The 133257-nt window shown below is 53.3% G+C and overlaps 4 protein-coding genes across 28 annotated transcripts; 2 read left to right on the top strand and 2 right to left on the bottom strand.

Annotated features, from left to right (window-relative positions):
- Window positions 1-40271: 40271 nt before the first annotated feature.
- On the bottom strand, window positions 40272-68260 carry DCAKD (dephospho-CoA kinase domain containing). Of its 4 annotated transcripts, XM_039220064.1 has the most exons (6): window positions 60650-60733; window positions 49566-49769; window positions 48725-48928; window positions 45049-45136; window positions 41407-41506; window positions 40272-41214 (listed from the first exon to the last, which is right to left on the bottom strand). In XM_039220064.1, the coding sequence occupies exons 2-6, from the start codon at window positions 49675-49677 to the stop codon at window positions 41095-41097; spliced, it is 624 nt and encodes a 207-aa protein (XP_039075995.1). In that variant the 5' UTR covers window positions 49678-49769; window positions 60650-60733; the 3' UTR covers window positions 40272-41094. The 4 variants fall into 4 exon arrangements, with proteins under 4 accessions (XP_039075995.1, XP_039075993.1, XP_039075991.1 ...); XM_039220062.1 differs by lacking the exon at window positions 60650-60733 and adding an exon at window positions 68130-68260 and having other exon boundaries at window positions 41119-41506; XM_039220060.1 differs by having other exon boundaries at window positions 41119-41506.
- Window positions 68261-68559: 299 nt separating this feature from the next.
- NMT1 (N-myristoyltransferase 1) lies at window positions 68560-99941 on the top strand. Its single transcript, XM_039220069.1, has 12 exons — window positions 68560-68708; window positions 80691-80799; window positions 84015-84159; window positions 90680-90798; window positions 91380-91471; window positions 92333-92449; window positions 93239-93409; window positions 94224-94332; window positions 96837-97007; window positions 97610-97777; window positions 98746-98883; window positions 99553-99941. The coding sequence occupies exons 1-12, from the start codon at window positions 68578-68580 to the stop codon at window positions 99571-99573; spliced, it is 1491 nt and encodes a 496-aa protein (XP_039076000.1). The 5' UTR covers window positions 68560-68577; the 3' UTR covers window positions 99574-99941.
- A 5468-nt stretch (window positions 99942-105409) lies between these two features.
- On the bottom strand, window positions 105410-124189 carry PLCD3 (phospholipase C delta 3). Of its 4 annotated transcripts, none has more exons than XM_039220065.1 (15): window positions 123925-124189; window positions 114327-114488; window positions 113986-114214; window positions 113590-113719; window positions 112357-112585; window positions 111684-111885; window positions 111377-111521; window positions 110184-110336; window positions 108852-108986; window positions 108578-108740; window positions 107774-107890; window positions 106939-107105; window positions 106564-106699; window positions 106339-106488; window positions 105410-106148 (listed from the first exon to the last, which is right to left on the bottom strand). In XM_039220065.1, exons 1-15 carry the CDS (start codon window positions 124061-124063, stop codon window positions 106060-106062), a joined length of 2346 nt encoding a protein of 781 aa, XP_039075996.1. In that variant the 5' UTR covers window positions 124064-124189; the 3' UTR covers window positions 105410-106059. The 4 variants fall into 4 exon arrangements, with proteins under 4 accessions (XP_039075996.1, XP_039075999.1, XP_039075998.1 ...); XM_039220068.1 differs by having other exon boundaries at window positions 106939-107081; XM_039220067.1 differs by having other exon boundaries at window positions 108578-108728.
- Window positions 124190-125760: 1571 nt separating this feature from the next.
- ACBD4 (acyl-CoA binding domain containing 4) lies at window positions 125761-132184 on the top strand. Of its 19 annotated transcripts, none has more exons than XM_039220080.1 (12): window positions 125761-125871; window positions 125995-126156; window positions 126262-126391; window positions 126644-126764; window positions 126848-126932; window positions 127149-127217; window positions 127518-127604; window positions 127901-127971; window positions 128063-128138; window positions 128694-128824; window positions 131564-131685; window positions 131807-131918. In XM_039220080.1, exons 3-12 carry the CDS (start codon window positions 126304-126306, stop codon window positions 131836-131838), a joined length of 882 nt encoding a protein of 293 aa, XP_039076011.1. In that variant the 5' UTR covers window positions 125761-125871; window positions 125995-126156; window positions 126262-126303; the 3' UTR covers window positions 131839-131918. The 19 variants fall into 19 exon arrangements, with proteins under 19 accessions (XP_039076011.1, XP_039076012.1, XP_039076010.1 ...); XM_039220081.1 differs by having other exon boundaries at window positions 128060-128138; window positions 131567-131685; XM_039220079.1 differs by having other exon boundaries at window positions 128060-128138.
- The last annotated feature ends 1073 nt before the right edge of the window (window positions 132185-133257 follow it).

Raw genomic sequence — 133257 nt, 5'->3', positions numbered from 1 at the left:
TTGTGTTAGCGTGCGTCTGGATTTGTCAGTGACGAGGGGGGTGCTGTGCCCTGAATCATCAGCTGGCAGATCTGCGTTCATTTGTTCACTTGTTCATTCAGTAAACACTTGCTGAGAACATCTAGCTAGGCACTGTGACGCGGTAGTGCTGGCGTGTCCAAAAATGAGTAAGACCGAAGCCATACCCCCGAGGAGCTCACTGACAGGTGACACAGGCAGCAAGAGATGGTAAATGTTATGATAATTATTGACGTTTTTGGAGCCCTTACCCAGTGCAAGATCTTGTTCTAAGCACTTTACGTGGATTATTATTTAAATTTAACAACTTATGATCATGGACTTAAAACGATTACGTGGATTCTATCACTTAATATCAATAACCCCATGAGGGTAGGCAGTGTTATTTTCCCCATTTTATAGCTGAGGGAAAACTAAGGCTTGGGTAGAGGTTTGCATTCGGCGATACGAAGCGTAGACGAAAAAGTCCCTGCCCAGAGGACTCAGGAAGACTTCAGAGGGAAGGTGTCCCTTTTTCCATCTGTCTATCCATCCATGCATCCATCCTCCATCCCTTCTCTATATAAGCTCATATTAACTGACTGTCCACCACGTCTCTCGTTATCACAGGACACAATGATGGCATGAAAAGGCTTCTGACCCCATGTAGTTTACAGTGTCCGGAAGGAACCTGGATGGTTAAACAGCCACCTGCTGTTTAGTTTGACAAACTACCGGGGAGTATGCAGGGTGCTCTAGGAATACCCAGCAGTGTTGGCTACATTCATCTGGAGGGAGGGAATCATGGGAAGTTCCTGGAGGAGGTGATGTTTAAGTTAAGCCCTGATGAAAGGATGGCAAGGTGAAGAGGAAGGCCACTGGAGGTGGAGGTAAGAGGGAGGGAGGGAAGATTATTCCAGGCACAGGGAACAGCATGTGCTTAAGACAAGCTTGCAGGACATTGTGGGCTGTGACAAGGAGTGTATAATTCATCCTAAGGGCCATTCGAAACTACAGAAAGGTGTTGAATGAGTGATATAATCAGACTAGAAGGATCATTCCAGCCAGTGGGGGGTGGAGGGGTGAAACTCTAGTAAGAGTATCATCGGCAGATTAGGTAGGAGGAAGTTGCAGAGGTCCAGGTGAGAGCTGATCGTGGCCTGATGTGGATGGGATGGGAGTGGGGTGGGGAGCAGATTTCCAGGTTTCTAGAAGGATCTTGAAATGTTTATGAAATGAATGAAGATGGATGAGTGTTTTTGTGGTTACCTGGATACCAACGTCTGCCAGGCACTTTCCATACCCTATTTCATTTAATCTTCTCTAGAAGTGTAAGGAATGAGCATCCTCATCTTCACGTTGGAGATGAGGATGCTGAGGCTCAGAGAAGCTAAGCAGCTTGCCTGGGATCACACAGCTGGTGAGAGAGAGAGAGAGTCAGGATTAGAACTCAGGTCTGTTTGACCCCCAAGTAGGGGCTCTTTACTATCTGGGCCAACAGGTAGATACCTGGTAGGAAAAGTAAAGAAAGGCACTTGAGTGAGAAAGAACAGCTTGAGTCAGCCAGTTGTATAAAAGGCATGTTTCTGGTTTCGAGGTGAAGCCAGTGGCCTATAGTCCTGGCTCGGGCAGGATGGAGTGGTGGGCAACAAGAGGCAGAAGCTGGCTCTCACGGCTCTTAGGCCATCAACTTGCTGTGTGTGTTTGGGGACATCTCATCACACTTTAGGGCTTTCATTTCTTTCTCTGAGCTGGAGGATGGTCCAGGGCTGTGATTCTTATATTAAAGAAAACTCCCCATTGTCATCCATTAAAATATTTAAAATCCCTTTAGGACATTTTAACTCAGACACTTCCAGATCCTCCATGGGACAGGCCTCCGTAATTTCAGCCCCCTTTGGAGAGGGAACGTTTAGTCAACAAGTGTGGGAGAATGGAAGGTGTGTTGTGATTTGGGATGAAGGGCCAGGACACACCGCAGTGGGCTGGACAAGGCTGGGACTCAGAATCCCTCAGTCCGCCTGGGTCTCAGAGGTCGGTGAGGAACCTTCTTCAGAAGCCCCTCCCCCAGCCCCGGTATCTGGAGAAGGAGGAGCGGGTGGGATTAAGGGGGCAGAGCCCAAGAACCCATATCATAGGCAGGTTTCCATATTCCCTCCCCAGAGAGCTCTGGGCTTTGTGCCTGGGGGTTCCAGAAACCCACCCCACCCTGGACCTCCTTCTCCCCCCACTTCAGCCCAGCAGCTGCCTGCTGCCCCTTCTAACCCAGCACCAGGGAGGCAGCTCCGAAAAGGCCCCTGCTGTGGGCCTGGGACAGGCACCTAATAGGAGGTGCATCTCCCTTCAGCCCAGCCTGCGTCTCCCAGCTGCATGTATAAGTAATGAGGCTCTGCAGCCCCAACAGGAACCAATATAATGGCGGGTGCGCAGGGTCAGCCTGAGAGACAGATAGCAGGACGCAGGAGTGACAGGCAGTGCAATTATGCGGAGCCTCCTGCAAAGGCAGAGGGAGAAGGCCCCTGTCTGGCCAGCAGGGTCCACGTGCTTCTCACCCCCTCCTGCAGGCACTGACTATTCCAGAACCCCCTCTCCCCTCCACTCCCTCCACCCCCAGCTCCCAGGCAAGGTGGCAGAAGGCAAGGAGGAGGGGGATTGGGGAGAGGGCAGTGGCGGGGCACCCGGGCTGGTGGGGAGCAGCTGGTTTTCCTGGGTTCGGGGAGAAAGCCTCCTACTCCCCAGGATGACCAGGGAAGGTTTTGGAAGTCCTGCCTCTTGTAGGAGAAGCCTTCCCTGGCATCCTTATCCCAGGAGACCTAGAACTTAGGGTCTGGAAAGGTTTTAGAGAGCTCACCTTTGACAGACAGGAAAACTGAGGCCCCGAGAGGAGAAATGGCTTGCCCAAGGTCATAGACCTATCTGAGGCAGAGCCAGATGGGAGCTCCTTGTGCCCTTTTTGGGATCCTACAGGTAGGGGTCAGGAGGCAAGGGGAGGAGGGGCTGATTGCTGGCCCCAGTACCAGGTGGTCTCCAGAGACCCTCCGAGGGTAGTAGTGGAGGGTACAGCTCGGAGAGGTCTGACAGCTGGGTATGGGAATTGAAACTCGGTCTGCAGCAGTAAGTAAGGTCTCCAAGTTGACCTTGGAGAGCCCGGGTCAACCAGGGTTAGGAGGGGCCCAGCCACACTTCCGCATCAGGTGCTCATATCGGAGCGCCTCCTGGCCATATATTGAGTAACTGAGACAGGATCTCGGAGGTGACAGAGCCAGTAGAGCAGTGGACCAGAGCGGCTAGTGACGTGCTTCAAGGACGTGCAGCCTGTGCCCTGACAAAGGCCCTGCCCTCAGAAGGGACCTGTGCTTGGTTTTCTGCTTTGCTCTCACTGCCTTGAAGTTGGCTCCACATTTTCATCTCATCCTGGGTCCTGTAAATTACATAGCTGGTCCTGCTCCTGAAACAGAGATGTGGTTTATTCTTGGAGGGGCTCTCCTGGCTTTTCGTTGCCCCAACTTCACCCCAGGATGAGCTAAGCAGAGGGGAACACAGAGCTAGGAGAAGCCGACGTTTGAGGGTCTCCACCCTACAAAGGGCTGACTGTGCACGTGTGGGGTTGGGAGAACCTGGCGTCCTGACCTGTCAGCCTCCATCACATCCACGGGCCTGTGTGCCCGTCGCTGACTCAGGCAGAGGGCAGGGGGCGAGGTGTATGCAGGTGGGTGCCAAGACCCAGAGCTCCTGGTCCCAGCTGGAGTTCCCTATCCCTTGGGGAGACTTGGGCTCTCTGCTTATTTGCACCCGGCCCCTGCTAGGGCGGGAAGGGCTGCCAAGGGGTGGGGTGGGAGGCTTAATTAGCAGCCCAAGCCAGGCAGCAGGCGGTGGGCGCAGAGCAGGCTGACTTTTCCCCGCTATAGATCTGCTCTCCAGGAGAGGCACTAGCCGGCTGGCTTAGGCTCTGGCTGGGCTATTTTAGGAATATTCTTAACTCTTCCTGCGCCACTGCCATCACCGGACCCCTCTGCCCGACTGTCCTCCTCTCCATAGCCTCTTCCCCAGGCTCTGCTTTTCCTCTCTGACAGCTGAGAAGGTCACAGTTTCCTCCGAGGTGAGGCCAGCTGCCTTTCACCAAGAGAAGCTCCCATCTCTGGCCTTCTGGGGTCCCCTTTTGCCCTGTCCTGTGTCTTCTCCCTCTCCCCTTCCTCCCAGCTCCGGCCTAGGGAGATTTCAGCACTTTTCTAGCCCCTTCTTCTCACCTTATGAGATTGGGATGGTTAGGCTTCCCGACCATAGTGAAAACACCTGGCCTGGGCCTCTGGGAAAAGCCAGTGGTCTCCAGTCCTGACCACAGTCTAGGCCTCCTGCCTGCTTGACTTTAATGCCCCATCAAGGCCAAGTTTCCATCTGAACAGCCCCCACAAACAGCCAGAACCTCACAACATCATGGGGTTCCCTCTCCCTATTTTCCCCCCACCCCTGTGCCTGGCTTCTTGGACATACCTAGGCCAGGATACAGGCATTACACGGGCAAGGCCAAGGGGAGTCCTAGAGGGGCCTGAGAGGGTCCACCACTAATAAACCTGAAATTCTGGTTAAGATAGGGGAAGAGATCTCAGCTCACTTGGTGTCGGAATTCCCATGTCTATGCCCGGCCTGCCTGAGCTAGGAGGCTGGGGACATTGGACTTTGGTGCCAACCCCCAGGCACAATGCCTTCTGGGTCTAGGAGGAGTTGGAAGTCGCCAGCAAGTGCCACTGGGAAACCTTGACTCAGAGATATCGGCATACGGCTGGTGATGCCACACAAATGCTCAAGGGCCCATGGTGTGTCTCATATGGCACTGGATTCTGGGTATAGATCAATAATTGATCATCAGTCTCTGCCTCAGAAGGAATACTCTCCTGGGCTGGTTCCCAGGGCATCTGAACATGGAGCCGGGGCCATGGTGTTGTCGGAGTGGGGCCAGTGAGCCCTCTCCATGGGTCTCACCTAACACCACCTTGTCCGGGCTCCATGAAAGCGCAGCCCCAGAAGTGACACTGGGCTGGCTGGGGCGGAGCCTGTGGTAGGATGGAAAAGCTTTAGCTCCTGTCAGGGGCTACAGAAGGGGTTCCTGTGACGGGAGTCACTGAGCTCAAGTCCCCAGTCTCCAGTTTAGAAAGATCCAAATGGGTTTATCTGGGTGCAGAGAGACAACACCTTCTAGGGACTCGGGGAGAATTCTGTATCTTTTAAAAAGCAAGACCCCCTCCCTTTACTCCTAATTGAGAAACATTAATAGGAGGCAGGAGGTTGGGTGTAAAGGGGCCCCACCCCCACCCCACCTCCACCCCCACCCCTGTCTGGGAGGTAGGGTTGGTGCAGGCTTCCCTGAGCAGAGGCGCTGGGGAGATTCCTGGCTGCACAGTTCCTGAAGGGGCACGCAGGCTAACCTTTGGCAAAGCTAGGAGTAAATCCAGGAGTCCTGGCCGCCTCTCTCTCCAGTGTAAGCCTGCCTCTCTGTCCCCCACGTTCCCTCCCCTTCAGCTCCCAGACTGGGGCTCCAGCTGGTGGAGGGTGTCTTGCTCCTCGGCAGCTGGGATTTGTAAATATTTATAGGAACATGGAACAGATCAGTGGCTGACAGGCCCAAGGAGCGGGCAGGGGCCCTGCCTGCAGCTCGGTAGCTTCATTCCCCCTTCCCCGCACCCTGACCTGATTTGAGGGAGCCCAGGATGACAGAGATGGGGGTGACCAGGCAGGGCGTGGGGCCGGCAGCCTCCACTTTCAGAGACACAAGTTCAAAGGATGCCTTTGTCGATCCTCCGCACAGAGTCCCTCTCATCCTTCCCGGCCCCGCTCCTGCGCCTGCGCACGTACGCATTGCCACGCTGACCAGCCCTCACACATACTCTTTCAATACTCACGTACATTCACTGCCTGGCTCACACGTGTGCACACACACTTTCTAACTCCCACATCTACGCTGATCTCACTCTCACAAACCTGTGCTCACACCTTTGCACGTGCACCGTCTCACACTCACAACCCCATTGGATTCCCAGGTCCCAGCCACTCCCCACAGGTCTTAATCACAGGAACTGGGAGGGAACCTCCTACTTCCTGACTGAAGTGGGCTGTGTGTGTGAGCACGCGCACATGTGCGTTTGCGTGCGTGTATGCATGTGTGTGCGTGCGTGTGTGCGTGTGTGTGTGTGTGTGTGTGTGTGTGTGTGTAGGGAGCAAGGGTGTGGGAAATTGGCTCTGAGGTCAGGGGGTGAGGAAGAGGGAGAGCGAGCGGATAGAGGTGTGGTCCAAGAGCCATTCAGAGCTGATATCAGCCTGGAACAGAAGCAAGACAGAGACAAAGGCAAGTCAAGGAAATGGAGACTGAGCAGGGTCAGGGCAGATGGGGCAGGAACTGGGGACAGAAGGCCCCCCTGGATGAGACGCTGTCACATTCTTGCTCCAGTGGCCTGTGAGACCAACACCACCCCCCAGCTGGGCCCTCTCCCCTCTGGATCTTGTCACTGTGGCTTTGCTTTGCTGCTTGGGCAGCCGGGAGTGGTAACAAGCAGAGAAGACAGTGCCCGGGGCAGCTGACTGTGCCACTCCGGCCCGATTGCCAGCTCACCCATCAGTGCCCATCTCATCACCCACAGGCATCCAGATGAGACCAGGGACCAGCCCAGCTGCACTTCCCTCACAGGGAGGGCCACAGCAGGGGGAGAGAATGCAGCTGGACCCTCCTCTCCTAAAGGTGGGCAGACCTTGCCCAGGCCCCTGGTCACTGAATCCAAGCTTGGGAACTACGGGCTCTCTGCGCCCAGACACCCAGCACCTAGCAGACGTGGACAAGAATGAGTGCTCGAGGCAGGGGCTTAGGGAGGGGGCTGGAGAAGAAAGCCACTAGGAGGAACCAAACATGGTTTTGGCATAAACTTTTTATTTCATCTTCTTTACCCTGCACAAGAATGACGTCTTCACACCCTGTGCCCCTGGATGCTGTGTTAAATAACCATCCCTCTTGCCTGGGGTCTGTGTCAGGGTATTAGTTCTGGGGCATCAATCAGTCAGTTTGTACTCTGAAATCCGGGAGCGACCATTTCTATGAGATCAGACAGGGAAGCAAATAATAATAATAATGAAAGAGCAGGGAGTGTCGCGTTGACTGCCGTTTTCCTGTTTTTCAATCATCAGTGCCACGTTCTGCCCCGGTTTCGACATCCTGATTGATTCATGCTTTCTCAGGCCCATTCATGTATTTATCCAACAGCCATGATTCATCCAGGTGCCAGGCTCTGTGCTGCATCCTGGGAGCCAGTGCTAAAGCCAGACACGGCTCTTGCTCGTGCGGTGTTTACAGTTGATCGAAGAAGACAAACAAATGCACAACAAAGCATGATGCCCTGGGAGGCCAGGGAGCAGTGTCCAGGCACCCTGCCCGGGGACCCAGATGTCCTGCTCTTCCAGCTGAATGCTTGAAAGTGACTCAGAATCCTTCTACTCATACCAGGATCAACATCCCCTTCCGGCCCCTCTCCTGTGTCTGCAGGTCTGCCCCCCTAGGCAGCCAGACCACCTAAGGATGGTGGACAGAGTGTGAGTGTGAGGCTGAATCTCAGCTTGGACACTCATCGGCCTGGCAGGTGACCTCAGGCAAATCATTCATCTCTCCCAGCCAGTTTCCTTTTCTGGTAAAAGGCAGTAACTAGTACCCATCACAGTGGTACCATCAGCATCAAATAAGATTAAGTGTATAAAGTACCAAAGATGGTGCCTAGCACATGGTAGGACTTAAGCATATGCTAGCCCCTCGCTCTGCCCCTTTTTTCAGTGTTGTACTGCATCTCTCCTCACTGGCAAGGGGAAGAAGCTTGGGCCGGGGCGGGTGGGGGGGGGGGGCGGCGAGCAGCAGAACCCAGCGATCCATGCACTCTGAATCTATGCTTCATGTCATCCTCCCAGAAAGTCCAGTCCTGCTCTGAGGGGAGCCTCTTATTTGAGGGAGAGAGGGTGGAGAGGTCTGGCTTTGCCTCCTGGACTATCTGAACATCCCAGAGAAATAGCCCTTTTCTTCATTCTGTCTCCCCTCTCTCTGGCTCTCAAGTTTAACAAAGCATTATCGTGTGTGTATGGTGGTTGTGAGCTGGTGGTAGTGGTGGTGATGATGGTGAAAGTGGTGTAGAGATGATAATGGTATTGGTGGGGGTGGTGAAGGTGTTGATGGTGATGGACGCGGTAATGATGACAGTTAGGGTGGCATTGGATGTGATGATGGTATTTGTGGTGGTGGATGATAGTGGCGTAGGAGCTCTTTTCAGAATCCTATGCTCAGATTTCGAGAGCTGGAAGAGAGCTTACTTCGTTCCAGCTAATCTACGGAGGGCCTACTCTGTGCCAGGTCATGTGGTGCTTGCTTCATTTCCACAGCAATGCACAGAGATTACTGTCTCCTTTCGTAGATAAGGACACTGAGACCAGAGATAACACATGACCTGGCTCCTGGCTACAGCTAGTAAGCCATGGGAGGTAATTTAAACCCTGAGTCCTTTGACTCCTAGCCCCATATTCCTTCTCTGAACCATCATGAAGCTACCTATGTTTCATAGCAAGGGAAATGGAGACCCAGGGAGGTCAACTGATTTGCCCAAGGTCATGCAGCAATTAGAAGCAGAGCCTGGCCATTTCCTCCTCACTTCTAGGTCTTAACAGCCTTCTTTTCACCAGGGGCTGGGGTCTCATTGAAGAGTACAGAAGAACCACCTCTGTACCCTTCACAGCCCAGACAGGGGTCCAGAGTCCAGACCTTCTCAGGCTTCTGGGGCAGACTCTATATCTGCTGTCCTCTTGACCTTGTACACTGTCAACTCCAGTGTCCTCTCCAGCCTCAGAGTGAGAGTGACAGATACCCAGCTGTTGCCTGACCCATTATACTTGACACTCCCTCCCCCAGATCTGACTGTGAGCCTCCTTTGGCTGGGGCACCATACTGTAGCGGCTGTGACTGGCATTGAGGAAAAGGGACAAGGGCTGGCACCCTCTACCCTCATCCCTGTCTTTGAGCTCTGAGGTGGTGAGCATAGGGGTCCAGTCATCTTGCTGCTCTCCTCATTCTTTTCTGATTCTGGACCTTCGTCTCCTGCTTAAAAAGAAATGAATGGGTAGGTTCCCCTCGACTCACCAGGAGTTAGTGAAAAAAGGAAGAAGATGGAAAGAATTGGGCCCAGGCTGCTTATTATTCACAGACTTCCTCCCCCAGGGAGACTTCTGGGATTCACCTCACACAGTCTCACTCCCCCTGACCCCTTTGACCATTCCTTCAATCTCAAAACTATGTATCCGACTCTAAGTCTTGAGTCATGGTGATGATGATGTTAGAAGTGATGGTGATGGAGGCAGTGGTGATGGTGGTAGAGGTGGTGGAGCTGGTGGTGATGGTGGTGATGGCAGCAGAGCTGGTGGCGATGGTAAGGCCTCCTGGAGGAAGTGGGAAAGAGGTTGGCTCATCAATACCTTCTTCTACCTCTTTCCCCAGCTCTTTAATAACAGCTACTATTTATTGTGTGTCACCATAAACCAAGTGCATGCTCAGTACATTGTATGTAATAATTCATTTAATCCTCCCAACAACGCTCTGAGGCATGCCCTAATATTTCAGAGGCAAGATAGCTGAGGCACAGAGAGGTTAAGTAACTTGCCTAAGGTCATACAGCTAGCAAATAGCAGAGTCTACACTCAGCCACAGGCCTACACCAGAGTCTTGACTCCAGAGGCAGAACTCTATACATGCTCGAGAGCTGTGTGTATGACTTAAAGGGGCTCCACTATCTTAAGGTTTCTATGGCCAACCAGTACCATCTGACTATCTTCCTGCCTCTCTGTCCCTTGGAAGTTCTCCCAAGGGAGGAGGGGATCAGGGATACGTGCAAGAAATCTAGGTTCCACCAGTTGGTGATCACAGAATGGGGCTGGGGGCACTTTGCCTGGCCCACGGCTGGCAGCTACCCCAGCTCTTGCCTAGGGCTCCCGCCCTGGGGAGCTCCATCCTGCTGGCCTCCCTCCCTCCCAGGATCTCATTATATCCCTAAGAGAAACTGACAGCCTCAATATCTTACTTTGCAAATATAGTTTATTCCTTCAATAAAGCCGCCTGCGCAGGGGAATGTTTAAGCCCCGCTCTCCCCCGAGAGCCTCATTTGAATTTCTAAAGTCTTCAGTCCTCCAATGGGGTAGCCGAGTAATGAAAACACAGCCGCTTACCGGGGATTCATTTCCTGTCCGGGCTGTCACCGCCACCACCGCCACTGCCACCACCAAGGAAGAGCTGGACTGACCCACCAACAGAACTGCTGTCTACCTGGATGCTGGGGGGTAGGGGGCAGAGAGGCATTAGCATTGGCCTGAGCCCCCAGGGCCCCCTCCACAGGGTCTCTATGACCAGGGGGCCCTACACAGCATCTCTTAGGCCAGGATGCTCCCCCAGGGACCCTGCCCACTAGTCCCTGGGGGGTGAGTTCAACTCCCTGGCTGGAGCCCCTCACTCTAGAGTAGCCCCTACCCCAGACCCCCATGGGCGTCTCTAATTAAAGGACTGGCACGCCCCTCAGGGACTCATTAGGCCCGCTGTGCAGAGAACATTTAATCATTGCTCAGAGCATCGATTGGAAAATCAATTTCTTTGTCTCTCCGCACGCGGCGCTGGAGAAGTGGGGGGAGCGCTGACCTCCTTCTGCTGCCATGTAAAGTGCCGCACATTTAATCAGGGAACAGAAATCAATTAGCCACTTACGAGGTTGGCTTTAGTTACCGAGTCGGCAGGCTCCGCGCCGCAGCTCAGCCGCTGACGGCAGCGAATATCTCACACCCCACCAGGCTGGCTGCCCTGTGCATCCCACCAGCTCTCGGGGGTCCCCTCCCCATGCTGGGCACCTGTCATCCACGGAGACCCCCGAGAGCCCCCCGAGGAAGCCTTGCAAGGCTCTCTAAACTCCCCGCTCAAGGTCATAGCTTCCCTGGCTGACCCCTTCCCACTGACCCCCTGACCACCAAGGGCTCAGTTCTACCACCCTGAAGTCTACAAGCCATGGAGACTCAGCAGAGGCTGGTTCAAATCCCAGCTCGCTCCCTGCCGGCTTCTGGGAGGTCACGGACACTTCTGAACCCCTCTGAGCTTCAGCTACCTCATGAGCACTCTACTCACGAAACAGGAGGAATGATAGTCTCTGCCTCACCAGAGGGCAGTGAAAACCCAAAATTTCCTCAAGTGCCTCCCAAAGGGCTGAGGCTTGCGCCCGTGGGGACAGTGTCCTTCAGCCTCATAGTCAGCCAGGTTAACGGGGGACAGGGCGTGTGAGCCCTGCAGGACAGGGCAGGTGGGCCCAGTGTCCTCCTCTCCTTCTCCTGTTTTGCCACCACCTTCTGGGGACATGACTCTGAGTCACCTCTGCGCCCATTGTCCCCTCCTGTCTGAGCACCCCACTCAGCTCCGGGGGTACAAGCTTCGTAGCGCTGCCTCACACACCCAGCGTTATACACACCCAATTACACAGAGTTGTACACAGTCTGCACGCCCCATTACACACAGTTCCGCAGTTTCTCCCACAGTGACAGTCGCAGGGCTCCCGTCCCCTCACACGGTGCACACACTGCCTTCACACACTCACAGCCGCCCCGCCGCTCCTCACACACTCAAGCACGCCTGCCCGGTGTCACCTGCGGGCCCCCGTCCCACAGAGTTGCACACCAGTGGGACGCGCGCACACACGCACGCACATGCACACCCGTTCCGTAATAATATTAGACATGCCATTTCTTTTGCATGACAGTTCCAGTGGAGATGCTCAGAGCTGTCACTTGGATGAAAAATAATGCATAATCCTCGTCTTCCTTCCTTCCCTTCCCTTTCTTTCTTCCCTGTTTAATGAGCTCCTAAAAATATTCCTTGCTGTCTCGCCGAGGCTGTGGGCTAAGTGTGAGTCAAGCCTCCCACCGCCTCCCCTCCCCAACCCCTCCCTGGGCCCCCTGAGTGGGCTGCAGGATGAAGGGTCCCAGCCAGTCTCAGTGCTTGGCCAAGCCCAGTTCAGGCTCCGAGGGTCTCTGACTCCCCCCAACCCCAGGGAGGCCCCCTGAGCTGGGAATGAGACACAGGTGGGAGCAGGAAGAAAGGCAGAAGTCTCCCTCTGCTACCTGACCACCCTCGGCAACCCCCTCACAGCTCCTGACCAATTTCACACCAACGGTCTCACCCACCGTCCCACCCACGTCAGGAGGGAGAGGCCTGCATGTGGCCAAGGTGCTACCTCCTTGAACACCTGCTTCACTCCGCCTCCCAAAACTCAGAGGAGAAAGGAGGAAGGGACTCCCTGAACCCCTAGCTTTCTAGCAGCCCCTGAGCCTGGCTCTGCTGGGAAAGGTACAGTTGTCACAGCTTCCTCCAATTCATCCTTCAAGCCTCACATCAAAGTCACCTCCTCCCCGAAGCCCCCCTGATTCACACAGGAGAGCTTTGTTCACAGTACATATTGACACACTTTCATAATATGAAATTGACTGAGGAGAGGCAATCGTGTGCCTGGTGGGAACTTTGTCTCTCCGTGGGACTCTCTCCATCCTATGATTTGTTTTCTTATGGTGTCACCCCCCCCCGCCCTCCACCGTATCTGAGCTCCTTCAGACTGGGAACCTGCCTGGCCTGCTTGGAGATACGGATGGGTGGGTGTATGGATGGATGGAGAGAGTCAGGAGCCTAAATGTCCACCTGGTTTCTGTGAACATTCGCTGTGACCTTGGGAGAGGCAAAAGCCCTCTCTGGGCCTCAGTTTCTCTATCTGTAAAGTGGGAGGGCTGGGCCCTGTGGCGTGCGAGCCATCTCGCAGCTCCGGCAACCCTCATTCTACAACTCTCTGTAGTGACAGATGGAGAAAACCTGTCTGTGGCCTTTAACGCCCCGTGCTACTGCGTGAAGGCGCCGTGGCCTTGGCCGACATGACAGGCACTCTCTGTACAGCTCCAGGGCTTTCTTTTCCCAGTCTTTCTCTGCTTCCTGCTTTTCCATACCTCTGTCCATACAGCTCCAGTCTCCTCAATTCCTCTTCCATGTCTTCCTTGAGCCCTCTGTCCCTGTGCCTGCTTTTTCTGGGCCCCCATATCCTACCCATTAGTAGCTCAGAGCAAGTGTGCCCCCCGCGTCCCTTCTCTCCCTCGCCTTCCCTCTCCCAGCCCCGCCTGCGCCAGGAGCCCCCTCCCCACGGGCCTCCCTGCCTTGTCCCAGCAGCTCCAGTCCCGAAAGGTTAAGCTAATAGCAGCTCCTTTCCCATCAGCTGCTCCTGTTTGTTCTACATAATTGCAGGAGAGGGGGGCCGGGAGGGGGCCCTCTGAGTGGTAGTGGGTGTACAGGGAGGGGGGGACGCAGCCTCGGTCCTGGGAAGGGGAGCTGGGTGAAGGCGGAGCTGGGTGAAGGCGGCACTTACAGAAATGGGGTGGCAGGCAGTGCGGGTGCTGATCGCAGGCGACAAGAATTGGGCAGAAGGCCCAGCCGTGGCCAAGCTGCCTGGAGAAGGGGAACTGGGCCCAGACAAGAGTGGTCAGAGACGTTACTACTCCTGGCAGGAGAATATTAACAACAGCAAGAGCTGTAAATAATGTTTATCAAGCAGGTACCACATGCCGGGCACTGTACCAGGCCCTTTCCTGCCTTTATCTCGTTGCTCTTCACAATGATCCGAGGAGGCAATGTAGCTCGGGGGCCCATTTTTTGACCTGTGCCCATTTTCCAGGAAACTGAGGCTCTAGGAGGTTAAATCACTGCCCAAGATCACATGTTGCTAAGGGAGAGCCTCAAGCAGAGATTGCTCTTAGCCGCTCCTGCTCAGAGAGGGTTAGCACTTGCAGGTAGATAGGAGGCCAACCCATTCCTTGTCCAGAGGGACAGACAGAAAGGGACTTGCCCAAAGTCATGGAGCAAGTTGTCGCCACAACTGGACTCAGGTTTCAGGTCTGCTTCAGAGGGGGTTGCTGCCCTTCTGAGCTGAGATCCCCTTGGAGACTTTCTGTGGATGGGGGGTGCTTGGGTGAGGGGTGAAGGGGCAGACAAAGCAGGTGTCCTGGGCGGTGGTGTGGAGCCCGAGCAGGCATGGCAAGCACATGTGCAGTTGAGAGTGCCACCTCTCTGCCAGGGAGGGGCAGCCCTGGCCTTCTGCTGGTTTGAGTACATTCAATAATTCATCAAGGACAGGGAGGAGCTCCGGAACAGCGGGCAGAAGGTGGGGTAAAGAGTGTCACAGCAAGTGGCCGAAATTCTCGGCCCACCCGGGAAGGGAAGTTGCAGACAAGGAGTCAGTGTTTGGGTCCTTAGCCCAGCTCCTCCGGCTGCAGACCTGGGACCATGCTGGCCTCCACTCTCAGGTCTGGGACTCCACTCATTTCATTTTCTCCAGTCAGGACAACCTGCCTCTTTTATTTTCTTTTTAAGATTTAATTTAATTTTTATTATTTTTTTAAGAGAAGTGTTTTTTTTTTTTAAGTTTATTTATTATTCGGGCAGGCAGAGAGGGAGAGGGAGAATCTCAAAGTGTGAGATCATAACTTGAGTGGAAATCAAGAGTCAGACACTTAGGGGCACCTGGGTGGCTCAGTCGGTTGAGCATCTGACTTCAGCTCAGGTCATGATCTCACAGTTCTGGAGTTCAAGCCCCTGCATCGGGATCTGTGCTGACAGCTCAGAACCTGGAGCCTAGTGTGGATTCTGTGTCGCTTCCTCTCTCTCCGCTCCTCCCCTGCTCATGCTCTCCCCCTCTCTCTCTTTCTCAAAAATAAACATTACAAAAAATTTTTAGGGGCACCTGGGTGGCTCAGTCAGTTGAGCGTCCGACTTCGGCTCAGGTCACGATCTCAGGGTTCGTGGGTTAGAGCCCCGCGTCGGGCTCTGTGCTGAGAGCCAGCTCAGAGCCTGGAGCCTGTTTCAGATTCTGTGTCTCCCGCTCTCTCTGACCCTCCCCCACTCATGCTCTGTCTCTGTCTCAAAAATAAATACACTACAAAAATTTAAAAAAAAATTTTTTTTAAAGAGTCGGGCACTTAACTGACTGAGCCACCCAGGCACTCTTTAAGGTTTTATTTTATTGTTTTAAATATTTTTATTTATTTCTAGGATAGAGAGAGACAGCGTGAACAGGGGAGGGTCAGAGAGAGGGAGATACAGACCCTGAAACAGACTCCAGGCTCTGAGCTGGCAGTCAGCACAGAGCCCAACGCGGGGCTCGAACCTACAAACTGCGAGATCATGACCTAAGCGAAAGTCGGACGCTTAACCGACTAAGCCACCCAGGCGCCCCTAAGGTTTTATTTTTAAGTAATCTCTACAGGCAATGTGGAGTTCGAACTCATGACCCTGAGATCAAGAGTCACACGCTTTTCTGGCTGATCCAGCCAGGTGTCCTTAGACTTGGGGGCTCTTGAGAAGGGTCCTCCCAACTCCGCTTGGACACTCAGTCTGGGGTGCTCAGTGTCTCTGGAAGTAGGGAAACTTTCTCTTATGGAGAACAATGTGCTTTTTGGAAAAACTGTCCTCACAGGTAGTCGAACTCCATTTCCTTGTGATTGTCCCTTGCAAACCTGATGTCCCCTGTATGTCTGCCTGCAAGCCTGCAGCTTGCCTGGAGCTGGGGTGCTTCACTCAAGCGTTGCAGCCCACTGCCTACGCTGGATCCCCCCAGCACCCACATCTGCAATTCACCGCAAGCCAGGGTGCATGCCCCCCCTCCTACTTCCCATCAGCACCGCAGGGGGCAGCTGAGAGGGGCCAGGTGAGCAGATGGCCTTATTTGTATTCAGAGTGGCCAGGCTGTGCTGTGGTTTTCTCTGTGAGAACTCCATCCTCTCCCCTGGCTCCGTCTTTTGAAACTTCTCCAAGCAGCATCAATAATGGGAATCGATTCATCAATGAGCATGCTGGCCTTGAGGCCCACAGCCGCAGTGGAGTTTTGCAGTATCCCTAAGTACCTCGGCTCTGTGCCCCCCAATGTCCCAGGCATCACTTCTAGGGATCGGGACCTGCCTTCCCGTCTGCCACAATCCCAACAGACGAAGCCCCCACCTCGGCCCTAGGACAGCTTTGCTTTACAAAGCCTGGGGCGTCATAGCCTGGGATTGGAGGGAGCTCTGGGGTGGGGAACCAGGGGCTGAGCTCAGTGTTGCTTTCTCAGGCATCGTGCAGAGTGGGAGACAGAGTGCCATGCCTTCAGGCTGTGGGAACTGACCACTCTGCCCCAACCTCCAGATACGGATTACTGAACATCTACCTCTCAACACTGGTTTGCCAAGTGACCATCCCCAAGAGTCTTGAGGACCCACTGACAGCCCCAACCTCCCAACACCGATGGCTCAGCCCGGCCAACTATTCAACGTCGACCATCCACCACTGACCAGCCATACTTAATGGCCCAACATCGATACGTTAATACATCCTTACAACACTGGCTGCCCATCACCAACATGTTTACCCCACCATCTGGTAATGACTCTCAATACAGATCTCCCCAAACTGACCACCCCAAACTAACCACTCCAACCCACTCTCCACTGGCCACCTAAGATTGTACCCAACAAGGACCCCACCCCCCAATTGCTGACTATCACCTGTGCATTACCTACAGCTCTTCAGGTGTCTGCTGGTCACACACAGCCCCACTGCCCTAACCCTGGCTGGGCACGAATGCAAATTTCCTCCAGCTTCTGGGACCTGTCCTGTCAGCCAATGGTGGTGGCCTGGTGGGTCTCCAGTCTTGCTCCTCTTCATCTGACCAGACCCTAGCGACTCCTCCCAGCCGGCACTGAGCAGCTGCAGTTTGGTTGGAAAGGGTCTTCCTCGCTGTCCCTGGGCTGTCCCCAGAGAATATGGTTGCTGCCTGCTGGATGCCTCCATCATCCCACCCTCCCCCCTGCAAGCCAAGGTGTTAGTTGCTAGGAGAGAGCTTGTGGAGGGTCATGGCTCTGGGCTGGGTTGATCTCATGGGGAAAGCCCCTAGACTGCTGTCCTCAATTCGAGCTGTAGGTGGAAGCTGGCACCTCTCCCTGCCCTCCCCCTTCTCGAAGCCAAGCAAAGGGCGGAGGATAGGGGTTCATGGTGAAGGAGTTAGACACAGCCTCTGAGGAGGGGCAGGGGACAAGGTGAACCAGAAGCAGAGGTGGCCTGTAAGGTCAGCGAATGGGCGGCAACCTGGCCAAGGGGAGGAGACAGCAAGGGTCTAAGGGATGGCAGGGCCAGAGCCGAGGCCAGAGGCGGGAAGGGGGTGCAGTCCTCGGCCGTGCGCTGCTGCCGTGGCTCCCGGCCTCTCCTGATTCCCTGCTTAATGGAAAGCTCCATAGAGGCTCATATAGAGTGACTGCTTATGATCCCCCTTCATCAAGGACTCGGAACCAGGGCCATTAATTAGATGAGGGAACGGCTGCTCTGGGCCTACAGGCCAAGTGACAGGAAATCAGTCTGTCCCTGGAAGCTCTGGCCCAGCCCTGGCCTCAGGATCGGGAGGCTTTCTGTCCACCCTCATCCTGTGGAGCCTGCCCAGAGACCTGCGTGTGCCAGCTGTGATCCCCCCCCCACCGCCAGCCTTGGAGCCGGGGTGCAGCACATCCTGGTAGGAAACTGCCTCCTGGATTAGACTCCTGGATTAGACACCAAGTTATGTCTCTTCCCCAGGCCTCAGTTTCCCCATCATTCCGACGAGGAAGGCTGCTGCCCCAGCTGTCCTGAGCGCTGATGTCTGGGCTTCTCCCCTCCTGTCCTGGGTATGGCCACAGACCCCTGGAACTTGTCCCCAGCTGAAACCAGGCTGAGCCTGATGGCAATGACTTCTCCTGGGTTCTCCACTCCTTTTCTGCTTTCTAGCCCCATCTCAGGGATGAGTGTCCACCTTCCCATGGCACGAAGGGAGGGTGGGCCCTGCTTTGTGACGAAGGACAGGTCAGGGGAATCGGAGGGGGCCTTGGGAGCTGAAGGAATGGAGATGGAGGAGATGAAAGGCAGACCAGAGGCCAAGATACCTGTCACCCCTTCAACCTGCCACCTTTAGATGATGGGGCAGAAATTTGTAGAGTGCTGCAAAGACTGCCCTCTGTCACTAGAACTTCCTGAGTTTCCTTCCAGCTGCAGGGGTCTCTGAGGCCATGAGTCTAAGACTGACCAGGCAGCATCTGTGTGCTGGGCTGCCTGCTGCGAGAGTGGGGAGGATGGGGAAGGTTAAGACGTGGCTCCTAGTGCCCAGGCCCCTACTGTCCAGTAGGGAAAATGGGACTCCTGCCCTAGAAACCACACGAGTGCAGCATTCACCGCACTCCCTGTGTACACACACGTGCACACGCACATGCACACATGCACACTTGCACACTTACACGCAAAGGAGATGGTAGGAAGAACCCCAGAAGGCTGTTTTCTGCTAGGAAGTTTTCAGCAGGAAGCAGGAGTTAGTCTGGGTCTTCAGGACTGTATGGGGCATGGACTGGTGGGGAAGAGATGGAGATGTTCCAGGCAGAAGGAGAAGCTGATGCAAAGACACAGGGGGGCTGCAGGGTGGGGGTGGGGGGGTGGGGGGCATGGGGATCACATCACCAATTTCATGAAGCCTGGAGTTTGGGCAGGATGTGGAAGAATTGTTAGGGGACCTCTCAAAGACTCTCTCTAGCCATGGAGGCTATTTTCTGATCCCCAAACCTGAGCCTTTGGGGTGATCAGTTTTGTGTGCTTAAGGGCACTGTGGGGAAAATGTTGAAAATATGGGTACCTTGGAAAAGCAGGTATTTTTTGCAGTGGAACATTTCCTCTTGCATTTTTCTTACCCCTTCCCCAGTTGTAGGACCCGCCAGTTAGATTCCGGGGCCAGCCTCAAGGAACCCTCATCCCCACAGGTAGATGGAGGTGGGGGTGCTACTCCCTCAGGACCACAGCCAGGGCCCTGGTACCCGAGAGTAACAGGGGCCCCGGTATCTTGCCTCCTGACTTTGCACGCCTGCCCTTTCTACTTCTCTGGTTAAAACCCAATCCCGTTCTGCCTGGTCCCAGGGCTCCCCCCAACAGGACAGAAATCAATGAGCAATTTGTTGCTATTTGTAGATCCACTTTCTCTGCCAGCCCCCAACCCCAGCCAGTCCTAACCAAGTTTGGCCCTGCCTCCACAGTCAGGTGGACTGGCACTATGCCCAGCCAAATAGGGCCTGGTGCTCAGTCAGTACCTGGGGTTGGGGGGTGTCAGAACCCAGAGGTCTCTGCAGGGGCCAGAGCTGATCTTCTACCCAAGTACACTCCTGAGAACCTAGAGGAAATAAAGACAAAGCAAAAGCAAAACATTGGCCCAGGAATCTGTATTTTTAAAAAGCCCCTCAAGGGGCTGCTCTGGGCACAGCTAGGAAATTAGCCGCATTGGCTGCTGTTAGCCTTCCTTCCACCTGCTAGCTTACCTTCTCTGTGCCTCAGCATCCTCCTCTGTGATACCCGGCCAGTAATAGCTTCAGCCTCCCAAGGTTGCCCAGAGGCTTAACAGAGAAAATGTAGGCATAAGGCTTAACTCAAAGCCTAGCACTTAATAGGCATTCAAGAAACGATTGATGATAATGGCAAGCTTTGAGGCCAAGGGCTCAGAGTGAGCCCTGACACACTGGCCTTCCCTGGAGGCCCCTGAGAGGGTAAGCCTGATGTCTGCCCCAGTGCAGGGTGCCCAGGCCCCCTCCCATGGGAGGCGCATCACCAACCAGTCCCCTGTGTGGTGCATGGGAGAAGGTTCTCAAGGGCGTAGGCAGGTTGGACTTGAATCTCAGAGGTGGAAAGAGACAAAACGCTGACTCCCTAAGGATTCCTGACCCGCCAGTCGAGATGCTCCTTGAGGAAGCTGTTGACGCCCCCGAGGTGGTCAGTTCCTCAGGGTATAGGGCAAGCCATAGACAGCCTGAGTGGTAGGGGGCAGTAAGGCAGAGTAAAGCTGGATGCCTCCTCCCAGTGGGAGCAAGTAATCAGTTCTAGATACCCAGATCTTTGGCTGCCTCAAAGGGACCTCATGTGTCCACCATTCACCTGCCGCTACCTCAAGAGACACAGAACCTAATAGTTACAGGTGCGGATTTGAGCTCGGCTCACCTCGGTTTCTTTTTTTCAGTTCCATTGAAGTATCATTTACATACAACAAAATGTACACATTTTAAGTGTTCGAGTTGATGAGTCTTGACAAATTTATATGCACATATAACCACCACTACAATCAGGATGTAGAACATTTTCATCATCCCCAAAAGCTCCCTCATGCCCCTTCCCAGTCGATCCGTAGCCCTCCCCCCAGCCCCAGGCAACAACTGATCTGCTTTCTGTCACTATAGATTAGGTTTGTCTTTTCTAGAGTTTCATATAAATGGAATTATGTAATATGTACTCTTGGTGTCTGGCTGCTTTTCGCTTTCCATAATGTTTATGAGATTCATCCGTGTTGTTGCTTTGCCAGTACCAGTAGTTCATACCTTTTTATTGTTGAGTCAGAGCCCACTGTATGAATATGTGATCATTTGGCCACCTGTTGATGGACACATTCGTGTCATTTCCAGGTTTGGGCTGTTGTGAATAAAGCTGCTATGAACGTGTGTGTGTGTGTGTGTGTGTGTGCAAGTCTTTGTGTGAATGTATATTTTCGCTTTTCTTGGGTAAAGACCTACGAGTGGAATGACTGGGTCCTGTAGTAATTGAATTCTAAGACACTGACAGACTGCTTACAGTTGCACCTTTGTACATTTCTGCGCTCGGCGTATGGAAGTTCCAGTTTCTTTACAATCTCACCAGCGCTCAGCATGGTCTGTCTTCTAGTGGGTGTATAGCGGTATCTCCCTGGAGTTTTATTTTATTTTTATTTAAAAATTTTTTAATGTTTATGTATTTATTTAAAAAAATTTTTTAAATGTCTTATTTATTTCTGAGAGAGAGAGAGAGGCAGCATGAGCAGGGGTGGGTCAGCGAGAGGGGGAGATACAGAATCTGAAGCAGGCTCCAGGCTCTGAGCTGTCAGTCAGCACAGAGTCTGACGTGTGGTTCGAACTCACAAACTGTGAGATCAAGACCTGAGCTGAAGTTGGCTGCTTAGCTGACTGAGCCACCCAGGTGCCCCCTCCCTGGAGTTTTAATTTGAATTTTCCTGATAATGATGTTGAATATCTTTTTCATGTGCATGTTGATCATTCTATATCTTTCTGACCATTTTAAAAAATGAGATTGTTTTCCCGTTATCAAGTTGTGAAAGTTCTCTGGATAGGTTTCCTTTGTCAGACATAGCTATTACAGATATTTCCTCCCAGGCCGTGGCTTGCCCTATTCTTTTCTTAGCTGTCTTAATTTTTTTTAATTCCTTATTTCATTTTATTTTGTTTTAGAGAGACAGAGTGTGTGTGTCCATGCCAGGGAGAGGGGCAGAGGTGGGGGGGAGGGGAGAGAATATTAAACAGGCTCCATGCTCAGAGCAGAGCCCAATGTGGGGCTCCATCTCATGACCCTGGGATCATGACCTGAGCTGAAATCATGAGTCAGACACTCAAGCAACTGAGCCACCCAGGCGCCCCTTACTTGTCTTAATCTTGACTCTGCTAGTTCCTTATGTACAGTCTTGAACTAGTTAGACTTTCTGACCCTTAACTTCTTATCAGTAGAATGGGGATAATAGTGCATATGGTGCAGAGGTTTGGGACATTCAACTCAGTTTGTGTACGTAAAATGCCTGGACCCAGAGGGGGTCCTCAACTCATGATGGCCATCACAACTATTATTCTCAGGCAGTTGATGGCTTAGCCTTCACTTCTGTGTCTGGTCCTGATGAGGCAATATGTTTTGTCTGTCCATCTGGCTCCTAGGGTCCCACCACCAGCCAAGGCAGGGGCGAGATGACTTGTGGTATCATCCCACGTGACCTGGGCCCCCATCCACCCTGTATGCTGGCCTCACACACAGATTTGGACACCACAGGGTGCTGGGCCTGGTGCCATCCTGGAGCTTCAGAGAGAGAGAGAGAACCCCTATCTCCCACCTGCGAACCCGCAATCATTCATTCACACCCCCAATCCCTTAGTCACAAAATTTACACAAGTGCATCCACACAACCCCGTCACATTCCTTCCGGCACTGGCACACACGCAGACACTTGAGCCAAAACTGAAATGCGGCGATCACCTGCTCCCAACCCCCACTGCCGCTGATCAGGAGTGATGGCCTCCCTGGCCAGAGCATATATAATTCAGAAGTTTGGCCCAAAATAGTTCTGTTCGGGCCCAGCCTCTCAGATAAGGGAGGAAGAGTAGCAGGTGCAGCAAAGGGAGTGGGGACGGTGACCTTGGCCCTGGGGGAGATTGTGGAGTCGGCCTGTAGCTCAGGTGCCTAGGCAGAGCCTGGGGAGGAAGAGGAGCTTCGAGAACCATCTGAAAGGCTTGCTTCCCAAGCCGAGGGGCCCCTCTTTCTCCTTTCCCCACTCACACCCCCAAACCCTCCAGCCTGGGGAGACAGGGTGCCCCACGGGGCGGCTGGGCGAGCAGTCCGGAGAGCTGCACTGTCTGCATCAGGCCATTTACATGTGCCCAGGCCTGCAGTCCCCACTGGTGTGTCTCCAGCTCCCGGTCACTTCCCTAGGGCCCAGGAAGAGAGAGACACTGCTCAGTTGAGGCGTCTTTGTCCCAGGTCTCCTCACTCACCAATCAATCAGTAGATAAGTCTACAAATATTTACTGAGCACTCGCACTGGCAAGGCCGAGTTCCTAGGACATTGGAGGGCGCCCGGGCTGTGCACAGAGAACCGCACAACTTGCCGAGGAGGCGGGCCATTCACAGAAAGGACAAGGACTGGGCCAGGGAGGGACAGGCTGTGGGGGTCGGGGAGAAGGCTGCCGGAAGTCTTCCAGCTGAAGGTGTGGTTTGAACCAGGCCTACCTGGATGAAGTGTCGGATTTGAGGAGACAGAAAAGCAGGAGAGGGGTGCCTGGGTAGCTCAGTCGGTTAAGCGTCCGACTTCGGCTCAGGTCATGATCTCACGGTTCGTGGGTTCAAGCCCTGCGTCAGGCTCTGTGCTGACAGCCAGCTCAGAGCCTGGAGTCTGCTTCAGATTCTGTGTCTCCCTCTCTCTCTGACCCTCCCTGCTCACGCTGTCTCTCTCTCTCTCTCTCTCTCACACACACACACACACACACACACACACAAATAAATAAAAACATTTAAAATTTTTTTTTAAAAAAGAAAGAAAAGCAGGAGAGAGAGGTGTGAATTGGGCGAGGAGGCTCAAAGGTACACAGCTGCTAAGACTGGCTGATGGAAGCAGGCTCACGTGAGGAAGTCATGGGGCTGGCCTGACCTGTCCTTCACCCTCCCATAGCTCAACAAGGACAGAGACGGCACCATGTGCAACCCCCTGGAGGTGCCCCTCAAGATTCTGTCACATGGTGTTAACCGTTCTGCTTTGGAGCCAGCCTTCTTGGGTTCAAATCCTGACATTGCTGCTTCATTGCCCCATGACCTTGGGCAAATGACTTAACTACCTGTTTCCTCACCTATCACATGGGGGTGATAATAGTTCCTACTTCGTGGCTTTGTCAAAGAGAGAGAGAGAGATGCACATGAAGTGCTCAGCCTAGGACCTCCTAACGGTCTTGTCTTCCTTAATCACCTGCGCAGAGAAGCAGCCTTACAGAATGTTTCTGGGACCCAGATAACTAGCTGACCAGGAGAAGGTGCTACTGCCCAAAGGTAAAGAGATGGTGCTGCCAGATAGAAAGCAAGAGGGCTTCCTGGCAGAGGAGGCCTTTGAGCTATGATTTGATTCGAGATGCCTCCTCCAGGACACCTATAGGCAAAGTGGACTATGGGGTCCAGTGTTATAGGTGCCGTGTTATCTAGGGGACCCAATGCTCCCATGATCCTGTGGGGTCCCACAGGGCTTTGGTTTTGCTTGAATCTTCCATGAATGAAGCGGGTATGTGTGTTCCTCTGACCCTAGCTTCTGAAGGGCTCCCCCCTCCTCCGCTTCATCTCCATCCATCTCTTTGAGCCTCCCAGTCTCCCCATTCCTTTGCCTCCAACTCTCTTAGTCTCGCTAATTTTGTCTTTCCCTGGGTCTCAGCCTGCCTCCCTCCCTCGTTCTGTCTCTCAGGCTCTGATTCTGCCCTCCTTATCGCTCCCTTGCTCTCCTGTCCCTCCAGACCTCCCCGAAACCCCACCCTCTACCTGGGACTGGATGCAGGGGAAAGGAGGAGGGGGTAACCCCCTGTCTCTGAGGGCCCGCCCCCAGCCCAGCCCTATCGATTAGGGCTTTCTTTGGGGGGAGGGAGACATCAATGTCTGTGCTATAAGCCTCACCAGCGCTGCTAATATTAGCCCAGGAAGGCAGCTCACTGATGGATTAGGAGAAATTAAGAATTCAAATTCTGTAATTTGAATTGGAGGGCCGCTGCTTGCTGACAGCTAATACTTCCCCAGAAATTAATGAGTGAAAGAGGGATGGCAGCACTGGCTTCCCTCTTTGACAATATAATTCTCGCCTGATCCGAGCCTTTGAAACCTACCCCCAGCCCCCAAGCAGGCGCTCGCTTGGAGGGCTGGGGTCCTGTTTGTCTCAGGTCTTATTCCTGGATCCGCGTGGATCCCAGAAATCCCCAGGGCACCGGCCTCCTGATTCCCGATGGAGCCCAGCCTGGGCCTCTGCCAGCTGGTGCTCTCAGCATGAAGGCAACCAGGTCAGGGAAAGGCAGACCTTTCTGTCCCTCCTGGCTTCCCGTGGCCCCAGCAAGTATCTGCACCTGTCTTCAGCCCGGGATTCTAGTCTGGAAAAGGGAGATAATAATCACTCCCTGTCAGGGGTGTCCTGAACACAGATACAACCACCGTGCTTACTTGCTTGCTTTTCTCTGCCTCTTCTCCCTGTGCATCTCAGCTACCTCCAGAATGCCCACCAACATCCCCAGGGCCAAACCGGACCCAGACCTTCTTCCTGCAGGAAGTCCTCCTGGGTTTCATCCTATTGACATTGACGGCCCATAAGTGCCCAGGGTCTCATTTCTTCCCCATCTTTTCCTCCATGTATTGAAGTTCCGGGTGACTCCAGGAAAGAGGTGTCCTGCCTCTCAGACAAGATTGTCAACTTCCTGGAGTCACACTGGCCCCGTCCCCGGCCTCAAGAGGTGTTAAATCGGATGGATGAATTTAACCAACATTTTCTTTTCCCTTTGTACCTGCCCACTGTCCCTCTCCCCGTGCCCACCAAGTGCCCTATAAGTTCTTGCCGATGACCCGTACACGCTGGGGTGTGTCAGGGCCTGGCCTGCCCTCCCTGCAGTGCCAGCATCCATGTCTAGGTGGGGAGGTGCAGGGGGACACATTCACTCCTGCTGTGGGCAGATCCCTGGAGCACATTTGCCAAATGGCAGCTTTTAAGCAATTTCCATTTTTAAAAATGTATTTATTAAAAAATTTTAATGTTTATTTATTTTTGAGAGAGACAGAGAGAGAGAAACAGAGCATGAGTGGGGAGATGCAGAGAGAGAGGGAGACACGGAATCCAAAACGGGCTCCAGGCTCTGAGTGGTCAGCACAGAGCCCGATGCGGGGCTCGAACTCATGGACTGTGAGATCATGACCTGAGCCGAAGTTGGATGCTTAACCAACTGAGCCACCCAGGCGCCCTTCTTTATTTATTTTTAAATAAACATTTTATTATTTTTGAAATGTTTCATTTATTTTTGAAAAAATTTTAATGTTTTATTTATTTCTGAGAGAGAGACAGTGTGAGCAGGGGAGGGTCAGAGAAAGAGGGAGACATAGAATCCAAAACAGGCTCCAGGCTCTGAGCTAGCTGTCAGCACAGAGCCCGACGCAGGGCTTGAACCCACGAACCGTGAGATCATGACCTGAGCCAAAGTTTGACGCTCAACCGACTGAGCCACCCAGGCGTCCCTGAAATGTTTCAGGTTTTTTTTGAGAGAGCCAAGTGGGGGAAGGTCAGAGAGAGGGGAATGGAGGATCTGAAGTGGGCTCTGTCTTGACAGCAGGGAGCCCAACGTGGGGCTTGAACTCACCAACCTCTGAGATCCTGACCTGAGCCAAAGTTGGATGTGCAACAGACTGAGCCACCCAGGCGCCTCCTAAGCAGGTTTTTTTTTAAAGTGCTGACATAGTATTCATTTGGCGATGGGGAAAAGTCACCAGAGAGAGGGCCCTGGGAAGGCCAGACCTCGGGGCACACGTAGATGGCATCAAGGGAGGTCCTTTCTTGTGTCCTTCCTGCCAACCCTTCAACCTCTGGGGCATATCCTGCCCCTGCCCTCCTGCCCCGATCGCAGGCTCTCGCTCTCATCCTGTCCCCTGGTGGAGATCTGGCTCAGAGATGGGGAGGGACAGGTCTGCTGCTGGGGTCCACGGACCCTGTAAGGCTAAGAGCCCACAGGCCCCCACGGAGATGGCCACTGAGGAGTTGGGGTTGCACTTCTCCAGCCTCAGAGAGGACAGACACATGGGGAATCAGCTGAAATGGCTTCCTTCCCAGTTGGGAGGGGGCCGCAGGGGTCACCTAGGACCAACTGTCCCTTTGACGGTTGTGGAAGCCGAAGCTCAGAAAGATTAGTACGTAGTCAAATCCCAATGATCTGCCTAATAGGGAGAAAGCTGACACAGTGATCCCTGGAGCAGATAATCCCAAATCCCTCTAGAAGGCTCTGCTGGATTCTGGAAAATCAGATGTTCTTTCCAATTCTGCTTCCTTGGGGCTAGCGTTTGAGCAAAAGTTTACTCCCATGGGGGCTGGGGCTGAAGGCAGAGAAAGGTGATTGTCAGAAAAGCAGTTTCCTAAGTTGCTGAAGGTTGCTTTGGGCAGGAAACGCAGCTGCTAGAATCATCCACTCCCCACCCTCAGCCTGCTTGCCCGCGAAGCCCCCCTACTACCACCACCACCAATTTTTTCTCTCCTGCTGAAGCTACCCCCAGATCCAGGGTGAATATCAGGGAGAGGGTGGGGGTCTGGGAGGAGTGGCTCAGAAGCAGCTACAGCTTCTCCAGGCTCTGGGGCTAGTGGGCTCCTCCTTGACATTCCCGAGCTGCTCCGCTCCTGCCCCGCGACGGCCCCTCCATGCCCAAATCGCCTTTTCCCAGATCCAATTAAAATGGTGTTTGGAGCAAGGTTGAAATAATCACATAGTCATTTTCTCCAGTAAAGTTACTGGCTGGAGCCCGATTTGAAAGCCAAGCTGGTAATTGAATCTGAGGGGCTGGGAGGAGGGGAGCGGGGGGGAGGGCGGGGAGGTTTCCTCACGGGGATCAGAGGCCCCTGGCTACGTGCCCCTCCACTACTGTCCCTCACTATTCATCTATTTCCTCTGGTCATGGATGTCTCTTGGGGTAGCAGGAGTCCCAGACTGGGGAGGGATGACAGATCCTGAATTCCTGTCATTAATTAGACTTTCTCAATTCACAGGTCTGGAGGGGGAGGCCACATGTCCAAGATCACCCAGGAGGTCAAGCAAAGTTAGGACCCCCAATCAGTCTTCGTCTCCAGCCAGAGCTCTGTCTCCACCCCAGGTTTCCTATCTTCCATGAGGGAAGCTTGGGTGCCCCAGAGCTATACCCTCCTCACCCTCTCCGGCCCTGCCCACCCCCCATCTCCCCAGATTCCCCTGTAGGTGCCCCCCCCCACATTCTCTCTGTGGTGGAAGATAAGGGCTTACCTAACCTGCCTGCTCTCTGGTCCCATGGACCTGCTTGCCGTAGGCTCTCTGCACACCTTCAGCTGAAATGTCCACACCGAACGTCCTTGGCCTGTCCTTTGTGATGTCCTTCCTCCCAGCACTAGACTAGGGATCAGGATATCTGTCATTCATTCATTCATTTCTTCCTTCTTTGCTCTCTCCCCAAAATAGTCAGTATGCCTTACTGCATGTGAGGTCCTGAGCCGGGTGCCAGGCATGGGTGGGGATAGACAAAATGGTAGCTGCCCTCATGGCCCAATGGCCAGTACGAATGAGTTAACAAGTATAACATGATAGGAAGTCCGTTCTTGGAGCTGGGGAGACAGGTGGCTTCCCAGCTGAAGTGACCCCGAAGCTGAGATTCCCAAGTTGAAGAGGAGTGTTTTCCCACAATGAGTGCAAAGGCTGAGAAGCAAGAAGAAATCCAGGTGTCACCTTGGGCAAGGCCAGGCCTCGGTTTTCTCATCTCTAGAATGGACTCTCCTCTCTGCTTCCATCACAGGGTTCTAGAGAAGAATGGATATGGGTGTTCTTTGTGAGATGGAAAGTGATGGTGGGTTGGGGGGTGGGGGTTTGTCCCCTACCACTGACAAGGGGTCAGAGCCTGGGGGAGGGTAGGTCAATGGTCAGGATTGGGAGGGGAGAGCAGGCTGGAGATGGGGGGTGGCTGGAGCTCAGTCCTTGTTCTGCAGAGCCCTTGGGTTCCCTGGGGCTGGGAGCCAGCAACCGGAGACCAGAGGGCTGGGAGCTGTGGGAGTCGGGGGGGTTTGGGGGGGGGCTGGGCCCAGCCCCTGTGTTCTGCCTCCAGCCTCCGCTTGGTCAGTACCTTCTGGGCCTTGAGCAGCCCAGGCCCCACGAGTCACAGTGAGGCTGAGGGGGATCTGGTCCTCCTCCCTGCACCTCTCAGCCCATCAATAAACCCTCTCTGCCCTCCCTGCCTTCAGCAAAGTTGATGCTAGATATGTCATTCCGGAGCTGACTGCCCACAGGACCCTCTCACCCACAGGCACCCAGCCACGGGTGAGCTTTGTGTTTCTCTTACCAACGGCCCCCAGCATGAGCCTCCTGTCCCCTGGGCCCTCCTAGGCCCACGCCAGTGGCCCCAAGCCCTTCCGGGCATGGCTGGCCTCCTGGTCAGCAGCTGCAGGGGTGAGTCACAGCTCTCATTAGAGCTTAATTAATCAATTGAGTTAATCAGACAGCTGAGATGTGCTGTGGTTGCAGATGGAGGCAGGAGGGAAAGAGCCAGAGCGTGAAGGGCTGGGTCAGGTGAGCGGCGGCTGCCAGGGCCAGGGTCGGCGGCAGAGCCTGGTGGTTTGGCGAGGGAGGAGGGTACCGGCCAAGTCCACACCTGAGATTCCTGCAAAGGAGGCCGAATGGGTTCAGCCAAGGCCCACAATGGGCCGCTCGGAAAGGTGCCCTTTGTTGGGCGCCAGAGGCAGAGCCTGGGGAAGGGGAAGGCAGGACCTCTTTGGCCCCTCACTTCCTGTCTCATTTTGTACCTTGTCACTGTGTCTCTGAAAGCCATTTGAAATCCTTATTTGAATGGAGTGGGGAAAGGAAAGAAAGAAAAAAAGACCAAAAAAAGAAAAAAAAAAAAAAAAGAAAAGGTAGGTCCTCACATTCCCAGCAATCCCAGTCCAATGGGGGAGACCAGATGTCTACTGGGGACCCAGACAGAGACCCAGACTCAGAGAGACACAGTCTCTCCAGTTGAGCTGCTCAGGCTCTGGACATCTGGACTAGGGGGAGGGGGAGAGGCCGGAGGGACTGGAGCCAAGGACGGGCAGGAGTCCAGGAAGGATCCTGGGAGGAGGGGAGCACTGGAATGGAGTTTACATTGTGATTTACAAAATGTTGTTTCATCTATTTTTTCTCATATCTGACCTTAGTATTACCTTGGGGAGGGGGGGAGCGGCACAGGAAGTGTGACAGTGGGATATAGATTCAGAGAGGACTCATGGGCACCCCTGACAGACCCTGGCCCCAAGGGGTTTAGCCTGCACAGGGCAGCAAGCTAGGTGCCACCTCCAGTGACCCAAAGCGTGAGGCTTTGAGAGATAAGGGTCCAGGGCCTGGGACACTCAAGGAACTGTGGGAGATGAATGGGAGGAAGGCAGGTATTTCTGACTAGGCTGTGAAAGGCTGCCCTGAATGGGTGGCCAGTGAACAGGGCTTGTGGGATGGGTGGGGTCCCAGCACGTGGAAGTGGACTGCGGTTGCAGGAAGGTGGAGGCAGGGAGGGTGGGCTGCACTTGGCAGGGTCAGTCCCGTGAGCTGGGCTGGAAATGAAGTTCCTGTCTGTGTTAGGAAGAGAGGGCTTTATGGTGGAGGGTTCTTTGAAGGCCAAACCAGCGAGTCTGAAACTGCATTTGGTAGGCGTTGGGATCCCGTCGAGTCTCTAGCTTGGAAGAATGGGCTGATAGCAGCTTTGGAGAGAGGATGTATATAGAGTTCTGTACAGGAGGGAAAGATGGAAGAAATCTGTAGCAGGAAGAGGGAGAGAGAATGTGTGTACGTGTGTACATGTATATGTGTGTATATTGTGTGTGTGTGTGTATTTGTGAGTGTGTGTGTCTAAAGCAGTGGTTCTTACTCTTTTAGGAGTCACTGACCCCTCTAAGCCTTCACAAGAGCTTAGACCCTGAACTTGAAAACGCACATACTCAAGGTTTTGCTTTCGATGAAGGAAAGGGTGCTATTGGATCTTCTGAAGGTCATTTGCTGGACCTCTTAGGGTTTAGAGCTCCTAAAACCCTAGCCCTTCCCCTTAGCTGCAGAGTCTGCAAAAGCTATTAACTGAGAGCTTACCATGGCTCCCAGGACCCTGCGGGGGTGCTGGGCAGCCTCCTGCGTCTCCCCATACCTTTCCCCTGGCAGGACAATTCTGTAGCCAGGACCGGAAGTACCACTGGGCGTGGGGCTGGGGCCGCTTGGGCACAAGACCAACCAGCCAGAGGCGTGAGAGCTCCAGGCAGCCAGAGCCTCTCCCCTAGCTCCCAGCATCAGCTGAAAATGTCAGGCTAGACCCAGGGGGCTGCCTCCCGGCCAGCCCAGAGTGCCCTTTGCATTGCCCTGAAATAGTCCTGTTCAAGCCTCCCCACAATTTCTGGTGCTGAGAATAGCCGAGAAGCTTCAGGTGTCCTGGCTCCAAACCTGGAAGCTTCAGCTAAGCTGTTTCTGGGTTTGCTGTGTGGCTCCTGGAGAATCACGCCATTCCTGGGCCTCTGCCCTGACCCTCCTCCTCCAGCTGGATCTTGCTTTCCCTGGGGGGGGGGGGGGGGGGAGTTGGTGTCCCCTGAGGACCTGAGAACATGCTCGGCAATACAGCCACCGTGGAAGGGGCAACCTTGGAAGGGGCTCCCCCTCCCAGCGCCCCATTTTCTCCTTTCCTCACACATGCACATAGCTTACAAAGCATCCTTTTTTTTTTTTTTTTTTGCTGGAATGGGTTTGCACATGACCCTCCCCATTGATAGGCATGAGGCTCAGGAAGGCATGAGGCTTAGATCCCACAGCCAGAAAGCAGAGGCACCTGGAATGAAAGGAGTTTCCAAGTCCAGCCGGCCGCCTTGTCCCTCCACACCAGGCTGCTCCAAGTGCCAAGGGATGCCAGAGAGCTCGGTGTCCACCCAGCGCCAGGCCCTGCCCAGGAGAACTGGGGGCCTGTGGTGGACCTGCTGAAGGAAGACGCTGTCATCGGTCAGCGTCCTCTGCCCACCACCCTCCCCTCACCCCAGAGCCTCCTTCTGGGGCGCTGGGGCCTCTTCACAGTCACAAAATTGACCCTCACAGGGGCGCCTGGGTGGCTCAGTCAGTTGAGCATCCGACTTCAGCTCAGGTCATGATCTCCCAGTTCGTGGGTTCAAGCCCCACGTCAGGCTTTGTGCTGACAGCCCAGAGCCTGGAGCCTGCTTCAGGTTCTGTGTTTCTAGCTCTCTCTGCTCCTCCCTGACTTGTACTGTCTCTCTCTCTCTCAAAAATAAATAAATGTTTAAAAAAAGAAAGAAAAAGAAAATTGACCCTCACAAAAGGATGCTCTGCTTTGCATTTCATAGGGGCACACTGTTTGCCCTCTCTTTCCAGAGGCCCCTTCCTACTGTCACAGAAGCAAAAGCCCCTGCCCTGTGGGCTTCTTATTCTAGATCTGTACTAGTCCAATATGGTAGCCACTTGCCAATGTGATCACTGAGCCCTTGGAATGTGGCTAGTGCCACGTGTTGAAATGGTAATACTTTGGATATATATGGAGTTAAATTAAAAAAAAAAATTAAGCTGGGGGCACCTGGCTGGCTCAGTTGGAGTGTCTGACTCTTGATCTCAGGGTCATGAGTTCAAGTCCCACATTGGGCATGGAGCCTACTTAAAAATAAATGAATAAATAAACATTTTAAATGGTCTAAGTTAATTTCACCTATTTCTTTGTACTTTTTCTTATTTTTTTGAACCTTATTTATTCATTTCAAGAGAGATAGAGAGAGCAAGCGGGGGAGGGACATAGAGAGAGGAAGAGAGAGGGAATCCCAAGCAGGCTTCACATTGTCAGCGCAGAGCCCAATGCAGGGCTTGAACTCATAAAGCGTGAGATCACGACCTGAGCTGAAACCAAGAGTCGGATGCTCCAACCGTCTGAGCCCCCGCGGCATCCCTCTTTGTACTTTTTCAACATGGCTGCTGAAACATTTTAAAGCTCATATGTGTCTCACATTCTATTTCTTTTGGACGGTGTTGTTCTAGAAAGCGATAGCTCCTCACCACTGCATAGTGTGTTGTAGGATCTCATTGAAAACTGTGAGAGAGGAGTGGGAGTTATGTGGCTCCATCTCACAGATAAGGAAAGTGAGAGCCGCCGTGAGGTCAAACCACTTTGCCAAGGTCATGTAGCCAGGAGGGGGAGGAGGCCAGATACCAAACCAGGTTTTCCTGACGGTAGAACGGACACCCACTTCCCAAGACAATCCAGAGGGATGCCCCTCTCTCCCCATGGGTGCTGATCCCCCTCCCCCTTATTTAGTCTCGCAGCCCCTGCTGGGACCTCTCCCCTCCCCATGCCCTGGGAACCTCCCACTAGAAACATCCCCCTGATCACCCCATTAAGACTAATGCCTCTTGGCCCTCCGGCAAAAACTGCGTCTTACTTCATGTTAGACTCTGTGGCCTGTGATTCTGCTCATCAAAGCTGGTGCCTTTGCCCCATCATTAAAAGCGCGCTCTTTCGCACCTGCTGCCACTCATGGAAGTGCCCGGGGCAAAAGAAGCATCAGGCCACTGCTCCCTGGGACATGCCCACTTTCTCTCCCACTTTTGATCTGATCCTTCTCTGCCCCTGTCCACTTGGGTCCCACCCCGTCTGCCTCTGCCTCCTATTCCGGGAGGATGAGCATATGCAATGAGGCGAGGGGACTGTGTCTTTAACTTCCCCCCCTGTCCGTCCCTGGAACGTGATAAAAATACCCGGCATTGATCTTTTTTTCTTCCCCTTCTGCCAGGATAATGTTTACCCAGGTGTCAATCAGGAGAAGAATTTGGCTTCCTAATTTCTCTTCTCCTCCCCGGGGGCCGCGCGTCTCCCCGCCTCACATGGACACTGAGCTGGAATCAAGGTTACTAATAATCCCCCAGCACACACAGCCACTGAGAGCACATATATTAAAGTCACATATTGATTTATATTTTTGGGTCCCTCTGCCTTTCTGCCCAGCCTCAGCCTTTCTCTCTGCCAAGGAGAAAAAAAGAATTACACAGCTATATTTATCGCCAAGATGTTTAGTGTAAAGAGCATTGTGTCCGAAGCTAATTCCCACCCCCTGTCCTCTTTGGGAGGTATTTAAAAAAAATAGTATGGCACTGCCTATCCATAAGCATTTATCTTTTGTTGTTCGTTCTTTAACTTTTCCCTGAAGGAAGTGGTGAGAGATTTAAGATAGACTGTCAGAAGGACTTCCTGATTGACAGCGGTTGCTGTCTCCCAGCGGTTGCTGGTGGAGTAGTCTTGCCAGCAGAGATAATCCTGTGGCAGATGGGGGGAAGGGTCGGTAGGAGCCTGTGTGGAAGGTAACTTCCAGAGGTCACTCACCAGTCCAAATAGCACCTTATAATCAGTGGCTCACAATGTACGGTCCCATTTCACAGCTGGGAAAATCAAGAGGCTGAGGAGTGAGTTTACTTCTCACTGGGGTTCCAAAGTTCATGTCAGTCTCGGCTTTCCATCCGGACTTTGAAGTTGATAGGAAAAAACCACCTGTGTTCCAGGAGGCATGGGTAATCCAGGCCCTGAGGAGGCAAGGTAAGGCTCTCAGAGCCCTAAGCCTGAGACCCACAGCCTTCCCCCACACCTCTTCTCCCTCCCAGAATGCCTGTCACTCTGTTGGGCAAGGCAGCCATTTAAAAATGCCAAGTTATTTGACTCCAGGTCCCTCAAGGGGCTCTCGGAATGGAAATAGCATTGAGCATGGGAATTCACACATTTTTTTTTTAAAGATTAAAAAAAAAAAGTCATCTCAATGTAGGGCTTGAACTCACAACCCGGAAATCAAGAGTTGCATCCTCCACCAAGTGAGCCAGCCAGGAGCCTCAGCACTGACTTCTTTTTTTTTTTTTTTTTTAAATATTTTTATTTATTTCTAGGAGAGAGAGAGAGACAGCGTGAACAGGGGAGGGTCAGAGAGAGAGGGAGACACAGACTCTGAAATAGGCTCCAGGCTCTGAGCCGGCAGTCAGCACAGAGCCCGATGCGGGGCCCGAACCCACGAACCGCGAGATCATGACCCAAGCGAAAGTCGGACGCTTAACCGACTAAGCCACCCAGGCGCCCCTGACTTCTTAATGCCGGTCGGTGAGTTTCTTGCCCTTTCACATACCGTGTCTCCTGTATTCTTCACAAATGCTCTGGGAGGTAGTGTCAGCCCCATTTTCAACATGGGAAAACTGAGGTTAAGTGACTTGCCCAGGGCCATACAGCTGGAAAAAGGCAGGTCTCAACCACAGCCCAGCTTCCTGACTCGTTGGCAGGGCTCACCACCTCGCCCTCTGCCACGGGCATAGCCTCCTGACACTCAGCCTATGGTGACCTTTCAGAACCGTCCCGCCTCCCTCTGTGGCCCAGCCTTGGGGCTCACCTCCAGGCCCATCTAACTCTCCATCCTTGACCCTGAGAAGCAGTTCCTCTTCTGGTTGTACCCCAGATGCACCTGGGCTGGGGTCAAATGTTCGTTCCCTGATGGAGCCCGAGTCCTGCTGTTTGCTCAGCCTCTGCCGGGGACTGGGGACTCCGAGGGGCTGGCTACCCCCTGCTTTCCCTTTGGTATTTTCCAGTAGCTTGATTCAGTTACTTCCAACTCCGGTGTTCCTCACTTCATTCTGGAACCTATTTCCCCCCCAGCAGGGCTGAGCACTAGTATCTATGGAGAGCCACCGTGTGGGAGCACAGCACAGGGCGCTATCCCTCTCTGTTGTTGACCTCCACAACAACCCTGCAAGGTGAAAGTTGAGCCTCTTGTTACAGATGGGGAAACCGAGGCTCTGGGAGCATAAAGAACTTCTCCCAGGTCACCCAGAGGCTACGAGAAGTTACTGGGATTGGGTCGAGTCCCATGTGACCCAAAGTCCTTGCTTTGGAGCTCACTCTTTTTTCTTTCTTCTTCTCCCCCCCCCCCTTTTTGGAGCTCACTCTTTAGCTTACTCCTGGGGGCTGTCCCCATCAGACAGGCCGGGTGAAGGCGGGGGGCCAGACAGCGCCGGGCGTGGCGGGAATCAGCAACGAGGACCCTCCCGGGGAACTTTTCCCATTGAAAATCTGTTCCCCTCGCGGCCACGGGTGATGTATGGCTGGAGCTGATGAGAAACGTGCGGCGGAATGGAGGCGGGCGGCGCGGCATTGAGATTCCGCGGGGCGCGGGGGGGCGGCGCAGGCCCTGACACGGGCCGGGTAATTGATCTGGAGGTGCCAATTTGCAGCAACTAAATATTTGGTTTCTGCCTCTGCCCGCTCCGCACTCTGCTCAAACAAACTTCAATTAAAAGCGAAAAGCGAGGGGTGGGGGTGGGGGCGGCGCGCCCGGGTCCCCGCGGCCCGATCGATGGCTGCGAGAGCGGCGCGCCGGGCGGGGGCACCGCGGACGCGGGCGGGGCGGGCGCCCTCTTCCGGATCGCCGAGCACCGGGCGCCCAGCCCGCGAGAGGCAGAGCCCAGAGGAGGGCCGGCGGAGGCGGTGCTTGGAGTGGGGAGCTGCGGATTAAGCAGCACCGCAGAGCTCGGGGAGCCCACTGCGTGCCAAGCGAGGGACACGAATTGGGCTAGCCTGGACATCCCACTCCGGACGTCCAAGCCTATGTGCTCGGGCAGGTGTCCCAGGGAAGGAGGGGCCCCAGGGTGCTGACCCCCTTCTCCCAGTGCTCCCACCAGAGGAACTTTGATGACGGCCTTGCCCTTCAACAGCATTCACAAGGCGTCTTTCCCGGCGCCGCTGCGTTGCTGGCGCGCTGGGCCCATCTCCTTTCCTATGTCTGCCTGTTTGTCTATCCTTGGGTTGGCCTAAGCGTTGAGGGTGAATCCAAGCCAGGCCCCACCCCTGGCGGGGTCTGAAGGAGAGGGTTGGGAATTGGGAGGAGCAGTGAGATCCTGGGGAAATGGGAAGGGGTTCTGGGGAGTTGGCTACAGCCTGGGGCAGGGGAAGGATCTTTGGTTGTCACAGTTGCCTCCTTTTGGGGTTCAAGACAAACACAGCAACAATAGTCATTCACTGGGCAAGTTATTCCACAGAAAAGTTTCTGTCCCTCAATGATCTTTCAGTTCTTTGGGGGAGAGACCCTAGTGCTGGGAGCTAATCAATCAAGGGTGTTGGGAAGCAGAGGGATCTTCCGGTCTGCGGGGTAGGGCAGCCTGGGGGTGGGGGGGCGGGAGTTAAGATTGTTCTGGGAACGATGTGATCAGGGATGGAGGTGGGGGTGGCAGAGGCACCCAGGTCAGCGTGGAAGGTAGCAGCGGGTTCAGATGGTTCGACAGTGGAGGGAGTTGGGGTCCTTCCATCTGAGCTTCTTGAGGGCCAGATGTGGGAGGTAAGGCAGAGGGGCTGAGAGGGGAGGGGAGGAAGCCCATGTCCCCTCCCATGTTTCTGTGCTCCATGTTCTGGAGCAGAAGAGTGGCTTCCAGATTTACCCCTTCACCAAGTGAGGCCCGTGCTGGTCCACTCGGCTGCAGGCTGTGGCCCCTTTCTTCCCCTCCTTCCCTTTAAACCCCCTTTCCTGGCCCCCCAGGATCCCCTTGGTTCCCAGTTGGGTGTGGTAACACAGGTGCTGCCTCTGTGCATGGATGGTTTCCAGGCACCCAGATGGCTCTGATGGGTCCTCTGGGCCAGGGAGGCCTGGGTGCCAACCCCATTCCCAAACACAGGGCTCTGGGAGAGATTGGTCTCACCATCCCCCCTCTGTCCCCCTTCTACTCCAAGCTGTTGCCTCACCTCCCGGGCCCTCCTCATGGGCCCTCAGTGCCCAGTTCACTCTCTTTGTGGCTTGGGACATGGGTTTCTTACAACAGAGGAGCTGGACCCAGAGCTTAATGTAAGGATGAGGAAGAGCCCCCTCCCTCCTGGACCGCCCTCATAAGCCACCCCCCCCCATCCACTCCTGCTCTCCCACCCCTCTAAGGGCTGCGGCACTCCTCAGCTGAAGCCAAACCGCTTCCCAGCCTGCAAGCCGGCTCTCTCCTGTTCTCTCCCTCCCTCCCTTCACTCCCCGGGCGCTGAGCTGTGGAGCAGAATGATTTCCTGTAATTGGCCAGCAATCCGGCTGCCCGACTTGTTCTATCGACATGCTGGTTAGCTGGAAATTGTATTGGAATCTGAGCGCTGGGGAGGCGAGGGTGGGGAGCCCAAGGAGGAGGCTCTTTGGGCCCCAGCTAGGTGCAGCCTCAGCTCTGTGGGTGACACAGAGGAGCCACGGCCACATCTCTTCCTAAAAGAGCGGGAAAGCAGCCCACAGGGCCTCACCACCCCTTTCATTTTCCTCCTCTTCTGCCATCGCTGTTGTGTGTGCGCGCGCGCGTGTCAGCGCGCTTGCCCCCTCACCTACGTGCCCCCCAGGCCCCAGGTCATCACTCCCCCCACCCCAGTTCCCTCTCCTGCCCGGGAGCTGGTTCCTCCTCACCTAAAGTGGGTTTGTTAGAACGAGGGGCACTTAAGCAGACCTAGCTGTCCCTCTGCCATCCAGTACCCAGCCGAGGAGGCTCATTATGGGGTGCCCCAAACCTCCCCCGCGCCCCTCCCTCCAACCTCCCCAAGGAAAGAAGGCTACTGGACATCTGAAGAGGACTTGATAGTAACTCCTAGACAAAGAGCCAAGGTGTAGTTAAAGGGGTCGTGAAGGTAGTAGGAGGGGCATGTGCTAGGAGTCCAGAAGCTTGGAGATTGTGCGCGTTGGTTCCTTGGGTCCGATGGCTCAACCATAAATTCTAGCCCTGCTTCCTTCACTCCTTCACCGAATTGTTAGATTTCAAGGAGATAACTGCGTGAATGTGCTTTGTAAACCGTAAATCTCTGCTAGTTACCCTAGGGCCAGCCCGAGCCAGGGGTGAGGGCGGTTTTAGGGGTCTTGTCTGTCCCCTTCGCCCCCACCTAGAGGCCATGCGCAGCCCTCACTGGTGTCTTTGTCGCTCCGCGGCGTGGGTAAGGCCCAGAGTCCGGGAACGGAGCGCGCGGCCCGAGCGCGCGGGCGGAGGCTGGGAGGCCAGGGTCTCAGGCCCGTCATCCTCGCGGGGGTGGCAGGGGACACATCCTTCCGCCCCGCGGCTCCAGGAGCCCGCGGCGCCCGCAGCTCCAGCAAAGAGGACTCGGCGAGCTACACCGCTTTTTAATTAGCGCCCGGGGTAAGGCTCCCGCCGCAGCCGCTCGGCGCGGGATCAGAGGCGCCCGCGGTCCGGGAGCGGAGGCGGGAGCGCGACCGGGGAAAGTTAGAAACTGCTTTGCAAACGCCCGCCGCGGAGCCCCAACCCCAACCCGGGCGGGTGCTGCCACCTGCCGGCCGGAAGGGAGGCCGCCCGCTCCGCGCGGGGCTGGGCTCCCGGTGGCCTGGCTCCCGCTGTCTCGGGGCTCCGGATCCCCAGGAACAACCAAACCGTGAAGTCGCGCCCCTGGGAAAGTAGGCCTTATTCTTCTTTTTTTTTTCTATGTTTTTAAAAAATGAGCTCTACGCCCCATGTGGGGCTTGAACTCACGGCTCAGAGTTTCATGCTCTACCAACTGAGCCAGCTAGGCGCCCCCAGTAGGCCTTCTAAGGCTGCCTTGGGCCACAAAGCCTGGGAAAGGGGAGCGGAGAGGAGGGATGTGGGATGTGGGGCAGAACCAGGGTACCAAAAGGCTGGCGTTTTCTGCACACCTTTCAATCTGGCCCATCCTCTGACATTTTTGCATTTTTGTGTCAGATTCAGCACGGGAGAAAATAATTCTTTGGAGCTTTACAGTTTGCAAAGGGTTTTTTCACTGTCCTCCATTTATTAAGTCCTTTGATAGAAGCATTATGAAACTAACTTGATAGAAGAAACTCTCGTCGGGAGATCACTTTAAGGAAGCAGAGGCGGTGGGGGTTAAGCAGTGACTCTTGATTTCAGTTCAGGTCATGCATGAGCTTATGGTTCATAAGATTGAGCCCATCGTTGGGCTCTGCTGCTGACAGCAGGGAGCCTGCTTCCGATTCTCTCTTGCTCTCAAAAAACAAAAACAAACAAAAAAATCCCCTAAAAACTAAATTAAAAAAAAAAAAAAAAAAAGGAGGCAGAGCCCAGATGCAGTCCCTAGGCTGAGAAATCTCAGGGGTGCAGCGGGCAGAGGTTCGGAGCCCAGCTCTGTGACCAGAATCAGACCCCTCCACTGCTCTGGGGCAGAGTGATCAGTTATCTGTTACCTATGGGGTGTTAAAAATCCAGCATGCCATCCAGAACATCACAGGCGTTCACAAGGAGTCATTTTCTCAACGACTGGGGGGTGACAGGGCTGTAAGGGGTCTGTGCCTTTTCTCCTTTTCCTCCTCTTGCCGGGTTCCACGGAACTGGGTCCTATCCCGCCCCACCACCCCCACCACCCCCACCACCCCCTCCCACACAGCCAGACACTGAGTCTTTCTTTGCCCCTTGGGGGTGTGCGGTGACTTAATGAGCTGGCCTCCGAGGTATAAGCAGCTCTGGGAAAGGGGGCACTAAATATGGCCACCATAGCATTTGCATTTGTCACACTCATTTGTGGCCTTAATAGGCTGCTGGCCGCGGGATCAGCACCTCAGCAGGTCTGCCAGCTCCAGCAAGAGAAAGCAGAGGTCTGCACTGGTCTAATTGGTCAGGGAAGGAAGATGAAGCAAGTGAGTGGGGATGCCGCCCCAGCGCCTCCACTCTCCTCATGTAGGACACGCCTGGGGTCCTCCTGGGGCCCCACGAGAAGTCAGAGGGCTACTGGAGAGGCGGAGAGGTGAAGGACCCAGGCCTCAGCATGGGAGGAGACCAAGCGTAACCCTAAATGGCATCAGCCACGTGTGGGAACCTCAGTCAGTCCACAGTGCTAGAGGAAAAACAACAGGGCAGGGCGCTTCAGATCAACACACTTTATTAAGCACCCATAGCAATTCAGCCTCTGCGCCGGAAACACAGAGATGAATGAGACGCAGTCCCTACCCTCTAACGGCTTACAGTCTAGTAGGAGAGACCAATCAGCTTTTGGCAGATTACGATTCTGTGGATTAAAGTAAAAAAACTTTACAGGCTCTCCCAGAGCCCCTGACCCAGCCTGGGGCTTCACATGGTGCTTGAGCTGGGAGTCATCCTGCTGCAGAGAAACAAAAGGTATTTTAGGTAAGGGAACAGCACAGAGAAGGCACGGAGGCAAGAAACAGCCTGGTGCGTGAGGACTACACGGAGTGGGTGGCAGACGGGTGGCAGATGGTGAGCCTGGGGGGGGGGCATGCTGGAGAAATGCCAGGATGGGGCAGTGCATCATCCCATGAGGGGCCTAGCATTACCCACAAGGGAGTCGTCACCGCATTCTGGCCGAGGGCTTCAACCTCAGGGAGAATCCTGTCTGAAGGTGGCGGCCCTTGGTCCAGAACTACTTCCCTGGTCTGCGGAGCAGGTTTAAGTCATGATGGGGCGTGTGCTTGGAGAGGGCTCAGGCCCCAGGGAACCTCCCAGCTTCAACAGTGCCGATGGCCCCAGACAGAGTGCCTCTCACCTGCACCCCCAAGAAATTTACACAGTTTCCTATGGTTGCTTTCATGGCCCATCGTGGATTCCATTCGGTAGGCGGTACAGCGGGAGGGGCCCGAGGGAAGGTGAGGAGGAGAATCTACTGACAGAGGGCTGTTTCTCTGCCTCAGAAGGGATGCACTCCAAAGAAGGGTTGGGCCGGTGCAGGGCTCAGCCCAGATTCAGAGGGCGTGCGTGCTGAGGGCTCCAGAGGAAGCAGGATGCCTTTGTTACCTGCTTCAGCCTCTGAGGGGATGGAGGCCTGGGGCCTCCTGCGCTGGGAGCGGCCGGCTAGGGGGAGGGCAGGAGGTAGCGGGTGAGCAGGTAGAGGAGGCTGGCGATGCCCGCTAGACCCGTCAGGACCCCCAGCCTCAGGGGCAGGTACTCGAGGGAGCGCTCCAGCTCGCCATGCAGGAGGACGACCTGGCGCTTGGTGAGGCTCCACTCCCCCGAGTTGTCTAGGACGTGGTGGGCCATGTGAACCTTGTCCTTCAGGGGCAGCTGGGCCTTGATCCGGGCCTCCGCGTCCTCGCGGTTCAGGCCGTTCCGCCGCATCAGCCGTGCCAGCTGTGTGTCCCGGTCACTAAGGACAGGGCGGGAGGGCTGCTCAGGCACTGTGGGCCCCAGCCTCCCTCCCGCTGGCGGGTGACAGGGACGGGCCACCCCTTCCCTCAAACCTCTTTCGGGTCCCCGGTCAGGGAGGGGTGCTGCCCCCACCTCACCCCACTCTGTGAGGACCCCCGGCAGTATGCCGGGCTGTCTGGACTCCTTCCCGGAAACAGGAGGGAGAAGGGCTGCGGCAGCTGTTCTCTGCCATCTGGGGTCTCGCTGCGTCGCCATGAGGCCTGAGATTTCCCAGTTATAAGATGGGAAGATCCGGTCATCTGGCATCAGCCACGTCCTGGATCCCTGGGTGGGTGACCTTTACTGAAAAGCCTGTGCCTGCCAGCCAATCGCTTCCTATAGTTCCCCTGGGACTTGGGCCTGCTGCATCCAAAAAAGCTTCCTGAGCCCCCACAAACACCCGTCTCGTTGCCTCACCACCCCCACCCCTTCACATTTTGAGCTGGGGGTGGTGGCTGCTGTGCTCGATGCCACTGACAGAGTGGGACAGGCAAGCCCCAAGGTGCTTCCGCTTAGAGCGAGGACTTGAGAGCTGGGTCTGGTCCTTGGGACAGCACCAAGCACCTCAGGTTAAGCCAACCACCACCCAGTCTCCTGGCTCCAAAAGAAATTCAAATAAAATTAAATTAAAAATAAAATAAAATAAAGTAAAATAAAATTAAGTAAGAAAAAAAGGGGTGCCTGGCTGGCTCAGTCAGCAGAGCATACAACTCTTGATCTTGAGGTTATAAGTTTGAACCCCACATGGGTGTACAGATTACTTAAAATCAAATAAAATCTTAAACAAGCAAACAGAAACCAAAGGAAATTCAGGGAGTATGTCTGTTGCCCCCTCTGATATTATCAGGTAGGTCCTTCCTCAGGAAACTCCAGCTTGCCTTTGGCTACACAGGAACCCTGGGCTGTCCTCTGGGGTCACCTCGAGCCCCTCTCTAGCTCTGCGGCTGCCTGAGCCCCTCAGTGGGGACAAGAGGGTGTGGGCCACGGCAGCTCTTCTCTGCCACCTGGGGTCTCTCTGCCTTGCCACTCGGCCTGAGTTCTCCCAGTTGTAAGATGAGACGATTGAACACTACGGTTTGGTCTCTACTTAGGTGTGGCCTAGACCAGAGGCCCTCCTGGGATGTGTCTTCCACTGACAGACACAAACTGAACACTAGTCAATTCCAATGGCATTCAGAACAGAATGCTCCAGAAAATCATTTCTGGCAGGCTGATAAGACCTGTAGAGGGGCACCTGGGTGGCTCAGTTGGTTGAGCATCCAGCTTCGGCTCAGGTCATGATCTCATGGTTCGTGGGTTCGGGCCCCGCGTTGGGCTCTGTGCTGACAGCTAGCTCAGAGCCTGGAGCCTGTTTCAGATTCTGTACCTCCCTCTCTCTCTGACCCTCCCCTGCTCATGCTGTTTCTCTCTCTCAGAAATAAATAAAACATTAAAAAAAAAAATAAAAAAAGACGACCTGTAGAAGGATGGCATCTAAACTGGCCTTAAAAAATAAATAGGACTTCTGATTTCCTTTGTTATGAGGACAGGGTCCTGTCAGGGTTGTGGGGCCAACCCCTGCCTGGCTAAGAATAAGGGCTGGATCTTAGTCATGGATGCTGCAAATCTGGGGCTGGGTAAATCTGGGTGAAAGCAGGCAGGGGGCTCAGGGCCACCTGTGAGTGCACATTCTTCAGAAGGTGTGGCCTGGATCAGAGGTCTTCCTGGACTGGGAAGGCAGAGCTCCCTACAGCCCTTCCTGGGGCTCAGACACAGCCCCATGTGGTTAGTTTAAGGAGTGATGCTATTTGTGGTAATAGGATTTTTACCCAAACACTCCGCAATTGGTAAATTCCTCAAAAATGGGAATAATCATGCTTCAGTATAATCACACTTTGGTAAATGCCCCATATTATTTCAAAGGCACCAGGGACAGTCTGATAGTTAAAGGAATCCATCTTTAGTTTTGTAAAGTGTAGATCTCTTTTATGAAAAGCAAATACTTGCTCATTCACATGTCTCTGGCATCTCTCAAGTGTCTGAAAGTGGGGTGTGAACAGCACCAGGTTCCAGCAAAGGTCCCTCTGGCTGATGAGCGGGCCTGGAGGATCTGTAGAACAGGCTGGATCTGGGGCGCCGGGGCGGCTAGGTTGGTTAAGTATCTGACTCTTGATTTTGGCTCAGGTCATGATCTCAGTTTGTGAGTTCAAGCCCCACATCGGGCTCTGTGCTGGCGGTGCAGAGCCTGCTTGGGATTCTCTCCCATCTCTCTTTCTCCGCCTCTACCCCACTTGCTCTCTCTTTCAAAATAAATAAATACACTTTTAAAAACCCCAGCTAAATCTATAGAACCCAGGAGCCACAGCTCTCTCTGCTCTTAGCCAACAGACCAAGCTGGAAGGAAAGTGCAGTGAGAGAAAGGGGCAGGTATGGAGTCTTCTGGTGACTGCAGATACGACCAACCAGTGTCCTCACCTGCACTGGAAGATTCCCCCTATCCTTTTCTGATCCCTTGGGGGCAAAGTTCCAATTGTATTAAGACCCCGAGAGAATACTTGGCTTTGGTTGATAGTCTTTCACAAACAGGAACTAAAGAACCCAGAGAGGTTGCAGGTTTACAGGGGAGACGTAGACCAGTGGGGGAGCCGTGAGGGTGCCTGAGCCCTAAGTGGCAGGCTCGGTGGGACGCTGTGGGGGAGGGCAGGGTGAAGCTTAGGGCATGAGCACTCCGGGCCCCACCTCCTGTGTGCTAGCAGCCTCCCACGCACCAGTCTCTGGAGAGCCACACTGTGCCCAAAATACCCACAAGAGCCCAAGTGCCCACTTCTGTGTCTGTTGTACTGGTGGGTGGCATCCAGGAAGCTTCTGGGAGGCAGAGACGCCCTGCAGCCTCATCTACTCTCTCACCCCACTGGGACTGTGACTCATTTTCTCTGACAGTTTGATCTGGCTCTGTTTGCCAAACCTATATTCTGGTTTGCTTCATGTCCTGAGGGATTCTGGGAACAAAGCTCCTTCCTTAGCTGGACTCTGACAGTTGGCTCCCAGCAACCGTCCATTCATAGGTGCTGCCAATGGGTGACCCGGACACCCCCTCGAGAAACTTCCCCCTCAGGTTTTCTCTTCTGTAACTCAGAAGTATCAACTCCTGCTGGAAGGTAAATTGAGTGAAGTAATAAATGTGGGAGCTGTCCGGAAAATTGAGAAGTGCTAGAGGAGGGAAAAGGGAGCCCGTGACTAAACAACATGGTAGCTCAGGGCATCGGGGCTGAAGTGCCCCCAACAGCCAGCAGGGGGAGCCCTTCCCAAGCAACCAGAGAAGCCTGGGGGCCTTGGCTTCCCACACCTACCTGGGGCATATCTGGGTCAGGCACAGAAGTCGTACCTGTAGGCTCTGGACACAACCACCCCAACCCCCTGCACTTCCTGGTTGCCCAGTGGAGTCCGGGCAAAGCGATGTGGGCCGGTTCCCAGGGCCCACCTTTCCAGCCTTGGTCAGGCCTGGCCATGCCCCACACTCACCAGTACACCACCACTGTGTGCTTCATGTACTTGAGCAGCTTCTTGGTCTCAAACAGCAGGGGGATATCCAGAATCACATAGCGGTATCCTGGGGAGAAGCCGGGAAACCTACAGTTCAGTTTTGCAAACACTACGTGTTAGGTCCATGAGCAGAGGTGAAGCTGTTGGTCCCCACCACTGAGAGCTCGCTAGCAAGGGGGAGACCTTGCAAGGGTAGGCATAACCCGAAAGCTAGCCGGTTCCGATGCCATTCGTAACAGAATACTGCAGTCACTCTTGACCAGATGAGCAGGGAAGAGCTTGCGGAAGGGACAGTGTTTGTACCAGCCCTGAAAAGCAGGTGGGACTTTGATACTTGAACATGAGTGTTTGGAGGTGAAGGTTCTAGGAATGGGGAACGGCAAAGCATGCGGAGCAGTGAGGTTCTGCTGCTCTGGCCGTAGAGGCCTTGCATGATAGGCAGTGAAGCTGGTGAGGTGATCGGGGCGTGCCCAGAGGATTGAGTTCGCCTTGACCTTGGACCTAAAGAGTTGTTATTTGTGAGACACAGCCAGAGTTGGAGGAGACTGGGGAGTTTCCAGGAGGAACCTGGCCCTTTCTGCCCTGCTTCACCCATCTTTGCTAAAACAAAAACAAAAACAAAATAACAACAAAAAACCCCAAAACACCAGGGGCAGCTGAGTGGCTCAGTTGGTTAAACATCTGACTTCGGCTCAGGTTCATGGGTTCAAGCCCCGCGTTTCGAATTCTGTGTCTCCCTCTCTCTCTGACCCTCTCCTGCTCACGCTGTCTCTCTCTCAAAAATAAATAAAACGTTATAGAGAAAAAAGACCCAAAACACCAAAACAAAAGTGTGGCTCCCTGCTGAAGAGGGGTCCTGCATGGCGCTCTCTACCAGTTCTTTGTGAGAGGTTCACATGCGGGCAGCAGCCATAGCCCCAAAAGAAAAGAGGCTGCTTTTTGGTGCGACAGGCAGCCTCCAGCCTGAGATGGCAGAGATGGGTCTGGAGGTGGTGGGCGGTTATGACTAATAAAACAGAATGTGCTCCAGTGAGGGAAACGGCTTTGGCTGGCCCTCCCAGTACAATCCAAGGCCAGTCAAGACCCACAGTGGGAGGGCGTGTGCCCAGGCTGCCCACACAGGAACACCATGAACTGCACACTCCCAGTTCCCTCCAGGCCAGTGTCTACTGGGTATGTGCAGGAAGCTGGCGGGGGTCCAGGAGCAGTGCGAGAGAGGGATGGGCGCTGCCTCTGCCCACAGATGCCTGCCTGGCTGGGATGGCCTCCTGCCGCAAACACTTCCAACCACAGAGCCAGACACACGGCACACCAGTTCCAGGGGGGTCGCAGGGAAACTGGTGCTCCAGGTGACGCAGGGAACAGGGGTGACGGCCCAGGCTGCTGGTTTTCCGGTTCCCCAGGATATGGTGCTCAGGAAGCCCAAGGAAAACCTTCAGCTGAACGAGGGGGTTAGGAGAGTGGGCTCTGATGACGCGCTTGGGCTTGCAGCCCCTCCCTCCCCACTTTCCCATGTGACTTTGGGCCCCTTCACAAATCTCATCTGTGAGCGAAGGCTACATCCCTCACGGGGAGTGGTAAGGACCACATGAGCGAAGGCATGTAAGCCACTCAGCGCCTCCTCACCCAGACGTTCCCCAAGTGCTCCATTAATGATGGCTCTTATTACCACCATTCCCTGGAAGAAGGGGGGCCGTTCAGTGCCCCCGTTCCCCTTCCAGCTCAGAACAGGAGCCAAGACCAGACCCTCTCCAGGCCTCTTATCTCCCTTTCCTGCTCTGCCCCCCCTTCCCTCTCCCCCCACTGTCCTTTCTCCTCGGCCCCTCTCTCGGGAGCTCGCGGCCAGCTCTTTGGTTCACCGGCAAAGGGCTATTCAGCTGTCACATCCCTCCTGCTTGATAAGCTCTGCAAACTATCCTGACTCTATTAAGACATCCGTCTGCCTACACAGAGACCTCCCCAACAGCTGGTGATCTTATCTGACGTTTGATTATACCAACTTTGACAGTTGTATTTGTTATACTCATCAGGGAAAAACTGGGACTGTGGAAGCCACAGCTGTCATCCCCATTTTTCACCTTATCGAGCTGAAAAGAGCTTTCTGGCTTTTATTTAAGTGGTGGTGGTTGGGGAGAGGGGAGGCTGGGTGGATGACACAGCAGGGGAACTTTGGAGCGGGTGACATTATCCGATGCTTAATTTCAGAAGGGGAGAGCCGCCACGGCCTCAAAGCCCTGCAGATGTACTTGCAACTGGCCGGGGAGCGAATGCAAAAGGGCAGGATTGAAAGGCAGAAGGCCTCGCTCCTGGGTGGTGGACAGGCTTCGCAGACGCAAGAAGCAGGACAAAGGCAGAAGGAGTCCAGAGACTCCCCTTGACGGGGGAAGGAGGGAGGCCTGCGGCAAGGTGCAGAGATGCAGAGCAAGCTGGTCCAGCAGGGAGAAGGCCTGGAGCCCACCCTCACCCCGGCCAGGGCAGGGGAAAAGGGGTAGGGGTGGGGGTGGGGGTGAGCAACATTATGGATGTCTGTCATCTCTTTCCTTCTGAAGGGAGGTATGGGCCAGAGGAAGTTGGAACTTCTCCCTACCCTACATGAGAACTTGATGCACAAGAGAATAAAATAAGGTGTTTGGCCAAGATCATAGTGCAAAAGCCAGGAGAAAACCTAGAAGGCTGCCCCATACCCTCCAAGAAGGAAATCTCTGCATCGTGATTGATGGTGGGGACACAAGCAGCCAGGCCTTCCACTCCGATGCCGCCCACATTCTGCCAAAGGCCGGTGGGCAGATCTGCAGGGTCCTTCAGCCAGCTTTCCGGCCTGATCTCAAGCCACTGCTCTCTGCTGGCGACTGACCCCATCCTGCATATCAGGTCGCCCCTGCCCAACACCAGCCTGGAGAACAGGCCTGACATCGTGGCTATTGCTTGGGGAAGGCTGATAACCTCCATGAGAAGGCTCCTGCCAACTGAGCACAGACTCTGGCTTTTCGTTCTCCTTTCTTTCAATCCTGGCACGTGTCAGAAACTCTCTCCACCAGGCCCCAGAGGATTATCCCCTGCTTACAACCCCCCACTCTGCACCTGCCCTGGCCATTTGGGACCCTCCCCAGTGTCCAGTCTGCAAGCTTACTTTCCCAGGCAGCCCAACCAGCACCAAAACTGACTTTGACCGTGGTTTATACCGTGCAGTGAGGGACAGGCACTGATGTGAACCCGGTTCCCCTAACAGCTTCTCGAGGTTGGCATTATTATTAGCCTCACTATGGAGAGGACGGGTTGGCTCACTCAACAAAGTCACACAGTTAGACGCTGTGAAGCTAGGACTTAAGCCCCGGTCTCCAGACTCCATTATTCATCAGCTGGTATTACTCCCATCCCTGCCAGAAAAATCAACTTACTTCCTGGGGATCACGGCTCAAAAGCCTCAAGTGTCTCTTCTCATTCAATTGTCAACCTCTTTAAATGCTGAGGGACATATGCACCTTTCCTCGGGGGTTGGCACAGGGCTCTGCGTGGGGGGTGCAAAGGAACAGCGTGAACTTGGCAGCCAGGACAGCCAGCACCTCTCTCCGTGGCCAGCCTTTCTGCAGAGGAGGAGGGCCCTGGCGCTGGAAGGAAAGAGCTCGTTGCACCTGTCCCAGGCCCTGGGTCTTACCTCGGAGGAAGTACTTGAAGGTCTCCTTCATCATTTCCTTGCGGATCTCAGGGTGCGTGATGGTGTTGAGTAGATGCCGCCGGTCGGGCTGGTTGAAGATCAGGTCCCCCAGGACCTTGCGATTGATGTTACCATTCTCCAGCAAGACCTCAGTGCCAAAAGCCTCCACAATGCGCCGGTGGGCAGGGTATCCTGGCTGGACGACTGTGGCATGAGGAGGGGGGCTGGGTCACTCTCCAGGGCCTCCAGGCCAGCCAGAGGCCCCCAAATGACTAGGGGCAAAATGATGGGGGAACCCAGGGGTGCCTCTTTCAGTTGGAGCGAAAACAAAACGAGAGGAGGGAAAGCAGTTAAGGAAGAGAGTGCACAGAACCCCTCATGTTGGTCACAGGGTGAGGTGTAGGAGAGGGGAGAGGAAACGGGGTGGGGAGAGGGGCAGTGTGGGGCAGGGAGCAGGAAATCAGACCGGGCCTGACGGAAAAGGCTGTCCTCTCCTCTGAGGCCTTGAAAGGACTTATAAAAAAGTGAGACAGGGGTGCCTGGGAGGCTCAGTCGGGTCAGCGTCTGACTTCAGCTCAGGTCATGATCTCACAGTTTGTGAGTTTGAGCCCCGTGTCGGGGTCTGTGCTGACAGCGCAAAGCCCAGAGCCTGCTTCCGATTCTGTCTCCCTCTCTCTCTGCCCGTCCCCCACTCCCTCTCCTGCTCTTTCTCTCAAAAACAAACATTAAAAAAAGGTTTTTTTTTAATAAATAAGTTAAAAGGTGAGACAAAGATGAGACAAGATGGCAGAAAGGGGCACAGGGGAGCTGCTGGGCACAGTCCCACCAACTTCCAACTCACCCTGCCGGGCGATGACGTCAACGTCAACCACAGCACAGCCCAGCTGCTGGAATACCTGGATCACCGAGCTCTTGCCTGAGGCGATGCCCCCTGTCAGGCCCACCAGGAACATCTTCCCAGGAAAGAGGAGGCCAGCGAGAATGCAGAGCCGGGAGGCGGGGAATTACCGGAGCAGGGCACGCTTGGCCAGCGGGACGGCCTGCCCTGTGGACGACAGCAGGGCCTGATAAGTGTCACGCCTGCATGACCTAGGGAGAGGGAGGCCCAGGAAGGGAAGAAAGACGCAGCCTGCCCATGCAGAGTGTGGCCTTCTGAGCGTGGGGGAATCTGGGTCCATCCGAAGACAGAAACTGCTTTCAGGACAGGCCTCCAGTAGCCTTTAGAAAACACTCACAAACTAGGTGAACCAACACAGTATAAATTTAGCAGTCAAAACGCTGAGTTGGCAGAACCAGGTCAGGTGCTGCCACGCACAGTGTTTTCTGGAGGTGGTGGTACCCCGCTGCAAGTGAACTTCCCATAGGAAGGGCACACCTGTCCCTCCGTGGCGAACCCAAGGCACCTTCCAGGTGCCCACAGAGCTGCGCCCTCTCTGGCCTCCACTTTATAGTCTGGGACACTGAGGCTCACAGGGTCACAGGGGAAAATGCCCTCCCCCCCCCCAGCGTCCCCCCCCCTCCCCAGCACCAGCACTAAGACCTTCTGGGTGGCTAGTATCGACTGAAAAGAATCCTCCCTCTTCAACCAAGAAGTGGTCCAGACGGGGAGCTCAGCGGAAGCAATGGCTTGGTGGCCATTAGGCCTGAGGTTCAGAGGGTTTGGATCTTGCCCACGAGGGAAGGATGACAGGCTGCGGGAGGGAACTCTGAGCCTGGCCTTGGAACGTGCGGCTCCCTCAGACGGAGCAGCTGCAGCACCGCGGAGGTGAGGTGCACGGGCCTCTTCAGATCTGGTTCCTCCGCTCACAATGCTCTGCAACCCTGAACAGGTGGCCTGTCTCTCGGAACCTCAGTTTTCTTATCCATAAAACAGGAGGGGGGCAGAACCTATCTCACAAGGCTCTTTGCTGACTGAATGAGGAAATGCACACAAAGCCATTTGCACAGTAAGTGTCTTGTAAAGGAATTGAGGATGGAGACATAGGATGGGAGGCAGGGGCTGAAGTCACACTGCGAGGCACAGAGATTAAAAAAGACGTTCATGAAGTTACGTCCCCATTCTTGCAACCTCAGACTATCTCACAAAAGACTTTTTCAAAATAAATGTTTATATATTTTTGAGATTGAGATTGAGAGAGAGAGAGAGAGAGCGAGCGCACAAGCTGGGGAGGGCCAGAGAGAGAGGGAGACAAAAGATCCGAGGCGGGCTCTGTTCTGACACCAGACAGCCTGATGCGGGGCTCGAACTCACAAACCGCGAGATCATGACCTGAGTCAAAGTCAGATGCCTAACCGATGTTCCACCCTGGCACTCCACACAAAAGACATTTTTAAAGCCATGCTGCATTTTTGGGGAGTAAACAGGGTCACCACATCTTGGACTCTGTCCCCAGGCTGAAAGAAATTAAAGTGAAGGCCAGGTCTCTCCCACCCCTCCCTCAGCATCAAATCACTTCTCTAGGACCTTGAAATCTGTCATGGGATTTTTTTTTTTTTTTTTATAATGGCAGATTTACTGTTCTAATTGCACTTTGCTTGAGCTTATACCGAAATGAGTTTGCTTCCCCTGAGGACACACCAAGTGACAGGGGAGACAGCTGCTCGGATGTGGGTGCGGGGGGGACTAGCCCAGAAGTTTAAATCTGCCCAGGCTCGCTCTTCCAAGGCAGCCAGGGGCGGAGAGAAGACAATACCCACCAGAGTCGTCATCCAAATGGAGAGACCTAACTCAGTTATTAAACCATTTATGAAGCAGCTCTCCTCAATCTGGGGCTGGAGTCGCCCCCAGGTGGTCTCCCTCCAGCTTACTTAAAGAAGACTTAAGGACAGGGTTCAGTTGTCAGAAAAAATATTTTGTTCACTCAGCTGAAGCTTTGAAATGGAAAATCCAGCAACAACGGCACTATAATCCCAGCTCTGTGCTGTTGTCCCTAAAGCCGCATGATTGCTTCTCTGCAGAAGGCCAGTCTGAAGGGATGGGAGTGGCACCTGAGGACAGGCGGTGGCTGAGGGAAGGCGGAAGGCCCAATGACCCACTGCCTCTGACCCCCTCATTGCTGAAAACAAGCTACTGTCCCCTAGTCACCCGACTTTGCCAGACATGGCTGAAGGGGCCCAGAAGAGCATGTGACCTCAACTCTTGCTCGTTCACAGGCCCAGGAGACACTCTGTCCCCCTCCCCAGACACACTGGATCACAATCTCTAGCAACTGATGGGCACCCGGGAGGCTCAGTGGTTGGATGTCTGACTCTTGGTTTTGGCTCCAGTCATGGTTTCACGGCTCACTGGGTTTGAGCCCCACAATGGGGTCCAGACTGAGAGCGAGGAGCCTGCTTGGGATTCTCTCTATCCCTTCCTCTCTGCCCCTCCTTCACTTGTGCATGTATGTTCTCTCTCTCAAATAAATAAACTTAAAAAAGAAAAGAAAAGAATCTCTAGCAATGGAGCTTCCTTGGCAGTTCTGCTGCATCACAGGCTTGGGATCGACTCTAACTCTTCATTAAGGACCAGAGAGAGGAAGGGACTCACCCAGGGCCAGGGCTACTAATGGAGCCCTGAATTCCATTCCTACCTCTGGGTCTAGATTCCTGCCTTAACGTACTAAGGGAATGAAAATTTAATTTATCTTTAGACTTAGACAAAATAAGGACAGTGAATATGGCTATATGCAGATTAATTCAGAGCCAAAGAAAGATGATGTCTAGATGACCATACTGGTGCTCTCCCTCTGCAGACCGGCGTGACGTCTTACGGAAGCCACCAGAGCAGAGATGCAAATTCCGGGCTCTGCTCTGTCCCGGATTCCCGGGGCAACCTAATGAATTTCTTCCCTTCTCTGAGCCTCGGATGACCATCTGTGGAAACAGACCAACAGCTGCTTGGCCTCTGTCAGGAAGGCCAAGGAGATGGAGGAGCACATGCTGGGGAGGCCGTGGACCCCTGGCTGAAGGGGGACGGGCCAAATAACAGCTGTTATAGTCCAATAAGCCCCTCTGAACTCCTTCCTTCATCAAGCGCGGCCTGAGCGCCTCTGTGCTTTGCAGCTCTGCACCTGGGACTCCCAGGTAACCGAAGGAGAACTTAGGTCTTGCCTCTCGGGAACACTGGAGGGAGAGACAATAACAAATGGAACCAGCCAGGAAGGACAGAGCACCAACAGGTGAGCCAGGGCAGTCAAGTGGTACTCCCCCTGGAGGGAGATGCAGCGAGCAAGGGGCCAGTCCCCCTCCAGGCTGAGCCAGGAGGAAAACAAGGCTGAAGTTTCAACGGACTCTGAGTCTCACCCAGAACCATCTGGTAGCTCCTTTCCAGGCACCCAGGGACAAGTGACCACCTCTTTTCCCTCTTCCTGCTCTGGCTCACAAGTGCTTCTCCAGAATCCACTTATTTCCCCTCCTTCCACTGCCATTCACACGCAGGCAGCGGGAACCTCACAGCAGCTCCTAAGCCTGGTCCTGATCTGAATCCCCTGTGGAACTTCAGAAAAGGTCCAGAAACCCAGGCTCCACCCTAGCATCCCTGGCAGCTGGGCACCAGAACCGCTGCTGAAATGGAAGGTCATAGACTGGATGTTGAGAAGCCCGGGTCCCAGCCCCTCTGCACTCTGCCACAGAGCTGTGTGACTGCCGGAAGCCTTCCAATCAGCCTGGCCCAGACTGCAGACCCCACCTCCGTAAATAACAAACAACCGATTCCCCAAAAGTCTGCCCCTGCCTGAGCCTCAGTGTCCACACCTATAAGAAAGGGGCCGATGCTGACAGGGCATCAGCCCCAAGGGACGCTGTTGGGCATGCTGGGGCTCTCTTTCTCCGTTCTGTGGTTCAGCACTTCCCAGAGCTGTCAAGAGATGCCCGCCTGGGTGACCAATGACTGACAAGACCGCTGGTGGCCTGGGAACCCTCCTCCTCAAAACCAAAAGCTGTTCCCAGAGCTGGCTTGGCTGGAGGAGGAAGGACGACACTGAGTCCCATGGTAACAGAGAAAAGCTGATGCCTAGTACGAGAAAAATGGAAGCTGGATTCTGGGAAGTAATCCCAGTCCTGCATTCACGAGCCAAGGCGGGACTCCAGGCCCGGGGTGGGGGGGCCACATCCAAGTCCTTTCTTCTCCCTTATTCTCCCTGTCCGGAGAAGGGCAGCAGGGTGTAAAGAAAAGGGTCATGGAGGTGGGGTCTGCACCCTGTGAAGTGAGGATCGAATTCTGTGCTCCGTAAGTGGGGGAGGGGTCCCTTCCATTGAGGTTCCCCAAGCCTGCCTTTCATTTTTTACCTCTTGGGCCCCAACGGCCCAGAGAAGATGAAGAAAAAACATTCAAGGAGGAATAGTCTTGGGGCCCCTGGCTGGATCGGTCAGGGGAGCATGTAACTCTTGGTCTCAGGGTTGTGGGTTCAAGCCCCACATTGGGTATAGAGAATACTTAAAAATGAAATCTTTTTTTTTTCTTTTAAAGTCTGTCTTAGAATCTTCTCTGGGAGTGTTTCTTAGGGAAAAATGAGAGTGGGCTGCTGGCTACTCCATGGGCCTCCAGACCCAAAACCCCATGGCCCTGTGCTGCCTCCACAGGACCCACCCTATGAACCTAAGTCCCATCACCCTGCGCCCAGACCTCTGCAGTGGCCTCTTGACTTGACCCTCTAGTCCCCTGCCTGGCTTCTCCCAAGGTGGCCAGGGTCAAGGCTTAAAGTGGACTTTTAATCACGTCACTTAAAACCTTTGGGACGCCTGGGTGACTCAGTTGGTTAAGCGTCTGACTCTTGATTTGGGCTCAGGCCGTGATCTCATGGTCGTGGGATTGAGCATCATGCTGGGCTCCGAGCAGACAGTTCCAAGCCTGCTTGGGACTCTCTCTCTCTCCCTCTCTCTGCCCCTCCTCAACTCGTGCTTGCTAGCTCGCTCTCTCTCAAAATAAACAAATACGCTTAAAAAAAAGAAAACCCTTCACTGCCCTCTTCCGTCTCCTCCTAGCCTGCTAGCTTTGACCTCTCTGCCCCCACCCCCACCCCGTCAGGGAACCTGCTGCACGCCTGTCTTCTGTCCCTGACCGCAGTCTCTTTCCCACCTCACAGTCTCCATGTACAACACAGTTCCCCTGTCACCACGCTTACCTCCTGGCTAACTCCCCTGGGTTTATTCCACATCCATTGAGCCAGTCAAGCTCCAGGCACTGCTCAAAGCAAGAGTGCCTGCCCCTTCCAAGCGAAGCCTCTACGTTACTGTGGGAGGGGCGGGTGTAAACAATAAGCGCCCAATGTGTGTGACGATGAGGACCTGAAAGCAGCCAGAGAACACACCACAGCTCCACTCAGAGCAGTTCTCCCCCCTCCCACCCCTGCCCCCGACCACTCTCTGCGCCATTCTTTTCCTTCCCTGTACCCATTGTGTTTGTGCAACTGTTTTCAACGTGTTGGATAAAATAAGCCCCAAGAGGCCACCAGCCATGTCATTTGTGCCCCTTTGTCCCCGGTACCTAGCAGAGTGTCTGCTGTCTATCCACCAGGTGGATACTGGTACCCAGGTGAGTAATGCTGGTCAAGTTACTTGACCATTCTTGGACTCAGTTTCTTCATCTGTAAAATGGAGCTCATGGCACCTACGCTGAGTCCCTGTGAAGAGGAGAAGAGGTCATAGATGTAACGTGCTTAGAACAGTGCCAGCACTCGCCAATGCTCCCAATTAGTTATGAGAAAGTGTATGAAAACTCTTTATAGGGTGAATGGCTTGATGACTCCACGACCAGGGAAGGGAAGAAAAAAATGCTTGGGCTTGCATTCTCCCATCAGTGGCAAGGGGGAGGCTGGAATCGACCTCCCAGCCTGCTCCCTTTCCCATTAGGACATGCTGCTTGAAGCCAGTAAATCCCTCCTGGGGTGGGGGTGGGGGTGGGAGGAAACAAAACACCCAATGGGTTAAACAGAATAAGAAACTGATACCTGAATGGACACTCTTTCTTTCCTCCCTTGGGAGAGCTCAGGACTTAAGTTGGAAGCAAGTTCTGTTTCTTTGTGTCTCCAAATCAACACCCCCAACCTGCTTGTGCTGGGGCCAGGACCGGACTCCCTCATTAGCTTGCAGCTGCCTTTCCTCCTCCTGCAGCCTCCCAGGATTTAACACTGGGCATGCCTGCCCTGCCAGACACTTCTCCTTCGAATCGCTTTCCAAAAGGGATGTATCCATTTTGCTCCAATGATCAATATAATCATTCATGAAAACGAGTCATTCCCCGCCTTGGGACCCAATTATTTTCTTGTGGAACCAGTGGTTGCAAAAATATATTGTTTTCCAGTTAACTAGTAAGTGCTATTTTTATCTATGCTTTCCCCACTCCTAATCTTTCATTATTGGTGAGAGGCTGCTGTTTAAACCTGAGTCCAAGTTCTCATCCGCTAGGCCTATTAAGTCACTACCTCCTCCAAACTGCCAATTACCTGGAGGGAGCCACAAGAGAAGGTGTTGGCGGTAAGTCCTCCTCTCCCTTCCCCTCTGCCAACACCAAGGGGAAGGGAGGGAACAGGTCACTCTTCTCGAGCACTCTCCGAGCACAAGCTATCAGTCCAGGGAGCTTCTATGGGCGGGCAGAGAGACTGTTTGCACTGGACTGTGTTGGTGCTTATGCAGAAAAAGGATCACAGGGAATACAAACTCTCAGGGGCTTCAGAGTCATGAGGGCCTCAGCTGGGGTCTCAGCCCTGTCCCTTAACTAGCTGTATGGCCTTGGGCAACTTCAGCATTGTAGGCTTATTCCCTTGCATTAAAAAAATGTGATTAATGACGACTACTCATCGGTTTTATCAGGATTAAATGAGATGACGTATGTATGTCACCGTCACCTCATCTTCCCCAGTGCGTGTGACACTTCACAGTCATTGCAATCTACTCCACCTCCCCAAAGGGCACCTGCACCTTTTGGGTTGCTCAGGCCAAAACTTGTGGTGTCCTCCTGGCCCGACACAATCTTCATCCCACCCACTAGCGCCCCCTGCTGGCCCTGCCCACCCCGCATCTGCACAACCCTGCAAGACACCACCGGGTCCATCCATGGATTACTGCAGTAGCCTCTGAGCAATTTCCTTGTTGCCACCTTTGCTCCCCAAGTGTCATCTCTTCACAATACAGTATCTGGTGTGAACCTTTAAAAATGCAAGTCCAGGGGCACTGGGTGGCTCGGTCGTTTAAGCACCCGACTTTGGCTCAGGTCATGATCTTGTGGTTCGTGAGTTCCAGCCCCTCGTCGGGTTCTGTGCTGACAGCTCAGAGCCCAGAGCCTGCTTCAGATTCGGGGTCTCCCTCTCTCTCTGCCCCTCCCCTCCCCATGCTCTGTCTCTCTCAAATGAACATTAAAAAAAATTTTTTTTTTAATTTTAAATGTTTTATTTATTTCTGAGAGAGAGAGAGACAGCATGAACCGGGTAGGGTCAGAGGGAGAGGGAGACACAGAATCTGAAGCAGGCTCCAAGCTCTGAGCTAGCTGTCAGCACAGAGCCCGATGCGGGGCTTGAACCCACGAACCGTGAGATCATGACCTGAGCCGAAGTCGGAAGCTCAACCGACTGAGCCACCCAGGTGCCCCCATTAAAAAATATTTTAATGCAAGTCTAATAATTTCGCCCCTCTGCTCAAAACCCTCCAATGGTTCTTCTCTCACTCAGAGCGCCAGCCAGGCCCTCACAGGTTCTACAGGGGCTTCGTGATGGCCACGGACCTCTCTCCCCTTGATCTCAGCTCACCCTGCTGCTCCTTGACTGTCAAGCACACTCCCACCTTGGGCCTTTGGACATACTGTTCCTTCTAGATGGAACGCTCTTCCCTCAGAGAGCTGCTGGCCTACTCCCTCGTCTGCCTGACAGTTACTCTATCAGAGACTGTCCCGAACAGCACCCCCATTTCACTCTCTGGTCTCTTCACTGTTCACTTTTCTTCACAGCACTTATCAACTTAGCACCACTTGACATATTACATATCTTCACGTTCATTTATTGTAATCTGCCTCTACCCAGAATCTGGGCACTACTGTATCCAAGGTGCTTAAAACAGGGCCGGACAAGTAGAAGGCCCTCAAAAAGTATCTGCTGAACAAATACATAAAGCATGCAGAAAAGCGTCCAGCTCATGGGTGAGCAGAAACTTGACATTAACTATTTTAAAATAAGAGCCTATCTGTTTCAGAAAGCCTACTATGGAAATCACAACATCTTTTCCACATCACTTCCCGCTCCTACATTTCTGGGCTGACAACTTCTTGGGCTCACAGATGAGGAAACTGAGGCAGAAAGTATCTGGGAAGGTGTGGGTTCCAGTGGGCAGGAAGTAGAGTATAAGGAGTACCTGCCCACCATTTGAGCACCATCTATGTGCCAGGGACGTCCCTCATCCTGTCTAATCAACACAGCACCCCAATGAAGTCAGTTCTTTGGATCTTTCCCATTCTAAAGTGGAAGAAATGGAAGTTAAAAGAAGTTAGAAATCTGCCCATGTATAGATCCAGGTGGTCTTCACACTGGGGACTGAGAACCCCTGGAGCGTGCAGGAAGCTCTTCAGAGGGGCACAAAGGCACAGTGTAGGAGGAATAAATTTCCACCTCAATGCCCATTGCCTCTTCCTCTGGAAACAGACCAGCTTGGGAACGTGTCTTCATCCTCTCCCTTCCCAGGTCCCCCTTCACCCTCCCCCACCTCCTAGGTTTCAAAGAAAGGTACAACTAGCCAGCCACCCATGCCAAATCTCGCCATGGTGCCCTATCCCTAGTACGAAATTACTCTGGCACCATCAAGGGGCACTTTGAAACATCAGTATTCGTGTGGCTATGTGCCCGCCCAGAGCGACAACATAAATCCTCCTGCTGAGTCAGGTGGTTTCCAAATCTTTGCCTTCAATAGTTAAGGAAGACCTAAAAGAACTGTCTGCTGGCAGGTCATTAATAATTGATTTCAGTGACAGCTCACTGTGATATTTTGACCCATAAGTCAGAGGGTGTTCAAAGAATTGAATAATATTACCACAACAAAATGCCTTCAAGTCCTGCATGTTTATACATGAACAGACTTTTTCAGTGCTTATAGACATGAATCAAACCTCTGCTCATTCTAGCAAATATACGTGGATGCACACATGAACTTTAGAAAGTTCTACTCAGCTTATTAAGAGAAGCGTTTCAAATAAAATTTAGGTTTTTGACAATTGATCAAAACCAGTTGTTTTGATCGATTGTGTATTTTACAATTATAAAAACCCAAGTCAAAAGAAATTGTTAATATTATGACCACAAGACAATTTTTGAAAAAGTTTTACTTTTAATATTTTTTGTTGTTTGTTGCAGAGAAGTAGGATGACAAACCAAAGGCCTTCAAAATCTGTTATACAAGAAAAAAATTCTGTGGAGGAAATTAGGTGAAAATATAAGTTCAAGGAAGAAAAATAACAATGTAAAATTTCAAAGGTTAAATAAAAACTGGTTTGTATTTTTTTTTCCCAGAGGATAAGGGAAATCAAATCACTATGGTATTGAGATTCCATTGCACAGGTTTAAATGCCTGATGTAACAGTTTCCTATTTAAAGTGTCAATATTCACAGTTAACCAGAAATCATATTCTTTGCAACTACTGAAACTTCTAGAGAAAATTTTTAGTTATCTGAAAATATGCCAGTGAATAGTTTCCAAAACAAACCAAAAATCCACTGCTTGCCTGCCTTCAGTTATCGACCCTAATCTTTTCTCCTAAGGCAAGGCACCAAGGAAGGATCTGAACCCTTTAAACATATTACCCAGGAGGACAGGTTCAGACCTGGCACAAGACAGAAGAGGATCCGGTGTGAACTTAGGGCCCTGCTCAGAGAAAACCACCCCAACCGGCCTGTCTACTTTGCATTCATCAGCCAGAGTGCTAGCATTTCGCCTTTTCCCAAGACCTAGATCTGCACCCAGTCAAATCCATCTGATTTATTTAGGTAAAATCAGCCATCACCATCCCCCAATAAAGAAGGAAGGAAGGAAAGAAAGGAAGGAAGGAAGAAAGAGAAAGGGAGGGAGGAATTAAGGAACAAAGAAGCCAAAAACCCATATTGAAGGCTTCTATTTCCTCATCTTTAAAATTAGGACTTAATGTCAAGATTCATTCGGGTGATAATTTTCCCATAACTAAGGGAGAAAGAAAACTTCATTAGCTGACTCAAAGACAACGGTACCAAAGTCTCCCCTGGGACCTAAGGGATGGAAGCAAAGCTGGCGGCCAGGTCACCCTCTTTACAAGTGGAATCAGTGGAAATCCACCATGCCGCCCAGGCCTAATGGGGGTGAGGGGAATCTTCGCTAATAGAGGGAAGCGGAGATGATGATCACTCACCAAAACAGCAGCTACCCAGCAAAGCACTTTCAATCCACCCTACTTGGTAAGTATCATTCCCGTCTTCCAGAGGAGCAAACGGACAGTGGGAAAGCTACTCGAGTTCACATAACCGGAAGGGGCAGAGGCTGGACGCAAAAATCAAACAGGTCTGACCACAAGTTCTGTACTGACTTTGGACTGAATCTGCGTTTGAAACCACAATCGCTGCCACGATTTCGGTTGTAAACCACGTCCACAGCTGTAAATAGCACCCTGTTTAGTAGGGCTGTTGCCAAGGCAACGAGCCATGGATGCAGAAGCGCTCGCCCCAGGGTCTGCTACATAGTACGTGCTCAACAAATTGTAGCCAAGGTTGGGGGGGGAGGCGCGTACGGTGTGCTCCATCACGCAGCACGCCCGGTACCCCCTCGGGCGGTGGTTCTGAGCGCCCAGAGCCAGGCCGGGCGCCAGGACGAGCCCTGGAGGCGAACTCGGCTTTCCGAGCCGGAAAGAACAAAGCGACCCTGGGGCGCCACCGTCACGCCCCCCCAACCCCGGCGCAGCCTTGTGCACCCCACCCCCTGCCCGCGCAGCGCGCTTCGTACCCGAGCCCTCTGACCCGGCCTGGGCCGCCGCCGCTCGCCCAATCTCAGAGGCGCTTACTGGGTGGCTCCCGGCAGGCAGGCGGGGCCTCGGGAGCGCGCGCACGTGGACCGGACGTCCGGCCGGCGGAAGGGGCGGGCGGGGCCGGAGGGGGTGGGCGGGGAAGTCGCACGGTCCGGGATCGCTGGGCAGCACGAGAGCCCCGTGGCTGCTCCGAGGTGGGAGCCAGAGCGCATCTAAGCCCAGGAAGATAACCCCGAAAGTCCTAGTTCCAAATTCAGGCCTTGGCCATCACTCGCTGTGCTCCCCTTCGCAATGGCTACGGCAAGTTTACTGAGCACCTTCAAGCTACAGCCACCTAAGAGCACTCTATAGGCATTAGCTCATTGAATTTTCACAGTACTTGAGGCGGGTATTGTCACCATCCCCATTTCACACAAGAGGAAACGGATTTTTAGAGATTAATCCATTTGCTTTCTTACAGTATCAGTTGGTTGCAGAGCTCATTCTGTACAAACAAGCCTAGCTTGTCACTCTACTAGATGATCGCTGCTATGCTGCTTGTTGAAAGCATCGGAAATACAGAAAAACATCTAATAGTGCTTCACATATTGGTGGTCCTTAATTACCCTGCTTCCTTTCCCTCTCTCTAAACTGTACCTCTACTTTCTGCTTCCTTTAAGGTATTCCTTTAAGGAATCTTGTCTGTTTCCACCACCAATAGCCTCAGTGCCTAGAACAGTGCCCACCACAGTAGGAATCTGATACACTGAAGGATGAAGTAATTCAACGTTTTTCTCTGACTACTCCAGTCCCTGAAACCTTTCTCCTTAATATCAACAGCACCGGCTGCCATTACCCGACAAATAGGTTTCTGTCTCATGGTCAAAGGGCCCTTTTGGTTCAAACACCAATCCAGTGTTTGGAATCTCCTCCACATCATCTATGGGGTCTATACTTGGCCATGTCCAGTGTCAGGAAACTGTCTTTCAAGATAACTTCATGATGTTTTTGAAGTCCAGTCCTGGCAGTAAGAAAGTTTTTCCTTCGGTAAGACAGTATCTCCCCTAGTTCTAATCAGTGGGGTCAGGCGGAACAATTCTAATTCCTTTTCCATAGGGCCAGATCTAATGGCCCTGTTCCCTTCTTAGAACCAAACAATTTACAGATAGCCTAGCTTTGTGGCTGTCAACATTTCCCCTACTCCTGACACATCAGAGGGCTACACGGACTCCCATCAGTAATCATGGCTGCCATGGCAATGACAGGAATAGGACTCTGCTTTCCCTCTTTCAAATTATCAAGCTCTTCCTGAAGCATGTTGTTAGGAAACCCCTGCAGATGATCCTGCTTCTCCTAGATACTGCCTTATTGTATCTGGGATCTCCGGCATACAGGCCAGGGGCTTGTCTTTTAGGTAGGCATCCTTGTGGTTCAATGGGCCAACAGCACGTTCATCTCTACTCTTCATCTCTGCTGAGATGATCCCACAGGATGGTTGAAGGATGCAGCAGGGGCTTCAACCCACGCACAACCTTGAAATTGAAGCTCCACCTTGGCAGTTTGGAGGTGATGCCATTGACAATTTTTTTTCAGCTCAAGCACATAACCTCCTTTATTCAGGATGGCAATAATAAAGTGGCTCTAGCTGCTTACACGGTCTCACTTCATCCTGACGATGACCTGTATCTCCGTCACCTCTGTGTCCTTGGCATTAAGGATGATGCATGGAATATAGTGCCACTTCAAGTTGTTTGATGAGCAATGCTCTTAGTCCAAGAGAGATGACTCCTTTGACTCCTGGGTCTTTGACTCTTGGTTCTTGAAATTAAACTACTTTCCTTATGTTTATTTTAAATAAATATTAATATGCAATTAACTTTATACCATACCTTACAAATACCATTAATATTTATTCTTTATTAAACAGCTTAAAAAAATACTCTCATAGGTTGTCACCAGCGGAAGATAAAGTCCAAACTTCTTAGCCTGACATTTAAGGCCTTCTGTGACCTGGCCCCTGGGCACCCCCTCTGGACATTATGTCCTATTGTATGGTCTCCCTTGGGAAGAACCCAGGAGTAAAGTAATTTAGTTATTGCACCAGACTTTGTATTAAAACACCAGGTGCAGGTCTGAATTCATACTAAGTAGCAGTGAAATTTTGGACAAATTCTTGAACTTCTTCTCTCCTTGTAAAACCGGAATGACAATTGCCCTGTTCATTGGACAGCATCAAAAAAGACCGTTGATGATAGGGATCAAAGCAAATAGTGTGCTGGTACATTCTGTGAGCAATAAAGCACCATCCGAACACAATGGGTCACCATACTGTGTGTTCTGTTCTCTGCCCTTTACTTGTAACGTTTCCACAGCTGAAGCTCTTATCCCTTCCTTCTTGCCACTCATACATTAAGGAATCCAAGAAATATATTTTGAAAAAATATTTTAATGTTTATTTTTGAGAGAGAGAGTTAGCAGGAGAGGGGCAGAGAGAGAGAGAGAGAGAGAGAGACAGACAGACAGAATCCAAAGCAGGCTCCAGGCTCTGAGCTGTCAGGACAGAGCCTGGTGCAGGGTTCCAACTCATGAACTGTGAGATCATGACCTGAGCCAAAGTCAGACACTTAACCGACTAAGCCACCCAGGTGCCCCAGGATTCCAACAAATATTAATTGAGGGCCTACGCTGTGCTGCCCAAGGGATATAGAAGTGAGGAAAATCCAACATATTCTCTGCCTTCATGGAACAGTGTCTTCTCTGGGGGACATGGCTGCAAACTGGATAACCACACAAGCAGAAGTAAAACTGCAGCGTGTTTCCAGCTCAGGGGTGGATCCACACAGCCCCCAGAAATCACAGTGAAGAATCCAGCACTTCAGTTGCCTCCAAGGCCAAGTTCAAAGTCTGCTTTCTCCAGGAAGCCCTTCCTAATAATGTTACTCTAGAGATCTGCACCCCCTGCCTTACCCCAAACTTCAGTTAACTTATCTAACTCATTTAATCATACCCAGTCAGGCCTTGTTATTTTGTCCTCAAATTGCACCCACTTTTCCCAACCTCACTGTGCGTGTCTTCTGGGCAGGGAATGACTGGCACTATTTTTTCTTTTAAAGAATTTTTTTAAATGTTTGTTTATTATTGAGACAGAAACAGAGCATGAATGTGGGAGGGGCAGAGAGAGAGGGAGACACAGAATCCAAACCAGGCTCCAAGCTGTCAGCACAGAGCCTGACGCGAGGCTCGAACCCATGAACTGTGAGATCATGACCTGAGCGGGAGTCAGACGCTTAACCGACTGAGCCATCCAGGCGCCCCTGGCACTCTTAAGTCCCATAGATTTAAGCTACGGAAGGCTGGACCCACTGTGTTCCAGGCCCATGTGTCAGGGACTGTCATAGGAAGGAAGGGTGATACCTTTTCTAAACGTGAGCTCCAGAGAACCAAAGACCATTTCCCTGTCCCTTATTCATGACTGAGCTCACTAGCTCTGTTCTTCTGAGGACAAACACTCCCTTCCTTAGGACAGCCAGGCTGCTGCCTAGTATGATCTTTCTCCAATAAAAATTTGATCGTCTCTCTCCCCAGCAAAAAATCTTTAACAGTGGGGCACCTGGGTGGCGCAGTTGTTTGAGCATCTGACTTCAGCTCAGGTCATGATCTCACGGTTCCTGAGTTTTTGCCCAGGCTTGGGCTTACTGCTATCAGCATGGAGGCTTCTTCGGACCCTCTGTCCTCTCTCTCTCCACACCTTCCCCCGCTCAAAAATAAATAAACATTAAACAAAATCTTTCAGGGATGCCTGGGTGTTTCAGCTGATTAGGCATCCAACTTTGGCTCAGGTCATGATCTCACGTTCTGTGAGTTCGAGCCCCGCATTGGGCTCTGTGCTGACAGCACGGAGCCTGGAGATTCTGTGTCTTCAGATTCTGTGTCTCCCTCTCTCTCTGCCCCTCCCCCACCCACACTCTGTCTCTCTCTCAAAAATAAATATTTAAGAAATTTAAAAAAAAAATCTTTCAGCAGCTTCCTAGAGTCTTCAACCCCCTCAGCATGGCATCCACATCCCTTCCTGGACCAGCTCCTGACTGCCTCTCCAGTCTCCACCTCCACAATGCTCATATCATTCTTGCTGCAGTAGCTCAAAAGCACCCCAGTCTCAGGCAGCTGGACTCCCTCCAGCCCTGCCCTTCCCATTTGACTGCCTCTCCTTTGAAAACTCAGCTCAGCAGCTTTTTTGGTCCAGAACCCCTTTCCCTGGGTTAAGGGTCCCTCCAGGCTCCTGCTACATCTGGTGTTCCCGCGGTCTTACACACTGTGCTGTAATTGTCAGTCTGGGTAGCTACCAACTTGTGGAGTGAGCCCAGGCGTGTCGCTCTATCCCTGATTCTCTACTTCCTGCCATTGAGCCTGGCATGCGGTGAGTGCTCTGAGGTGTTGAATAAATGAACCACAACCTGGCTCAGGCCCCCCTAGGCCCATTAGAAGAAACAGATCTCGGGCGTGCTGGGGGGACGGCAAGGGCCTTGGTCTGTGACCGACATTGTGAGAAAATTCCTGACGATCACAGGTAATGCTGACTTCCCGGGAAGGGAAATAATTTAACAGGTATTGACTATCTTAGACACTTGGTGTTTTCCCAGCATTGTCTCATTTTATGTAAGGACACTGAGGCTCAGAGAGGTTGTAAGTGACTTGCCTAAAGTCACTCATTTAGGTAGAGGTAGAGCCAGGATTTAGAACCCAGGGAGTCAGATTCTGAGGGAGTCAGACTCTGAAGCCTGTTCTCTTAATCACTATACTCTACTGTCTCCAGTAATAACTGTGAAAGGATAATGGAGGGATCCACAGCAGGAGTAATTTCCAGAATTTGTGGCGTTTCAGAGGCACATTCTTCAGCCACCCTTGGGCCCTGCTGCACCCCACTGCCTTTGTATAATGCTTCTGCCGGAATGGGGAGGCTAGAAGAGCCGGCACAGCTAGATGGAAGAATCCTGCTATTTTAATCTGATGAGGCACTCAGGGAGCCAGGAATGTTTACCTTGGAAAAAGGAATTTTAGGGAACCAGCCATAAAAAGAAGAATATGTAACAGTTATCTAGAGGGACACAGGATTACGTGCTTCCACGTGACTCCGTAAGGCGGAGCTTGGCCAACTTTTCACCAATGGAGCTGTCTGAAGGTGAAAGGCTCTCTGTTACAGGGGAGTGGGGAGGCACACATATGAAACCTCTTGGAATTCCAAGAAATCACCGCCAGACCCAATTTAGGACATTCTGCACTGCACTGCTTTTAGTGATCATTCTGTTCCAATGTGACTAAAAAAAATCACACGTGGCAATATTCAGTTTTAAGTGGTCATTTTAGGGGCTCCTGGGTGGCTCAGTCAGTTGAGCATCTGACTTCAGCTCAGGTCATGATCTCGTGGGTTCAAGCCCTGCATCAGGCTCTGTGCTGACTGCCAGCTCAGAGCCTGGAGCCTATTTCAGAGTCTGTGTCTCCCTCTCTCTCTGACCCTCCCCTGCTCACGCTGTCTCTCTCTCTCTCTCCTAGAAATAAATAAAACATTTAAAAAAAAATCTAAAGATCCTGAGAGAGAGGACATAAATGCCCTTCAGGTCCCTTCAAACTCTGAAATTCTCAGAGGTGCTGGATTCCAGAACTTTGGGCTGGTATTTGCATTCTGAGTGTGGACAATCACATTGCCTGTCTACCTCCCAGAAAGGCTTTCCACTGAGCAAACTCTGCTCAAGTTTTTTTACGTGAGTGCCTATTCTCAGCACTTTTTTGTTTTTTTAATGTTTTATTTATTTCTGAGAGAGAGAGAGAGGCAGCATGAGCAGGGGAGGGTCAGAGAGAGAGGGACATACAGAATCCGAAGCAGGCTCCAGGCTCTGAGCTGGCTGTCAGCACAGAGCCCGATGCGGTGCTCAAACCCATGAACCATGAGATCATGGCCTGAGCTGAAGTCGGATGCTTAACTGACTGAGCCACCCACGCGCCCCTCTGCTCCAGTTTGCAGTAAAATATAAGGCAGTGTCTTTCTTAAACTTTGTACTATGAATGGCAGGGTCCACAGTGGACCCTATCGTCACTTTTCCTTGGTCATGTTTCATTAGCTTTCATTCAACCTCTGCATATCCATGAGAAAAGAAAATACAGAATTGGGAATTAGAATACCAGATATGGGTTCTGTTTCTGCCATTAGGTCTCACTGTGATGTCACTCACACACACACACACACACACACACACACTCTCTCTCTCTCTCTCTCTCTCACACACACATTTTTGGCAAGCCTAATTTCCTTCAAGTCCCCTTCCCTACCTACTTTACAAGGTCACACGAGCTAAACCACGTGAAACACTCAGAAGTTAAATCCATCTAACACATGTAAGGCTTCATTATTATTATCTTTGACTTCCCCCTTTGGCCTGCAGCTGCATACAAGCACTCTTGGTCCTGGAGAGAGGAGTGTGGGTGACACTTCTCAGTCTGAACGGGTGTCTTTCCCTTCTAACGTCAGATATAAATGATTAGGGGATTATCTGTTGTTTTGGATCATATTTACTTCTGCTCTTGCTACTGAGAAAAATGAAGAACTGACAATATTTAGCGCTTTGAGTCAGACGGGAAGTGTTTCTTCCCACTTCATCTTTCTTTCCATGTTGAAGAATTTCCCAAAGGCAAAGATCATTTCTTTTTTCAGTCATGGAACACTCTGATGATAAGAACATGTCCTTCCTGTACAATCCCACAATCCAAACTGCATGGGTAATCTCTAGAAATGGGAACCAGATCTTCGGGCGCAGGCCTCAAGGTTCAGGTGCAGTTACTTAATCACAAGGGTGAGACCCAAAGGATTGAAGCATTCAGTTCAGTCCATGATAAACATAGATTAAGAGGTTACAACTACTTTCTAATAACTGTACCAAACAATGGGCCTTTTGCAGTGGTAAAGAATTCAGAGGACCTAAGGGCAGACAGATCCAAATCTGAATACTGATTTTGCCACTTACTGGCTATGGGATCGTGACATTTACCAACCAACCTGGGCTACATTTCTTTCTCTGGGGGATAACAATACAATGCACATTCTAGGCTTGACGAGAGGATTCCATGAGATGTACGAAAATCCTTAACAACAGACTCTGGCATATAAGTGCTCATTAGAGAGTAGATGTGGAGAATGACAGGGACATTGTGTGAGCTTCGTGGAGCCCCAGTATCTGGAGGCCAAGAAGCGGCCAAGCTTGGCGGAGCAGTCAGGTCTCCTGACTCAGGATCAGTGCTCCGCACACCACAATCCACCACTTCTCAAGGGGCCTTGAACTACCAACGCCCAGGGGACGCCCAGGGTCAAGAGTGAAGAAAGGCGGCCAGAACCAATCTGCCTTCTTACAGCAAAGGCTCTCCAAGAAGGCCTGACGCATTCAGGCTCCCGGTGGGTAGCACCCGCAGCGCTCAGTCCTCACTACTTACCCGGGAATGGTAACGGTCCTAAACGGCAGCCAATAACGGCTCACCTGTGGTTCAGGCACTAACAAGGGCAGGCTGAGGTCAAACCTTGGATTTTGGCGCCTCATCCAGAAATCCTACTTCTGCATCGAACTACAGTTCCCAGCACACCACGCGGCCGCCCCGTCGCGGAACGCCGGCCCAGCCAACCTTGGAGCCCTTCTTTCCTCAAAACGGGGCTGAACGCCCAGGACTTCCGGATAGTGCTGGCCCCCCCCACCTCGGACAGCCTCCCTTCATGATTTCTGGGTATTGTAGTTCACCTTGTTCCGGTTTCGAGGGAATGAGGTGTTCCTAGTCACGGCTTCCTTCACCACAAAAACTACAAAACCCAGAAGATACCGCAAGTTCCTCTCGTCCAATAGGAACCCCTTATGTAGTGAGGCGCGGAGGCCGGCTCTTGCAACTCAAGATGGCGGACGAGAGTGAGACAGCAGTGAAGCCGCCGGCACCTCCGCTGCCGCAAATGATGGAAGGGAACGGAAACGGCCATGAGCACTGCAGCGACTGCGAGAACGAGGAGGACAACAGCTACAGCCGGGGGTAACGATATCCTCGGAGTCCAATTCCTGTCCAGTCTCCCACAACCTGGGTCTCTGGGGTGCGGGGAAGTCACCGGGAGCTTAGTGTAGCCCCACCCCCATATTCTTATTGGCTGGGACACTGGGGTCCTGCCTGGCGATTGGTTGCTGTCTTTGTCACTTATCAGGGTGGGTGCTCAGTATATTAAGGGCCGGAGACATTCAGTACTTTTATTATATAAAAGTTTTTCTGTGTGGTGTTCCACTCGTGTGCTTCACCTGCGTCCAGGGAAAAGAGCATGTTGGACGATGGTTTTCAGTGGCACAACACAGGTCAATCTAACCGAGCAGTTCAAAGGAACGTTACTTGTAGAGGTGTGTGACCAACGTGATTAGCAATAAACGAATAATAAAACATTTCGCTACAGTTCACCTTCAATGAGGAAATAAATCAGGCTGTATAAACCATAATTATGTTGTAAAATATCACTACAGGAGAGTCTCAAAATACAAACTTACCTTATAAACCGTACGTGTAATTACTGTATGGTAGTGTTTTGAGGTATTCGGTGGCCATTGTTCCAAATAATCCGTAAGTTTCCTGAGCAATATATAATTAGATCTTCCAGGATCTCTCCTCTGTTAATGTTGTGAAATAGCCTCAAAGCTTTAAGAAATTGAATGATGATGCATCTCGGTCGGGGGGATTGGAAGTGAGTTTAGTACTGCCTGTTCTGTGCTTTACAGTTTTGCCTACTAGTAACTGTTTGTTACTTGGGCAGAAAAAATTCATCAGGCATTTCAGTGTCGGGCTCTATTTCCAAATCAGTTTTTGTTCTTGTAAGCCACACCCTGTCATTCTTTCTTCATATTGTTACAATGGCTGGTGCTGAAGTTTACTCTGTCCCTGTCTGTCCACATTGACAGAGATGTTTTTTAGTGAAAAGTTATGAGAGACTTTTTCAGATGTATAACTTTGGATTAGTCTGTGGTGGTCTGATTTCGTGTGTGTGTTAGTCTTGTTTTCATAGCCATGACGTCATTTGCAGTATTAGCAGTCGTCCTGTAGGTAAAAGTAGAAGGTTGAAATCTTTGGGTAAACTTAAAAAAAAATCTGCTGCCTTGTAGAGATGAAACAACAAAAGATTATTTGAGTAGTGTTTTTTTTTTAATGTTTTATTTATTTCTAGGAGAGAGAGAGAGACAGCGTGAGCAGGGGAGGGTCAGAGAGAGAGGGAGTCACAGACTCTGAAACAGGCTCCAGGCTCTGAGCTGGCAGTCAGCACAGAGCCCGACGCGGGGCTTGAACCCACGAACCGCGAGATCATGACCTAAGTGCAAGTCGGACGCTTAACCGACTAAGCCACCCAGGCGCCCTTATTTGAGTAGTTTTTAATTTGCGTGTGATGAATCCTGACGTTAAAAGATCTAGCTTTTATGTTTTTTGACCCGCATTAAAAATCACAAGAAGAATGTAGAGGAAAAGGAAGTTTGTTAGATCTGGTTTTATAAGAGTGTGTTCTTTTGCTATAACTCACAACAGATATAATGATATACGTAACAAAAACCTTGAAGCTTGAGATTCCTGAAAAAGGAAGAGCTTTTAAAGAGGAACCAGGAACAGGAAGAAGGGAAAGTGCAGCCCTCCTGAGTAGAAATCCTTACGGTAGATGAGAGTCGTTGAATTCAGAAGTCATTTCAGAAGGGAAAATATGGCTTTTTTTCTTCACGGGGTGTGTGTAGTCACTTTTATTTTTCTCCACTCAACTGTTGCGCCGACCAGCATCTATAGCTCTTTAATTGGTTTTGCTCCCCATGATCTGTGAATCACTTTGCAAAACTGTTTGGCAGAAAGTTCTGTTTTATTTACAGTACAACAAAGTGGTAACCTTAAGAGAAAAAGGAACTTTGATGGTGTTTTGTTGTCATTGTGGTTGCACATTCATATATGGTCTGGGTGAACACATTTATTAGCATCCCAGATCCATTGAGGTCTGTGTAAATGAGCTTGGACGTGGCAGGTGAAAAACAGAGGACCCCCGCTTGGAGGACAGCCTACTTCTCGGCCTTGGAATCTAAGGTCAGATCTGAGGTTGTGAATCTGAGGGGTCAGTATTTTCTTATTCATTAATTGTTAGAGGAAACGATTTTGGAAAGAGGCAGTGGGGCGCAGTGGGAAAAGCATGGATGTGGGGGTCATTCATGCCTGGGTTCGAAGCCTGGTTCTGACTTGTCCTGTAACCTTGGGAAAGTCACTTAATCTCCAGTTGTAGGGATTAAATGAGATAACATCCAGAATGCGGCCTTGCCTCTCCCTCCTGTTCTTTCTTCACATCTTCCCTATCATTCCTCCCCCCAGCTTGTGCTCTTACCCTGCACCGTTTTTTGTAGGTTTTATAACAACAGTTAAATAACATGTTCAGTTCCCACCTCCCCTGATCGTAAGGGGCCTGAGTACAGGGACTATGTCTTTTGAGATGCCTGGCACTTAATAATGGGCATTAGTGAGTATTTGCTGGATGAACAAATGGCAAATGTTAAAATTCATGGCTCAATGTTAGTGGAGTTTCTACTCTCTGAGGGGAAGAGTGTCAGGTTTTTCTTACATAGACACTTTCTTTCCCCAAGTCAGTCTTTATTGTAAGCCTTATGGCAGTTTTCTGTGAATTCCCTACAGAACTCAGGGGTCCTCTCATTTGCCCTGGAAGTTTTCCACTATATGTTTGTTTGTTTTTTGGCTTCTTGAAATTTTTCTTGTCTTTATTTAATATCACATAAAACGTTTTCAAAAGTGATGTAAAAATTGAAGAGGAATACCTCCTTTCGATGCTAATGAGTCTAAAACACAATGTGCAAGAAAAGTTCATACAGTTCAAACTAATCCGTATTCTTTTAGGCCTTCCTTTCCGAAAGGGCTCACAGCACTTTACACAAATGAAATAGGCTACATTCGGGCACTGGAATAATAGGCAATAGAGACATGCTAGTTTCTTGGGTCCCTTTGTATATAAACTTAGTTCTTGACTTTTCTTGTGTTGTGTTTTTTCCATAATTTATAAATAAATATTTGATGAGTACCAATTTCACACATACTTTTAAGCACAGATATATGTTCACATCCATACATGCAGTGCATACGTATATTTCATATATATGTATCTCCAGTTTCTCTGTCAGGTGTGTTTTTAAAAATCGACTCGACAAAGGCAGGCAGCATTTCTCCCCCAGTTACTCGCCTGACATAAGTTACCCTGAGCAGTCGAGGGCCGAGTCAGACTAAAGATCATCCTAATGCCGTGTCCCCCTGCAGTTCACAGATCATCTGTATGATTTAATTTGTTTGTTTGCTTTTAGTGAAAGGCTTTCCAAGAACTGTTATTAAAAAATAAGCCTCAGCTGCTAGCACTAGGTTTTAGTTTTGGGTTACAAACCAGTAAAGTTTATTTGGATGATTGGAACAGGAAAGAGCTTTTATATTATTTTGTTCTGGGATTCTTTTATAATTTGTTTTGCAGTATCATTGATGCTACTGAGATGCTGGTAAATCGTCCCTTTAATAAGCGATGTCTCTTTCCCATCCAGCTTTCTTTCTAAATAGGGACAGGTTGAGATAAGTTCTCATAAGTTGACCTCACAATCCTGAGCTGTTATCCTTTATGAAGAAACTTAAGAGAAAACAAAGGGCTTTTTGCAAGGAAATTCCATAAAGCTAGCCTCTCTTGCTTTTGTTTTATTCTTCAGATTCTCCGAGAGTGGTTCTTTCCATATTTACTTGATGGCCTATAGCTGCTTCTAGCTCTTGGAAAGAAGCAGCCTTTTAGGTCCCTTTTTCGCAATTTCTCCCTTCAGCTTCTGGCTTTTCAAAACTAGATCAAAGCAGAAATGAAAAGCGAAACCTCATCACTGATATCAAATAAGTGTTCTAATTTTATTTCCCAATTAAGTGGCAATTAAAAAAGAAACTAATCAAGAGCTGCTTCAAAGAGAAGAGACTGGAAAGCGGAAGAAATGAAAAGTAAATGAGAGCCTATTTCGGGGAGACTGCTGCTGGTGGCGGACCAGTTTTGCTGATTTTTCACATTGTTTAACTCGTGCTCACTCTAAAATTTCCTAGCTTCACCAAGTCTGCACTTAACCCTTTGCTTGCAGCCTCCAAAGATTGCGGGGCCTTAGATGTAATAACTTTAGGAGGAGCTTCTTCAGTTCTCTGCAGCCTCATCCGAAATCTCCCTGCAAACCTCCCTTCTCATTCCTGAAGGAAGGCGCTCTTGGGAGGGTTGCATTTAAGGTGCACAAAACGTGATGTTCTCTGGTGAGAGCAGCAGCAGCAACAAAGAAAAAAACCAAACTAAAATTCTTCGCCTGGGTCAGTTCTTCCTTGAATTCTTTTCCTACCGTGGCTGCCTTTGAGGGACAGCTGAGGAGGTTCCACTGTTGTTAAAGTGTTTGATAAATGGCATCTGTTATTACTACTACGCATGGCCGCTGCGCTAAGCCCCCGCCATGGATTATCTCATATAGACTTTACTTACAGAGACGGATTCAGCTTTTGTGGAGAGGCTTGAGATTTGCTTCTCAGCCTCCTCTGGCAGCCCTGGAGGATCCACCCTGAACTCCCTGGATCTCTTTCCCCTACTGCCTTCGTTCCTGCCTCTCGACTCCGCGGCGGTGAGTCCTCTATCTTTCGGTCCATTCAGTGACCCATGGACTTGCCCAGGCTAACCATCCAGTTGATGATGAGATGGCCAGCCCCTTTACCCTCTGCTTAATGGATGGACGAGTATCTTTGGCAGAGGCCATTCTAGTGTGTGAGGTTTCTGCCAGCATTGAGTCATTGTTCAGAAAATTACTGCAAGTGGTCTCTGAACGGCATCTGATTTGACCTTGGAGTTGCCAGGTTACGGTCTGGCTCACCAAAGCAACCCGGAGGATGTGGACTTTACACTTCTGTCTCAGTCCTGTTCTAAACAGTTTAGTAATTCAGAGCTTTTGTGACCCCTGAGAAAACCAGTCATCCTCCATGACAGGAACTGGCTCGTTCACCCCTAAAATTCTGGCTAACTCTCCCGGGGAAGGGCCGAGGGTGGCAGCCTAAAGCAATTTTTGTAATCTCTTCATACAACCTGCTGTTCTTTTCACAGGCCTCCTGGAGTACCTTGATGGCAGGGCTAGAGTGTTTTAATTTTTCCCGTCACCTAGGATTCGCAGGCAGTTCTCTAGTTAAATAACTGATCGGTGGGACTCTGCAGAGTTTGGGGTATTGCTGTAAGTGACCCCGCAGTCACAGCAGTGCAGAGGAGAGGCATTCGGTACTGAGTTGTGCCGTGCGGTTTCTTCCCGGGTACCCTTGAATGCCACTTCATTCATCTCTTTGGGCCTTCTGAGTACCAACAGGATTACTGGTAAACATACTGCACCTCATAAGTAAACTGATTTGCAGACGGATTTCCTGAGATCCAAAAGTAGAATCAAAAGAACACTAGAGGCTAGGATTTATTTAATAGGTTTCTTTGGAAATTTTTGAATTTTAGACCAAAGAATTAACTTCCAGTTTTTAGGGGTAGAAAGTAGGTGATGAAATTTGTGAGTTTTACTTCCTGAACTCTTTTTTCTTACATTTCCTGGTCAAAACTAAACCTGTGGCCTCTGCTTAAGACCTTGGAACCATGCAAAACAGTTTCACTGGCACTTTCTTGTTTTAACTTTCAGAGGATTAGGACAGGTCCTAAGGAGGGAGAAGATGACAAATAAGGAAGTTGATCATTTAAAAAGAAAGTCGATTGTTTAAAATCTCAGCCAGTGGCTCAGAAGAGCACAGCATCTCCCTTCCTTTCGTAGACTGTTAACACAGCTGTCCTATGGAAATGTGTTACTGGAGATGTTTTACTGACCCTCTTTTGGGCTCTAGCCTTTCAGGGTTTTATTTTAGTCTGTTAGGCTGGAGAGCAGCAGTCAGGCACATTATTTGTTGAACTCTTAACTGTGCACTTGGCACGACGGGAGGTGCTGTAGGAAGCAGCTGTATAAGATCTCCGATGCTCAGGAAATGTTTAATCTTCCTGGGAAGGTAGGAAGCAACACATTATATGTAAAGTAGTCAATTGTTTGGGAGGTCATAATCTTTGATATCGGTGAGAGCTTTAGTCAGAGGAGGCTTTCTAAATAAAGCACGGCTCCCTCTCCTCCTTGCCTTTAAAAAGTGCTCCTCTGAGCCACAGACATCTGTTTTAGGGCCCTGGGTGATGAAACGGCATTCTTTCGGCTTGGGAGGAGTCTCATGTAGATTCCCATAGAAAGGAGACTAGTGTTGGGAAAGAATGGTCTGAGTCTTTCGAGACTGGTGGCTTGTCCCTGGGTACCAGTTGGTTAGCTGATGACCACTTTGCCTCACATCTCTGGGCCTTGGTTTCCTCTCCTGTAAACAGCAAGTTAAGCCTAGTGGCCCTGAGGTTTCTTCCAGGCCTGGTGGCTGAGCTTGCACTCACCCAAAGAACCACTTTCTGTTCCCCAGCCACGCACCTTTGAATGGATTTTGTCACCCAGTAGGATCGAGAAGAGGCCTGCACTCTGAACCCTTCCTGCTTGTCGAATTATCTGGAAGTTTTGTGCTGCTGCTGCTGCTGCTCATTTGTCAGCCTGCCCCTCCCTGCCGCCCACTCACACATCCTGGCACTGCATTCTGTTTCTAGAAATCAGCACTGAGGCTCATTTTCTATCTCCTCCCTGAGCTGTGACTTTATACCAGAGCATCCATAGGGTTTCTGTGTTTGAACTTAGAATATCTTGGCCTTCATTAAAAAAATGACATTTCTTAGAGTGCCTAGCTGGTTCAGTTAGAGCGTGAAAGTCTTGATCATGGGGTCGTGAGTTCGAGCCCCATATTGGGCATAGAACCTACTTAAATTAAAAAATATATATGTACGTATTTTTTAATGTTTTTTTTTTATTTATTCCTGAGAGAGAGAGAGTGTGAGCAGAGGGAGACACAGACTCTGAAGACAGGCTCCAGGCTCTGAGTTAGCTGTCAGCACAGAGCCCGACATGGGGCTCGAACCCACAAACCATGAGATCATGACCTGAGGCGAAGTTGGACGCTTAACCGACTGAGCCATCCAGGCGGCCCAAAATATACATATTTTAAGGTTATTTATTTTGAGAGAGAGAAAGAGAGAAAGAAAGAGAATCCTAAGCAGGCTCCATGCTGTTAGCATCCAGAGCCTAATGCAGGGCTCAATCCCACAAACTGTGAGATCAATGACCTGAGCCAAAATCAGGAGTCAGACACCTAATCAACTGAACCACACAGGTACCTCATTAAAAAAGTTTTTTTTTTTTTAAGGTTTATTTATTTTTGAAAGACAGAGACAGAGCATGAGTGGGGTCGAGTAGGGGAGCAGAGAGAGGGAGACACAGAATCCAAAGGGGGCTCCAGGCTCCGAGCTGTCCGTTAGTATAGAGCTTGACACAGGATTTGAACTCATGAACCGTGAGATCATAACTTGAGCCAAAGTCTGATGCTCAGCCGACAGAGCCACCCAGGAGCCCCTTTAATGACATTTTTGTTTGCTGTCTTCCCTATTCCTGCTAATTCTGCTAACTCATCCTTCACCATTAGAGTTGGTCATTAATGACTTGAGTTTATCAACTTTAAAATGTAAACTTCAAAATTTTTATGTGAACGCCCATGTCCGTTTCCACTGTAGGAACCCCCTTCCCCTCAAGAAGGCAAATTTCACTACTTCTTTGCTCATTATTTTGGAACCAAATGAGCCAAAGTTGGACTTTGATTTTCTGTATTCCATGCTTCTGGCCCATCTCTTTGGAGTATGTTAAGGTGACTGGCAGGCTCCCAGAGCTCTCTGAGAGATTTGTTTCAATTTGCAGAATCCCTCCGTGCCCTGGGATACTAACCCACCAGGTATGGGCTTCAAGTCCCTTTAAAATGATGCTGAATTAGGGGTGCCTGGGTGGCTCAACCAGTGAAGCGTCCGACTCCGGCTCAGGTCATGATCTCACGGTTTGTGGGTTTGAGCCCCGCAGTCAGGCTCTGTGCTGACAGATCAGAGCCTGGAGCCTGCTTCGGATTCTGTGTCCCCCTCTCTTCCCACCCCTTGCCCGCTCACACTCTGTCTCTGTCTCCCTCAAAAATAAACATTAAAATAAATTTTTTTAAATGATGCTGAATTCTTAGAGAAGGAAAGACTAGCCTGCTTCAGTGGGGTCCTCTGGTTTTGTTCTCCCCAAATCCGCATTGAAACTATTCTCTGAAATGGTATTGGCCTCCTAGGATACTTCCTAAAGACTTACTTTCAAGGCCTCTGAGCTTGGTTTTTTATGACTCATTAAAATTGCTGTAATCACCTTGAAAACTAACCCTGGTGAAGCTCTTTGGAAATCTCTTCTGTGAGTCTGTTGTCGTCCTGTCTGGGTTGTTGACTATAAGACCATGGTGAGCTCATTCTGTTTTCTCATGGCTGTAGCTCAGTACCTGGGAGCTCAGTGAAAATGACTCTTCTCTCTTTGAACTTCCCTTTGTCCTTCAGCTGTCTGTATGCTTGATGTGCAAGTTGAAACAGGATTGTTGCTGAGTAGCTGCATGTGCAAATTCAAGTCAGTACAAGGGAAATGAAGTTCACTCTCTGGTTGTAGTTTGGGTCTTAGAGTTTGTCAGGTACGTACGTTGGTGATAAAACAGAACAAGGGATTGGTCTAAGATCCTTCCACAAAAGTGGGATCCATGAGGCGATGGCTACACAGAAGTGTCTCCACTGAGTAGCAGAACAAAGGCAAGAAGATAGTTTTTAAGTGATTTTGCCTACTTATGAAGATTTCTAAAGTTGGAGAAGTAATTTCTTCTCTTTCCCTTACGTGAAACTTTTAGTTAGTTGGTTAATACACAGCAGTTCTTTGCCTTGACCTTTTTTATCCATAGAACTTTTTCAAAAATATCTTTTATGGTAATTCATAGACAGGAACTAGGGAACTCTTTCCATAAGCTGAAATGAATGAGGACTTATAAGTTGTGTCACCAGTGGGACACTACTTTGTTTCCTAACCTCAGCCAGGTTTTAAACCTTACAATGCTTCATATAATCTTGAGACTGAAGTGAGAGTATGTCTGGAATTTAAAAACCACTTAGAATTGTTACAGGCTGCAAATAGCCTGTATATGATAACAACATTGAACCATTTAGTGGAAAAAATGTTCTCCAGGCCATAAATGACTTCCTGGTTATGTTCTTTGCCATGGCCTTAGGGGTCTTGCTGAGCATCTGGTTTTAAGGAGTTCACCTTATTCCCCCTCTGAATGTTATTGGTCTTTCTTTTATGTTAGGCGTTCTGTGTCTCATTAAGATAATACCTAGAGGGGCACCTGGGTGGTTCAGTCAGTTAAGCCTCTGACTCTTGGTTTCAGCTCAGGTCATAATACGACTCGTGAGTTCGAGCCCCATGTTGGGCTCTCTGCTGGCCCTGCAGAGCCTGCTTGGGATATTCTCTCTCTCTCTGCCCTCCGAGGCTCAAGCTCTCTCTGTGTCTCTCAAAATAAATAAACTTAAAAAAATAAAGATAATACCTAGGAGTTGCACTTGCATCCAGACTTCACGACCTTACCCTTGGACCAAAGTAACCTCCAGCCTTTAGTGGACCTGACTCCATAGTCTCTTTTCGTGTCACGTCAGGGACCATTGAGAGGCCTGGCAGATGGGCGTAGGCATTGATCCCAGAGCAGGGCGAGGTGAGAGTGAAGGAGCTAGTTGGGAACTGAAAGCTCTGGGCCTGGGGAAGACTCTGGGCCAGGATAAGAGGCTACTGTCCCTATAGGCTTTCTAGCGTGGGAAGGACACACCTTCTTTCATAAGGTAAGTCCCACAGCTGAATAGAGTTTAGGATGATGCAGAAAGATGATGAAGTCAGGGAGATCCAGTAAAGGCTGGAGGTAACTTTAGTCCAAGTATAAGGTCATGAAGTCTGGACGCCAGAGCTCCTACATCTCCCACAGGAAGTGGCTGCAGGTTGCCCTCTCCCTACACAGCGACGCTTGCTGAGAGAGGATAATTAGGATTCATAATCACCCCCAAGGCATTTAAGACTAGGAAGACTTTCTGAATTACAAAACAAAACTCAAATGGAATTTGAGGGTATGGAAAATGTATTTTATACTATTTTGATTCTTTGAAAATTGGTTATCTAGAATATACAGCTAAAAGCCTGCACTTAGCTCACCCTGCAGATTAGGGCCCACTGTTACTCTCGGGTGGGACCGCTTATCTTGACTTTTTAATGAAAGATTTCCAAGGAAGATACCAGAGTAGCATTAGGCATTGCTTCCAGGCTGATAGTGCCAAAGTCAGTTTAGACATGGCAGATGCCAACCAGAGGTGACCCAAGCACAGCACGGGTTTGAACTGCACAGGGCTGCTTATAGGCAAGTGTATAACAGCACAGAGCTATAAATGTGTTTTCCTTAGCATTTCCTTGATCATGTTTTCTTTTTTTTTTTTAGCTTACTTTATTTAAGAGTACAGTGTAACACACATAACTACAAAATCTGTGTTAATTGACTTTATGTTATCGGTAAGGCTTCTCATCAACAGCTATTAGTAGTTAAGACTCTGGGGGGTTAAAAGTTTTATGCGGGGGCAGGGGGGCACCTGTGTGGCTCAGTCGGTTAAGCGTCAGACTTCGCCTCAGGTCATGATCTCACCCTTGTGTGTTCAAGGCCCATGTCAGGCTCTGTGCTGACAGGTGGGAGCCTGGAGCTGCTTCAGATTCTGTCTCTCCCTCTGTCTCTGCTCCTCCCCTGCTTACACTCTTTCTGTCTGTCTGTCTGTGTCTCAAAAATAAACATAAAAAAAGATTTTTTTTTAAAGTTGTATGCACATTTTCAGCTGTGTGGGAGACTGGCTCCCCAACCCCTGTGTTCAGGGTCATCTGTACAGCCGTAATGAGCAAAGCTTGAGGCAAAGTGAGCCTTAACATTCATCCATAAAATAAAGGAACCCCAATACAAAGATAAAATAAAGGAAACCCAGAAGTCAACCAGAATTGGGACAAAACATTAGGGAGCAAATGAATGGAAAATGTCAAAGGAACGCAGTATATGATTTGTGTGTCAGAAAAGACATTAATAGTAACAGAAAGCTGTAGGAGACGGTTAAATGTGGCTGAGAGACTGTTTTTGCTGCATTCGTTGGGTGTGTCACACAGAGGGAAAGAGCGCAAGGAAGTCACCTTCAATAGGCTCATGGGCATGTTTCATGTCATCTCTTTGTGGCAGCGGTGGCTGGGTGCTCCATTGTTTTTGCCCCCCAGGTCCCCCATATGGGTTTGGCTCGCGGTAAATACCCAGCGTCAGCCAGCTGACTGTAGTCCTCGGTCCTGTCGGCCTGCTGGAGGCAGTTCTCGTGATGGTCTCCCCAGCTCGGGCATAGATCTCAGCAACGCAAAACTGCCCTTTTCCTCGTTCCTTCCTCTCTTTTTAGCACTGCCTTGAGCTTTAGATCCCGCCAGGGAAGCTCGCTAGACCCAGTGTGCGGTGGGGGGCTAGGAGTGGGGGTGAGGAAGGTTTCCAAAAAGACTGCTATGGGCTGTCATCATTTTAAATTCAGGGCTCTGAGGAAGTATTGGTGGTATGCATGCCCTGCTAACAGTCATCATTTGCCTCTGTTGCCAGCACTCTGGTCTTCTGGAGAAAATAAACACATAAAATAAAAGCAAGAATTGAAAAGGTCCTTCCAAACAAATAGGACATTTCTTGCGCAGGCCCCTCTCCCACCCCACTCCCACCACCACCACCACATCCCCCCCAGAGCTGGCGGGAGTGAGGAGAGCTGTCCACTGGCATCCTCCAAATGCCCCCCTGGGATCTGGATTCTCTGGTCGGCTTCTGAAGCCAACAGGCCTGATTAAGGAAGGTCTGGCTCCACAGAAAGCTCTTTGTCGGTGTAGCTCAAAACAGATGATTTTTAAAAAACCCTGCATCAGTATTTACTTTGTCTTACAGTGGTTTGAGTCCAGCCAATGACACTGGAGCCAAAAAGAAGAAAAAGAAACAAAAAAAGAAGAAAGAGAAAGGCAATGAGACAGATTCAGCCCAGGACCAGCCTGTGAAGGTAACAAGGAGGCTCTGTTCTCTTGTGACTGAGAGAGTTGCTTTTTCAGAGGAGAGAGTGTGGGAGTAACTGTAGAGGATCAGTTCAGATTGACAGTCTCCCCTGGTGTTCCTTCCAGATGGAGGAGTTGGACCCCCTGCTGCCCTAGACCTAGGTGATGACAGGTGATGACCCTGCTGTCCGCACCTTAAAAGGTGCGGCAGGTTAGACACTGAGCCCCGAGCAGGTGGCCCCCTCGGAATGTCCAGGTGCAGGTAGCTGCATGTGGTGCTGTGCTCGGTGCCATAGAGCACATCCGTTGGAACAGCCCCGGCCGCCAAGAGTGGTTCTCAGCCTTTCCTATCCTAAGTCCTCACCACTGGGAGATACAAGGCCTGTTCTTTTGAAGGCCAACCCATCTATATTGCAAGCACTCTCTTAGCGCCATAGTCATAATAGAAACTGTGAGTCCTGGAGTCCATTTCTGAGCCTCACAGTTGACCATTGACCTAGACCCTACGACCCAAGACTGACCCACTGACATGAAATTCAGGGAGGGATTGATTTGTTTCTTTTCTTTTTTTTTAATGTTTTTATTTATTTCTAGGAGAGAGAGAGAGAGAGAGACAGCGTGAGCAGGGGAGGGTCAGAGAGAGAGGGAGTCACAGACTGAAACAGGCTCCAGGCTCTGAGCTGGCAGTCAGCACAGAGCCCGACGCGGGGCTCGAACCCACGAACCGCGAGATCATGACCTAAGCGAAAGTCGGACGCTTAACCGACTAAGCTACCCAGGCGCCCCAGGATTGATTTGCTTCTTAACAACATTGGGGCACCTGGGTGGCTCAGTTGGTTAAGCGTCCAACATTGGCTCAGGTCATGATTTCACGGTTTGTGAGTTCGAGCCCCACATCAGACTCTGTGCTGACAGCTGAGAGCCTGCAGCCTGCTTCAGATTCTGTGTCCCCCTCTCTCTCTGCCCCTCTCCCACTCATGCTGTGTCTCCCTCTCTCTCTCTGCCCCTCCCTCACTCATGTTGTCTCTCAAAAATAAATAAACATTAAAAAAAAAAAAAGAACAACATTAAAAAACAAAACACCAGCACATTTTCTTTCAGGTGAAGTGCTCAGAATGGACCCCAGGGGAAGCTTAAACACATAACTCCTCTCTCCAAATTGCCGCCAGAGCAGGGTCTAACCCTCACAAGACACCTGGTCTTGACCCAGCACACCCACACTTTGTCATGTGCCACGAATATCGTGCTCCAACTTGTTGAGAAATGGTTTCAAGTCATTTTCTTACTGTTCTCAATGTCAAATCCACTGTGGGGAAAAAAAGCCCAATACCCCACCATTATTCACCATTGGATTGGCCAGGTTCTTACCCGGTGCTTCATTTAAATTAACCCCAAACCTTCAACGTCCCTGCCAGGGAGGTGGGGGTCTTCCTCGTGTTTAAGATGGGAGCAGTGGCTCAGCCAGATCTCTGGGCCAGGGATTTCAGTTCCAGCCCTTGATTTGGCTTTAGAGGCTTTTGTGTCATTGTTTGTCTGGGGGGTGGGTGTTTAGAAGACTCCCCAAGGGGGATTTGAGCCCAAGCATGTATCAAAATGATTCATTTTGAAATTAGAAACAGTTAACAAAACACCATTCACACAGCGCCTGAGTGCCAGTGCAGGTAGCCAGGAAAAATCTAGGAAAAACAGTAAGACGGATGAAATGAAAATCTCTTGTAGTCCTACCTCTGGGAATAAGCACTATAACATGTTAGTTTATGTTCTTGTCCTCAATCTAAATGGAAAAAAAAAAAAAAAGTAGTGAAGTAAAAATATCAGAAGAAATTAGGAGTATTTTTATATAATCATAAGCCTGACATAAGACCCAGAAGCCATAAGACTAAGTGGACAAATTTAAGACTTCTCTGTTAAAGTTAAAAAGGTAAACAACAGAGTGGAAAAATACTTGTAATACATGAACCAATTTAAAATAATGAAATGAGTGGGCAGTTTATAAAACTAAAAATGTTCAAATCGGTGTATGAAAAGATGGTTAAATTCACAATGAAATTTAAAGTAATTTTTTTTTCTTCTAGATTGGTAGAGTTTAAGGTTTGGCAAATCTAATGATGAGGGTAAGGAGAAATGTGCTCATTTGGATATTGTGATATTAATTAAGTGAACACACTGTTCATTGGGTTATTAATTGATACTCTGTTTCTAGAGAGCAGGTTGGTGATATATATTATAATTTCAAATGTGCATATCCTTTGACCCAGCACACCTCTTTCTTAGGCTTTATCCTACAGAAATAAGTATCCCAGTGAGCAAAACTAGATGTACAGGGAAGTTCATTACAGCCTTGTTTGTAAAGCTGAAGAACAGAACCACGAAATGCCCATCGGTGAGAGACTCGCTAAATATATTGTGGTCCAGGCACAAAGTGGACTCAGTTGTTAGAATAAACAGGTCTGTGTGTCCACATGGAAGGGTCTCTAAGACATAGTGTTTAAAGAACAACTTGTAGGGGCGCCTAGGGGGCTCAGGCGGTTAAGCGTCCAACTTCAGCTCAGGTCAAGATCTCACGTTTTGTCAGTTTGAGCCCCATGTGGGGCTCTGTGCTGACAGCTCAGAGCCTGGAGCCTGCTTCGGACCCTGTGCGTCCATCTCTCTGTCCCTCTCCTCCTCGTACTCTGTCTCTGTCTCTCTCTCAAAAATAAATAAACATTAAATTAAAAAAATAAATAAAGAATAGCTTATAGAATAATACCATATGACCCAATTCTAGTTTTTCAAAATTGTACGTGTGTGTGTGTGTGTGCGTGTCTGGAGCTTGCATGCAAAAAAGTCTGACATTATATTTGCCTCTTCTCACCCTACCTCCTAAATTAAGACTGTCGACCATAAGGATTATATTTAAGGGGTGGGATTGTTGGTTTTGTACTTTGTGAATGTATCATACATTTCTGCATTGTTTGAAATTTGACACTGAGCGTGTATCCCTTTTGCCATCAGGCATCATGAGACTAAGAAGGAGAAACCTGGTGCGGAACACCCACCTTCCCAGTAGCCCATCCCTTACCACTCTTTGCCCAGTTGTCATATGACATCTGGCCTCTGGGATTGAGACGGAGGCCCCATACCCCTTCCTTGAGTGGCACCCCTTAACTACTGAATTGGTGATTGATCCAAAGTGCTTGTTAACATAATGGGCCTTTTCTCTCCCCAACTTTGTCTTGTCCAGATGAACTCTTTGCCCGCAGAGAGGATCCAGGAAATACAGAAGGCCATTGAACTGTTTTCAGTGGGTCAGGGACCCGCCAAAACCATGGAGGAGGCTAGCAAGCGAAGCTATCAGTTCTGGGACACGCAGCCAGTCCCCAAACTGGGTATGTATGTGCTTTCTTCCCCGGGTGAGGGCAAGCGATGCGTCCTAGCTGTGTGTAAGGTGCCGTGCTGGATTTGTGAGGGAGGACAGCAGAGTCCTGGCCTTCCTTCATGGTTATTTTTAGAAAGTGGTCTTTAAAACGCAGTATGGAAACGACTAGGGGTGCCTGGCTGGCTTATTTAGTTAAGCGTCCTACTCTTGATTTTAACTCAAGTCTTGATCTCAGGGTTGTTCATGAGTTCAAGCCCCAAGTTGGGCTCCACGCTGGGTGTGGAGCCTACTTTTTTTATTTTTTTATTTAGTTTTGAGAGAGAGAGAGCAAGCGCAAGAGGGTGGGGGGGGGGGTTGGACAGAGGATTTGAAGGAGGCTCCATGCTGACAGCAGAGAGCCTAACTCAGCTCAAACTCACAAACCATGAGACTGTGACCTGAGCCGAAGTCAGACGCTTAACTGAGCCACCCAGGCACCCATGGTTGTGAAGCCTACTTAAAAAAAAAACGGGGAGGGGGGAATGGAAAAGACTAATGTTCAGGAACCTTATTATTTCACAGGAGTTCGTATTGAGAACAAATACTGATTCTTTTAGTCCATCATCATCTACTATAAGTCTACAAAGAAAAACAGTATATTGGCACACGGTGAGTGGAGATGTGTGCCCATGGGTCTGTCTTCCCACAAAGATTTTTACAGAGAGACTGTCTTGTTTATCTGGGCAAATGTCTAATCCTGGGTTGGGCCGAGTCCCCAACCTCTTCTCTTTGTCTCAGCCAGTACACACTTACCGGCTGTGTGGACCCCTGGAGTACCCTGTGCGGGTTTGGTTGGCACTCTTTATTTTTTTAATTTATTTATTTAAAAAAAAATCTTTTTTAACGTTGATTTATTTTTAAGAGAGAGAGAAAGAGAGCGTGAGCAAGGGAGGGGCAGAGAGAGAGGAAGACAGAATCCGAAGCAGGCTCCAGGCTCGGAGCTGTCAGCACAGAGCCCGATGTGGGGCTTGAACCCCCAGCCTATGAGATCATGACCTGAGCCGAAGTCAGACACTTACCCAACTGAGCCACCCAGGCACCCCTGGTTGGCAGTCTTTAAAACAGCTATACTTTTTTCTTTTTTAAATTTTTTAATGTTTTATTTATTTCTGAGAGAAAGAGAGAGAGACAGCTTGAGCAGGGGAGTGTCAGAGAAGAGAGGGAGATTCAGAATCTGAAACAAGCTCCAGGCTCTGAGCTGGCTGTCAGCACAGAGCCCAACGCAGGGCTCGAACCCACGAACTCTGAGATGATGACCTGAGCCGAAGTTGGATGCTTAACCGACTGAGCCACCCAGGCGCCCCTGGTTGGCAGTCTTTAAAACAGTTATACTGAACTCTGAAAGGGGTGGGACAGGCAGAAAATGTAAAGAGATGACAGGACAGGTGAGTTAGAGATTCCTGCTGAGACCAAGCCACAGCTAACGTCGATGGCTAACTTTAGGTGTTTCTATTGACCAAAAGTTTCTGGAATGGTTACATCATGATTCTGGGCCCAATTTCTGTTTTCTCTGTGACTGAGAAAGTAAATATGTTGAAAAAACACGGGTGCAGACACTAGATGTAAGTGACCTTTAGGTATATGTGTTAGCCAGAATATTTGGTGTGGAGGAGGGGGCAGGGGACGGCAGGCCTAGAGACCGGAGAGCGGAGAGGGGCAGCTTTGCCCACGGAGGAGGATATCCATTCCAGATGCGGGGAGTGTGCGATACAGGCTGGTGCTCCTCAAAGTGTGGGCCCTGCTGAAAAGCTTGCAGACACGCAGACTCTCAGGCCCCACCTCAGACCTGTGGGGTCTGAACTTGCAGGGGACTTGGTTCCACTTGGGAAGTTTTCAGAAACTGCTTTAGAGCAGATGCAGTTCTCGGACAGCTTAGTCACAATCCAGAAGCGAGCTGAGATGCGCCCCACAGGGGGCGGGAAGCAGAACACTGCCTGGGTGGTGAGGAGCGGTGAATTGGCAGTGGGCATTATTCCAGAACCCTGTCCCGATCCACCTGCCTTGTCTGTCAGGCTTTCCAGGTCAGCCAGGTCCCAGGCGCACTGGCCAAGCCCTTCAAGAAGGCTTTGGATCACAGTAATGCTGTTAGTGGGGCATTGCTGGGAACGGGTCCCAGTGACCACTCCCTGCCAAGGAGTGGGAAGAACGCAGAGAGCAGCACACACATCTCTGAGTGAGATGCATGAGAAAGCATTTTGTGGTGGCTGCCAGGCGTCCTGGCCCAGTTTTCAGATGGGGTTTGGGAGTTTTGGTCTGGTTTTATTCTTCTTTAGGAATTTGCAAATGGGTAACTTAGCTCCATTCTTCATAGACATGGAACCCAGGAAGGATGTGAGTTGAGATCCATGGACTTCTGTTCCTCATTAGTCCTGTTACGCTGTGGTGTTTGCCTCAGTTTCTCCACCTGTAAACATAGAGAGCGCTCCAGTTTTGTTGTCAGAAGGTCCACAAGAAAGCCACGCGTTGGCTCCTGAGAGCGTCCTGACGCTCTCAGGAAGGTGGGGCGAGGCCGGCTGGATTTCTTCTGGATGTGCCTTCTGGGCCATGTGTGGTGCGGGGCTCTGGGGAAGGGCAGGTGCCCTGAGCACCTGACCAGTCTGCCTCTCAGGTCCACTGTCAGGCCCAGACGAAGGATTCCGGTCTTTAGTGAGTCAGCCCACCGAACGCACCACATTACAGGCTTCAGTTGGTCGTGTGGCTGACACGTCAGCCTAATTCTTCCAGGTGTCCTGAGGGTAGTGCGACTTACAGCTTCTTGCTGTGACTTTCCTCCCGAGGGGGTGCTGGTGATCATGCCTGTCAAGTGTACCATTTACCCCCTGCCTTGTTGGGGGAGGTATGATTAGGTTGTATTCCACTAAAGAAGCCTGGAGTTCTTGAGAAGTTTACAACCATCGTAAGTTCACCATGAAGGGCCTTCTAAATAGCACACAAATCTCACATTCTTTGTTCCAAGTCCTTCATGGTTGCTGCGGTGCCTGGTTTTGGATCTTTGATGTTGGAAGGCAGAGAGAATGTTGCGGGGAAAGTGTACAGAAAGAGACCTTCTCCGGGGTTTTCTTTAAAGTTCCCAGCGTCCTCAGTTGGCTCCTGGGTTTGGGTGGTCTAGAGATCATTGGCTGCCCTCCCAGCATGCTGTGCGGCAGCCTCCCTCACCGACACAACAGGAGGCACTTGAGCCCTGAGAAGCTGGAGGACAGGCTGCTCCCCACAGGTCAAAGCCACGAAGCGAGGCACTGGCAGGAGAATGTGCAGAGCCTACGGCCACTCCTGCACCTTGTTGGCACCCCAGACGTGAATGCATAAGAAGTGGCATCAGCTTTCTAAGTATTTCCTGTAACTCTGCTTTGTCAGCTGTGTCTTGCAGATATCAAACAGCCTTGAGGCAGCCTGTGAGAACTGGTTTGCCATTGTCGGGGTCCCGCATCTTGCTGGGTGCCAGGTGCCCGTGAGGACGAGGACCTATGCTGTTCTCTTCACCAGCTCCTACCCCAGAGCTGGTGCATTCTGGGCCCCCTGAGCATGTGGTGAAGGAGGGAGTGGAAATGCTTGTTGCTTGGAGGGCCTTGTGACCAGCATAAGCAAAAAGACTTAGTCTATTTTTTTTTTTTATGTCTATTTTTGAGAGAGAGAGAGTAGGGGAGGGGCAGAGAGAGAGGTAGACACAGAATCCGAAGCGGGCTCCAGGCTCTGAGCTGTCAGCACAGAACCTCACGCTGGGCTTGAACTTACAAGCCATGAGATCATGACCTGCGCCGAAGTTCGATGCTTACCTGACTGAGCTGTCCAAGTGCTCCTATTTTTTAAAGTATGTTCTGCACTCAGCATGAAGCTCAATGTGGGGCTTGAACTCATGACTTGAGATCAAGAGTCAGACACTTGGGGTGCCTGGGTTGTTCATTTGGTTAAGCGTCTGACTCTTGAGTTTGGCTTGGGTCATGATCTCACGGTTTTTGTTTTGTTTTTTAATTTACTTATGTTAAAGTTTTTTTTAAAGTTTATTTATTTTGAGAGAGAGCTTGAGCTGGGGAGGGGCAGAGAGAGAGAGAGAGAGAATCCCAAACAGTCTCTACAGGGTCAGCAGAGAGCCTGATGTGGGGCTTGAGCCCACAAAACCGTGAGATCATGACCTGAGCTGAAATCAAGAGTTGGATGCTCAACCAACTGAGCCACCCAGATGCCCCATGATCTCACAGTTCTTGAGTTCAAGCCCTGCATCGGGCTCTGACAGCACAGAGCCTACTTAGGAATCTTTCTCCCTCCCTATGCCCCTCCCCTGCTTGCACTGGCATGCTCATTCATTCTCTGTAAATAGATAGATAGATAGATAGATAGATAGATAGATAGATAGATAGATGAATATTAAAAAAAAAAGATCGGATGCTTAACAGACTAAGCCACCCAGATAACCCTAAAAGGATTTAGCCTTGAGGTTATTGTAGTGCAGTGGGGAAGACCACCACTGTCTTGTCCATGGAAATCATTTAGGAAAAAATTAAAAGATTCTGAAGTTAGGGGCGCCTGGATGGCTCAGTTGGGTGGCTGTCCAACTCTTGAGGTCATGATCCCAGGGTCATGGGATCGAGCCCCACATTGGGCTCTGTGCTGGGTGTGAAGCCTGCCTTGGATTCCTTCTCTCCTTCTGCCCTTGTCCCCAGCTCGAGCTTACCCTCAAAAAAACAAAAAACAGTTTCTGGAGTTCAATGTACTTTGGAAAAGGTATAAATTCCGTATAAGGCGGGGAACATCAACCAGCACCTCAACAAGACTAGCGTAGAAATCTTAGGACTTTCCAAGGGTCTAGCCCTCGGCTTTGTGGGCTCCAAAAATTTTGCATGGCGGTGAATTGGAATTAGATTGACTTCTATTCCGTTAATTCACAAGGGCTACTTTATGAATAAATCAGAAGGCCAGTTTCAAAACTAGGAAGGAGAATTATAATCTCTTTCCCAAACAAACCTGCTGGGGAGCCTGATGTAAATAGGGGGTAGCTGGATGCTTCCTTGCTCTGTGCCCCTTTCGTTGCTTGTACTTTCCCGCATGTTGGTAATGACTCATTCATGAAATATTCACCAGAAGATGGTACATCTCGTGGGAACAGGGACCTGGTCTTTCCCTGCAATATCCAGTGCATGATGTCTGAAGCAGGGCGATGCTCACTTAATGTGCTAAGTGAGAGAAAGTTAGATGGTCGGTCCTAATAGTGTCGTCCTCAGCTCATAGCCTGAGGTGGCCATTTCCACAGTTGATGCCCCACAGGACCATGACCCAGGAGGGTCTGCAGCTACCTGTTACACATTAGAATGACACGTTTGGGTCAGGGGTCTGAAAGTCAGGAAAAGCCTAGATTGAGTGCCTCATGTGTACAGAGCCTGATGCTGGCAGCAAGCAGTGTGGGTCCCTTTTGAAGGCTCTGTTTTCGGAATGTGTTAAACATGACATTCTTCCAGTTGTGAGGGTGAATGACCTGTGGATTGTAGAAACTAAATAATGCCAAGGGCCAAAATTAAGTGGTCGGTTCGTTCAGGTTGTCACACGTGAGTCCAAGTTGGCTGTGCGTGGGCATCAGGGCTGTGTCATCTGACACTCCCAAGCGCTCTCCACGCACTCCACAGAGGTGGGCTGTCTGTCTGGCCTGGGGGTGTCATGGCAAGGGTAACTTCCCAGCAGCGTTGTGTAGATTCAGTGATTCAGCCTGTAGACACTGAGGGACCAAGTTGGCGGCAGCAGTTCACTGGCCCATGTTGCTGAAAGCCAAGGCTGACAGGGCCTCAATTGAGCCTGGCGCCTCGATGCCATCATCTGGTTCAGCAGTGGGCCCCAGTACATTGTTGCCGCTGACACAAAAGCAGCCTTGTTGCAACTCCTTATAAATCCATCCAGGTTGATGGGCCTGAGCCAGGACCAAGGCAGTTGTTTTTTACACCAGCCAGGAGGCAGGAAGCCAAATTAGTCAAGATAAATGTTTGTCATTTAGTAACCGAAGGGAGATTTAAAAGAATTTCCAAAAAGGGGCCCGTGGGTGGCTCAGTCGGTTAAGCGTCCGACTTCGGCTCAGGTCACGATGTCACGGTTCGTGGGTTCGAGCCCCGCATCAGGCTCTATGCTGACAGCTAGCTCAGAGCCTGGATCCTGTTTTGGATTCTGTGTCGCCCTCTCTCTCTGACCCTCCCCTGCTCAAGCTGTCTCTCTCTCTCTCTCTCTCTCTCTCTCCTTCAGAAATAAATAAAACATTAAAAAATTTTTTAAAGAATTTCCAAAAACAACCAAGCACCTTGGATCTTAGCGATTGTTCTGAAACTTTGCCACGAGTTGGCTTTCAGCTGGGGACTGAGGGCGGCTGGAGAGATGGTCTGCAGTTGTCAAGCACAGAGTGTTCTTCAGCTGGAGGGCTTCTAGGGACAGGAGGAATTTGCCGTGGTCGATGTCTGAGCTGAGCCCCCTTCCCTCCCCCGGGAGATGGAGGGTGAGGCTCTGTGCTCTTCTTCCAGGAGAAGTGGTGAACACGCACGGGCCCGTGGAGCCTGACAAAGACAACATCCGCCAGGAGCCCTACACCCTGCCCCAGGGCTTCACCTGGGATGCCTTGGACCTGGGGGACCGTGGTGTGGTGAGTAGGCCTGGGCAGGCCGCGATGTGGATTGAGTGAGCCCTGCTGCCGTACATGCAGAGACAGATGCTCCTCAAGTTTTCTTCAAGAGCTCTGTTGAGAGCCAATCCAAGCAGGTCGGGGCAGACACACACCTCTCCCACCCCGGCCCCCCGTCTGTTACGTCTGGGGCCTGCCCGAGACACCACATGAAAGAGCACTCGGCTTCTCGGGCAGGGTGAGAGTCTCCACAGCTCCCCAGAGTGATCCTTTGCTCCCAGGTGTTCGTTGGTCTCGTTCATCTTTTCATCTCTTGTCTTAACAACACCCTGGCTGGTTAGTTGGCTGACATTGACCTTCTTGCTCCTCTGTGTACCTGTGTCACAGCCGCTCTACTTCTCAGTGGTTCGGTTCCCTTGTGCAGCTGGGGTGCTTGCTCCCAGACAGTCCCTGCCATGCCCGGAGTGGAAAGGGCTTATGAGATGAAACGTGGTGTTTGATAGTTTGCCTTGTCCCTCTGAAAGTCTTCAAGCCCCAGGGTGTCGGGGCCGGCCCCCCTGTCTGGCACAGTGGCTCTGAGGCCGCCCCTTTTCTCTCTGCAGCTAAAAGAGCTCTACGGCCTCCTGAACGAGAACTACGTGGAGGATGACGACAACATGTTCCGGTTCGACTACTCCCCGGACTTTCTGCTGTGGTGAGCCGTGAGGGCTTCCTGGCTTGGGTGGGCGTGGGGCAGGGCCGCTACAGCGGGCCCGCTTCCTCATCCCTGCTAAGAACCAGCTTTCAGATGCAAGCTAGTGTGTCTGTTTTGAATTCCCACATCTGAAGGAGAGAGAGTTCCTTCCAGTGGAGCTAAGAATCAAAACCTTATTTAAGGCAGAATGACTGGGGGAAGGAGGCCTTTGTGGCATCGGCACCCAGAAGAGATTGCTGTGTTGTATGGTGACTTTATGCTCACTCACTTTGACTGCTTAAGCTGGAGGCCACTGAGCGTCAGTGGCTCAGACAGTGGCTGAGAAATCACAGAGAACGCAGAGCTCTGGTCTCCACCTGTCCCCCGGACACCATCACCCCCTCTTTATGCCCACCCAGCCCTCCCTTTCCAGGCAGTCGTCCATCTCCATTTCAGCCTCATGCCTTTACGCTCCTGGATACAAAACGTGGCCCCAGAAGGCTGGATGGCTCAGCCAAGCAAGGCCATTTTCATATAGGAAATGAGTCTTCTTTCTTTTGAAATCTCAGTAGGTCTCATCCCCCCTTCCCTTTTTACACAAAGTCACCATATAACACAGTAATCTCTTCTGGGTGCCGATGCCACAAAGGCCTTAGTATCACAGCTTGGATTGGGTGGGTAAGGAGGCCAAAGGGGCTGAGCAGGAGGAAGGGGCTCTGGCTCGATCCCATGTGTGTTCAGGAGGGCTTGGCCCTAAGGAGAGTTTAGCAGGTAACTCCCAGGGAGGTGTAGCAGGCACTTAGGACAGACTTGGCTGTGGAGCCCAAGCAGCCGGCCCAGCCCTCTGGTCAGCAGCCGCCGCGGCCTCGGTCTCTCTTCCAGGGCTCTCCGGCCGCCTGGCTGGCTTCCCCAGTGGCACTGTGGGGTTCGAGTGGTCTCGAGTCGGAAACTGGTTGGGTTCATCAGTGCCATCCCAGCAAACATCCACATCTATGACACGTAAGCAACGGCCCCCCCCCGCCCCCCCCATATTCCTACCCACCATCCAGCTTGGTTTGCAAGCGAGGGAAGATACAAGTATCTTCCGCAAAGAAAGGGTGAAGATCCCGTGAAGGGAGGGAACTTGGGTCCCGGGGATAGAAATTCATAATAGGAACCAGGCCTTTTGCTCTGAGTCGTTGCTGGTTCTCTTATTTGTGCTCTGGGCTGAACGGAGTCCAGCCTGAGGACCCGCGTGCTAGCTGCGCAGGGACTCAGTGTCTGCACTTGTACCCGTCACATGGTGGTGCACTTGAGCAGCCTCAGAAACAGGCCAGAGCTGGTGCGCCTCAGCATCCAAACCTGCACGGGACCTCTGAGCTCTGCTCTTCGTTTGCCCTGGAAACATCAGAACTGGGTGCCGCGGTCTTCCAGGCCTGCAGGCCTTGCATTCTAGTGGGAGTCAGAACCCTGGGAACTCCGGGGTAGCCCTTGACTTCCTCTAAGGTGCCCTGGCCGCTCCAGGTGGGGCTCCCTCATCCTGCAACTCCTGGTAGTGCCTCCAAATAGAGTGATGTGCTTGAGGCCCGCTCCCATGGAAAGCGCGGTCTGCCTGAGGGAGTGGGTTCCTTGCCTCATGCAGCAGAACAGCGGGAGGGTCGGGCGGCTCTACATGCCTACTGTGGGGTGGGAGTGGTGGCGGGTCATGTGCCTGAGCTGACGGCCCCCACACACGGTGGCCCCAAGAGCTTGAGGGGGTGTCTTCCCCACTTGAAGTCTGGTCACTGGGCGCTCTCCCTTTCTCTCCAGAGAGAAGAAGATGGTGGAGATCAACTTCCTGTGTGTCCACAAGAAGCTGCGCTCCAAGAGGGTGGCTCCGGTCCTGATCCGGGAGATAACCCGGCGAGTTCACCTGGAGGGCATCTTCCAAGCTGTTTACACTGCTGGCGTGGTGTTACCGAAGCCCGTCGGCACCTGCAGGTACAGACCGCTTGGGGGGCGCTCACGGCCCGGGCGTGCCGCTCCTGCTGAGGAGCTTGTGCCGCCGGCCTGTCTCCTGCCTGATGAGGTGGCTGGTGGGTGCCCACGGAAGCCATGTAGGGAGCACGGGGAGTGAAGGGGGAGGCTGTAGGGACAGACTGGAGAGCGAGTGCCCTGTCCACAGGGCTTAGCCATTCTCCACCCCTACTCATTCTTGCCTTTTGGAGATGGGAACTCAGTCTGCTGGGGTTTGGTTGTAGTTTTTAAGGACCAGCCCAAATCTGGATTTGGATGGTAAATGTCCAGAGGTGTTCCGTGGTTGGCTCAGTTCTGAATATTATGTGGGCCGAAGAGAGCATGTGTGATCCCCGTGTGACCCAAGGACGGCCTCTGCCTCACAAGCTGTTTGAAGCAATTGAACAGCCTCTGCCTCAAGAAATTCAGAAGGGAAACAGCAGGCAAAGGCAGTAGAGGAGGGAGGGTGAGGGTAAACATTCCGAGAACTAGAATGCTTTTCAGTGAAACTTCATTCCACAAGTGACAATTGCTCTTCCCAGACAACTGCTGTAACAGAGAAGTGGCTTTTGAAATCAGGAAAGATAAATAGAAAATCCGGGAAGAGCTGTGGCAGCTCTGCATTTACTGGTGGAGGTTGGAGGGGGGGGGAGTGTTGGAGTGCCCAGTGAGGCCACTGCTCCTGGGGCCTTGACTGGTCTCTCACGCCACCTGCTGGCCGTCCGGAGAGCTCCGTGCGATCCCCCTCCTTGGGACTTGGCCAGGATCCTCTGAGGACAGGACATTTGTGTCCCCACAGGTACTGGCATCGGTCCCTAAACCCGCGGAAGCTGATTGAAGTGAAGTTCTCCCACCTGAGCAGAAATATGACCATGCAGCGTACCATGAAGCTCTACCGACTGCCAGAGGCCAGTGGTGCTCTGGGGTGATGGGCAGGGGCAGGCGAGGCCGAGGAGAGCCCGGCCCTCAGCAGGAGCGCAGCAAGGCTTTGGCGGCGCCATGGGAGCGGGAGCTCATCAGAAAAGGGACCCACTTCATCGTTCCGGGATTCCCAGCCTTCCTGTCCCTGTTGTTCCCGTTGTCTCTAGCAGAGGGTCTTGTTTTAGTTTTGACTTTCTCGGTTCTCCTGTGTCTACTCTTGGGCCGGGTTCCCTGCATCTGTTAATGAGCTCAGAGGACACCAAATCTGGGATGTTGGCCTTAGGGAAGGGTAAAAAGCAAGGTGAATCTGATCACTGGCCTGCAGTGCCCCCCAGAGCCCAGTATAAATAAGTTTTGGGGCATCTGGTGACTAGGGAAAGGAGGGGTGACCCCAGCCTATTAAGGAAGCCTCCATTTCTTCTTCTTCTTTTTTTTTTTTTTTTTTTTTTTGATCATTTATTTTTGAGAGAGAGAGACAGCATGAGCAGGGGAGGGGTAGAGAGAGAGGGAAACAGAATCTGAAGCAGGCTCCAGGCTCTGAGCTTGCTGTCAGCACAGACCGCAAAGTGGGGTTCGAACCCACGAACCATGAGATCATGACCTGAGCCAAAGTTGGATGCTCAACCAACTGAGCGACCCAGGTGCCCCTTAAAGCCTCTATTTCTAATCCTGTTCCCTCCCCATCCCCACCAACCCCCCCACCCCGTTCACATTTGGCCCGTGAAAGACAAGGCAGCCTTGAGTGTGCTGGTTTTCTGCTCTGGGTCTCAGGTTACCCCGAATTTCCCGTGAAAGAAATGCTGCCCCTCGCTCCCCAGCTGTGCATGGTTTCAGGATCCTTGTGCTCTGAAGGCCGTGTGTCTTTCCTGAGGGCTCTTCTGTTCTGTGGCGGCACGGCCCCTCAGCACCTGCAGACCAGAGGGGCACCCGCCTGGACTGGTCAGCCACCAAGCTGGCGTAATCAGCCTGGCATCAGGTTCATCCTGTATTGGGTCAACAGTGTCCAGATTTGAGAGACAGTGCAGTACGGTTAGATGCTGCCCCAAAAACCAGATCTGGGGGAGCTGTGATGGAGTCTTCCTTCTGTTATTATGACAGATTGGTTCTGAGTTTTAGGCAGGCAAGAACATTCTTACAGTGGTGTCGTAGCTAGGATGTATCTGGATCTCCCACCTGGGGGTGAGAGGCCCTTTCAGTGCAGGATTGGAGGTGTCACTATGGGAGCCGCCATGTAGAAACGAGGTCAGTGGGTGTTCCCTGGAGACCTCAGGATTCACCAGGATTTGGGTGGGGAGAGATCCTCGAACTGTTCTTTTGGAAACAGTTTCTACCCAGGGAAGCAGTTGGATCAGGCGGTCACCGAGGTGCAGAAACTGTAACCCCACCCTGCTTTCAGACTTGGCTGACCCCACCTTTGTGTGTTGGGCCTTTGGGGATGTGCTGTCAGTACCAGTATTTACTCCGGAGCATCACATGGCTTCATTCCATGGAAGCCTTTCTTAAGAAAAAGCAGCTGTGGGGTGGGGATCCTGGTTTAGGATGAAATCCCAGGAGTTTGGTGCTTTTCTTTGGAATCTAACTTGCAGCAGGCCCTGCTGGAGGCGCTGCCATTGCAGGGTCCAAACAGACAGGCACCGCGGGCCCCTGATGTGGGCTCTGCCCGGCCCATGGGCTCCGGCACGCCTGGGTTGGGGGCTGGCCTGTGACACACTCGAAGGCTGCGGGACAGAGACAGGCACAGGAGGAGATCGGCTACAGTCCAGTGGGAGATGGCGAGGGTTTGGAGGAAAGGAGCCAAGAAAGGCTCGAATAGGCTGACGAGTAGCACTGGGCCCGGCCTACCCCAGCGCATCCATGAGGGGTGTGCTCCATCATGGCCCTGTTGACGTGTGGGGCCGGGTCATTTTCTGTCACGGGGACTGTCTTGTTCATTGTACGATGTTTAGCAACTTCCCTGGCTTCTACCCATAGATGCCAGTGACGCCCCTCCCCCTTGTGCTGACCAAAAATGTCGCAGAGTATTGTCAAATGCCCTCTGGGGGGGCACAGTTGCCCCTGTTGAGAACCACTGGGCTGGAAGGACAGAAAGGACACTCAGAACTGCCAGCTGGTCTGGAGGGTGGAAGGGCTTGTGCTCCGTGTTAGGGGGTTTCGAGCAAGGGAGGGGCGTGAGGGGTTGTGTTTCCTTAAGCAGGTGGTCTGAGCATGTGGATGAGCGATCAGAGCGATGGCCGCAGCCAGAGAGGGTAGCCTCCGCTGGGAGGGGGAGGGCCGGAGACCCCGACAAGGCAGGACTCGCGCCTGACCTGAGCAGTAGGGCAGCAAGCGAGAGGCCATCGCCGGGGGTGACTGAGGATCTCTTGAGGGCCTGGGTGGACGGACCGGGGTGGGGCAGGAAGAGAGACTGTGGAGTGTTCGGTTCCTGCGGGGCTGGCTAGGGGCCAAGACGCTCACGGCACAGCTGAGGCCATCTTGTCTTCCTTCATTCCAGACTCCCAAGACAGCTGGGCTGCGACCAATGGAGAAAAAGGACATTCCAGTAGTGCACCAGCTCCTCAGCAGGTACCTGAAGCAGTTCCACCTGACACCGGTCATGAGCCAGGAGGAGGTGGAGCACTGGTTCTACCCCCAGGAGAATATCATTGACACCTTCGTGGTGGAGGTGAGTGGGGAGGGGAGTGCTGGGCCCCCATGAGGCTTCACCCTCAAGCGGCTGGGTTTCTCACACTTGGTGACTGAAGACCTAGCCGACCGATGGCAGTGTTGGCACCCTAGACTTCCTCGACCCTCCATGCTGAGTCCTCCCTGAAGACAGGAAGTTGTAGCTTGTACCTGCTAAAACGGTACCCTCTGGACTTGGCACAGGCCCTTCTTTCTTTTATCCCAATCCCCAGTCCCCACTGGTGACACAGTAGAAGAGAACTGGTCCCTCTTCCTCAGGTAAACCTTCAATTCCCTGTGTGTCCCGGCTTGAGGTAGCGCGGGCCGGGCGTCAGGGATGCAGTGTAGGGGAGTGTGAGCTGCACAAAGTCCCTGACAGGGCGAGAGCTCAACAGGGTCACAGCCCCTGGTCCGGCCCGCCTTTTCCTCCTGGCTATGTCCTCGGGTGCCCTCGGCCAGTGTGTTCTTTCCTGCCTGCACATCCTGTTCGTCTGAGGGGGCAGAGCTGCCCGCGGGAGGCTTGGAAGCGATAGGAAACGCTTTCCAGGCTGCAGGACCACTGCGCACATGTGACATTGCCTCCTTTTATTGTTTTCCCTGCAGAATGCAAACGGTGAAGTAACAGATTTCCTGAGCTTTTATACGCTTCCCTCCACCATCATGAATCATCCAACCCACAAGAGTCTAAAGGCTGCTTATTCCTTCTACAACGTCCACACCCAGACCCCTCTTCTAGACCTCATGAGCGACGCCCTTGTTCTCGCCAAAATGGTGAGAAGCAGACTGGAGGTCCTGGACACGCTTGGGGAAGGGCAGTGGGAGCAGTGGTGAGCACAGCCAGCCTCCCCCTCTGCTTAGGAAGGGGCCCGGGCACTTCTCAGCCAGCGGCTCAGAACTAGGAGGGAGCAAGGGGCGTCCACATGAAGTGAAGGCACTGAACTCCTGATTTATTTCAGTGAGTTTCATTCTCACGGGAGGCGCTGCCAAGGAGCCTGAATAGCCAGGCCTGCTCCGGGAGTAAAGGGGTTCTTACGACTTCCCCAGCATGGGAGTGGGGAGATTAGTCCCTGTCGTGGTGAGTCATTGGAGTGGCTGACTGTAGCTCATGGGGGGAGGGGCTCAGACTTTAAAAAAAAAAAAAAAAAAAAGACCCAAAGAGGTCAGCGTCAGTCAGTCCTTCATCGTGGGTCCTGCCTGAGCTGAGAGTAGCCCCCAGGGGTCGGCCAGATGGTGGCCAGTCTAGTCTGTGCCCTGTCAGACCTTCTGGTCAACTTGGTGAGATTTCGGAAGCATCTTTGTCATGGTCTCAAAGCAGTGTGTCAGCTGCCTAGTCTCAGGGTCCACCCTGGAGGCCTAGTAGTTGAGGTGTCTGATAGGAGCAGCTTCTCAGAGGAAGGGCTTCCGGGCTTGGTCCCCAGAGAAGACTGTACTAATGACTAGTGTTTGGGGGAGGCAGGAGCAGTGACCCGGATGCTGAGTATGCGAGGGTGCACTCGGAGGGTGCACTCGGAGGGCCAGCGAGGAGAGGCCAGGTAGCGCGGCGTTCCGAGTGTCACAAGCGCCTCCACCGGAGAGCAGGTGCTGGCCGGAACCTGGATTTAACGTGGATGCGGCTGGAGCTTCTGAAGGGCAATCCTGTCCCGGCCTCCTGTGTGATAACAGCTTGCACATGACCGAGGCGGGAGGGCGAGGCAGCTTTGGTCTCTCCTCACCTGTCCTTGTTTTTCCCTGCTGTGCAGAAAGGGTTTGACGTGTTCAATGCCCTGGATCTCATGGAGAACAAAACCTTCCTAGAGAAGCTCAAGTTCGGCATAGGAGATGGCAACCTGCAGTATTACCTTTACAACTGGAAGTGTCCCGGCATGGGGGCAGAGAAGGTATGTCCTCGCCTCCAGCAGGACGGGGCCATGGGGCTGGGCCCTTGGTCACTGGCGCTCGGGCCCCTGAGAAGTCCCCTCCCTCTGAGGGCCGGATCAGCAGAGTCCACATTCCCCATTCGGCAGTAAGTGTGGGGTTGGCAGAGGGGACAGGCCCCAGAGCCACACAGAAGCAGCAAGCCTGTCTCCAGCTTCTCTCCCCATGAGGTGAGCCGCCTCGGCTGGCTGGAGGCAGGGCATTCAGGACCGCCTGGGGGAACCGCAAGTCAGGCTGCCCACGCTCAGCCAGGAGGGTTACAGTCAAAGGATATGAGGTGTCTTCTGTGCCGGGCCACTGTCCTCATCCCCGTGTGACCCTCAGCCCTTCCTCTGCTGTGCTGGCCCCAGAGGGCAGCGCGGGGCTGTGGTGTCCTCAGCAGTTACAGAATGAGGGACAGACCAGCCGGGGGCAAGGCCTCGTGACTAGTGAGGCTCAGGTTGCTGGCAGTTGCTTTCCTTGAAGGACCTGGGTGACGTCCGTAGCCCCTCACGGAAGTTGAGTGAGGGCTCCGGGCTCCCGGCGGCACTGTGCAGACCTCCTTCCTTGGACCTTCTGAACCGGGTGGGAGCGTGGGACAGACTTTGGATGGCTGTCCACTCAACCCTGCCTCTCCCTGTTGGCTCCCCTAGGTTGGGCTGGTGTTACAGTAATCAGTTGCCAGTGAGACTCTGGATAAAGCCACTGAGAATTCAAACCAGGAAATGGAACCCCACCACTTGTCGGTCCAATTTTCACAGACGTGAGAATCCCTGGCAAAGGGAACAGAACTGAACCGGCTTTACCAAACCGCCGCTGAACTTGACAATTGTATTGCATTGTGATGGCGTAGGCTGCGCGATGTCACCTCTGGCCGTGTCTCTGGCCTCCCTGTTTTCCACTTAATCACATCCTCACGCAGCCGTGATCAAGGGAATGTAACTGCTGAAAACTAGCTCGTGATTGGCATATTATGGAGTTAACGGGTGAATAATAAAAGTATATATATATATATTATATATATATAAATATTTTAAATATCTTTCATGTTCCAAATGTACAAGGATGCTTGGTCTCTAATGAAAAACTGAATCCAGATCATTCCTCAAAATTAGAGTGCAAGGACAGTGCCAGGCAGACACATATTGGTACCGTAAATTATGTCCTTCTGAGAGCAGGCATTGACTTTCCTTAGGGGAACGGGAGAAAGGATGTGGGGAATCTTAACTGCTCTCTCTTCTGGATGAGCTGGGATGATTATCTTCGAGAAGGCAGGGTGAGATGGAGGGACTCTGCTGGGCTTGGGGAGGGCTCAGGGCTCCCAGAACTGCAAGCGGTGTCCTGGGTGGGGCCGCCCTTTTCTGTATTCTGAAACAGGGAGGGCGGCGGGGACTGTGGTGGAAACAGATTGCTTAGACGGAGTCCCTTCTTCCCTCCTCGCTCTGCTCCCTGTGGGAAGTCATCCTGCCAACCGATTTTAAAGGGCTCTTTAGCCAGCTGTTGCCAACTTTATACGGACGTGCCCCCTGTGAGATTGATGTTCCACTGCCTGGGGTGACTGGCAGTTTGAAGGGGACCTTTGACCTCCTTGTAGCATCTGGGACCTTGTGGAGACTGTACCAGTGCAATCCCTGCTTAGCTCCTCTTAGAGCGAAGAGCCGGCACCCTGACCACCCTGGGGTGTCCAGCCAAGGATGGCATGGGGCTGGTACCCAGAGCTCTTCAGCCGCCAGCCTGTGGCCTGTGCCTTCCAGTCCCTCGGCCAGCTCTTGTGCTCCTTTCCAAGATGCACAACCCGCAAGTCGTAGCAAGGAGCAGTGGCCAGACACCGATCCGGATTGGACAGCAGAAGTGATCTCGGGTCGCCATTGGCTGAGTCTGATTTCCGCCGCTGAGGTGTTGTGGATTTTTGTGGTGGTGGCAGGGACCATTGATGCTGCCAGTTCCCCCATTAGTGGGGGAGAGGCGGGTCATGGGCCTTCCATGCAGGCGCTCCTCAGGCATTGCTCAGTCAGGTAGCTTGGGGAGGATTGGACTGTGCCGCTGTGAGCAGCCGCATCCGGGGCGGGGGGTGGGGGGGTGTGTGTGTGTGTGTGTGTGTGTGTGTGTAGCTGCTCAAGGAGGAAGTAAACGGGAGGTAGCGTGGGCCAGTTTCCCGGCTGCTTGCAGTCCACAGCTACTCGCGGTTGCAGTCCACAGCTACTCGCGGCAGGAAGGAAGCCTTGGCCAGGAGGCAAAGCTTATTAGCCCACTCTGGCTAACAGAAGCCATGCTCAGCTGGCTAAGGGAGGTTTGCCAGAGGCCAGCCAGAGGCCAGCTGGGAGAGGCCCCAGAGCTGGAGGAAATAGTGTGCTTGGGCTGGGGGCCTGCAGTGTGGACTGCCCCCATGGCCACTCCAGTGTGTTGCATTTTCGTCAGCGGCCCCTAGGGGCCTCCTTTCTCCTCTTGTCCCTGTGCTGCCCACTGCATGCACCAGCGATCATGGCTGACCTTTGACTCCTTGACTCCAAGATACCCAGACCAAAGAAGCTGCTGCTCTTAGCAAGATGTGCACCGCATTCCGCAGATGGGAAGAGTCGGAGAGACACAGGCTTGCCCCTACAGCCTCACAGACCTCAGACACCCAGCATCCCGAGTCCCAGAGCAGCTTGCCCTGTGCGGGGCCCCTGAGGATATCAGACAACAAAGCGCCCGACTCGTTCCTACCTTGGGCGGCACCTCAGACTTGGAAAGGTTCCCCATCTTAGGCCTGGGCAGCTCTGGGCCAGGTCCCGGTCCAGGCTGCCTGCTGAGAGTTGGGGTGCACACCAGCCCCTGACCCGGTCCTGGAATGGGAACTGCGAGTCCGTGGCTGTCTAGAAGAAACAGATCTCCTGGAAAGGCCCCCAAGTCTCCCTCCAAAACCGTGTGGCCTGCTCCTTGGACTCTGCATGGTAGGCACCCTGCTCAGCCCTCCACACTGCCTCCCAGGGCTGCGGGGGTTGGCTTGGTGCCTGCTGTTCGTCTCTCTTTGTCCAAACAGATCCCAGCTTCTTCACTCAGCCCCTTCCAGGACTTCTGGGCAAAGAGCTCAGAAAGAAGCACTGCTTGGGCTTCGGGGCTCCCCGCAAGGAGCCTTGCAGGATGGCAGAGCCAGGGCTGGCTGGCTTGACCCAAACAAGGTATGGACCCTGGGGCCTCCCAGCTCATCACCTGGGGCCTGCCTCGGGCAGCCGTTGGGAGTTCTCCCGGGGATGGCCGTCGCCCTCTGCCACCGGTACTCCTTGCTGCCACCGCTGGGCTTTTGGACTCTGTGTTTCCAGATGTTTGCTTCCTGCTTTTGACTGACTCTACATTTGACCCCCTGGCACGTTCCTATGGGCCCCAACCTCTATGTAGGGGAGAGAGCTGAGGAGAAAGGAGGCCTGAGTTCTGGATGGAGGTGTACATAGGGCTCACTTGCCTTGCACATGCCTGTTTTCAAAGATGCTAATGTTTGGTTTGAAGGCTGGTCCACACCAAGCCACCTTAACACCCAGGTTTATTGGGAAATTCAGGCCTTGCCTGCAACTTTTGTCTGACTGCCGTGCCCCCCTCCCTTACTTGCTGCTCACTGAAGCCTAGATATGGGGGTCCCTGTGGCCTGAATTCTTTGCCCAAAGATGACCAGCATTTAACCAACCGAAGAGATGGCCCAAAGGCCTGGGTAGCATCACAGAACAGCAGTCTGGAAAGGGGGAGGGCCTGACTATTGGGCCAGGGGAGGGGCAGAAGCATGTCCCTGGCCAGGTGCCCACCCACCCAGGGGGCAGCCCTCTTGTGGCCTGTCCCGGCTGTCCCACAACTAGGGCCGTCTTCGCTTTTGCCCCACCGCAAAGCAAAGGCAGGCCCACCAACGGGAGGCCGTGTGGGACAGTCTCATTCAATTCAGTTACAAAATACTAACTGCAGGCAAGGACCCGAATCTGGGAACCGAGAAGGGGGAAGCTTCACTTTTGTCTGGATTGTTTTCTGGGCTGTGGGAGGGGCATCCGTTTCCAGGACGGGGGAGGCACCAAACTCATTGTAGATCCACTGGTTCCATCTCACTTGTTTCTAATAAAGTAAGCAGCTGAACCAAACCTCTCTGCCCTGGCATTCCTCGGGTCAGCAGGTGGCAGTGGAACAGAGCCCATGGCCGGGCTAGAGGAGCCGTTCAGGAGGCCGTCGGGCCTTGCAGGAAAGTCCCTCGTCACCAGTCCAGGGAGGAAGCCTTTGAATACTTTCCTTTGGCAAGGTTCTCCTTTTAGGGCACAGCTGGCTCTTTTCCCCTGACTTTTCCCATCTGCCTGTGAAGAGTTGGTACTGACCCAGGTTCAGTCTGTGTAAGAGGGGCAGCTGGCTTCTGGGCCAGCACTGGGGCACCTTGGCGGAGGGGCCGGCCCTGGCTTCCACGGCTAAGAGCAGAGCCCCTCCTCAGGCTAAGTCAGCCGTGGCTCCCCTGAGGAAGGGCCCGGGCCCCGCCCTGTCTCACACCTCCCTTATTGGGCCAGCGGCCTGATGGTTCTGTTGAGTCACCAGGGGTAACCCTGTAGGTCACCAGGCCCGCTGCACAGCTACTGAACCAGCTCTCTGAGGAAGGGCCCCAGCAACTGCATTTAGACTTTCTAGTCCCCAGTTCTCTTCCTCTGGAACTTTCTATCCGTTCCCTGACCCTGTGCTGCATTCAGGTACCCTGTGGCTGGTACCTCCAAGTCCTTTCCCAAGGAATCTGGGCTCAGAGCTGCAGCCTGAGGACACAGGACTCCTGACCCCTCCTAAACTCGCCCTGTGTCTCTCCCCTCCCCCAGCAGGTCACGAGCACCTTGGTTCCCACCCTTAGATTTGGGCTGAGAATGGAGACCTGTGGGCGGTCACCCAGGGACCCGAGTTTTAAGTTATTTCTTTGCCTCCACCTCGCATAATCAGTTCCCACCAGATTTCTTGCATTGAAGACTCACCCTTTCAAGGCCCCCTTCCTGGCTTTGGGGCTCTTACCCTAGGAGGAAACCGTCTTGTGCCGCCAAACCAGAGAAGAGACGCAGGAATGGGGGGGCTAAGCCCAGGGTCCAGTGCTCACCTGACAACGGGACTGTCCACACAGGCCCTCCCCAGAGCTGGCCCTGCGGGGACGGGACAGTTCTGACTGCTCTATATCTGCACACCGTGACTGGCCTCAGCTTCGCCATGCCTCCCACGCCAGGCCTGTTGTGGCCATCTGGCTTCCTACAGCCCTGAGGACCAGGTGTCCGGGCTCCTGGTCCATTCCTTCGTGATTCCTGGATAGGGAGCCTTCTGAACCACTTCCGGAACTGAGCATCCTTTTAGCCATGAATTCATCAGAGCCAATGCCACGGAGCATGAGAGCATGAGCAGAGGGCAGGGGGAGGCTGTCACTTCCTGCATCAGGTCATGGTTGCAAGAAGGTAGGGACTTCCCAGCCCTGGGTTCCATGGGCTGATTCAAGCCCTAGCCCAGTGCCTTCCCAAGTCAGAATTGGCACTTTTGCCCACTGGAGCCTAAAGTGCCAGGGCTTCACACTGAAGCCTGGAAACCCACTTGCTGGCCGGTTTTCCCCGAATCCTGGCACCTGCTGTCTCGGCCCCTCCCCCAGCTGCTCCAGGCATCCCGAGCAGCCAGCTGATTTCTAGGCCTTCATCTGAGAGGCTGGTTACCTGGTGGATGGAGAGCCCCAAGTCTCTGGGATTTGTCTACTGACCAGAGGCCTCGGACACAGCTGAACCCAGAAAGCGGGGTCTGTCGGCCCTGTCCCCATCCCCTTTAGGGCCATAACAGTTCTTCCCTGGCAGAAGCCCTCTCCCACCACCCCCTCCCCATTCAAGGCCCTTCATGGTTGGGGGGCAAAGGAGTGGTGAGTTGTCCCCATAGTCCTGTGATGGAAGCTGCTCTAAGCCAGGAGGAGGGGTCAGGCTATTTTGAGCCGTGGCACCTCCTCCACCCCTCCCACCCATTCCCTGGCTGTCTTAGACACGTCCAAGGCCTGCTGGGGGCGGGGGCCCGAGGGACTCTGCCCTCATCCCTCCTCATTGGGCCTACAGGTATGACCTCAGAGGTGCTCAGGGTGCGGCAGTGGTATACTTGCTTCTTTATTTAAAAATATTTCTTTAACATTTATTTAAAAATTTTTAATGTTTGTTTATTTTTGAGAGAGACAGATCGTGAGCGGGGAAGAGGCAGAAAGAGAGGGAAACAGAATCCGAAGCAGGCTCCAGGCTCCAAACCAGCAGCACAGAGCCCGAAGTGGGGCTCGAACTCATGAATCATGAGATGGTGACCTGAGCCGAAATCGGACACTTAACTGCCTGAGCCACCCAGGTGCCCCAACATTTATTTGTTTTTGAGAGAGAGAAAGACAGAGTGTGAGCAGGGGAGGGGCAGAGAGGGAGACAGAGACACAGGATCCAAAGCAGCTCCAGGCTCTGAGCTGTCAGCACAGAACCCGATTCGGGGCTCACACTCACGAACCTCGAGATCATGACTTGAAGTCAGACGCTTAACTAAGTCCCCCAGGTGCCCCTGCTCCTTAATTTTTAAAATCAATGGTCTTGTTCTACTGTCCACTCCAGGGCTCTTCAGTGGCACAAGTTAAAACCTACTCCCAGGTTTCCTCGGCTTTCCCTTCTTGCTTTAAGAAGGAAAGGGAACTCAGATTCAAGAGCTTGAGGGAGGAGCCCAGGAAAGCCTGGCGAGGGGAGGGCCTTGGGAGGGCAGCTAATACCTGGCATGGGCTGGGGGACATCAAGGGGGTTGGACTACTTTGGGGGAAGGAGGCTGGGATGCCCTGGTTGGGTGGGTGGGGGTGGGGAGCCGGCAGAGAAGAGCTGAAGGCTCATGTGTTTTCCTCCAGTCTGGTGATGACAGGAGGCCTAGCCCTTCATGAGCCACGATGAGGGAGTGGGCCAAGAATCCCAGGAGCTGGGGCCTCTCAAGGCTCCAGGGTTTTTAGGGAGAAGAGGAAATGCCTGTTCTCAGGAGGGGTCAGGGCCACCCCCCAGCACCCAGCTGAGACGGGAGCCTAGCGAGTGGGCAGAGCGAGCAGGCTGGAGGGCCTGGTCCTCCCTCCAGCCCTCCGCTGCGGAGGGGCCTCTGCCACAGGATGTAGCCTGGCACTCAAGGAACCCCCGGACGGGTCAGTCCGGGCCTCAGAAGCGCTGGATGCAGATGTGGACGAAGAGCGTGGCTGGTGACAGTGAGGCCCCGTCCTTGGAAAGCAGGTGGATGTGGCGGTACCCTGTGGGCGGGGAGCCATGCGTCAGTTCTGTGTCCCCGACTCCACCAGGCCTGGGCTGTGGGGGCACAGACCACATCCCACCCCTGGCCTTGGGGTGGGGGGAGGGGGACAAGCTCTCAGAGGAGACACCAAGCCCAGGTGAACAGGGTCTTGGAGGCCCAGACCCCCATCCCTTTCCATCCCCACCAACCTTGCTTCAGGCTGTTGAGAGGCAGTGTAAACTGGCCCACAAAGTCATTGGGGGAGGTGGTGTCATAATCTTCTACCACGAACCGGACCAGGACCAGCTCGGGAGCCCGCAGCTGGAACTGCAGGGTCTGCCCCCAGCGGGGGTTGAAGCCTAGGGTGCAGGCCTGGCAGTCAGGAGCCAGCTGGCCCCCAGGGCCCCCCTCCTCCCTCTAGCAGGCCTACCCACCGTTGTTGAGCACATAGTTGGTCTCCTTTCGGGCACAGTCTGCAGGTACCCCGTGGATCTCCACACGCACCAGGGGGTCCACGATGGAGCTTGGCTTCTCAGCGTTCAGCTTGGGCAGCTGCTGCGCCGTCAGAACCTGCCGGGGAGGAAGGGGAGCTTCGGGCTGGCCCCCTCCCCTGCGAGGGGGGCCCATGCCTGCCTGCTCCCTCTGTTAGAGTGGGAAGCCCCTTGCCCTCACCACTCACCCCTAGCCTCCCCACACGGGACTGAGACTCAGACCGCCCTGGCGCCAAGCCACTCAGGTGGCGCCCTGCAGGCTAGGACCTCTCCGAATCAGCCAGGACCCCAGAGTAAGGCTTGGTCCAGGCTGCTGACCTGGATGGTGAGAGTAGTTCTGGGGGGTCCAGGACACTCAGGGTCGAAAGTTGTGTCGGGCTGTCGCAGGCAAGCAGGTTTCAGGATGTAGCCGCATTGGCCATTGACGAGGAAGCGCCCAGCATTGAGGTCCATCTCATAGCCTGGTGTCTGGAAGTTCAAGGCCACTGTGGACACAGCAGGGTCAGGGCTGGGCCTCCTAGTGGCCCTCCTCTCACGGCTCAGTTTCGGGGTCTCGCCCGCCCACCCCCACCATGGCTTAGGGGTGCATCATGGCAGCCAAGGGACCCAGCGCCCATTGTCACCTGCATTTTATCCCTGGTGTCTCTGGAGGCCAGAGGGTGGGGCTGCGCATAGGCCTGGGCCCCTGGTCGGGCCCAAGGAAGCCTTGTGTTTCCGGATCTCCATTTCTGCCCTCAAGGAGACCATATTCCCCCTCCTTTGCTCCTTTGTTGGGGCTCAACATCCCTCCAGAGCCCACTCTTGTCAGTGTTGACTCAGTGAGACTGCCAGGGGTGTGTGTGTGTGTGTGTGTGTGTGTGTGTGTGTGCGCTCACGCGCATGTGTTTGAAAGGGCACGTGGGAATGGAGGTTTTTAACTTCTGCCTTCATAAAAAATGTGAGACTTTTACACTGTCAGGAAGAAACGCGTCTGATTTGTTTCCCCACCTACTTTCCTGACAATTATTTTAATAACTGTTATTACCAAGAAAACATATTTTTCCACCTTCTGGAAAGCCGCATGGCCCCATCACCGCCAGGGCCTCTCATGGTTCCCTGGAGGCTGCTCCCTGCTCCCCCCCACCCCCCACCCCCCTGCCCCCCCTCCACTCACCGAGCTGACAGCCCGAGTTCCACATCTCCTGCGGGCTATAGTTGGCCGAGTTCATGCGCAGCCCCAGGGGGTAGACACGGGTCAGTTGGCGGGTATTGTGCCTGACAAAGCTGTTCCCTGGGGGAAGAGTTGGGGGCAGGACTGTGATGGCCCCAGGGGTGTCCATCACCCAGCGCCAGGGCCTGTGACCTCCTAGGCTCCAACTGCAGGGACAATCTTGGAACAGAGGCTGAACGACCCCCCACCCCCACCCCACAGGCTCTGCCTGCCCCAGGGCTGAGAGGACCTCCCAGAGGAGGCTACTGAAACCCAGAGAGGGCCAAGGAACCCCTTCCACAGCCGGGCACTGCATCCCAGCCCCAAATCCCTGCATCCCCAACTCAATGACAACCAGGCTCTCATCCTGCCTCGCCTCGGAGGGGTCTTCGCAGGCGTCACCTGCTCTGGAATTCTTCCCTGTCCTCACACCCTCTTGGGGACTCCCCCAGCCCCCACCGCAGCCCACCAATCACCCTGCACCATCACTCCTGTCTGTGTCTGGCCCCACCACTAAGCTTGAGCCCAGGAAAGGCAGGCACAGCACAGCCTCCCTCCTCCCTGGGCCCTCTTCTCTTTCATCCATGCTGGCCCGGTGCTGGACACATGTGGGGTGCTCATTCCCTGAACCCCTATCTGGGGGCTTCTGACCCCTTCACTGCCCTCAAAGCCCTCTCAATCTCCTTTCCAGACCAACTTCAGGATGCCCCCCACCAGAAGCCTCCGCAGTGCCTCCTGCCCCCAGAGACCCCAGGTCCCAGCTCCCACCTGCCTCTCGGATGAGCTTCTTGGCCTTGCGCTCGCTGAGGGAGCTGACCTGGCAGTGCTGGGGTGGGACGGGGTTGGGGCGCAGGGTCCGCAGGCGGGTGGCACAGCAGTACACGGCCAGGGCCGACAGCTCGGGGGAGATCTGCTTGGCCTGGGAGATGAGCTTCAGGCGGGGGTGCGGCTCCAGTCCCCCCTCCCCCACCAGCCCCGTCCTTCCCCTCCCCACGCAGCCCTTCCCTGCCCAGGCCAGGCTGGCCCAGCCAGGCCCACTCACCCGCCGCCTCTGTTCTGCGGCCTCTGCCTCCTCTTCTTCCTCTTCATCTTCCTCCTGGTCGGACAGAATTCGACCGTCCTCGCTCCGAGCCGCTGGCAACTTCTTCCCCTTCACCAGGACCCGGCCCTTCAGCTGCTGCAGAGGCCAATATGTTAGGATGATGCCTTCTTGCCCCTCGGTCAGCAGTGCAACCACCACTATGTGAGGGGCTGGCTGGGGGCGGGGAGCAGGAAAGAACACGAGTGATGTTTCTAGTAGGAAAACATGGGCAACAACATATAGACCCATCATCCTGGGACCGGCTAGTGAAGTCCCTCCAAACAGAAGACGGCACGGCAGCCTTTACAGTGAATGAGGCAGCTCAAGACTGAAAGGGGGCGCCTGGGGGGCTCAGTCGGTTAAGCATCTGACTTCGGCTCAGGTCATGATCTTGCAGTTCGTGAGTTCGAGCCCTGCATCAGGCTCTGTGCTGCCAGATTCTGTGTCTCCCTCTCTCTCTGCCCCTCCTCCACTCATGCTCTGTTTCTGTCTCAAGAATAAATAAAAAACCATAAAAAATAAAAATTTTAAAGACTGAAAGAGATGACCACTTCAAAAATCTCTCACACGAAGGAAGTGACTATGGAGCACGAACACGTAGCCACATGGTCTCCTTTGTGTAACATTTGAAAGATAGCTATGTACACAGGTATATACACATGAGAGAGTTCCGGAAAGACAGCCTAGAAACTTTAAAGATGGTTACTTCCTGTGACATTGGACAAGGGCAGAGAAAAATCCGTTTCTCATTGTATATACTTTTGTACAGCTCTATGTTCTTAACTGTGTTTGTTTCACGCTAATAAGAAAAATCAAATCACACACACACACACACACACACACACACACACACAGGTGAACCAACATTCTCTGCATATTTGGATTGGGAGGAGGAGAAGAGTTTTCTCAAGGAGCCGGAAAAACACAAATGTCCTGAGGGGGCAGATAAAATGTTCTGGGGTTTGGGAGGGAAAAAACCACCTGGAGGGGTCAGAGAGCTGAGGAAATTTCTAAGGCCACAGGAAGAGGGGGTTTAACACTGAGCTACAGTTCCCAGCAGGTGGCGGTTGGCAAGTGTAGATGGCTGGGAAGGGAGCTTCAGACGGAGGGACATGTCAACCAAGGGTTGGAGGTAGGAAAACGGAGTCTGCAGGGAGACTGCAGGGAGGTGAGGGTAAGGCAGAGAGAAGTGAGGGGTCCTGACCCAGGGAGGTGGCACAGCAGGGGTGGATGGTGGCCGGCAGCCAGATCCCACACCCCCCCTCAGGCTGGAAGTCTGGGGACACTCACTACCTCTGGGGACGGCAACTCTTCAGCGTTCTGGGAGTCCAGGGCTTGTGTCACCAGAGCGTCTCCCAGGATAGCGCGAAGATGGTGGGCCATGACAGCCTGCTGCTCCAGCCCACAGTGGTTCTCAAGGGACAGGATGACAGGGTATGGGGACAGCTGGAGGGGGGGACAGCAGCTCAGAGCCACTTCCTCCCCTGTCAGGACCCCCCCCTCACTACACCTGGACTCCCACCCCCTTCAGGATAGGCAGGCAAAGGCATTGTGGGGGCGCTGAGGAGGTGGAATGTGGGACCCACTCTGGGGTCAGTGTGTCCATGAAGGAGATGGAGGGCAGATCTCCAGACTCAGGGAAACGGTGGGATGTCTGGGAAGCCGAGAGCAGCTGCAGGGCTGGTTGTTTTATAAATGCCCTTTATCTGTTAATGACATTGACTGTGTTATGTTACAAACATCCCCCCCACACCTGTCTTTTTTCTTTTCTTCTTTTTTTTTTTTTTTTTTAAGATTTCTTTTTAGGTTTGCCTCTTTGCAAGTAATCTCTATACCCAACATGGGGCTCGAACTCATGACCCCAAGATCAAGAGCTGCACATTCTTCGCACTGAGCCAGTCAGGTGCCCCCAAGCCCATCATTTTTTGAGGGCACGATTTGTGTCTAGCTTGAGAGAAGTGGCAATTTCATGCAGACTCCATGCTTCTCTGTCAGGGCTTCCCCTTTGGGATTCATGATTAAAATGTCCTCTCTTGAGGTGCCTGGGTGGCTCAGTCAGTTAAGCATCTGAACTCTTGCTTTTGGCCCAGGTCATGATCTCATGGTTTGTGAGTTTGAACCCCGTGTCGGGCTCTGCACTGCCCTGCAGAGCCTGCTTGGGTTTCTCTCTCCCTCTCTCTCTGCCCCTGCCCCATGCTTGTGCACTCTCTCTCGCTCGCTCGCTCAAAATAAAATTTTAAAAAGAGGCCCTTTCTTACTCCCAAGGTCTTCTGCTGGACATTTTGTGATTTTAACACATTTACTACTAAACACGAAAGCAGGGGAAGGGAGCCTCTCAGCTTTCTTCTATGCCATTGGCCAGTGGTCCCAGCAGCACTTGGTGAGTGAATGATTCTCTCAGCAATGGGCTTCTTCTGGAAGGGCTGAGGATGGCTGGGGTCACTGGGAAGTCTGTGGGGCTGGGCATGGGGGTCCTGGGAGCTCACAGTGAAGGCGTGGTCACGCACGGCCTGGACCACATCTCGGAAGAGGATCTTGGAGGTGAGGGTGTGGCCATGGTAGATGACGGGCTCCCCTCCTGGCCCCTCCCAGCAGTCTAGCTCCACACAGCGGCACCCCTGCGCAAAGGCCCTGTGGACAGACAGATGGTGGAGGGGGGAGGTGTCCTGTGGGAACCAAAGGGCACAGCAACAGGCAGACCGAGCCACGTAGGGGCCCCCAACCCCCAGAAGCCCATGTCACCCCCAAGCTGGTCTCCCAGATGTGTTCGCCCCACCATTCCAGCTGTGGTACCTAACATAGGCCTCGGTGCTGCTGGGCCCCCCGATCTGAGAGTCGGTCAGATAGGTGTTATGCGAGGAGGAGATGAAGTAGTGGGAGAGGGGCTGGCTCATGTCCTGGAACACGCATGCGTGGGCTGGGTCCAGGGCGGCCCCTTCGGGTGACAACAGGTACATCATGAAACCATCCAGTGTCATCAGCTCGTGCTGCTTGGCTACAGGGATGGGCAGAAGAGAGCGTCAGGCCACAGGGAGGACCCCGGCATCTGGCCCCACGTGTCCCCAAAGCTCACTCAACTTAGTAACAATGAGCACCTAATGAGTACCTAGAGTATAGTAGACTGTACTCTACTTAAGTGATGCCACTGATTTTCTTGAAGTAATCTCTACGCCCAACGTGGCACTCCAATTCACAACCCCGAGATCAAGAGCGACATGCTCTACTGACTGAGCCAGCCAAGCACCCCCTTAAGTCATGCCATTTCATCTGCAGCCAAACCCTGTGAGGAAGGCCCACTACTGTGCCATTTTACAGATGTGGCAACTCAGTCTCCAAGAGACGAGGTAACCTGCCCAAGATGGCACCTACTGCCAGTAATCACAGACAGCACTTAGCTAGAAGCCTGGACCTGTCAGATGCCAAGACAGGGCCATCTTGACCCCCACCCTGCCTGTCAGACTGCCACCTGTCTCATTGAGCTCATAGGTGTGGATGAGCTGCTGGGCACGGGCCAGCGTGGCGCCATCCTCGCCCTGGTCCTCCAGGAACTCCAGCAGCTCAGGGGCGCTCAGCACGCGGTCCTCGCCGGAGTACCGATGGAAGATCTCCTCCAACTCAGGGCGTTTCAGCAGCCGCCTCAGAAACTCCTCAATCTCAGCCCCCTCCAGCCGCTCATTGTTGGAATGGTCACACTCCTAGAAGGCAGCAGAGCGGAGCTCAGAGGAGGTCGGGGGGGGGGGGGGGGCATTCCCTCGCTCACCCCTCTGGCCCACCTCAGCCAGCTCATTACGGCAGTGATGGCTCAGAGGAACGAGTCGGGGACATCCTGGGAAAGCTGACACCTCTGTCACCTACAAACGCTAAGAAGGCGAACATCCCCCTGGTCGAGAAACCAGGAGCCGGTGAGGCTTTGGGTGTCGCTCAAACTCACACTGCTGGTAAATTGCAGGGCTGGGATTCTAAGGAAGGTCACTTGGGTTTAGTGCCTGATCCCTGCACACCCATGACCTCCCTGCACAAATCAAGACATGGGAGGAAAAACAGTGACCCAAGGGCAGGATGAGTCGTAATCTGTGCGCACCCCCCCCCCCCGGCGTATATATTACCATCTTCACATTGTCCAATTCACACCCAGGATCAAAGAGCAACAAATAACTGCGCATGCACGTGGAGCTGTGGGCCCGGATGTACCCGTGTCATGGCTCTCCTGTCTTTCAGGGTCTCACACTGGTCACATAGGTGTCTGCCACGTGCTCAGACTGGGCCATCGACGCGGAGCCCGCCCCCGTGTACCCCTGTCTGTGCTCCCACGTGTGGGGTGTATACAGTCACACGTGGAGGGGCCACGTGTGTCACAGTGGAGGAGGACACGCACGTGTGCCTGTGAGCTGACTCTTGCCTGCACTCCCATGTGCAAGCTGTGCGTGGTCACCTGTGCAAAGGCTGCCTGCAGACTCAGAGCAATGAAAACTATAGCTGTGCGGCTCACTCTGGACTATGGGAGGGCCCTCCCAGCCCCCCGCCACCCAGCCCTGCAGGAGGGAGAGGAAAGTTCTGAGCGGGCACTCCCATCCTGGCCTGGAGGCCTCAGGGGAGGGTAAAAGGCTAACTAAGCCTAGATGGGGCATTTCCGTAGGGATTGGCCACTCTGTCCACAAAGGCTGGTGACTCAGAGGTCAGGGTGGGGGCAGAAGCCCACCTTGAAGAGGCGGTAGGCATACATGTCATTCATGTCCACGTTGACCATTCTGAGCAGGCTCTTGATCTCCTTGAAGCTCATCTTACTGTCCTGGTTCGAGTCCGCCCGGTGCAGATAGGAGTGGATCCAGGTGTGGGTGCTCAGGAAATACCAGCACCAGCCTGGGCACCGCCCACTCCCCCCACCGACAGGTAGCTGACTGGGTCCATCACATCCTGGCCCTGGGGGCTCCCGGATCTAGGGGCTGTACTTTCCCTCAGCCTGGGGACTCCCTCCCTCCACGGGGGCCAGAACCGGATCCCTAGAGACGGGAGGCCGCTGTCCCCAGCCTCAGCCCGCTGGGGCCCCCAGACACGGGTCCCCCCGCCCGCACGCCCGGCCCCCTGGGCAGGATATTGGTCGAGGCGCTCACGCTGGCTCATGGCGTCGAGGCGCGCGCGCAGCTTGGCCAGGCCACGCACCCAGCGCTGCGCCTCCTCCGGCGTGGCCGCTGCCAGGTCCAAGTTCTTGCGGCGGCCCTTGAAGGCGATGGTGAGGCAGCGCGCCGGCGGGAAGGCGCCCCCGAAGCGCCGCAGGCCCTCGGACTGGTGGCCCTCGCGGACCGCCTCGATGTGCTGCACGAAGACTGCGGGGAAGGGGGGGAGCGGGAGGGACGGGGCACGCGCGGCCGGGTCAGGGCGGCGGGTCGCGGCCGGGCTCCCGAGCCCGCCCCGCGCCCGCGCGCGTCCCCGGCTCACAGATGTGCTGCGACGGCGCGCGCGGGATGCGCCGCTGGAACCACACGCTCAGGCCGTCCTCCTGCAGCCGGTACAGCCGCTCCTTGTGCCACGTCCGCGAGCGGATCTTGCAGAGCCGGGAGCCCCGCAGCATGGCGCGCACGTCCTCGTCCTCCGTCAGGCCTGCGGGGCGCGGGAGGCCGGAGGGCGTCGGGGCCTGGCCTCGCCCTGCTCCCTCCAGCCTCTCCCAGCTGGCAGCCAGCCGGCCACGCAAGTCCTCACAGGCCCCTCTTCCTCTCCTCAGCGTCACTGGGCCCAGTCGGGGGTTTGGCCTAGGCTCTTCCGCCCCCAGGGGCCTGCTCGCTAGGTGTGTCCCACCCAGCGCCCCCCGCCCTCCCCGGGGAGGGTGCCCGTAGCTCCTCTTGGCCAAGCAGCTGCCTCCGGAGGCCCTCAGAGCAGAGCAAGCCCTCAGGCAGCGCCTGGGACTCAGGCCTCCCTAAAGGTCACCCTTTCGGCCACTCCCTTCCATCCGGGCCTCCAGACTTCAAGACCAGAATCTGCCACCAGCAACCTTTCCCCTTGGGGTGAAACCCTGACCGTCAAGAAGCTAGTCTCACTGTCTAACCTAAATCTCTCTTGCTGCCACCCAAGCTGCTCACCTCTGCTGTCCCCAAGACAAGGGAGGACAGCAGAGGCCACTCTGGCTCCACGGTCACAGGCGATGGACTGGCCAGCCTGTGGCCTCTTTGCGTCTAGCTGAGAGTATGGTCTGTGACACTCGGCGCTCCCCCTCTCCTAGCCACTGTCACAGTCCCATGTAACCCCACACGTGCTCTCCACAGTGTCCGCTTTCCTCCATAAGAAGAAAGGCTTACAGAACATGTACCGAATGCCTGCCCCGACTCATGCATTAACACATGAGAAAACAAGTGCAGAGAAGCTTAAGGGACTTGCCAGAATTCCAGGGCCAGGAAGGGGCGGGAGCAGGCTTCGAACCCTGGCCCATGGCCACTACACTGAATCCCTCTGCTCCTCTGCCCCTTCTCCTTGCTATTGTGGGCAGTGGGGCGGCGTGGAGGGGAAGCAGAATTTAAATTCAAGGGTTCAGGGAGGCAAATCCCACCTCTATCACTTCCGGGCTACACAGCCTGGATGGCAGTAACCTGAGACTGCTCTAAGCCTCATGTTCTCCATGCACAGAATGAAGGCCACGGTAGCAGCTCCTGCAAAGTCCAAACTTTAGCCAAGATGTTGGCCCATCCCGGTGGTGCCAGATCCTGCTCCAGTTTGTCTCATTAGACGTCAATACCAAGGGGTTACGAGCCAGGGGACAACAGAAAGAGTGAGGACCCGGCAAACTAGAGGGTCTGTGCCCTTTGGAAGGAGGAGGGGCAGCCAGGAGTGGATGAGGGCCTAGAGTTTCCAGAGAACAAGAAGCTGGATTTGTATGTGAAGCCTCCAGATTTTTCAGTGTTGGTAACCAAATCAAATTGAAACAAAACCCCCCTAAAACACCACTGTGTGGGCCAAGTGAACAGGACAGTGGGCCTCTCTTCCTCCCTTTGTTTAAAAAAATTTTTTAGGGGTGCATGGGTGGCTTAGTCGGTTAAGCGTCCGACTTTCGCTTAGGTCATGATCTCGCGGTTCGTGGGTTCGAGCCCCGCATCGGGCTCTGTGCTGACTGCCAGCTCAGAGCCTGGAGCCTGTTTCAGAGTCTGCGTCTCCCTCTCTCTCTGACCCTCCCCTGCTCATGCTGTCTCTCTCCTAGAAATGAATAAAAATATTAAAAAAATAAATAAATAAAATAAAAATAAAAAAATTTTTTAATATCATTATTTTATTTTGAGAGAGAGAGAGACAGAGTGTGAGCGGGGGAGGGGGAGACAGAGAGGGAGACACAGGATCCAAAGCAGCTCCAGGCTCTGAGCTGTCAGCACAGAGCCCATCGCGGGGCTCGAATCCACGGACTGTGAGATCATGACCTGAGCCGAAGTCGAATGCTTAACCGACTGAGCCACGCAGGCCCCCCATCTTCCTCCATTTATTTTAATAAGCCCCCAGTACTGGGTTTGGCGCTAGGCTTTGTGGCCCCAGGGCCCCTGCTTGTTTTAAACTCTGGCCTGTGGAGTCGGGTCTAAATCCCTGGACAGGCCTCTCTCATTCTCTTGGAGCCTTTGTAAGATCCTTCTTGCTTCTCTTCCTCATACAGGAGTCCTTCGGGGACCAGCTCAGACACCATCTCCTCCAGGAAGCCTTCCTTGGTTTGTCCTCAAATGGGCATTCTCCCTCCCTGATCACCAATAGCACTCTTTATTTTAATTAAAACAAACACCCCCCCCCAAATTGTACTTTCAGTGAACTTTAATAAACCCAAGGTCAGGGATGAAGCCTCACATCAGCACCTCAGTGCTCATCCCAGAGCCAGACTCACAGCCAATGTTTTCTGAAATGGGAGGCAGATGTATCAGCAATTGGGGAACTAAGGACATTCTGCCACCCACCCTACCCCCTCTGTCCTTTCCTTATGGGCCAGGGTTCCGGAACCCTGGCTGTGATTAGAATCACCCAGAGGAGTTTGCCAAACCCACAGCCCAGAGATTCTAGTCTGGCTGGTGTGGGCTGGGCCTTGGGTACCTATGTTTAAAAACCTACCCTGTGACTTTGAAGGTGACTGTGATTGAGAATCAGAGCCTCAGGACCAGGAGGAGAAACTGCCATCCAGAGGAGCCTACGGTCCCCCTTGGGGCTAGCCTGTGGCCCTAATGGCCCTCAGGACTTAGACTGGCCCCCTGGGTCAGTGCCCACGTGGTCCCTAGCTAGGAAGGGGTGGTAGAAACCTCCTCTTTCCAGACAAAGAGCTAGAATGTCGCATGCCCCAGGCCAAGAGGCTCACCAGACCCTCAGCCTCCTACTCCCACATCTGGGCAGTTTCTGAATTCCTTCAGCCTGAGAAGCAATGGGCTGGGGGGCAGGACATTCAGCGGAGCCCGTAATGCCACCACAACCCACCACCGGGCCTGCCCCTCCTCTACCTCCTCAGCTGTGGGAGAGGAACCCCTCATTCCTGTGACAACCAGGCTCTGCAGCTGGGGCCACCTCCCCTGATCCCGCCAGCCCTCTGATGCCAAGCCCATAGCTGGGGAGGGTGGGGAGAAGGGGGGCTGGTGAATGACTAAGGCCGGAAATGGAGGTGAGTCACTGAGGGCCTGCTTTGTCCAGAGTCTTCTGCAAACAGAACATCGAGGCAGAGAGCCTGAACTGATCAGCTCTCCACTGGGACAGTGAGGGGCCCCTGCTCCTGGCCTTCCTCCCCAGCTCCCCAGGAGCCTGTTGGGGGAAAGGGTGACGTTGTTCCAGTCTGTCTGCCCAACTGGCACTGGCCCCGGGACCACACTGCCCCCCCCCCCCCCCCCATCTAATGAAAAGCCAAACAGAATGGGAGTTCAGTGCCAGGCCGAGCCAGGTGCTGAGTCTCTGGGTAGGTGACACTATTTCCCCATTGCGTGAGCTTCCGAACCCTGAGATGGTGAGAGGATTAGGGTGCCAGACAGGAAGGACAGGACCAACAGAGGTGAGGGGGTGAGGTCAGGCCCCGGGTCAGTGATGCTATGAGGCACTTGGCTCCCTGCCCAGACACCCAGGAAACATTTATAGGCCCTGCCAGGCCCCAGACACACAGATGCTTCCTCAACCTCATTCCTACCTGCTTGGAGCAGGTGCGCAAGCTTCCTGCCTCTTGTGGTTTCCGTGGGTTATCTATCTAAACATCTCTGCCTTGAACCTGGAGCTGGGCCACCTTGGCTGAACAGATGGAGAGATGATCGTGAAATAACAGCACTAAAAATGATGAAAAGATAGAAATAACCCAGAGGTCCATCAGCAGATGAATGGATAAGCAAAATGTGGTGTAGACAGACTGGAATATTATTCAGCCACAGAAAGGAGTGAGATCTGGTCTCACCCTCCAGCCATAAAAGGACAGGGTATGATTCCACTTCTATGTGGCACCCAGAAGAGCCAAATTCGTAGAGTTGGGTTATATGCCATAGAGACTTCAATAAAAAAAATTCAGAGACAGAACGTAATTAGAGGTTACTAAGGCCCAAGGGAAGGGAAGAAAGGGGACATTACTGGTTAACGGCTACAGAGTTTGTGTTTAGGGTAATGGAAAATTTTTGGAACTAGCACAACACTGCGAATGCATAACATTGTGAATATAATTAATGCCACTGAATTAGCCACTTCAAAAAGTGGTCAGAATGGCCAATTTTATGATATATGTTTGAACACAATTTAAAAAATTAACAGTGTAACATGCCAGAAATCGTTTTATATTTCCAAGGGGTGAATTGTAAGATGTTTATATCCCAATAAAGCTGTTCAAAAGACACAGAGCAGGGCGCCTGGGTGGCTCAATCGGTTAAGTGTCCAACTTCGGCTCAGGTCATGATCTCACGGTCCATGGGGTCCATGGGTTCGAGCCCCGCATCAGGCTCTGTGCTGACAGCTAGCTCAGACTCTGGAGCTTGTCTTCAGATTCTGTGTCTCCCTCTCTCTCTGACCCTCCCCTGCTCACGCTATCTCTTTCTGACTCTCAAAAAAAAAATGAATTTCTTTATAACAACAACAACAACAAAAAAACCCAAAAGGCACAGAGCAGCTAACTTACGCAGGGTCCTGGGGCAGCAGGTGGTGGAGCCAGAATGGACTGAGAGTTGGGGGGTGCCTAACCCCCTAAGGGGCTGTGCATGGCTGGAATAAGCTAAGGCACATGATGCACTCAGTTTAGGGCCCGGCCCACAGTGAGCACGCAATAAATTATAATAAAGGAAAGTGAGGCAGCGGCCCCCGAGGGAAGAAGGACCCAGGTATTCCCATAAGTCTGTCCTTGTCAGTCTGATGGCCTCCAGATGGGCCCTTCTCCAGCCTCGTTCAGTGTTGTCAGCTGGGGCCCAGACACCTTCTCTAGGCCAAACCGCTTCTCAGGGCCAGGGGGAGGTGAGGAATGGACAGGCCCGGTGTCCCACCTATCACCGTCAGCCTGGGCGGTTCAGTCTGTGTGTGGTCTGGGGCCTGAGCAGTTCTGTGTCAGCGGCCACGTTCGCGGGCAGGAAGCTGTGTCAGTGGCAGAACTGGAAGGGACCATGGGGAAGTCAAGTCCATCTCTGATCCTCAACGTCCCTTTCTCATAGATGGGGCACTGCAATTCTGAGTGGGTAAGCTGGGTAAGCTGACAACAGTGTGGGTGCCCGGGCAGGGAGGGACACAGGGGCAGTGCAGGGGGCAGGCCAGGAGCAGACCAGCAGTGGAGGGGAGGGCGTGGCTGCCGTGCGGCTACAGGGGGTGTAGACAGGAGGGGTGCTACGTAGGCAAAGGAGTGTGAAAGGAGTAGGTCTGCAGCAAGGGTGTGTAGAGGTTGGTGTGTGCATATAGGGTGTGTGCACTGGTTTGTGTGTTTATGCGCGAGTGTGCGTGCGTGAGTGCGTGCACGTGCTTGAGCCAGTGCACACTCCGGAAGGGCACACGGGGCTCCGGCAGGAATGTGAGACATGCAGGGAACAGCATCGGCTGACAGCTTCATGCCAAGTGGGGGAGGAGAGGAAGAGAAGCTTTCCCTGGTGGCTCTGGGAGAGAGTAGCCCAGGGCGAGGGGTCCCAAACACCTTCCCACCCTAATCCTCTGGCCAGCAGGCAGCCCCAGCTCTTCAGATGTCACGCGTGTCCCCCGGGCCCGGCCTGGCTGCCACACCCAGGGCCAGAGTCTATAACACTCCTGGGAGAGCCAACAAAGTCAGGAAAGGCAGGCAGTGCTTTCCCCGTCCCTGGCTCGACGCGTGTGACGAAGGTGGCGGCACCCTTCCCGGCAAGGCCAGAATGGGCACGGAGCCTATTTGGAGGCAGAAGTTGTAGGAGGGGGCACCCCCAGAGATGAAGAAGCGGGGGATGGGAGGGGGACCTCAAGGCACGACAGAGGCAGCCCCCTGGTTGTGCCTGGTATGCCCCCGTTCAGACAGAACGGCTGTCCAGCCCTCCCCTCTGCCAGGCCAGACACCTGTGGGGACCCCCAGCTGCCAGATCCACCCGCAGCAGCCCACTCACCCTGCAGGAGACGTCCTGGGCAGGCCATGGGGGGAGCCCTCCTGCCCCTGCGGCCCTTAGTGGCGTGTGCAGGCTGGGGACGAAAGGGAGCAGGATTCTGCCCACTCAGTGCTCTGCTTGCAGGGAGGATTAGGGGCAGGGCGGGGCCATCAGGGGCACAGACAGGGGTACAGGGCTGTCAGATAAAACTCAGGATGCCCCGTTAAATCCAAATTTCAGATAAACAACAGGTCACATTTTAGTAGAAGTTTGTCCCAAATCATTTGTGGTTTATTTGAAATTCACATGTAACCGGGCATCCTGTGTTTTATTTGGTGAGCCTCTGGGGACACGTCTAAAGGCTGGCAGGGCCTCTGTGGGGGATGGGAGTAGCAGGCCGTCTCCGGCTCATAAATCCCTCGCTCATACGCTTAGACTCTTTGCCAGATGCCTGGGTTCAAATCCTCTCTCAGCTCCTTCCCAGCTTTGAACTTCTGTGAATCTCAGTTTCTCATTTGTAAAATGAGGCGGAAGATCCCACAAACCTCAGACGATTGTGGGCATTAAATGAACTAATATGTGAAAAGTGCTCGGCGTAGTGTTATCAAGGTGTTAATTAGTGTTCCTTAATTCTGGCAATAAAGAGCCATCATTGAAAACCAGGCTTTGCCGGCTGCCTCTTCATCCTGTGGGCCTTGGCACAAGGTGACTTCACCGCCTCCACCCAGTAGGCACCAGTGAGGACAGCAGCAACACCTTCCCCCTCCTGCCCCCACCCCCAGGGTGCCAAGGATTAAGTAGGTTCTGGACTGATGCAAGCTCATCACTATGTCTGGCCTTAGTCGCAGGTGCTCACTGAGCTCAAGTTCTCTCCAGCTATTCCCTGGCTTTCTGGGAACAGGCTAAGCCTGCAGCCCCTGGTGGTGGAGGGGGGACGGTGAAGGTGGAAGGGGACAAGAGAAGGACTCAGGCTCCACAGGTGATTCGCATTGGGTGTTCCCCCCACGATGGCCTGAAAAGCCTTTTCTTTTCCTTGGGCTTCTCGGAGCCTTTGACCTCCAAGCCACTCCCTGCCCCGGTCTCTCTCGAGGGGACCTGAAATAAAATCTGTTCTCTGTTAGCCTAAGGGATGTGGCCTTGGCCATGACAGGGGGCCATCTCAGGAGGAGCCGGAGTTGCCGTGGTAGGGGAAGGTACCTAGTTGCCGGGCCTAGGCCTTGATCACCTGAAGGGCCAGGCCCCAGGACACCCAGGTCTAGTCTCCACCCTGTCCCTGGAGTCAGTAAGGCCCAGGGAGCCTGCATGCCCCAGAAACTGGACATTCCTTTCTTGGCAGTCACTCAGCAGGACAGGGCAGTGGTGGGAAGGAAGGACGGCTCAGGTGACATTGTGACACCCACATAGTTCCTAGTGGCGTCACGATGACAGGATGCCTTGAGGTCCCGTGTGGCTTTACTCAGCCACTGAGTGCTGAGTCCTGGGCTCAGCCGTAATGACTTGTCTTCAGGTGTCTCTGGCTACTAAACCGTGTGCTCCCTGAGGGCAAAGTGCTGTGTTATTCATTTCCGGAGCCCTGGTCCCTGGCACAGCGCTGTGGCACACTGATAGGGCCAAGCAAACGTGTGGGGAATGAAGCAGGCGGGTATGCAGGGGCATTACCCCAGCCCTCCCGGCAGCCACAACCCCTGTGGGTGGGTGACTCCCAGAACTGCTTCTCTGGCCCAACACCAGCCCTGGATGTTTCTCGGTGGCACCTCCCCTCCCCATGGCCATCCTCCTCTGCCCAAGGCACCGCTGCTCCTGAGCCCAAAGAATGACACCACCACTCACCAGAGATACCTTTCAGATCCCACTGTCCACAGAGCCCAGCCCAGTTCAGCCCCTCAGTTCTGGAATCACATTTGGGCTGCACCGGCCCAAGTCTGAGTACCACCATGGCTTGACCAACTGATTCCTCAGCCTCCCTCCTCTGGGTCTCCCCGATTCACCCCTGCCTTTGTACAATGTGCCCCTACCCTGCACACGCTCTCCCTCCCTCCTTCTGCCTCAGACCCTCTGGGGCTCCTGCTGGCCTCTATAAGGAGAGGCTTTGAGGATGTGGCCCCCACCTGCCACTCCCCTGGGCCTCCCTCCAGTCTCCCTCCAGCTCTGGGATGCAGGCGGGGCTCTAGCTGGCTCCCCAGCATTTGACTTGCCCTCTCCCTTCCTAGTCTTCTTTCTCTGCCTCCTTGCTGAGGCCTCAGCTCTCTAAAGGGCCAGAACTGTGTCTATCTTGTTTGTCGCTGAATCCCGGGACAGAGCATACCGTAGGCACCCAATAAATGTCTGCTGGATGCATGAATGATTGGGCAGGCGAGCAACGATCGCGTGTCTTAGTCTCCTTGAGGAGAATGCCAGGCTCGCTCAGACATAGTCAACGCTCTCAGTCAATTCAGATCGAATGAGCGACAGGAGGCAGAGTAAGAACAAGTGAGGCAGCGTCAAAGAGAAGGCAAGACTGGCAATCGGAGCCCCTGAATTCTGCCCCAAGATTCACACTGATCTCCTGGGCAGCTCTGCCCCGTTCCCCCAGCCCCAGCCCCACGTTTCCATCATTAAGTATTTAATAACAGCACTTCCAATACACCACTCAGTTTCTCGGTACTTTACATTTTATAAAATATGCGCGCGTGCACACACACACACACACACACACACACCCCTCATTCAAGCCAGTCAGTCACACTTTGCTCAGACTCTGAGAGGGTACCAGGGGCAGTGCGGCTGGGTGCAGCCACCATGCTAGCCTTTGCCCTTAACAAGCTGTGCGGTCATCGACAAATTCTTTGACTTCTCCGCATCGGTTTTCTCCTCTGTGAAATGGGAATTATACCTGGGACCTCTCAGGAGGGTGAGGAAAATTGAACGATATTACCTATGTAGCTGCCCAGGGGCAGGCCAGTCTCTGGGAGATGCTTACCAAGCCACAGCTACATTCCTTCCCTGCAGTGACTTCCCCCAAACCTGAGACAGGAACTCTGCCCTTCTGACTCCAAGGGGAACATTCTCACCAGTTAGACCAGTCCTACCAGTGCTATGTGGCCTCCGCAACCCCTGTGGGGGCTGCAGGGTTGGAGGGCTGGCTTGAGAGGCCTGCCTCTTCCACAGCTCTCCTGCCGTCCTAAGGGCGGCCAAGAACCCAGGATGCCCGGGGGCGCCCGCAGACCCTAGAGGGCATAGGGGGTTGGGGAGGCGAGTGAGGGACACCCCGAACCTGTCTCTCCCACTCTATTTTCCAGGTCCTCGGGGACCGGCGCGTAGACGCCCATTCCGGCACGCCCCGCGGGCGCCTCCTGCTGGGAAGCAAAGGCCACCCGGGCGCCTCGCTCTTCCCGGGAACGTCGGGGGACCCCAGGTACGACCCCCCGCCGGAACGGTGCTGCCATTCCGACCCTTGCCTGACTCCGCACCACCCCTCGCAGCTGGCAAGCCCACCCCGGCCCTCCCAGGCGGACTCCGGGGCCGTCGGCTCCCACCCGAGCCGCCCCCCGCCGGTCACTGACCCATCTTCTTCAGCGCCCGCAGCCCGGGCCTCTTGGTGCCGCCGTCCGGGGGCGCGAGCAGAACGGGCGCCGCGACCTGGGCCGGCACCGGGGGCTCCTCGGGCCGGCGGCGACAGCTCCTCCAGCGGCCGCACAGCATGGCTCGGTGGGGCCGGGGCCGGGCCCGGGGTCTGCGCGCGGGGACAGGGCAGTGGGGGCGCCGCTCCGGCCCGGCCCCGGCTCTGCGCGCGGTCCCGAGCGGAGAAACTTAGCGGCGCCGGGAGGGAGTCGGGGACAGGAGGTGTCGGGAGCAGGGAAAAGAGGGAGGGACGAGGTCGAGAGAAGGAGGGACTGGGAGGGAGGGGGGCGGAGCCGAGGACGGCTTGGGGGAGGCGCGAGGCGGCGGGTGGGGGGAGCCGGTGGCGACCCCAGGCCGGGAGGTGCCCCCTCTGCGAGGTGTGGGAAGGGAAGGGGGCTGGCTCGCGTCCCCCCCCGCCCCCCGAGTGTCCGCGTCCTCCCCCATCTCGCGAGTCCGCCTCCCCATTCTCTTCCCAGTCCTCGGATCCCGGCAGCACCGGTGATGGGAGCCCCTGTTGGGGGGAGGGGGCGGCCGAGGCGGTGAGGATTGCCCTCTGGCACAGTCTCTCCGTTCTCTGCACCCTGACTCGTGTGGGCTCAGGACCCCTCTCGCTTCATCTTCCCCTTCCCTGTCCCGCAGGAGGCCTCAGAAGGGAGCCAGACTGGGGGGACCAAATCTGCGGGGCGGCTCGTCCTGGGCCAAGGGTCCTCGGGCCGGCCCGGAAAGCCGAGGGAACCCCAGGAGCAGAGCCAAGCTGGAGGGCAGCCCCAGCTGGAGGGGTGGGGGAACGGGAAGTGGTGGTCGGGGGTAGGAAGGCTCTGGCTCTGATGTCATAGGATTAACCCTCTCGGCGTCAGGTGCCAGCCCCTCAGTGGCAGAAGTCTCAAAGCTGACCGGTCTGGGGAAGATGGGGTGGCACTAAGTCATCAGAATCCCCCCCAGAACTCCGGTGCTGGGTTCGAGGCTTTGAAGGATTGGCGTCCCAGTAGGCGTTCGATTGCCCGGAGACGGCCGCCGCACCCTGTGTAGATGTCCGTGACATCAACCCGTGGGTGACCGTCTCACTCTATTTGAAACCATCAGAATATTTGCGCTTCAAGGGTGGGATGGCAGGAGACTAATTATTTTAACGTTGTCTGCAGAAATTACCCTAAATTGGGTGCGGAGAGCTGGGAGCACACCGCCACTCGGCGGCAGCCAAGAGCGTGGCATCTTGAAGGGAAAGCTTAGTTTCTCAAGACCTAGATTTGCCACCTACTTGCTCTAGCCCATTCCCAGATACCCTCGACCCAAAGATTTGGCATACTGGTTTGGATACCCATCCCTGTCTGGATATTCTTTTTGTACTTTTGATCCTGCAATTCCTTCCTCCAGGAATTACTTTCCTCATTCTTCTCCCGGCTTACACTTAGGTTTTCCAAAACTCAGCTCCAATGCTCCTCCTGCTGAACCCCTTCAGAATCCTCTCTTCTTCCAGGACATAACTCCTTTTACTCTCCCCAGCGCCTGGCGGGGTCTAATGAGCTGAATTGGGTCGCTCGGATTTGCAGGACAGACACAGTTTTCCACCAGGGGGCGCGAGGACTCGGCGTCATTTTACTACGTCCACCAGGTGGCGCTGCCTCCCGCCTCTGGCCCTCCAAGGTGGGGGAGCCAGCCGGCGGATTCGCCTCTACTGATTGGGAGAGCCACAGCCAAACTATTTGCATAATCTTGAAAGGACCACGCTGAGTGGTTGAGGGATACAAGCAGAAGATGAAAGGAGCCCTCTCATTGGCTTAAATTCCCCCCCAGCGTCCACATCCCGGTCAGATTGGGCCCGGAGGTCAGTCGGAAGCCTCCGGCTAGTGGCAAGACAGGACCTGAGTCCGCGTATTAGGCGCAGCAGGGTGAGTGCCAGCTGGCCGGGCGGCAGGGGTGGGGGACCCCCGGGCAGAATAAGTAGGGGCCCAAGGTGGGGAGACTGTTGGCCCCGCCCTGACTCCTCTTGGCTTGCCCATTCTCCGGTCTAGGAGTTGGAAATGTGCGTCTAGAGAGGGACAACGGCTCTGGGCACCTGCCTCCGCTCACCCACCGAGGTCCTATCCGCCCGCCCTGGCCCCGACCCGTGCTGCCCTGGGGTAGGAAAAGGAGTCTCAGCTGCAGCTTCTGACCGCCCGGAGTACCTCGCTCAGGTCTAGAGCTTAGTTTGCCCCTCTGGAGAGTGGACCAGTGGCTCACGGAGGTGCGTGCCGGGGTGGACCGTGGAGGTCCGCTCATACGGAGGCTTGTTCTTGTAGAGTCGCTCAAAAGTAGGTTCCCAAGGTTCGGAGCCGCGCGGTATGGGTACCGAGAATGAAAGCCCAGAACCGGACTGCCAGAAGCAGTTCCAGGCCGCAGTCAGTGTCATTCAGAACCTGCCTAAGAATGGTGAGGGCGCTGGGGACCTGCACTTGGGGGTCAAGAAGATTGGGGTCTGCCTCCCAGGAGGCTCTGATCCTTATAGTTTTTGCAGATAAGTCCCTGCGTGGGCCGCCCTGGGGATCTCCTCTGCCTCCTGTCCCTGTCCAAGCTGGGTGGGACCCCTCACCATCTCTGCCCATTCCAAGGGTGGGTGGTTCTCCCCCCACTTCCATTCTCTTGGAGCTGGGGGTGATCCAATGCCTTCCACCCCCTGCCCAGGCTCTTACCGCCCCTCCTATGAAGAAATGCTGAGATTTTATAGCTACTACAAACAAGCTACCATGGGGCCCTGCCTGGTCCCCCGGCCTGGGTTCTGGGACCCAATTGGACGATATAAGTGGTGAGCCCCCTACCCACCCGGCAAACAAGCCTCAGCTGTCAATCTGCCTCTCACAGCTCTCTGCGCCCCCCCTTCCCCCCCAGGGATGCCTGGAACAGCCTAGGGAAGATGAGCAGAGAGGAAGCCATGTCTGCCTACATCAGTGAGATGAAGCTGGTGGCACAGAAGGTAGGGAGAGGCTGCAGGTTTCTTTCCATCCCCAAGGTCCCAGCAGGTGGCCTATCTTCTGCCCTTCCAGGGCTGACCCCCATTCTGTGTCCTGCACATTAACACCCCTGTGGGAATTACTACCTTCATGCCATCTCTCTAACCTTGCTTGTCTCTGGTCCCTGACTGGGACCCAGTTCAAGTGGGATAGAACGACAGCGACCCCCTCCCCCACAGGTGATCGACACAGTGCCCCTGGGCGAGGTGGCAGAGGACATGTTTGCTTACTTCGAGCCCCTGTACCAGGTGATCCCTGATATGCCGCGGCCCCCGGAAACCTTCCTGAGAAGGGTCACAGGTCAGGCCCCCAGGTCTGGAGCTCAAGTGCCGAGTGAACTTTCTGAGGTCCAGGTGGAGGGGGCTGCTCAGTTGGAGGGGGATTTGGGGGCAGAGGGCTCCAGGTGACATCCCCGTAGACACCCCAGCCAGTGGTGCTGATGGAGTGGGTCTCGGGCAGAGCCCATGGCTCGTGAGGAGCAGGGGCTAATCTCACTGGGAAGCACCAGCCTCTTCCCAGCCCCACCTCTCGGTGCTCTGTCTCGGCAGGCTGGAAAGAGCAGGCACCGAATGGAGGGGCTGGGGCTGCCCCAGAGTTTCCCTGCCTCCCCCGGGAGCCAGCAGTCCCAAATCCAGGTCAGTGCCTGGGTGGAGGGACAAAGAGCCAAACCCGGAGGGTGGGTGGGGTGGGCAAGGAGAGAAGGCTGGATGGCACACCTCATGCCCACGGACACTGAGACTTCCTGCATCACAAAGGCCAGGGGGCAGGTTCTGGGATTCTGTTTCCAGGACCTCACTTCTGGGGCCCATCTACGCCTACTGTGGCCTTATCTCTAGTGTTCCCACAGCAGGTGCCTCTGGCTCCTTGAACACCCCTCTCCTTTTTCCATAGCCTCCCTCTTGTCTCTAATGTTACTTGTCCCCTCCCCCAGAGTCCCAGCCACCTAGGGACCTGGACTCAGAGGTTTTCTGTGATTCCCTGGAGCAGCTGGAGCCCGAGCTGGTGAGACCACCCCTCACTCCCTGCCTTCCGTGCCCCACGGTGCCCTGGCGGCCCCCCTCCCACCCTTGGATCCTGTGACTCCTCTCAGCAGGTCTGGACAGAGCAGAGGGGAGCCCCTGGGGGAGAGCCTGAGCCCAGAAACAGCTCCCTGCTCCCTGCAGAGAAAGGTGAGCCCCTGTCCGAAGCTTCACCCACTTCCGCCATTCCCTGTGACTCTGGTGCCGCCTTCTTGGGGCCCAGGTGAAAGTCCAGCACCGGGCACTTGCCACACAGCCAGACATCACCCTAGATGGGCAAAGTCCCTGCCCGGCCTCTCATTTGGGACTCTCAAAGGACAATGGTTTCTGTCCAGTCCCCATCTAGCATTTCCATATGTGCCACATCCCTGTAAGGGCACTTTCATAAATATTATCTCCTTTATTCCTCTGAGTAAGCAGCCCTGTGAAGGTGATGACATTTCCCCCTAACTGTCGGATGACAAAAATGAGGCTCAGAGAAGCTTCTGACTTGGCCAAAGTCACACAGCTGAGTGGCAATGCTGGGATTCAAGCCCCTGGCAGCCAATTACTCAGCCACACGGATGGACTTTAGAGAAGTCACATGTGGTACAAGGGACTGCGCTCCCTGATGACTTTTCCCCAGACCTGCCCCAGCCTGCCACCACCCTGTCCCTAGCCAAGTTGCCTCCTGAGTCCCCTTCCCTGTGTGTCTGTGCTCTGCAGAGGGCAGCCCGCTGGGGCCCCAGGAATTGGACACGTGGCTGGTGGGGACAGTTCACGCGCTGCAGGAGAGCATGCGAGATGTGCAGGGTAGACTGCAGAACCTGGAGGGCAGGCCCCGCCTCCTCGAGCAGGTGAGCCGCCCCCCACCCCCCACCCCTGACGCCCTGGGCAAGATAGAGGCAGAACTGCAAGGGCCTCTGTTCTGGCCTCCTCCTGGAAGCCACTTCCGTCCTAACTCCGCCCCACCCCCACCCCCCCACCCCCCCGCATCTCTGCCTCCTTCAGAGTGGTGTGGCTCATGATGCAGACAGGCCAGGCAGGGGGGCTGCAGCGCCTCCACCCTGGAAGGGAGAATGGGAAAGGCGCTCCTTTCCTGCTCTTACTTCCCGGCTAGAAGAGACACTGAACACGAGGACTAATTCCAACAGGTTGGAAGGCCAGGGTGTGCCTGCTCTTGGCACTGGGGCCGGGGGTCCCTGTTGCCAGATTTAGGGTTTGCTCCCGAATGATTCAGCCCTTGCACCCCTCACGCCCTCCCCTCTACTCCTAGATCTGCTCGGCCCTTACACCTCTGCTCCTGAGCTCCTGCAGAATCAGTCGCTGCCACCATTCTCGGAGCCCCAGCTGAGTGGCAGACGCGTACTCCCCGTATCTCATTTAATCCGCACAACCCTGGGAATTTGTTTTGCTTTTATCATTTCCCATTTACAGAAGAGGAAACCAAGTCTCTGAGAGGCTGGGTAATTCACCTGAGAGCTCGCAGCCCAGAGGAACCTCACAGAGCTGCTATGAGGCTTAGATGAGATAGTGCCCATTACACAGAAAGGCCTTCTCCAATGGGCTTCATTGTTACTATTACTCTTAGTATTAACATCCCGTGATGGAGCTGCGAGCAGCCTCAGATCTTCCTCCAGAGCTGGGACTCCCCACTGACGGAGTAGGTCTGTTCTTGAGAAGCCTGGGGTGGTGGGGCCAGGAAACGGCTGAATTGCTAGGCATGGGGATCACGTGGGTGACCCGAACTCCCTTGACACCGTGGGTGTCCGCCAGGGTGGCAGGAATTCCCTCGGACCCACCTTTCAACGCCCACCCCCGCAAGGCTTTATTTATTGATTTTACTTTTTTTTTAAATTTTTTTTTTAATGTTTTATTTATTTCTGGGGGGGGGAGAGAGAGAGAGAGAGAGAGAGACAGCGTGAGCAGGGGAGGGTCAGAGAGAGAGGGAGTCACAGACTCCGAAACAGGCTCCAGGCTCTGAGCTGGCAGTCAGCACAGAGCCCGACGCGGGGCTCGAACCCACGAACCGCGAGATCATGACCTAAATGAAAGTCGGACGCTCAACCAACTAAGCCACCCAGGCGCCCCTATTGATTTTACTTTTAACTCATATGATGAAGAGTTTAAAAGATTTCCGCCCTGAAACAGCTGGTTTTCCATCTCTAAAAATAAGAACACTCCACTACCTAGCCCGGACGATATGTTAGCACACACTTCAATATCGTCATGTCCCCAGTCCAAAGCGAAATGTCCCCAGCTGTCCCGAAATTGCCTTTTCCGGCTGCTCTGTCTGTCCAGACTGGGCACACGTGCTGCATTTGGCTTCTCTGTCCTTTAAGACTCCTTTAATCCAGACCATGGCTTTCTCCTTGCTACCGACTTACTGAGACAGGGCCAGTGGTCCAGTAGAAGGTTCCTTTCTGGGTCTCTCTGATGACATCCTCCTGGCTAGTTTCCATGACCAGAGTATGTCAGATGTGACATTCTTCACATCAGCGGGCATGTATCTGAATGTCCCGCCGTTAATGATTCTAGCGTGGATGTAGAAGGGGTGACAGTATGATGTCACTACTGTTAAGTCATGTTTTCCTCTTGCCAGCCAGGGCATGTCCTGCTCCCCATGACTTCCAGTTGCCACGTGATTTTTGACACAATTAATGGATAAGCCTTGCCTGGATCAGTCATTTATTTGGGAAAAAGAAATGTTGACTTTTAAATTCTCTGATTCCTTTAACATTGATGAGGGCGATACTTTTCTAGAGAGTTCCATTTAGGATTTCCCTGATACAGTGCCTTATGGAAAGGCAGAGTAAATGCTTCATTCATTCTCTTTAATTACCTGTTTTAAAGTAAGGATTCATTGAACAGCCACCTCAGCAGTGACAAATTTCCAACTTTCTCTTCCAGAAAGTTAGTCCATTAGGGACTAATGGATTTTAAAGATTCAGTATCTCAATCAACTGAAATTATTCTTTGTGATGCTTAGACTGTCTCACAATTTTGGTCAATGGAGGCTCTTTGAAGCTGGGCCCTGTGTTCTTATAACATGACCTCCTTAATCTTTAAAAGCTTTCTTGTTTTCTGGTACAAAATGTCCCACATTCACCTCTACCTTCCCTGCTCTGGACCTGGAATTAGCCACTTCTCCAAGGAGCCCTGACTCCTTTTAGCAGACATTGATATTTAGAAGCTAAAATCTGAGCACCATTTGAAATATATGGCACATCCTTTATCATATTGGGTGTTCAGGCCACACCAACGGGGCCACTGCTTTGTGGCCCAGTAGGAACCACCTAGGAGCCAGTCTCTCCACCGGGCAGCCCCAACCCCACCCCCCGCACCCCGGGACTGCCCTGGGAGGACGATGCAGGAGGACACTGGAGGCGAGCTGTCAGGGACACACTGGGAACCTCAGGAGCCTTTCCCTTCTAGTGGTGCAGATTCTAGTGGAAGGAGGCCTTCCCGGCCTCAGTTCTTAAGGTCTTAGGGAGGCGCAAGCTCCCACTTAGGTCAGCTCGGGAAGCAGGTGCCCAAGGAATTGCCGGGTCTGTGCTGAAGCCTGGGCAGGCCCCTGACTCCCTCCCTCTCGGCAGCAGAGGACCCCACCCAGTGCCCGGCCATGGCCCCTCAGGCTCTCAGGTCCCACGCTGCTCTTCTTCCTCCTGTGGCCCTTCATCGTCCAGTGGCTCTTCCGACAGTTCCGGACCCAGAAGAGGTGACTCTCGGTGGAGGGGTCTGTAGCCAACTGAGGTGGCTATGAGCTCCCTGTCCTGCTGTGCCCTGAGCCTTTCTAGGGTTTAGGAGAACAGCATTAACTCTGTCCCCCCACCACTCAGGGTTTGCCTTTGCACCGCTCCCTTCCATTTAAGAGCCCATCCTTCCCCGCGGCTTCACATGGACACCTCCTCTCCCGCCCAAACACCCAGGCTCCCTGGTGAAGGTGCAAGAGTGGTGCACGTCTCCGGTTCAGAGTTGGCCGTGACTCGGGGGCGGGGCTGCCGGGTCTCAGCCTCCGCCCTCTGGGTCACCTGACTCTTCTCCCACCCCAGCCTCTCCCGGTGGAGGCCCAGCTCTTGGGCAAGTTGGGACTTGGGCCGGGGCCTGGAAGAATGATTGGCTGAGAGGCTGTGGGAGGGAGGCCAGGAGGCCCGGCCGAGTTGGGGGGAGGGGAGTGAGCTCCGTTTTGCCTGGCTCCCTCCCCCTGCACACACACACTCAGGACGTCTTCACGGAAGATCCACTAACAAATGTTTCACTAAATAAAATAAAACCTTGACCTTCTGCCTTCTGGGTCCCCACGGAGCGAGGCGGGAAGACGGGTCCGGGCGCGCAAGGCACAAGTCTCTTCCCTGCCCCTCCCCCAGTGTCCCCGAGGATGGTCCCGAGAGGCCGGAGGTTTTCCCTCCTCCCGGGGCAGGAGAGGGGAGCAGTGGGGCCCTGGGCCCGAAGAGGGCGGGGGCGGGGGCGGGCAGGGGAGGGGCGTGGAGCCCACCACCGCCCGGGCCAGGGGTGGGCCCATGTCGCGACACCGCCCCGTCGGAGGCGGGGTGGGGGCCTGGTGAGCTGGGGGTGATGGTAGGAGGGGAAGCCGGCGCCCCGGCCCAAGGGCGTCTGTTCGCTGTCCCGTGCGCGGGCCGCAAGGAAGGGGTCTCGGGCCCATGGCCCCGGAAGTGCCCACCGTCCGCTTCCCCCTCCTCAGCTGCTCGTTCCCGGTGCCCCCGCCCGTGACCTCTGCGCTCGAGCTTTCCCAGGGAACTTTCTGGAAGGCCAAGACCCAGCAGGAGCCTAGTCCCAACCCCGCCCTGAGGAGTGGGGGCGGGCCGTGCGCTGGGAGCCCCCATTGGGGTGGGCAGAGCGCCCGCGTGTGCACAGAGCTGCGGGTGCCGCCGGGTGCTCGGGCTGAACTTATTTTTCTCACCGCCGGGTGGCCTTGGCCTCCTTTAGGTCTTCGACAGCCCTGTTGTCCCCACCCCTACCCCCTGGGGCCGCCCTGGCTCTAGCAGTGACTCGTATTCGGTGGGGAACCCGCCACCCTGAGTGCCTCTTAGTGCTGGCCCCTGAGAGGCCACTGGCCAGGGTCCCCAATTGCAGAGGGCCAAAGCTGCCAGCGCCTGGCCCCCAGGACCTTCCTGCCCTGGGTGAGGAAGAGGCAGTTCTGAAGGCTCCTTCTTGGAGACTCTTAAATTCCTAAGTTCCCTCTATCAGCCTCTGGCCTTGACCACTGCCCAAGGCTGGGTATCATTCGGCCCACTGGAAGCCTCAGTCACTCTGACTAGTCCTGCTTTCA

The sequence above is a fragment of the Hyaena hyaena genome, unplaced genomic scaffold, assembly GCF_003009895.1.
Source record: "Hyaena hyaena isolate Hyena2069 unplaced genomic scaffold, ASM300989v1 scaffold_856, whole genome shotgun sequence".
NCBI lineage: Eukaryota > Metazoa > Chordata > Mammalia > Carnivora > Hyaenidae > Hyaena > Hyaena hyaena.
This window is presented reverse-complemented; position numbering and strand designations above follow the sequence as displayed.

Coding starts and splice junctions, on each gene's coding strand:
- DCAKD (XM_039220062.1), bottom strand. CDS start 49,677: ATGTTCCTGGTGGGCCTGACAGGGGGCATCGCCTCAGGCAAGAGCTCG. Junction 48,929..49,565: donor TGACGTCATCGCCCGGCAGG/GTGAGTTGGAAG, acceptor CTCATGCCACAG/TCGTCCAGCCAGGATACCCT. Junction 41,507..45,048: donor CACACAGTGGTGGTGTACTG/GTGAGTGTGGGG, acceptor CCCTGTCCTTAG/TGACCGGGACACACAGCTGG.
- NMT1 (XM_039220069.1), top strand. CDS start 68,578: ATGGCGGACGAGAGTGAGACAGCAGTGAAGCCGCCGGCACCTCCGCTG. Junction 84,160..90,679: donor GCAGCCAGTCCCCAAACTGG/GTATGTATGTGC, acceptor CTCTTCTTCCAG/GAGAAGTGGTGAACACGCAC. Junction 92,450..93,238: donor AACATCCACATCTATGACAC/GTAAGCAACGGC, acceptor CTTTCTCTCCAG/AGAGAAGAAGATGGTGGAGA.
- PLCD3 (XM_039220065.1), bottom strand. CDS start 124,063: ATGCTGTGCGGCCGCTGGAGGAGCTGTCGCCGCCGGCCCGAGGAGCCC. Junction 114,489..123,924: donor GCGGGCGCTGAAGAAGATGG/GTCAGTGACCGG, acceptor CGCGCCCCGCAG/GCCTGACGGAGGACGAGGAC. Junction 113,720..113,985: donor CAGCGTGAGCGCCTCGACCA/ATATCCTGCCCA, acceptor GAGCACCCACAC/CTGGATCCACTCCTATCTGC.
- ACBD4 (XM_039220070.1), top strand. CDS start 126,304: ATGGGTACCGAGAATGAAAGCCCAGAACCGGACTGCCAGAAGCAGTTC. Junction 128,825..131,563: donor GGCCCCGCCTCCTCGAGCAG/GTGAGCCGCCCC, acceptor CCCTCTCGGCAG/CAGAGGACCCCACCCAGTGC. Junction 131,686..131,806: donor CAGTTCCGGACCCAGAAGAG/GTGACTCTCGGT, acceptor CCCACCACTCAG/GGTTTGCCTTTGCACCGCTC.